Source organism: Canis lupus, chromosome 24, assembly GCF_048164855.1.
Source record: "Canis lupus baileyi chromosome 24, mCanLup2.hap1, whole genome shotgun sequence".
NCBI classification, from domain to species: Eukaryota; Metazoa; Chordata; class Mammalia; order Carnivora; family Canidae; genus Canis; species Canis lupus.
Window position 1 is genome coordinate 17,852,994 of NC_132861.1, and position 144,179 is coordinate 17,997,172.

A 144,179-nucleotide genomic window follows, 5' to 3' on the forward strand; every position below is an offset into this window, starting at 1 on the left:
AAGTGTGTACTGTGGGGGGATCCCCGGGGGGGCTCAACAGTTGAGCGCCTGCCTTCAGCCCAGGGCGTGATCCTGGTGTCCCGGGATCGAGTCCCACATCGGGCTCCTGCATGGAGCCTGCTTCTCCCTCTGCCTGTGTCTCCGCCTCTCTCTCTCTCTCTCTCTCTCTCTCTGTCTGTCTCTAATGAATAGATAAATAAAATCTCAAAAAAAGAAAAAAAGAAAGAAAAGAAGTGTGTACTGTGTCCCATGGAAGGACAATTGATCATCGCCCCGTGGCTACGGGCCAGTTTCGCCAGTTTCCGTCATTGGTCCATCCACGTCAGCATTGCTGGTCTGCTTTAAATGTGTGATTCCTGAGTTCCCTTTTGACCAGGTGTAATAATATCTTACTGTTTTCCTCATTACTTAGTACATTATGTACAATGTTGACACATGTTGATTTTTTATTTATTCTTTTATAAAGTGTCTTTTTTCACGCTGTCTTCATACTCCTCATCTCTCACTTACCCACCCATTCATTCCATAAATATTGTGTGTACTGGGCTGTGTAGAAGGTGGAATCTGGTATTTCAAAAGCACTAATTGTCTTAGAGTATTAGAGGCAGAATTGTTTTCCTAAGGGCTTGGTACTGAGCACATTGTTCAGATACAGGCATGGCCTCTTGGTGTTCTTCTAACACTCAAAGAAGACTCTTCTCTTTTTCATTTTCAAAAGGTACAAAGAGTTCAGAAATGCACAATGTGTTTCATCATCATTTCACTTCTCCTACCCTAGCCATTATTTTTTTCTTTAAGCAGAGTGCCCATTTTACCAACCTACCCTCAGTATAGGTGTCTACTATGGGCGGGTCTTCTAAAAGTACCAGCTCCTTAGAAAGCATATTGAGAGCATTAAATGGCTCTTAGATAAAAGAGTCATACCAAGGGGTCACCAGTCCACTTGATGTCTTAAAATTTCAAATATAAAAGTTGAAAGAAAATGCACACTACAGGAAATCCAGTGCCAGTGAACTCTTTTTCTTAGAGCTTCGATTCCATTCTCAATTCACATTTCACAGGTGAGCTGAAATAAGCCCAAACTTGCCTTTGCCACCCAAGTTCATCAAAATGGAAAAACCAGGGGGCCTGGGGAGGGGCACCGGCTTGAGGTGAGTCCTTCCACCCCTCACGCTAATAGCTCTCCTCTAATCTTTATGCCCAAATATTCTAGTCTGTATGGTTGGCCATCATCTGGAAGAAATCAACTGGCCTATCAGCTCCCAGACTGAAGACCCTGGCAGGTAGATGAGACCAGAGGGCCCCGGATGCAGCACCACCAACTTGAGAAAGGTCAGGTGTGACCCTGCTTTCAGACATCACCAGAAACACATCCTGACCTTCCGGGGACTGTAAACGCTCATCTTGGTGGGGTTATTTTAAATCAAAGGCTGGCATGGCACAGCTGCACCAGTGAGGCACGCCTAAGAAAATAAATACTAGTTACAGGGGGATTTCATGCCGTTAACTGCACTGGGTGGAGGCTGGAGGGCAGTAGCTTTTAACAAGTTTTATTTGAAAGACTAACTCGGTGTGGTTGTCACGACAGTTGTGTTTGTGGCTGGGCTTGTATTGCTAACAGATGGGCACCTGGCAGCCTTTCCTAATTCATGCAGACGCTCCGGGAGGAGTGACCGGGCTCCGTAAGTCCAACGTCAACCTTACACAAACCGTTCCCTCCCGTGTTAATAAACAGAACATTTTAGGGCTGCTCTGGTCAAGACACTAGCAGAAATATCCAGCTGTTCCTCCCTTTTCATCTCTGTTCGCCCTCTGAGAATTCATTAAAAAAAGAAAAAAAATTCTTCTGCAAAGAATCACTGCCTTAAAAAAAATTAAATAAATAAATAAATAAATGGGACTATTTTGCAAAAAACCCATCTGCAAATACCCTCTGCAGCCACCAAGTCACCTGCCATGTTAGGATCTTCATGAAAGGGACATAAGGCCAGAAAACAATGGTGGTAGCAATCTGGCATTTAGGGATGCCAGTGTCAGACGAAAATTTAGCATCCTCCCATTGGTTTGGGAAGATCAGTTAGAGAGCTGCTTTGTACTCTAAACACAAAACAAAACAAAACCCTGTGGACAGCAGCTCAGGATTTCATCTCTAGGCACCAAGCTTGCTTTTAAGGAAGCAAAACTTCTTGAACTTTGCTGTGTTTTAAAACAGAACATTATGACACATGCAGACATACACCCAAACAGACCCAGCCAGCCAGCCATGGAAAGAGAGGAGGGGAACACCCAGGGGCGCAGTTCTGGGAACTCCTGGTACACCCGGGTGCAGATCATTTCTCCGCGGCCAAGGCTGAGTCCCCCAGCAAGGGATTTCCATGTCTGGGTGGCTCTCCCTTCACACCTCCCTTCACAAGGGTGCTGGGCGCACAGCCTCTCTGCACAGACCATCGCACTTCGGGCCTCTTCCTTACTGTTCTGTTACCGCGAAAGGCAAGGCCTCAGGGCCCTGGGAGTACGTTCTCCACCACGCTCCCCGGCTGATAATCATCGTTCTTTTCTTCTTTTCCTCTTTAAAGAGTCTTGTGTAATATGTAGAATGACAATATGAACCTTTGGAACAAATAGCTTTTCAAATAGTTCCTAAGTACTCCACCTACATTTTCAAAGACCAAAGCGCTGCTCCCAAAGAATTTGGTGAATTTAACCGTTTCTCAAGATGAAACGTGTAAAGGATTTCTCCTTCAGCACAGACAGATGACGTCCTGAGCCAGCTAACCTACAAATAATGAGATTTCCTGAGAAATCTATCAGTGAGTGTTGTTTTTTACATCAATCACAAAAGAAAAATTATTCTAGCAAGGAGGAGGGGGGGCGGAATCAATTACTCTAATACCACATATGTTTTAAAGTATTTTTCAATATTCACTAGCAAAAATAAAGACTGGGTTATGGTAAGTGAATATTTTACCAATGTCATCGGAGCATGGTACTTTACCTGCTTCCATAAGCTACCTTTTGATGATGCTCCTGGTTAATGGAACACAAGACACAGGACGAGGGCCAAGTGGGAGATGAAGGACCTGGAGTCTCTGACTCTAGGACACACAGGACAATTGCTGAGGCCTAAATCAATTTACCTTTTTTTTTTCTTTTTTAAGTCAGCTGAATGTATAGCATCTCTGGGGGCCCGAGCTGGGGGTCAGGAGGAATGAGGTCAGGTACCTATGCTCTGGCTTCCTCGGTGGTGGCCCATTCCCATGGCTGAAGCACTCTTCTCAATATGTGCCTCACTACACACTGCCCACCCTCCTCCCTTTGTCTCTGCCATTAATATAGCCTTGCAATTTCTGGAACCATGTACTTTGCAACCCTTCGTGGCCTCCCTACCCTACCCCTGCTTTGAAAATATCTCTTTATTAACTAGCCTTCAAATTAACTTAACCTGAGTGTGCCACATATCTCCTGCGGGGACCCTGACGGATTCTCAATCTGGCCCCGATGCTCCTAGCGATCCATGGGTAGAAGTCTATTTCAATATACTAGATGTCCATTGTCATCCTCTGTAACTTATTTTATGTGTTTAAAAGCATTGTTCTGTGAGAGGGTCCTTAGGCTTCACAGGATTGACAAAGAAGTCTACGATATTAAAAAAAAAAAAAAAGAAAAAGAAAGGGGGCAACGAAGTGAGGGACAAAACTTTGTCCTCTCAGTGGCTCTGTCCAGAAAGCAGCATGGACTGGAATTCATGGGAGCCTATGCAGAGGGAACAGAAGATTTCTTTCCCTGCACCTGCCCTTCTTCACAGTATGCCTCTCCATCACCCCCAATCTCTTCTCTCTCTCTCTTTCTTCTCCCTCTCTCTCTTTCTCTCAGGCATGCAGCATTTAGATGAAGAAGAACAAAGTCTCACAAAGAAGCAGAAAGCCTGGCGAGTCTTTCATATCCTTCATTTAGAGGAACCTGGGTGACTCAGTGGTTGAGCGTCTGCCTTTGGTTCAGGGGTCCTGGGATCAAGTCCCGCATCAGGCTCTTCACAGGGAGCTTGCTTCTCCCTCTGCCTATGTCTCTGCCTCTCTATCTCTCTGTGTATCTCTCATGAATGGATAAATAAAATCTTTAGAAAAAAGATCTTTTTTATCCATTCACAAGATATGGAATGGAAGAAGCAGGCTCCATGCCGGGAGCCCGATGTGGGACTCGATCCCAGGACTCCAGGATCACGCCCTGGGCTAAAGGCAGGCGCCAAACCACTGAGCCACCCAGGGATCCCAAAATCTTTAAAAAAATAATAAATATAAAAAATAATAAAACCTCCATTTACTCATCCTTTACTTGACTCTGTTCCTCCAAGGAGCCTCGATACCTCAGGCAGTGTGGATCTCCTCCTTGGAGAGGCCCAGCCTCTCTTCGTGCTTTTTCAAAGTTCTCTTCACTAATGTGGCTGAGAAGGGTGAGGAAGACAGGCCTGGGAATTGATACCCTCCTTTCCCAAATCCCTCCCCAGCTAAGAAGGATCTTAACAAGTCTTCTGAGCCATTTCATTTTCCCATCTGGGCCAAATGGTCATGCTGACTGATTTCCTCTGGCTTTTCTCACAGAGAAGTCTACACTGGCCTTTCTGGGCATTGGCCTGGAAGAAGGGGTGATAAGGCTGGGCCCTGGGGTGGTTGTGGACAGATAAGCACTCGTGTACTGTTCTCATTCATTCAGGGTAACTGCTTGAGATCATACTCCATGGAGTTGTACTCAACTTGGTAGGATGTACAGTGTTGTTTAGCAACAGAAGCCATTGTTAACATGAAAGATTCAAGTTCTTTGCCTTCTTCTGTGTACAGGGACCTGGTTGGTTGGGTGTCTCATCAAAGGGAGTGTTCAATGTCTCAGGGCTTTCTTACCAGACATCACTAAAATATTAGACTCGTGGTTTTCACCTTTATGAGCATCTGATTCAGGATGGTTTCCTTCTATATGGTTAATAAATGATCATTAATTGATCAAGTAATTAATACCAAGTAAGAAGATGAGCTAAAATCTATAGCACATAAAGTAAATATAACTGGAAATTAGAGCAAGAGTTTTCACAGACAAGCTGATATTGATGTGGAAACAAAGTAATCCCTCAGGTGTCAGAACGAGATGGTGCCAAGCTGCAAAGAAGCTCAGGGATAGTCTTTTTCTCCTAGAAACCAAAGAACAAGAGTAGGTCAGTATACAAGGTGATGAACTATCAATTATAAACCAACATACGACTGAAAATTGAATTTATGGCTACCTTAGGTTTTAAAATATATCCAAAAGGTACCAAGAGACTCAAGTGAATTATACACAAACCACAAGTAAACTGAAGACAATAGAAAGACAAAACATGGGGTGCCTGGGTGGCTCAGTAGGTTAGGCATCTGGCCTCAATCCCGACTCAGGTCATGATCTCAGGGTCCTGGGATCGAGCTCCCTCCAATGGGGCTCTGAGCTCAGTTCCAGGTCTTCTGAGGGCTCTCTCTCTCTCTCCCTCTGCCTCTCCCTTTGTGTGTGTTCTTTTTCCTCAAATAAATAAATAAAATCTTTTAAAAAGAAAGAAAAAACTAAACATATCTAGGACAGGATAAGGAAAAATTTACAGTTGAAGACCAACCAGAAGGAGGAAGAAAAGATATCTAACTGTGTCAAAATATGAAACACTCCAGAGAGCACAGCACAAATCCCACAACCTGGTATTTTCAGGCTCAGTCGGCACAAAGCAAGCAAGCACATTTATTTTAATTTTTGGACACAAAATTACTCTTCTTCCTTATCTTTTGCTTACATAGTGCTGAAGTATTTGTTAAAGGTTGAGTATTTTCTAAGGGCTAACCTACTGTCAATTATGAAAACTTTTGTGGAGAAAAATTATAACTGAACAAATATTTTAATTCAGTTGTTATTAAAAGAAACAGCTTTCTAGGCTGATAAACAAGCGCTCACATAGTTGTGCCTCAGAGAATTCTTTTTGAAATATGAATTTGTGGTTGGTTAGGAGAGAACCCTATGACAGTCTCTGCTGTCCCCTTTCTGTGATGGAAAGACCACGCAGACCTGCAGAGTTGGCATTTGCTTTGCATTTCCTTCACCGAATCACCCGCTAAACACCAACTAGGCCACATAATAACTATTTTAGCCTAGGTCACTAACTTAACCTCTCAATATAGTTCAAATCTATAAAAACAAACAAAAACAAATCAAAACAAAAACAAAAACAAACTGCCTATTACAAAGTATATAATCCTAGATAAATTTCGACTTGCCTGGTTTAGTTTGGTAGACACCTATGCTTTGGTAATGTTCTCACCTAAACTTGTTTGGGTTAGAAGCAAAAAAAAAAAAAAGATCTTCAAGCTTTTTGCATGAGGTGTTCTTTGACAACGGTTAGATCTAGGGTGATCCTCAATTCCTTTAAGCCATGATATGGGTTCCCAAGCCACCATCTCTTCCTTTGAGAGACCAGCCATTGCAGTGCACATGCTTCCCTGGTCCTCTCTAGGGACATGCAATATATATATTCCTTGGCAGTGCCCTCTCTCCAAAATGCTGACTGCTGTATTGAAGAAACAGTAAAAAAATAAAAAAATAAAAAGTCAACAAATGCAGTAGTAGAGTAATGGCTCTTAACTCCTGTCTGCGTATTTGCATCTCTTGGGGCACTTTCAAAACCATGCAGTGAGCAAGCCCAACCTCAGATCTGTGAATTCAGAATCTGTAGTCATGAGATCTCCCTCATGCTGCCAATGTGCAGCCACATGGAGAACGGCCGCAAAGGCATGTATGTAATATGTAATCTGCAGAAGGCAGATAATCAGGTCAACAAAAACTTTGAGTACCTGCTGGATGCCATTCAAAATACAGAAACGAATTTTGGGAAAATGTCTGAATTATTAAGAATCCTTTGTAAATTCCATTATTTAATACCTCAAGTATTTTCTTTTGTTAATATTTGTTTGAACAAGCATCAAAGTGATCAATGCAATTCAGTAGTTAAATTTCTGTAGTTGATTTTTGTCCTTTGCAATCTGGCACTTATTGAAAATCTGATTCATTAAGAGGTCTTCTACACAGAACCATGATTTGATGTCTACAAGGCCAGCTCCTCACTGGACTGCAGGAATCAGTAAATCCAATATCATTTACTGAAAAGAAGCTAAAGTCAATGTTACAAAATAGTACTTAAACAGAATTCCTCATAGACCCGGTAGGTGTTGCAAATGTCTAAAACTTTTCTCTATTTGTATGGGTATATGACATACTTTCCCCGAGCAAGGATTTACTTCATGCCAATTTTATAAGGCCGTGTAATATATAATTTCTAACATATTTAATGAAAACAATTACATCTGCATAGAAGGCATTCAAAAAACAATAGAGTGAAGTATCCTAGCAATAAAAAGCCTGCACCAATATCTAAAATCAATCGGAAATTTAAAAAATATATATGTATTAGCATCCTAGATTTTAAGACTTGTTATACTGGCAGAAAATTCTCAAATCTAATTTAACACGGATGCATGGCCACATTGTAAATATCCCAGAGAAAGGTGAATGTGATCATACTCATGGCCTTAGGAACGCTCAGTGAAATGCACATTTGTGGAAGTAGTCCTGTTTCTCTGCATATGGAAACCCTGTCTATCCACATAAAGTGACTAAACATACAAGCCACAAAGCAATACTGATCTCATGGTCCGGGTAAGAAATGTGTTTTTTATGCACCTTGGTTATGTCTCCATGAGATGGAATTGGGAACTTTTATTTGATTTCTATTGTGTAAAAAGCTAAAGTCACTGAAGGTTTGAACCTACAAAAGGCTTTACATCAAGGCAATGCAAACCACTTACGTATTTGCATATTAGACCTACTTATTTCTAAAAATGCACTTAGGTTCTTTCAACTTTTATTTCATCTTTCTACAAGGCTTTCATGTCCCCTCTTTCTGTAGACTGCTCAAGAGCATGACTAGTCTCTCTAAATGACTAAATTAGATATTTTTCTTAAAAGGCCACCTCTTTCAGACACATGGATATATGAATATATAAATGTTTTAGCATTATACATATGATTTCAGCTATGTATATGTAAAATGTTTAGATTTAGATAATTCTTAAATATCTGTATAGCATACAGTTTTTAAATAAGCCATTAACAGCCTAATTCTCCTCACTAAATATAGTCAGAAAAATGCTTGTGCTCCCAGGAACTTATCCAAAACATAATTCAGACCTGGGAATTATTGGGTTTTCTTCCCAAAGATATGAATTTTTATGAGAGTTCTCAGCAAAGAAAAATTAGAAATAGAGACTCAGCCAACCCTACCATATTGTGGCTCCTGTAATGTACAGGATCTAACTTAAACCAACAAAGATTTTACTCTGATAATGGAAGTGCCTGTGGAACCTTGATCCACGGGTTCATTAATGCTCCCTGGTGGACATCAGCTTCAATTAGGTATTTAGCTGAAACGGGTTAGAGAGAAATTGTGCAGGTACAGAAGACCGTAGCGAGTCAGAAAAAGCTTAAAAAAAGAAAACTTACATTAAAACACCTTTATGGAAACTTATTTTAACCTCAGGCAATGAACAACATATTTACCTTTTATAAAAATATGTGAATAACTAACCCACTTGGTAGAGATTAGGTGAGTTCCTGGTAAAATCTATTCCTTTTGGTACCACTTACAGATCAAAGGTGATCCAAAATGGGCTCTATTTTATATGTATCATTATGTAAAGTAAATGTTTAAACTGTATCTCTCAAACCAACAGGCAGTAACCCAATATCCACTGCTCTTGTAAGAACAGAGATATTTTGATGCTTACAGCAGCTTTTACCCATGTTTTAAGAGACTACACTGTGTCCAATAAATGTGTGCTGTATGTAATACATTCCTTGACACATACTACATCCTATGAGGGTTAACAATGCAGCCTGTCAGGCAGCATAAAATAATTTTACATGATCTTATCCAGAGAGAAATACAAATGTATCAGATTGCTTTTTAGAAAAATGAAAGAATAAAATCAAAGAAACATGGCGGTATGTTATCAATATTCCAAATGCCTAAGAAGAACCTTCTTGGAAAATGCATCTCAAGCTCACAGGATGAGGATTCAAGATTTGCTGGACCTCTTAACTCCCTTCAGATAAGTAACTAGTCTGTTTGAAAAAGGAAAACTGCAGAAAGAAGGGTCCACTCAGCCTCGCGCTTGCTAGTGAACTGCTGAAATTTCCCCATCTCAGCAGACTTCTTTCTATAAAGGTCAGTAATCAGACTGCTGGCTGTGAATGCAGACTGAGGAAGTGTCGACACTGAGGAACAAGCTAGAATTTGCAGACACATACTCACACCCAGATCACTTTACCAAATATAGCTTACCATCATCTCAGCCTCTACTTTTTCTACTCCTTTGCTTTTTGTTTGGCCTTTCAAGACAAAAAGCAACCAGCTATGTTCCTGGATTTTCTGGCACTCTTTTGGACTGAACACCTGTAAAGAAGCGAATAAGCATTTTATTCTTGTCTGAAAGGTTTTCGTTAGCACTCCCCTACCCTCCCCCAAAACCCGCACACGCGCGCACACACATACACACACACACACACACACACACACACACAGACTTGCTTTTCTTCGCCTCACCATGTAAGTAGCTATAATCAATATGCAGCGCTGTTCCATCTCCTGTTTTCCTGTTCAGGCTCCGTGTTCTGGTGCGCCACCGCTCCTAGCCACTTTCCTGTCTCTTCCATTCTCTCCGACAGCTGGGCAGACATCCAAGATCTTTGCCATTTTAGTGGCTCAAGGAGTCTACCAGATAGTGTTCAGACGAGAGGGATGACCTCACAAGGAATTTATTTTTCCTTTTGGGTCTAAGTTTTGTGAGTTGGACACAGGACTGATGTATTTTCTAACTCAAGCCAATGGAAATGGAGTGACTGAACTGGAGTTGAAGTCTCTGACAGCTTTCTGTAGCTCCAGAGAACCTGTTAGGGGGAAAAAAAGTTTAAAGTGGAATCGGTCTTCGTCTGAAAATGCGACATGAATTCTACTCTGCATACCTGCACTGAACATGCTAGCACAACAAGTAAAACCTTAAAGACACCAAAGTCAATAAATTCAAAGTTATGGCTTTCACAGCAACCATAACTCATGTGTCAGTAGCATTTTCCATTCCTGCAATAGGCGTTAAGTTTACCAGTCCAATGCAAATGCACAGTGTAGCCAAGTTAGCTACTGAGTTCCCTGACTTTTCTTGACATTGAACCAGTCAGACCCATCATTATATTCCGTTTAAATGGCACTTGTCAAGTTCCTGGCCGAAAAACCTCCTCCATTCGTATTACCTTGACTGCAAAGAAGTCCGAACTTACAAGGCTAACCTCTCCCTGGGTAAACCAGGGACCCAAAGATTCTACATCCCCGTGAGAAGCTCAGAATTCCCCAACTCACATACCCACACGGCTTCAAACCCCCGAGTGTGGTTTGAGTTTTATTTCTCAGTAAACATGTGGAAAAGCTGAAGTACAAGCGGCATGTCGGGATATTTGAGGTAGTTAAATTGACTTGTTTATAGATCTTTGAAGTTTTATGGACTTTCCAGGTATCATCTCAAGCACTGAATTGAGTTTCACCAGAAACATCAAATATCAGTATTAGGAAAGTTCACAGTTTGTAGCCTGATACTTTAACTGCTTAGTAAATATTATAGTCTTTTTTTATCAGTAGCAAGTTGGTAACTGATAATATTTTCAATGAGCTCTGAAGTTTCTTTATAAAAGTGCACAATCTCAGACCTACATATTGCACTCTACCTGGCTGCAGTGAAGAGATAACACTATCTCCAGTGAATATAGCTTTTGTCTCCCCCTCCCACCCCATGAAGTAGCTGCAGAGTTATAAACTGACTTTGGAATGCCTCCCTCCTAAGCTCTGGCTATAACCCAGGCCCATTCTACAGGTGGGTTGGCTAAGACAGCAAAAGTAATGATCCCAAGGTACTAATGTATGTGAGTGATCCTGGCAGGCTTGCAGCAGGCACATATGGCACCTTTGAATGGAGCCGAAAAGGCACCCCTCCAACAAACCGAGAAGAAAAAAGTGTCCCCCGTTGGACATTACAATTTAAGATATTCCTCCCTGATGATGCTGCCTCTTGCCATGGTGCAAGCCTGCATCAGTGCAGCCAGTAAGCCTGGAGCTGATCCCAAAAATCAGGCACTTTTGCGCAGGGCATTGCCTGAACAGCCCAATACAGTGACACCACCTGCTCTGGCCAAGCTGCATAGGTGTTACAACATAGCTCAAAGTTTGGAATCAATCATGTCCAGGTATAAACTTGTTCTACAGTACCTGGAGAATATCGCCTTATCTCTTTAAGCCTTGATCCCCTCAATATGTAAAACTGATGTCATGGTAACACCTCACAATTATACATTAATATATGAAAAGTCCTTAGCACACGTTGTGTCCAATCGTCTGCAATCCTGGAGCAATTCTGGTTTAGGGTCAGGGAGCTGAGGTTCCACCTTTCACTGTAGCCCTAACAAATGTGTGACCTTAAAAATGGGTCTTATTAGAGGGGCACCTGGATGGCTCAGTCAGTTAAGCATCTGCCTTCAGCACAGGTCAGGATCTCTTGGGGTCCTAGGATCAAGCCTTACATCGGCTCCCTGCTTCTCCCTTTCCCTCTGCCCCTCCCCACTACTCATGCTCTCACTCTCTCTCAAATAAATAAATAAATAAATAAATAAATAAATAAATAAACAAATAAAATCTTTAAAAATTTTGTCTTATTATACTTTAATTATCTACCTCATGGGAATATTGAAATAATTATAAGTGAGAATACTTGCAAAATAATTTTTTATAACACTGTGTTATCTTCAAAAGTAATTACATATATCTGAAGTTTTAAGGCAAGGAAAACAATAAGTAGGATTGGAAAATGGGTTTACTAAATGATAATTATAATTTTTCAAGAAGGAATAGTCTAGTTCACTCAGACCAGGGTAGTGGTTTCTTAAAACAAAAATAACACTGCTCAGGCAATTCATTGCAATTAGCTGATGGGTTTTCATGTCTGGTCCACTACACTAGAGAGAAAGTTCTCACTAAAGTAGCTGATAAGTATTACTGATACCCCGGGTGTGTTTTGTGCTTTGTAAGGGTTTTCGTAGGATTCCTTCAGGCTGCTGTAAAGCATTCCCAATGAAAACAACAAGATCTCAAAGGATCTTTTTTTTTTTAAAAAAAAAAAAAGATTTTATTTATTTATTCACGAGACACACACACACACACACACAGAAAGAGAGGGGCAGAGACACAGGTAGAGGGAGAAGCAGACTCCAGGCAGGGAGCCTGATGTGGGACTCCATCCCGGGTCTCCAGGATCAGGCCCTGGGCTAACGGCAGCGCTAAATCGCTGAGCCACCCGGGCTGCCCCAAAAGATCTTATATACAGTGAAGAATGTTCTAGAAACATGGCCATGATCCTTGGTTGGGATATAAATTTTACAATGGGCATCTTTATTTGAGAGTTGAAATGGTTAAGGGTCTCTAAAATTTCTGACTCACAATAAAGGAGACTAAAAGAGTCCTCAAATCTCCCTTTCAGTTATGATTTCATAGAAACTTCAAAAAAGAGATTCCTTTTGTCCGTTCCCCCTACCCTGATTCATTCCACAGGCTTGAGATGGTGCAACTTATTTTAGGCCTTTCCAATCAATAACAATTATACAAAATGCCTTCTTCTGTTTTCTCCTCCACCCTGAGATAGAAGAAGACAGATTAAAAATGGGATGAGTGAGGCTGGCCGCAGAGCCAAGTCAGGGTCACTGAAGCAACCTGAATGTCTGGTGTAATGTCAGCACGTTTACAGAGCAATATACACACCTAGCTCATATCTCGGGTGGCCCAGACGAGTGATAAAGTCTCAGTGCCACCTTCTCTGCTCTTCCCAGCCCTGGGGGGTTCAAAGGTCAGAAATCTGTAGCTGCCTTACTGATAAAGTCTGCCAGGTTATTCATTTAAAATGTCACTGAAAATAAATGGGATTCTTTTCTATATGTCACCATCAGCATTAGGTTTATACCATTAAAATATTTCAGCATTTTACTGACTGGCTTTGGAGCATGTTTTACGTCTGGAACTTAATTTTTTTTTTCTTTCAATGAACTTTTGAGTATTCACATGTGTCTGGCAGAGCATAAGTATTAGAAAAGGGAAGAATAATAAGGATAATTACTGTTAAATAGCAACGCTCTGGGGCTACAGGTACAAAGGGAAAGAGTTTTCAGTAAAAGCAGTTCTGTTCTCAGATGCTCACAGTATTGTTACAGAACTTAAAATGTATAAAAACAATGTAGTATGTTAAGTACTGTAATAAAGGTAGAAGCCAGGTTCTGTGTGAGTCCCAAAGTAGAAAGCAATCAACTCCCTAGGGGTTCAGGCAGGACTTTACATCAGAAGTGGCATGTGACTGTATTCATTTGTACAGACAGAAAAAGAATTATTGCAATATTATGATTTATTACAGAAGTACATATATTTGGTCTTTTAGATGATTAAAATGTATTTCTCACATGTATTCGGTCTTCATCCATGGTTCCTCAAGAACAGCTCCCCAAACACTTGGAGTTTCCTAAGTGCTGACAGTGACAAAAGTGTCTCTTGTTCTGAGGTGACTTTTGTCCCCCACCCAAGAATGGAGGTGGGTTGCCAGGAAAATGAACCATATGATTAGTGAGTGAGAACTTTCAGGCCCATCCCCCAACCTCCAGGAAGGGGCTGAATACATCACCAATGGTCAATGATTTAATCCATCAAGACTATGTAATAAAGCTTCCATTAAAACCCAAGAGGTCAGGCTTTGGAAAACTTCCAGGTTGGTGATCATGTGGGTGTTCCAGGAGAGTGGTGTGCCCATAGAAGGCATGGAAGCTCCACACCTTTTCCCTACACCTTGCCCTATGCAGCTCTCCCATCTGGCTGTTTCTGAGTTATATATTTTTATAAAAACAGGTGGTCTAGTAAGTAAAATGTTTCTCCAAGTCCTGTCAGCTGCTTTTGCAAATTAACCAAATTTAAGGAGAAGGTCATGGGAGCTTCTGATTTACGGACAATGGGTCACAAGTGCAGGCAACAACTAGGTTTTGCGACTGGTGTCTAGAAGTCCAAGGAAGAGGATCGTGGGAACCTCCAACGTATAGCCGATTGGTCAGAAGCACAGACTGTCAACCTAAAAAAAAGGAGGTAAACTGAGGCAAAATCAAATTACCAAAAACTGACTTTATTTGAGAATAGCAATGGAATTGCAATTTTAGAAATACATGCTGCCACATGCTGCAGGCAAATCCTTTCAGCATTTGGGGTGGGCTGTATTTATGGGCAAAGAGAGCAAAGAGGGGGAAATCCAGCCTGATCCCAAGCAGTAAGCTCATCAGCTGAAGGAGACGGAGAAATTCTTGGCAGATGTTCATTGGTCAGAAGATAAGCCTTGGTCTATAATTCTGGCATTTATGGAAAATCGGTCTCTCACTTCTTAAGTTCTATTCTTCTGAGGGTACATGCCTGACATTCTCCATTTCATATCTTCTGGTTCCCTTTTAGATTGAAATCTTTTCATAAGGTAATACCTGGGCTTGCAACTGGCATCTGAAGGAGGCATGAGGCAGTTTTATGTATGGGACCCTGTCCTCAGCCTGGGGGATCTCACACTGTCTCTAGACAGATAGCTTCAGAATTGAGTTGAATGGTAGGACACCTAGCTGGTGTCACAAAGAATTGCTTGTTGTGGGGGAAGACCTCCACATGTTTGGTGACCAGGGCATCAGAAGTGAAATGTCCTATATGAACAGCACAGGAGACTCACTAGTGAGAAACACAGTAGGGAAGAGCAGGGTTTCTCCCTACTTAGAAAAGAAAATGCCCAGGTATAATTGTTCCAGTTTTGCTCATTAGAACCTCTTACTGTTGGCTCTCCTGTGCCTCTTTGACATACCTCCAACACTGTGGGGTTTTTTTTATTTTTCTGTTTCTGATCACTTACTTTCCCACACAATAAGATATATCAGGCTCTTTGTGATTTCATGCCCCAGTTCCAGAATCAGCCATTTTTCTAAGGAGCCCCGTTTTCTTTTAAGTAAAAAATGATAGTAGAAACCAAGATTTGGGTAGTAGGTATGCTTGTTGCTATTGGGGTGGCATTTCTTTTAGGCCATCTCATCTGATGGAGCAAAGACATAGATGTATTTATGATAATACACACAGCTTCTTTGCCCCAGTCTTATGGGTTCCATTCATTTTCAGAGTCACTTAGATCAGCACCATTTCCCATTTGCTTCCCTGAGATTATTTCCTACATCTGTAATATAGTCAGATTCTCTTGTCAATTTCAGTCTTTCCTTGAATCCCCTGACCTCCTAAATGACTTTTAGGTCTGCAGACATTCAGGTTCACTCTTTGTGTTGTAAAGTTCTACAGATTTTTATAAATGCCTAATGTCATATGTCCACCATAACAGTATCATAAAGAACGGTTTCACTGTCCTAAAATATCCTGCACTTCACTTATTCCTCCCTCTGCAGTCTCCTAAGCAGTCCCTGACCTCCTTAACTGTCTACAATCTTGCCTCTTCTCAGAATGTTATAGAACTGGAATCACACAATCTTGCATGCCTACCAATTCAACCAACAAAATAAATAAATTAGTATCAGATCATAACCCAAAGAATAGAATAAATATCCCTCAGTCCATGCTCATATAAGTAAATTAAAGAATAAATTAATAAATGAAGAAGAGACAGATCTCCTTTGTAGAAGAATTCCAAATCAATCATGCATCTACTCCACTGTAAAAGGGGGAGGAGTATAACTTCCTGCTCTTACAGGGTATGCTGTGCATAATGACTTCTTTCCAATGAATATAGTACAGACGGGAAATAAAAGAGTAACTTTTATTTGATTATATATATATATATCAGTGGAGAAAACTGACAGACAGTACTTCAACCAGATGATCGAGGTCAACATTAACTTTCATAAATCATGTTGACAGTATGTACTCTTGATATGATGTGATGGCAATGGCTCTTTATCCCTGTGATCTTCCTCCTAAAAACACAGAGCCCTAGTCTAAACATGAGAAAAATATCAAACAAGTTCCAGTAGATGGATATCCTATAATATGTCTAACATTACTTCTCAAAACTGTCAAGGTCCTCAAAAACAAAGAAAGTCTGAGGAATGTGACACCCAAGCAGAGCTTAAGGAGACAACATAACTAAATGCTTTGTAGTTTTCTGGATGAGATCCTGAAACAGAAAGAGGGTATCAGTTAAAATCTAAATAAACTACGGACTTCAGTTAATAAGAACATACATCATTATTATATTATTATACAAATATTGCTTCTTTAATCATAATAATTGCACCGTACTAGCGTAAGATGTTAGTAATGGGATAAACTGCATATATATGGTGAGTATATGGGAACTCTGTCAATCTAAAACTGTTTAATTTTCTGTCAATCTAAAACTGTTATAAGAATAAAGCCTAAGATAAAAAGCAATATTATTAAGAGTCAAATTTTTAATAATCTTATATTTGTAGAAAAATATTTATATAGAAAAATATGAAATGTGTAGGAGTAAATCAAACAATGTGCAAGACTTGCTCACTGAAAACTATACAACATTGATAAGAGAAATTAAAGAACTAAATAAAGAAAAAAAATACCATTTTCAAAGTTCATAAGACCCAATTATTAAAACTCAATCTCCCATAAATTAACCCATAGGGGAAAGGCTTTTCCAATCAAAATTTCAGCAGGATTTTGTAGAAATTGGCAAGCTGATTCAAAAACTTATGTGAAAATGTAAATAACTTATAGTAGTCAAATTGATTTTGAAAAAGAATACTGTTGGAACACTTATAGTACATGATAAGAAGATTTATTTTATATCTACTTATTATCAAGACAACATGGTCTTGCCACATGGGTGGGCAGATATGTAAATGACAATATACACAGAGCCCAGAAGTAGACTCCCATATTTATGACCAATTAATTTTCAAAAAAGTTCTCAAAGGAAGGAAATATATTCAATAAGGAAGGAAATTCAATAAGGAAGGAAAAATATTTTCAACAAATTCTGTTAGAAAGTGGACAGCCATATGTAAAAACAAAACAAAACAAAAAAAACCCAACTTACCACTTACCTCATAACATATACAAATGAATCCTAGACCATGTGGAAGGCTAAAACAGCAAACCTTCTAGAACATATCAGAGAAAAATCGTAGTATCTTTGGGTTTAAGATTTCCTAAATAGGACAAAAAAAATCACAACAATAAAATAAAAATCCATAAATTAGACTTCCTCCAAATTGTACACTTTTATTCTTCCAAAGACATTGTGAAGAATATGAAGAACAAAATCACAGACTGGGTGATATGTTTGCAAGCATATATCTGACAAAGGACTTGTATAAAGAATAATTCTAAAACTCTTATACTTAATAAGACAAACAACTCAACAAAAAAAATGACAAAAAATATTTGGCCACCTATCCAAAAAGATATATGAATAGCAAAAAAAAAAAAAATATGAAAAGATGCTCAATATTATCTGGGACCAAGGGAATGCTAATTTAAACCAAGAGATGCCATTGTACAGCAATTAGAACTGATGAAATTAAAGATTATCCATACCAAGTGTCAGTGAAGATGTACAGCAACTGGAACTCACATACACTGCTGGTGAGAAAGTGAAATGGTCCAACCCACTCTGACTTTGAAAGTCAATTCAGTAGTCTCTTAATTAGTGAAGTGTGCGCCTACCATATGACTCAGCAATTCAACTCCTTGGTATTTATCCAAGAGAAAGGAAAACATATGTCCACACAAAGACTTATATATAGATATTTATAGCAACTCTATAATAATCAAAATGATCAGTTGTTTGGAATACTACCCAACAACAAAAAAGAATTAAAACCATTGACACTTTCAACAATACAAGTAACCTTTACAATAATTATACTGTGGGATCCCTGGGTGGTTCAATGGTTGAGCGTCTGCCTTTGGCTCAAGGCATGATCCTGGAGTCCTAGGATCAAGTCCCACATGGGCTCCCTGCATGGAGCCTGCTTCTCCCCTCTGCCTGTGACTCTGCCTTTCTCTCTGTCTCTCATGAATAAATAAATAAAATCTTTAAGAACATAATCATAATTATGCTGAGTCAAAGAAACCAAACAGCAATAACAAAAGAATATTTGTGGGTACCTGAGTGGCTCGGTCGATTGAGTGACCGACTCCTGATTTTGGCTCAGATCATGATCTCAGGGTTGTGAGATCAAGCTCCTAGTGAGTGGTGCACTCAGTGGAAAGCCTCCTTGAGAATTCTCTCTCTCCCACTCCCTCTTCTCCTCACCCAACTCTCTCTGTTTCTCTAAAATAAATATTTTTTTTAAAAAGAATACACATTGTATGATTCCATTTATGCAAAATTCTAGAACATATAAACTAACCTGTAGTGCCAGAAGCAGGCCAAGGGTTGTTTAGGAATGGGGTGGGCAGAGTGGAGTAGGAAAGAGTAAGGGATTGCAAAAAGGCATCCAGAAACTTTTGAGGATAATATGTTCATTATCTTGATTGTGGTGATCGTTACAAGGTCAAAAGTCATCCAATTTCACATTTTAATATTTGCATTTTATAGTATATCAGTTATATCTCAATAAAGTTAAAAACTGAGTGATCAATCCATCCAACATATTCATTTGACTGTAGTTTCATCTGCCTGCCTCCACTTCACTTCAGCAGCTGCATCAATGGCTATACCCTAAAGCTGGCCATTACCCAGAACCCATCCTGTTCTGAAATTTCAAACTTAATACCTTGCTTTACTCACACAACCTGTCATTCCAATTCATTCACTTCCTTATTCTCAAGATTTCTAATCTTCAACCAGTTCAAAGCCTATATTCCTTGACCCAGGCATTTTGCAATTTTTCTTCACCACACTTAAAACTCCGCCCCCCCCACAACCTCATGTGGGGACACAGATACTCTATGAAAATGCCCATCATAGACCCTTGTGTATCTGGTGACACTACTATCATCTTTGAGGTTTAATTTACTTTTCTTTGAAAATTAGAATCCACAGTCTATTGCTTCCATCACTTGTATTACTTCCATATTTCTTGAGTCTTATTTTACTCTAGAATCTCTTAGCCTTGGTCTTTCCTTCGAGCTTACTTTGTAAATCCCTAATATTTGATCTGTCAAACTCTCCCATTCTACTCTTCTATCTATAAGGCATGCTGAATGCTGAGGAAGAAAACTTACACAATTGGGAATATTGTCACAACTGATCCTCCCCTAAACCTACAGCTGTTCTTCCACATTTCAGTTACATCAACTCCGTTTATAATTATGCAAGCCAAAAACTCTCAAGATTTATCTTTGTGTATCTCTCCTTTACTACACTCTACCTACAGTACATCAGGAAATTCTGTTGGATTTTCTCTTAAATTTATCCATAGTCCAACCACTTCTCGCTATTTCTAATACCACTAATTCGTTCCCAGCTACTATCTCCAATCACCTTCATGACAGCCACGGTCTCCTTTCTGGTCTCCCTGCTTCTTCATTCACCCTGCTTCTATCTATTCACAACACATCAACAGAGTTATTTTTTAATGCCTAAGAATGTTCATATGTCACTTCTCTGCTCAAAACCTACAATGCTCCAATTTTATTCAGAGTAAAAGCCAAAGCTCCTGCATGATCTGCCTCCCCCGTAGCATCTTCTTTGACCTCTCCTCCTACTCCTCCCCATCTCCACCTTGCTAAGAAACACTTGCCATACTATCCTCCTTGTTTCTCGAGTATGTCAACTGCAGTCATGCCTTGGGGATTGAAATGTTCTCTCCACTAGCTACATGGCTAACCCCTTCCCCACTCCAAGTCTTTGCTCAAATGTTATCATCTCAAGTGGGTTCTTCCCCTACCTGTATTCACAACATACCTCTCCAGCCCCTCGCCCTGTTATATGCTTTCCTTTTTTTCTACTCATCATCTACTATAAGCTATAGTTTTTCTGTTTTATTTCTTGCCAGTCTCTCATCATTAAATACGAACGTAAGCATCTTGACTACTTTGTTTATCAATGTATCTTATATGACTCAAACAAATCTGGGCACATAGAAATTATTTGGTTAATATTTGCTGAGTGAATAAATGAAATATTAGTATTCTCTATATACATTAGTTTGTAAAACAATGGTCTGCAGAGTTAAAATGTTGAGTTAAAGCTCTTCTCTATCAAGATAATTGTCAAAGCATTTAAAAAAATATGTGTCTCAGTTTCTCCATCTCTAAAATAAAGATAATTATTGTATCTGCCATAGAGGTGATAATAAAAAAACTGAATATATTTACAACAATTAAAGTTATAACTAGAATACAGTAAACATCCAACAAAATTAGGCATTTCCCAATTCCATCCCTCCCAAAAGCTACTTACAGTGCTATATCTAACTTTAAGCCTACCTCCTCTGTATTCTCAATGGATGAACTCACCCCTGATTAACAGAAACAAATATAGTGTATCAAGCAAGGACTCTTTCCTTCCACTGTTAAAATGAATTTATATGTGCACTGGTCTTTCCTCGTTTTCTCTTGTTCTAAGTGGAGAAATTAACCCTTCTTTCCAGAACCTGTGCCATCCATCACTCATGCTCTGCAACCCATCCTTTCCCATTGCTTCAAGGGTAGTGCTCTATTACTCATCCATTCTCTGTCTTCTATCTTTCTGTTTCTATTGGCTTTCTTCTCAACACACACACACACACACACACACACACACACACGTACACAGTGTTCTACATTTGCTCCAAAAATAAATAGAACCCTGCTTTCTTCAGACTCAAATCCCTTTCTAAACTCCATTATCTCCTCTTTTCCTTTTTTCATGATAAATCTTCTTAACTCAGTAGAATATATTGGAGATCTACCCTTTCTCACTTCCTTCCTTCAACTCACCGTTCTTTTCAACTGAATTGTATTAAGACATTCCTTTCACAACTCCCATGAAATTGCTCTCCCCAAGTTCATTAATGACCTCCACATTTCCCAATCAAGAGTTTAGTTTCCTCTTGCCTAACTTGATGTGTTTGTGTCTGTGACCATATGAATCACTCCCTCATCCACCCTACTGATGCTAACGTTTCCTGATTCTCTCTTCTGAGCTCCATGACTTGTCCATCTAACTACATCACTGATTTGTCATCTTCCTTCCTAAATGTCCTTTTTTCTGCTTGGTCTTTGCCTTTGGCTCTTTTCACTTGACATCTGATTCTTCACCTGAACACACTGAACAACTTACCATCCCCTGGAATTTGGCTCCTTACGTCTGGAAGAAAATCCCAGACTTCCATTAGCATCAATTCTTAAATTAATCTAATCAAAAAAATCATTAGGTCTCAAACTGGATCCAATATCAAAATGTTTTCCTCTTTCAAGCTTCCATCATCTTATTGAATGATGCTACCATCCATCCACTTGCCCACAGCAGAAGTTTGGCAGGCATCCCAGATCTTTTTTTTCTAATTTAGACTTCACATTGAGCTACCAAGTCCTACAGATTCTACCTCCTTAATATCGACTCATCTCCATGCCATTCTCTCTATCCCCAAAGCCATTACCTTAATCCAGGCCCTCATCACTTCTTGCCTGGATTACCACAACTGCCTCCTAACTAGTCTCCTTGCCTCAAGCCTGGCACGGTTCCAATCCCTACTTCACACAGTTGCCAATGTGTTCTCTCTGAAATACAAATCCAATCATGTCATTTTCCTGTTGAAATTCTTTCAATTCCTCCATAGCTTTCAGGATAAAGTTGAGATTCTTTAGCTTAACACACAAGACACTTCATAATATGATGCCTGCACACATTCTACCTTCATCTCTCTTCATTAATCCCCACAAATTCCTTGCTCTTGGTACACACTGCTTAAGATTCAACAAATGTCACATGCTATTTCACTCTCCATGCCTTCACAAATGGGGGAATGGAAAACCACTCCCCTCTCCCACCCTGCTTGTCAGCTTTGAGGGATGATCTCAACCCCTCTACCACTATGAAGTCATCCCTGATCCACTAAGGAATTGTTAGCTGTCCCTATACTTTTTTTTTTTAACATCTCTTTCCTAACCACTAATATTTACTGATCTCAGCTACATACCATGCATTGCTTATGTACCTTTCAAACATTATCACATTTAATTCTTGCAATGGCCCTTCAAGATGGTAACATTATTATCCCCTTTTTACAATGAATAAATTGAGATTGAGATCCTGAGAAGTTCTATAACTCACCTAAGTTCATACAGTTTTAAAAGTGAAAAAAAAAAAAAAAACATTTAAAAAGTGACAAAACCCAGCCTTTCCCTCTCCAAAGCCCATACCTCTAAAAATGATCCTAAAGCTGCTTTATCATTGAGTATGTTATTGGTTGGCTTGGCTATTGATTTCTAGCACAGGATCTGGCATGTGGCAGCTTGTTAATAAGCACATCAGTGAATATGTTTGATTTGGGAAATATTGGTTCAGGGGTACATACAAGGCTTCCAGGTTGGCATATTTTTCATCAAGCCTTGGAGTTCTAGCAGAAAATCTAAGCTAAAGGTGGGGAACTGAGACCCTTTGGCAGCAGCTGAGGCTATAGAAGCAAGGACATCATCACCATGGAGCACAGGACTGATGGGGGAGCAGCAAGAGCCAGGAAGTGAGGGAACGAGGTCAGCGAAGAATGACACCAAGGGAATTCTACTGAAGTCAAGCTGAAACAGAGACAGATGTGAGGATGGAGTGGGAAACTCCAAAGACATAACCCTAAAAATGTCTCTATGGTCAAGAGTGTGAAATCATTACAGGAAGGCTGAAGGGGGAACAGGCTTGTTTCCACTCTGCCCTTGGCTCTTGACCACTGACCCTGGTTATCTCACGGAGACTGAATGGCCTCAGTCCACATCAGACTAATCCAGTTTCCTCCCCACAGAGAACCCTTCACCACTCCTCCGTGAGAGGGTGCCTTCGAAACCCTCTGTGGTAGATGGAGGACAGAACTGTAGCCTTAGCTTCTTAATTGTCACAGAGCCCCCTGAGGTGGAGAGATAAGTCATAAAATTGTTTACACATAAATATGGAGAAAATAAAATGTAAAACATTCAGGTAATAGAACTACATGAAAAATCAGGATTCCAGTTTTTTGTCCACATATATTTTTAAGCCTTATTTCTTGAAAGGGGAAGGGCCCATTTGGCTTAACATAATAAAAATCCACATAAATACTTTTGCTTCAGGTAGGATGACCACGGAAGACTTTTGCCACATTCTGAAAAATCTGTGGGTTTCTTCAGTCCTCTCAATAGTCTTCTCTGTATCGTTCTCACCCTTTCCGACATGTGAGTTGTTTATGCCCAAATGTCCAGGCCTCACGTGTGCTCTCTGGCAGGAAGCTGTACTTTTGTGGAAAATTCTCCCCCTTCTTGCACGTCCTTTCTTTGACACACTAAATGTTGTTCCCTCTGAAGTGCTTGGGAGTGGTATTTCTGAGGGTGTGAGTCACCCTCCAGGGGAACATCTTACAAGGTTTGGAAGTCCAGCTTGCCCAAGAGGAGAGTGACTTTCTTCTTATATGTTAACAGTTTTCTCACACGCTGTTCTTATTTTAATTAGGTAATGGAAGGCCAATAGCAAAGGAATCTTTCCAGCCTTTAAAAAAAACTTAAAAAGTGCATGAGTTTTAGAAAAGAAGAATAGGAGATTAGAAAGCCTTTTCCAGGACCATGTGGCTCTCTGCCAGTGCTCCATCAGTTGTCCTTGAGGGCTGCATAAGGCTCTGTGTGGACAGATCCTACCCAGCAACGGACTCAGCCAGCCGCAGGATTACAAGATTTCTTGCTAAATTTAGTGCCAGGTTTCCCCGCACTGCTTCAATTTGTCCTGAATCACCTCCTTCTGTCTTTGCCAGACCCAGCAATGCAGCAGAGCCACGGACACCCAAGGCTTTCAGAGAGGCAGGCATTGCGGAGGATGCAGGCTTGTTCCAAATTTGAATTCATGTGACTTTTGCTTTTTTTGCAGAGGGAAAGAGAGAGAGAGAGAGGTCCAGCAGTGTGGCCTATTTTCTTTCTCAGCTCTGGCTACTGCATATTGGTTTGATGTGAGTGTTTTGTTTCTTTTTTCCTTTTCAAATCTAAGACTCATCAAATGTGACAGCCTGACAGTCCCGGAGACAAGGATTCTGTATTCACGTGCGGCTGCAGGCTTCTGCAGGAATGCACACACGGACACGCAGCAGTTTGGAAAGAGCCACCCTAGGGATTAGAGCGACCATGAGCAGTGCCCCCGGCAAGCTGAGGTCACACCAGGGAAGGGCCTGCCAGCCAAGACTGATTCAGGGTTATTTCTTATTCTTTCAAGGACAATTATTTTAACCATCTTCTCACTGGTCAGTTTTTATCTATTCTTCTTGTCTGACTTTACCACACTGTTCTTCCAACCATAAGATCCAGAGTTGTTTAGCAAAGCTCCTGCTTAGACTGTGATGGTCCATCTGAGCTTCTATGCAACATCTACCTTGGTCACATTCTGGTCAATTCCCGGCCAACCAGGACTTCATTGGGAAGCTCCCCTCCAATATTCCAGTTGCTACTTTATGATAAAAAAAAACAACCACAGGACTTCGTTGTTCTATTATGTGACCTAGAACCACACACTTGTTGGTTCCAGTGACCTGAGCATCTTGCTAATGGGAATAAGGTCACACATCCAATCGCTGTGTCCCCAGAAAATGCAACGAGGTCCACAGGCCCAGAAGAGCTTTGGTGTAAGATTCTTACTCATTGTAGTATTCCTCTAAATTTCTCAGGAAATGCTTGTTGACTTGAACAAAACCAGCTGAGAGCAAGGATGACTCATCATAGACACATCTTCAGTTCTGGAAAAAATAACTCAAACCCCACTCCCTACTGAAAATGGATCAAGTCACCATTTAGGCATCAGACACAGTGGCTCAGATGCTTTTCTCTTCTTTCCATTGTCACTACTAAAGCAACAATTTAGGGCTGATATTCCTAGGACCATGGCAATTGCTGCAAAAGGGCTCATAACCATTATTACCATCTCTTCTCTGAATAAAACAACTTCTAAGGGCCTCTGTAGGCAGTTAACTCTAACAGTGTCATACATGAATCTGTTAAATTGCCTACCAAAGAAGGGCTTATGTTTCTGTCAGGATAGTTCATAACACAAGATTGGGTTATTTTCTGGTAGCAAAAGCAAATGGGATGGATGGGCAGGAGGAGACAAATGGCTTCATGTAATCCCATCAGTTTGAATGAATAGCATCTCTTTTCAATATGATCTCAAAACCACCAAACAAGTTCAGGGAAACAGCTCATAATGAACTATAGACGGTAACCATGAATCCAGGCTCCACCATGAAAACCGACCAGTGCTCTTCCCTGCCAACTGATGTGAAAAACTGTCAACAGACTAAATGCCTGTGAGACAGAAAACTAACTTTCCTTAGGCAAAAGCAGCAGGGATAGTGAAGAACAGGTTTATAGAAAACAAAAACGGTAAATAGTACTGTTTTACAATAAAGTACTCTCAATTTCTCTCCTGGATGTCACAGCTCAGCATTGTCCTGTGTGTTCGGCTCTGAGGTCTTTAGAGCTTGTGGTGAGGTGGGAGAGGAGAAGGCATTTTAATTGTAAATTCTTGGGTGCCTGGGTGGTTCAGTGGTTTGGCTTAGGTAGTGATTCCAGGGTCCTGGGATGGAGTCCCAAATCAGGCTCCCTGCAGGGAGCCTGCTTCTCCCTCTGCCTCTCTCAGTGTGTTTCATGAATAAGTAAATACAAACTTTAAAAAAAAAATCATAAATTCTCACATCACTGACGAGCAAACCAGGTATAATTATAGGCAAAGCTACGTCTGGCCTTTCCTCTTTATCATCTTTCCTCACTATTAACACTTCTTCCCCTTTTAGGCTCACTCTGTCCCCAAATCAGGCAAATCTGACCATGGTTTTTTGTTCCCTTTAGGTGGACCATTGGAGTGATATGGGGGGAGAGCTTCTCCAAGAACTCTAAAAGTATTGCCACAGGAAAGAAGTTTTGCAACACTGTGAAGATATACAGCTCTTAAAAATATTCAAAAGCTTTCCAATTCCTAAATTGTCACAGCTCCCTCATAGATACACACAGTGATGATTTCTGGAAACTTTAAAAGTAAATCTGATATCAATATACCCGAGCACTTTTAAATCCACAAGTATAACAATCATCTAGTGAATATTTTTGGAAAATGTGCTCAGAACTGTGCCAAGATACTGATGATAAAGCCATGAACCAGGGACATGTCCCCACCCCAAGTCCTGTAGGAAAGGCAGACAGTAAACAAATAGTTCTTAAATAGAGGGAGGACCATTGCAAAAGGGGAGTGCATAGTGCCATGCAGGCTTTTAACAGAGGAAATGAACCTGGTGGGCAAAGGCTTCCCTGGAAGAAGGAAACATTTAGATGGAGATGTACAGAATTAACTGAGAAAGAGTGAAGGGAGGGGATTCTAGGCTGAAAGACAAGCATGTGTGATGACTGTGAGCTAAAAAGAAAAGTCTAGAAGCAGCAGAAAGGCAGCCCATCGGAGAATGAGGAGGAGAGTTTGACTGGAGAAGGGTAGAGATTGTTAGAGGTTGCTTCTCCGGTGTCCTTGTAGGCCATGTTCAAGTCTGGACATCAGGACATCTTTAAGTGTGCTATTGTGACTGTGGTAAACAGAGCTGACTCTATGTCAATGGAATTTTCATATCCAAGAATCAAAGAATCTTAGAGTTGGAAGGTACCTTTAAAGCTATCTAATCCACGTGTCCATGAATTAATTGGGGCAGAAATTCTTTCTGTGAACACACTCTGCGGTGTTTTAGAACTCATCCCTTGTTTGTATAACTCAAACTGTTCAAAATTTCTTTTCAATCCCAACCTGCTTCCTTGAAACATCCACCATATTTATGCCCTCTGGAGTTTCACAGAACCAGTCTAATCCTTTCCCATCTGACAGCTTCTCAAATGTTTAAAGACAACTATCTTGTCCTCATTATGTCTTCTCTTCCCCAGGCTAAAAATGCCTAATTCTTCCAACTGCTCTTCATATTATGTGATCCTAGACCAGCTCATCATGCTACTGATACTTCTCAGGACAGGCCTCAGTCTGTCAAGAGAAAATAAATCTGAATGCAGAAACAAAGTTATTAACCTATTTTGCTTATATCTAGTTTCTTTGCCCTAGAACACTAAATCTGGCGTGCTGGCTCTCAGAAACCACAAATTCTCTTTGTCGTTATACAAGGAATCTTGTATTTGGCAGTGCCCTGCCAAATAAGCATTTGATAAGTATCATTAGTTAACTGAATGGTCTTTCTATATTTATTCCTGAGCAAATGATATGGTTTATCAGAGTTTATAAAATCTGGAAAAATGTGTGCAATGACACACAAATTTCAAGAAAACGAGTGTGAATATACCTACTAATTTCTGAGATCAGCAGAAGTCAGCCGAGTCTTCCACAATAGGGTAAACCACAACATTAGGCAGAATATATTCTTGCAGAAATAATCAGTGTGGTCCATTCACCTCCATTACAAAATTTTATTCTTACTATTAAATCCTGCCAGCTTCATGTTCCAGGAACCACGAAGTGCTGAGATTTTTCCGGCCATCTGTGTAACCCCGCGATCATAGTGCTCTGTTAAGAGGTGGGAATGGGAGAGGCTTTTGAGATTGTTTTGTTTTGTCTTATCTTTATATTACACACTAACCTTAAAATTTGACTTAAAATTGCTGCCAGGCAACATATTTATCATGATAAAGAGATAATGTGCGATTAATTTTTCAGTCTTAAGGAAAAGGCATGTACTGTAAGTATGATAACTGTGATATACCACATTGATGCGCACCCATGCAAGGTGACACAGGCTGAAAAGTAAGTCCAAAATCCTTTCATGTCCCTGTGATGAACAATACTGACCACAAGCAAAAATGGCAAAGTTACTTGGTCCAGGAAAATAAGACAGGAACCAAGTAAAATGGCTCATCCATCATGACGACTAGCTTGCTCGTGAAGATTTGCTTCAAGCCTCTCACCTCACTTGTGCATCCTTCCCAAGGCTCATAGATCAACAGTTCCCAATTCCTCACCTGTGTGACCCCCTGCAAAATTGCCCATCCAGACCCACACCCCCCTCTTGTGAAACACTCTCAGAGCTGTAGGTCAGTGACTATTCTGACTCCAGGGCAGAGGAGATGAGGTCATGAAAGTTCCCCAACACCTATTCCTCCTTAGCTCTGGATCCTGGCTCTGGGCTTGCTTTGCCTTTGTGAAACCACTTCATAAATCCTATTGTTCCACAATTCATAACAATTGCCAGATTCTCTGATGAAATAGAAAACATTGTTCTTTTTTAAAGCACAATTTCAGCATCTTTCTCTTGTTCACATTCAACTTATATTAGAATTTAGGGTTGATCTCTAAAAGTAATGAATTCATACATGTAACACAAATGCTTTGGGAAAGGGGTCAGTGGACCCGTAGATGGGAGAAACAGGCTACACTCCAAAATGTGAGAGGAGAAAAGATAGCGAAAGAAAAGAAAGGAAAAGAAAAGAAAATGTAAAAAAGAAACAAAAGAGAGCTAAGACAAAGGAGAAAAGGAAACAGCTAGAGAGAAGAAGATTTTCCTCTAGTACCCATTCCTCCACCACTTGTCACGAGTCCCCATTCCATTTTGACTCTTTATTGAAACTCACTTATCACTTCATAAAAGTTCTAAGAAGAGACCTCAAGAGCTCCTTTAGGATCTTCAATTTTCCAGCAAAATTGCTCCAAAGTGAACCTACGAAGCTTGGAGAAACATGCATTCCACAAACTACCTCAGTAATCTCTGGCACCTCATGGTGCACACAAATCGAAAATGCATCCTTATGCCACGTTAGAGCAAAGGAAAAAGTCACACTATGGTGTGCTTAGAAACAACTATTTGAAGATAAGGAACAAAGTTCCCCTGGTTTTAATTGGATTAAATAATCTACTCTCACTTGTTTTCCTTCCCCCTATAAATTTTCATTAAAGCGATCTTAGTTTCTGACTGGAATATTTCGTGTGTTCATTGTATCACAAACTGAGCAACTGCAAAATCCTCTCCATGTAGCTGCCCAGGTGCCCACAGCTGTGCACATTCCTGAGCACAGATCCCACTGAGGCTTCTGGGGCCAGCCTCTGGCTTCCATCTTGAACATCAACATGCAAAAAAAGAGGAAATTCACAAAGAAATTACAAAACAAAGAGAGAGAAAAAGGTTTCCAAGATGATGCAAACCCAAATAAAATGTTGACACCTCCTAGAGTAAGGTTAGGACTCCTATTCTTCTCTCAAAAGAAAAAGATAGAAGCTCTCAGAGAATGAACTGCAGTACACTCTACAAATCTGTTATTGCTGAGCCTGCCTATTACCCAGAATATTTAAAGTGACAACGAAATACATTTGCAATAGCTAGAAAGTTAGTATTGAAGCTGAGAATTATAGTTTCCAGTGAAATGATTCCCCCTTCTCAGTTAACACCATCAGAACTATTCAGCATGTAGCAGATGTTCATGGCACTCTGGCCAGCAAAATCTTTAAAGAGATATCAAAAGCCATGGTTTGCTTTAAGTAAAGTTTCTATTTCCCTCATACTGTGAAAAGGAAATGTAAAATATAAACATATGTGTTTGTATACACAGACATACACATCCTGTACATTTATACGTGTATGTTTGCATCTGTATAATTATCTCTTCACAAATTTTCTTAAAGATTTTATTTATTTATTCATGAGAGACACACACAGAGAGAGAGAGAGGCAGAGACATAGGCAGAGGGAGAAACAGGCTCCTCCCAGGAGCCCAATGCGGAACTTGATCCCAGGACCCCAGGATCACACCCTGAGCCGAAGGCTGGTGCTCAACCACTGAGCCACCAAAGTTCTCCAATTCATAAAATTTTGTGAACATTCCAAATGGCACAGAACTGAGTAGACAACTATCTATACATACCTGAAATGAGTTTTTATATTTTAATATTTTTGACTATAGTGAATATAATTTTTGTCAAGTTGCATAAAATGTTTCACACCACAGGATTCATTGAGACATACATGTGAAATGCATAACTGCCTCAGAAACATTCCTCCTTACATGAAACATTTGCTTCTCAAAAGAGTTAATGAATACAGAAGCTAAAGGCTATACAATGTGGCTTTTATCAAAATGTCTTTCCTCTAAAATGCTGACTAGGTTATGAAATTTTAACAAAATTATCAGGTTGTTTGTACACAGTGAGACTCTATATTATGTCAAATATTCAAAAATCACCTCTCATCTGCCAGCAAAACCTGTCTGACATTATTCTTTTACTTTTTCTATGCTTATTACTGTTACTATTTTCAGATTATAATCACCACATTTATTGTGGATCTAAGCAAGTTTTTAAGATCTAAATATATATCCAAATTGGTCGGGAAGAAAAAAAAACTAAATTTAGGAGTAAATTACAATTTATAGAAATTTTATAGAAAACACTCATGATTTTGATATATTAAAATATACAATAAACTTTATAATTAAAATCAGAATGGCCTTGGAAGCAAATTGTTCTTACTAAACAAAACACAAAATTGGATTCTTGCTCAATTAGCATTTTTAGGTCTCATTATAAAACCAAAGAGTTTGGGATCCCTGGGTGGTGCAGCGGTTTAGCGCCTGCCTTTGGCCCAGGGCACGATCCTGGAGACCCGGGATCGAATCCCATGGCGGGCTCCCGGTGCATGGAGCCTGCTTCTCCCTCTGCCTGTGTCTCTGCCACTCTCTCTCTCTCTCTCTCTCTCTCTGTGTGACTATCATAAATAAAAATAAAAAAAAGATTTAAAAAAAAAAAACAAAGAGTTTGACTCAGTGATCTATAAATTCCCCTCTCTGATGAGACTTTTAAAATTCATTTTCTATTAGGCCTAGATCAGGAACTGCTAATAAAATTTAAAAATAAAGCAGTTTACCTTGTGGAGAGCTATTAGCATTACATAGTAGAAATATATGTTTTGTTAATATTTCCCTTACTAAAAATTTAGGAAAAACTGAATATCCATTTTTGGTAGTCATTTCCAAAGAATTGGAAGTTCCAAGAAGTAGGTGTGTTTTACTAAAGACAATTATAATTTCATTTGTATGATATTACCTCCTCCTCTCAAGAAGCTTGCTGAGTTGGACATGTGCCCCAGGAAAGAAAAGCATTGCTTTGGAAAAGAAAAGCCTCATACTAAGTCATTACTTGTACTTTCCCAAGCTTCTAAGATACCTTGGTTGAGCTGTTCTAAAAGATATTTCATAATGGCATACAGCTCATACTATAAATTTATCCCAAACTGATTACTCATGGATATGAGGTTGTTTCCCACAATAATAATAATTTTAAATTTTCCTTTCTTTTTACAATGTGTAATGTCTTAAATAATGATCTTTTCTTCTGGAATTAATATAACTAATTATAAAAACAAACACACCGCTCACAATAGCCCTCAAAAACACCATATTTCTCTACTGTCCCCAGGAGGTTCCAGAATGCAGAGGAATGGCTTATCCACATTGGCTGTTTTAAAATTCTGATATATTTTCCAGATGCCCACTTATTATTCTATGGTTCATAGCGACAAAGTAGGAAAATTAGCGAATGAGTCATTTCTACCAAGACTTTACACAGTGATTTTGGCTAAGTTGTCTAAATATTGCTTTGAATTCTTCTTTATCAAGAGAAGAACAGAAGCAGCAAAGGAGGAGTTACATCACAAAAAAAAAAAAAAAAAAAAAGAAAAAAGAAAAAGCTTCCTGAATAAGAAGCTTCAGGAATTGGTCTTTCCATCAAAAAACTTTTGAGCTAGCAAGAACAATCTGGAACAACTGTGGAATGCTGTAGTCTAGACAAACACTTGTAATATCCAGGGGAGTGTTTGAGGTAGAAAGAAGCTGAAAATTTTCATTGTTGTGTGTGTGTGTGTGTGTGTGTGTGTGTCTGGGGGTGTATGTTTGTGTTTCACTTGGTGACAACATCCCCCATCCTCAAGCCCTATGGGAGGCAGGAATGCTACCCATGATCCTTGTGTGGTTAGCCAGTGCCAGTTTGGGCAATAAGCACTTTGTATTCCAAAAATAGAGATTAGCCATTCTGACCATTGCTTTTGATGGCTTGATATATCAAGCCATGCAGACTGAAGTGTATTCTCCAATCATACTGGTCAGAGAAAATTTAAAAACAGCATTTTTAAGATTTTCATTCTTATTGGACCTAGACACTTAGGGAAATCTCTGTGAGGTCATTGACTAACTGCGGTGATAACACAACAGACACTCAAGTGACCACATATGACAAAGAATATAGTTTTTGTAATAACAGATTGGAAAAGTCACTAAAAAAAGAGACATCTCCAGCTTTCATCAAATAACGACAGCAACGTCTACAGAGGAGATAAATCTGATTTCTAGAGTAACCACATCATAATATTCAGACTTCTGCATCTTAACAAAACAATTACAAAGCATACAGAGAAGCAGAAAAGTATGGCCCATTCATAGGAAAAAAGAGAAATTTACAAAATCATCACAAACATTAGACTTACTAGACAATGGCATGAAATCAACTGTCTTAGATATGCTCAAAGAACTGAAAGAAACTACGAACAAAGAATAAATTAAGTCAGGATAACAATATATAAATGAGTCAGTAAAAGACAAGAGATTTGTACAATCTGAAGACAAACATGAATGAATGAATCAGTAATATCAATACAAAGATAGGAATTATAAAAAAGAACAAAGTAAAAATTCTGTAGCTGAAAATAACAGCTAAAATATTTTTTAAATTACTAGAAGTGTTCAACAGCAGATTCAGACAGGCAGAAGAAAGAATGGGTGAACTTAAAGACAATTTGATTGAAAATGAAATTTCCCAATCTAAAGAGCAGAAATAAAAAAAAAAAAAAGACAACACTAGAAGGTTCCATGGCCTACTCTCAAACACATGCATGATGGAGGTCCCAGAAGGAAAAGAGAGACAGAAAGGCAAAATATTTGAAGAAATAATTTTAGAATATATAATATAGAAAAATACTTTCTAAATTCATTCTAGGAATGCAAAAGTGGATCATCTCAGCAGATACAAAAAAAAGCATTTGACAATATTCAATACATTCTCATGACAGAAACACTCACCACACTAGAAATAGAAAAGAACTCCTTCACATGATATTAGGACATTGAGGAAAAAGAATCAGCTAGCATCATACTGAATGGCAATAGACCTAAAATTTCTGCCCTAAGACAAGGATATCTGCTTTCACCATTGGTATTCATGATGGTACCAGAAGCTCTGGCCAGAGAAATGAGGCAAGAAAAAAATGAAAGACATCTAAATTGGAAAATATAAAGTAAAACTAATCCTATTCACAGATGACACAATCTTGTATACAGAAAATTCCAGAGTCCACACACACACACAAAAAAAAAAGGCTAAAGAAAAGAAACGAAGTTAGCAAAATTGCAGAATATAAGATAAACACACAAACAGATTTATGGCTGTATACACCAGAAATAAACAATCCAGAAAGCAAATTAATAAAACAATTCCATTAACAATAGCATCCTAAGAATAAATTTAACCAAGCAGATGAAAGACTTGTTTACTGAAAATCAGAACATAGTGCTGACAGAAGCTAAAGAAAACCTAAACACACTGAAAGACTTATGTTTATGGACTAGAAGATCTAATATTGTTAATATGGCAATAGTTATTGCTAAAATAGTTATAGTGTCCAAGGCAATCTATAGATTCAATGCAATCCCTATTAAAATTCCAATGGCCTTCTTTGCAGGAATGGAAAACCTGATTCTCAAATCCATATAGAATCACAAATGGCCACAAATAGCCAAAACAATTTTGAAAAGGAAAATAAAGTAATATAACTCATACTTTCCAATTTCAAAACTTACTATAAAGCTATAGTAATCAGAATAATGTGGTACTGTTATTAGAACAGACATATGGAGAATAAATAGACCTAAGAGTTCAGAAAAACGTGCAAATACCCATAGCCACTGATTTTCAACAATGGTGCCAAGATCACTTAATGGGTAAAGCACCCTTCAACAGATGGTGCTAGGACAATTGAATAACTACATTCAGACTGTGAAGTGAGACCTCTGTCATATAGAAAATACCAGATACAAAAATTAACTCAAACATTTTGACTTAAATATAAGAGCTAAAACTATAAAACTCTTAGAAGAAAATGTAGGAGAATATCTTCATGACTTCACATTTGGCAACGAATTCTTAGTATGACTCCACAAGCATGAACAACAGAAAATAGAGAAACTGGACTTCATTAAATTAAGAATTCTGTGCTACAAATTATGTTATTAATAAAAATAAAAAGGAAATCTACAGAAAGGGGAAATATTGACAAACAAGATATCTGATGCAGGACTAGTATACAGAATACATAAAGAACACATACAGCACAGCAACAAATAACATAATTTAAAATGGAGCAAAAGGAAGTTGTCTGGATTTCTTGGTTGGTTACGTGTCTGCCTTGGGATCAAGCCCTGCATCAGGCTCTTTGCTCAATGGGGAGCCGGATTTTCCCTCTCCTTCTTCCTGTGCTGCTCCCCCTGTTGTGCTCTTTTCTATGTCAAATACATAAATAAAATATTTTTAATGGAGCAAAGGAATTGAATAAACATATCTAAAACTGAATCTTTACAAATAACCAAAAATCACACAAAAAGATATTCAGCATCATTTATTGTTAAGGAAACACAAATCAAAACCGCAATGAGATACCACTTTACATCCACTTGGTTGGTTTTATTTTTATTTTTAAAGATTTTATTTATGCATGTGAGAGAGAAAGAGTGCTAGAGAAAGCATGAGCAGGGGAGAAAGGCAGAGGGAAAGGGAGAAGCAGCCTCTTCGCTGAGCAGGGAGCTTGATGCAGGGCTCAATCCCAGGACCTCAGGATCATGACCTGAGCTGAAGGCAGATCTATATCTGCCCTAAGACAAGGATATCTGGCAGATGCTTAACCAACTGGGCCACAGGTGCCCCCCCACTAGGTTGACTTTAATGAAGAAAATGGAAAATCACAATTTTGGCAAAGATGTGGAGAAATAGGAACCCTCACACATTGCAGCTCACAATGTAAAATTGTGCAGCCACTGTGGAAAACATGTTAGTGATTATTCAAACATTTAAACATAAAATTAACATATGACCCAACAATTCCACTTTTAGGTATATACCCAAGGGAAATTAAACCTATGCCCATACTTAAAATTGTACACAAAAATAGCAGCATTATTCATAGTAGCCAAAAGTTTGAAACAACCCCAATATTCTTCAATGGATGAATGGATAAATAAATTGTGGTGAATACATACAATGGGATAATATTCAGCTATGAAAAGGAACAGACTACTGATACATATTACCCTTAGATGAACCTCAAACACATTATGCTAAGTAAAAAAAGTCAGACATTGGGATGCCTGCGTGGCTCAGCGGTGGAGTGTCTGCCTTTGGCTCAGGGTGTGATCCCGGAATACTGGGATCAAGTCCCACTTCCGGCTTCCTGCATGTTACCTGCTTCTCCTCTCTCTGCCTATGTCTCTGCCTCTCTCCCTCTCTCTCTCTCTGTCTCTCATGAATAAAAAAATCTTTAAAAAAATAAAAATAAAAAGCCAGATACAAAAGGCCTCACATTATATGATTCCCATTATATGTTATATTAATCAGGGTTCCCGAGAGAAATAGTTTCAATAGGAGATATACACAGAAAACAAGATTTATTATGAAAAAAAATGGCTCATGAGATTTTGGAGGCTGGCAAGATTTGCAGATGAATCAGGAAGCTGGACACTCAGGAGAGCCAAGTTTAATTTCAATCCAAAGTCTGTTAGGCTCCAGACCAAGAAGAGCTAATGTTTCAGTTCAAGTCCAAAAGGAGGAAAAATGTCAAGGTCCCAGTTCGAAGACCATCAGACAGGAAGAAGTCAGTTTTTGGTCTCTTTAGGCCTTCAACGAATCAGATGAGGCCAACCCACATTAGGAAGAGCAATCTGCTTTATACATTCTACTAATTTAAATGTTAACCTCATCCACTACCCTCACAGAAACACCTAAGATAATGCTTAAGTAAATAACTGGGTTCCTTGTGGCCCAGTGAAATTGACATATAAAATTATCTATCACACATGATATATCCAGACTAGGCAAATCCATAAGGACATAAACCAAAGGGTTGGGGGAAAGGAAGAGTTAAGTTATTGTTTAGTGTGCCCAGGGTGTATTAGAGAGAGCTGGTGGCTGCACATTGTAAATACACTAAGTGCCATTGAATTGTGCATTCAAATAATAATGAACCATACATTTTAAAATGATAAATTGAATTTTAACACAAAAGTAAGAAATAATTTTAAATAATAGAGTTGTGAATCTGACAGCAAGAACTTAGTGACCATCCTTAAGAGCTGCTAGAAATCCAACTAGGAATTGGAAATATCTAATATAAAATCTAATTAATTAATCTAATTATAAATATCTAATATAATATCTAATATAAAAATTTCTCAAAAAAAATCTCTCTTGAAGTAAACTTGCCCCTTCTTGAAATACTTGGGAGAAAAGCTGTATCCTTATCCTCAAAACACATATGCAGAAAGCATAAGTTAGAGAAGCTTTAAAGATCAGAAACTTAGCAACACGTAATTTATCTAATTGAACTACCTCATTAATGAAGGCCAGATGAAAGTAGTGAACAGTGACTCCTTAGCCACATGGAAAAATAATGTAACAATTGTGTGTGTATGTGTGTGTGTGTGTTTAAAATAAAGATTGTATATTCACTGTAATGTCAAAATAAGAATTGGAGAAATAGGTTAGTCCTACCTCTTGCCAATGCAAGCTTATTGCCTAGGCTGGGACTCTGAGTGTTTTGTCTAGGGCAGTTTCGAATGACTCAGATGAGAAGGGCCCCACGTCATTCTGTGGAAATTGAGGCTACTGCCCAGAACAGTAAGGAAACATGTCCTTACACCTTCAACTTTCACTTTATTTGGCTTGGATTTCTCCCAGCTATGCTATGCTATATAAAAAGGCTCTTTAACGCACACACACACACACACACACACACACACACACATATACACACTCCTCAATCATCATTCTGGAGACTATTTCACCTGCCCTTAAGATGACCAAGATCTATTTATACATAAAATGCTAAAAGCTAACAGATTAGAGATCAATAGATGGAATGAGATTAAATAAAATCAGCCTTTATTCCCCGCCTTCTCCTGCAGAGCACTGTATCAGGAGGGGACTGCTGGTCTAGAATCTTCAGGTGCCATCCATTTGCCAAAGTATCTTTATCAACTCATTTTACAGACAGTCCTTCATTTATAATGGTTCAACTTACATTTTTTTTTTTTACTGTACAATGATGTGAAAGCAATATGCATTCAGTAGAAACCATACCTGGAATTTCAAATTTGGATCTTTTTCAAGGCTAGCAATAGCCAGTACGATGCTCTCTCATAAAACTGGGTGGTGGCAGCAGCTCCTAATCAGCCATGCGACCATAAGGGTCAACAGCTGACACACTGACAACCATTCTGTCCCCAGATAGCCATTCTGTTTGTTGCTTCAGTACAGTATCCATACATTACATGAATTGTTCAACATTTTCTTATACAACAGGCTTTGTATTCCAATGATTTTTCCTAACAGTAGACAAATGTAACCTGAGCAAGCTTAAGGTAGACTCGGCTAATCCATGATGTTTGGTAGGTTAGGTGTATTATATGCACTTTTTGACTTACAATATCTTATGATGAGTTTATTGGGACAACACCCCATTGTAAGTGGACGAAGATCTGTATTTGAATCTTAGATCTCATGTATACAATAAGGAAAAGTACACCCTCTATGCTTCCAGTATTTTTAAAAAGATCAAATAAGATGGTGAATGTCATAATACTATGGATAAAAAAATTTATTACTGTATATATATCTATGTTTTTTTAAAAACTTTTTAATATTTTTTTGTTTCATTTTCTCATGTAATGACAACTTTGTGGAGTATTTCATAAAAGAGGTGTAAAAGCATGGAAAATACTGGAATCAAGACTTTTCAACTCTTTTCCTAAATTCTATTTCCAATTACGCAAAGTCATTCTTGTTTCTCATAGAAACATCTTCAAAGTGCTTCTTTGAACTCTGCTAAGATGCACATTTATCTAGTTTCAAGTTATGTTGTTACCATTGTTTAAAATCGGAGAAATCCATGTATGTAATTCTTCATCATACTGCTAAACATTTTACAGCTGTCTATTTTGATTGATACTAGTCTTCTCTCCCAATACAGCAATATTTCCAAATGTAAACACACAATAAAAGGAAATTATTAAAATGTGGGTTATGAATGACATTAATCACATTCCATCATGGATTGCCCAGGTTATATTCAACACCTTGAATGTGAAACACACCAATAACTATTATACCAAATGTCATAACTATAAACAAATAAATTGGCTCCCCCATTTTTCAAGTTTAAAGATACTTTAAAATTTAGCATTTGTCAATAAATTATCATATATAAGATTTAAAAAAAGTCTTTAAGAAGGATGCTTATCAGTAGCAGAATTCCTCTATCTCCTATTTTAAATGCCCTCCCTCAGTCTAGCATCTACTAACTCTTAGGCCAGGAAATGCACTTCATTTTGGTTCCCTCTTTTTAGTTCATCTATTCAAACTGAGAATGTATAACAAATGGTCTGTCAAAGTGTGTCCAGTTTTTGCTTTTGACCTTTCATTTTTCATGAATCAAGATCCTTTGGAAGTTGCATTTTATTGATCTTTCAGGAAAAAAAATTCTGAGTTAAATTATCCTATCTGGAACTTTTTGTTGTGCATTTTTTTAAAGATTTTATTTACTTATTTGAGAGAGAGAGAGCGAGCATGAGTGGGAAGCAGGGGCAGAGTGAGAAGGAGAAGCAGACCCCCTAGCTGACTGTAGAGCCCAGTTCGGGGCTCGATCCCAGGACCCAGGCTTCACGACCTGAGCCAAAGGCAGACATTTAACCAACTGAGCTGCTCAGGTGCCCCTTGTTGTGCATTTTTTATTCCATTAAATTCAGCTTTGATTTTTGATCATTCTCTCTTTCTAGTCTCTTTGGTTTTTTTTTCCCTTACTTCCTTTATTGTTAGTATTTATTCATTCCTTAATAACAAAATAATCTAAGCTATAAGATGTTTTGAGGTCAGCTGTGTCTGCCCTATCACATTTGGTATAAAGTTTTATTCTTATTGCTACCTAGATTTCCCTTTTTATTCTATTGAGCCAAAGATTTTATGGGAATGTTTTCTGAAATTCAAGGAGTGAGGTGTTTTTGGTAATTTCTCAAAAGACTTGTGGTCTGAAAATATCTATTTATTAAGTTTTTCTTCGTGGCTAAATAATGAACTCTTTTCTGTGTGAAAGTCATACCAAGAAACTGCAGCTTCTATTTGGAAGATGTAAGATTGTGTTCACATCTATTTTTTGTTTATTGATTATATTATTCAATGACTCCAAGCCTTGCTTATTGTTTGTCTGCTGGATCTGCCCATCTTTGAAAAACATATATCAAAATTTCCTTTCATAAATAAATAAATATATATATATATATATATATATATATATATATATATTTAAAATCCTGCATGGTTTTGGTTTTGTGTACTTAGATGCTATGTTTTTGACCATAGAGGTATGAAATTATTATGCTTTCCTTTTATGATTACTAAATATTCCTCTGTTCTCATCAATACTTAATCTGATGCAAAATCATTATTTGAATATACAATACTATTAATTATATATTCATATATTGCCTTTCCCATTTTCTACTTTTCAGGGTGTTTTGGTAGGTGTTTTGTTAGTTTTATTTTGATTTCTTTTTTAAAGATCTATTTATCTATTCATGAGAGACACAGAGATAGAGAGGCAGAGACACAGGCAGAGGGAGAAGCAGGCTCCATGCAGGGAGCCTGATGTGGGACTTGATCCTGGGACTCTGGGATCATGCCCTGAGCCAAAGGCAAACGCTCAACCACTGAGCCACCCAGGCATCCCTTTATTTTGTTTTCTATTGCCTTTTTAAATTATTCTATTCTCACCCTTATTTTCAAGTTTTCTGTATTCATTTAAGTGTGATTATTATAAAGAGTGGTAAGTGTGTATATATTATAACACAACAAACATCATCTTTAATGAGAGGATCCCGTTTATTTGCATATACAATACTGGCTAATATACTTGTATATGTATATATGTACATATATATACATATATACACACACATATAAATGTAAATGTTTCAAATTATGGTTACAGTTTTTAGAAGAAAATTTCCTTGGTTTTGTTAGTTTGATCATTGCTAATTCTTCTTTTTCCTTTAATTAATTTGTAAATCTTACCATAACTTTTTTATTCTGTTAATAGTTATCTGTCATAATTTTCTGTTTTTTTGAAAACAAGCTACCCAATATTTACCACACAAAGATGTAGTGTTTCATTCTTAAAGGCGGACAGTTTTCCCCACAAAAATTCTTTTTTTCCTCATTATTTCTGTCTCTTTATAATTATGTTCTGTTTTGAGATATTTTGTCCACTTGACCAGATTCTAGCTCTTAGAGTCTCAAGTGTAACCACCTCATCTGTAATTCCTCAGTTGTTTAGTTAGGAAATCATGTCTTCAGGTATAGTTAGTTAAGTAGTCTTTTTAATTTAATATTTTATCTTAAATATCTCTTCCATCACTTTTTTTCCCCTCTAGGCTTGGAATGTACTACTTCTGCCCAATCTTGCCCTCCCTGATATTCAGAGGGACTTCTGTGTGGACAGAAATGTGCTTCAGTGGAGGACAGAGGGTGGAGCAAAGGCCGTATCCTCACAGGGAATGAAAGGTAAAGGCCCCCTTTAAGTCACATATGTAAAAACAAAAAATCTGCCTGTCTTTGCTGAGGTCCCTCATCTGACTCAGGACAGTGAGGACCCATTCCCACCTGTGCAGCTCTCTCTTGGTCTCATGGAGAACAAGGGGACTCCATACAATCCAAGGAGCTGTGGTTGACACAAAGATCCTTGCAGTTCTCTGAGCCAAGGTCTTTCCAGGATCTGCTGCTTTCTGGCCCTCACCCCAGGCTCCTTGTTAGTTTTCTAGACATTTTCCCAGTGCAGAGAAAGGAAGACTTGCATTCATTTTCTCTACTGAAGCCAGGGTTTCCACTGTGTTCAGGTACTCATGGGCCTTGATACCCATTAGGAGAGGCACTAAATTAGGTTGTTAGTGCAGGTGATAGCTCTGCACTCAAAACAACAATCATTTTCTTGCTCTATTCGTTACCTTTATACTAAGTCAGGCTTTTGAATATCAATTTTAAATAATCTAGTGCCTTTAAACTAATTTCCCCAATTATAACCTCTGTCCTCTAATCCCACAATAGCCAACCTGGCTGCACATTGTAATCCTCTGGCAATTCCTCACACATATGGATTTCTGGGACCCACTCTGAGCTAGCAAATAAAAGCCTCCAGGAACTAGACAGTACTCTTGTTCAAGGGTGCTTCATACAGAGCTGGCTTAGCTCCTGAATTAAAATGTGAAGCTCCCTGGGCTGTAGAACAATACTCTAGAACATTTCAGAGAGTCCGTATAACACCTTAGAGAGCCTAGCACAATGACGAAAACAAAACATGAACTTTGGTAGGTAGCAGAGGTAGGAATATAAATAAATACTTTACTTCTGGGTAGCATGAGTAGTAGAAGTAGTAGAAGTATTACAATAAAGAATTGTAATAATACAGTTCAAAAACTAAGTCATTAGAGGCAGGGTGAAGTTGGACCTGTGGGAGGGAGTGGTTGGCTCTACCTGGTACAGGTATATCAGGAAAGGCTTCCAAAGAAGATGACACGGCAGGGCTAGGAGAAGGAAGGCAGCATTTTCTAAACAGACAGGACTTATATATCTGCACCAGCACAAAGCATCACCATGAGTGTTTAGATGTTAGAGGGGGGCTTTTTGTTTACAGAGACCATGATTTATAGTCACTATATTTTTTAAAACTAATATGCAAATTTGTAAATTTATAAATGCAAAGCCCCAATATTCCATAAGCTTTAAGTTCCATTTACAAACCTTTTTTTTTAGGTTTATTTATTTTTTTTAATTTCTTTAACAATTTCTACACCCAATGTGGGGCTCAAACTCAAAAGCAAGAGTCGCATACTTTTCCAACTGAGCCAGCCCAGTGTCCTTCAACTTAGAAATCTTATAAGCAATTTATAACCAGTGCTTTAGAACTTAGTTCTATTCTTTCATGCATTTCAATATCAAGTCTAGAATCCATTGTTAAACCACACTCTTAAAATTTTCAACATAAGATACATTGGTCAAATGCTCTGAATATCAAATTCTCTGAAGTATTACATACACTTTGGATACCAGAAACATAGATTCTCTCAATGGTGGCAAATCGTCCTTACACTCAAGATAAATATATGAATTTCTAAAGGTAGTTTTACTTATTCAATTCTTAATTTACTTATTCAATTCCTTCTAGGAATTGGAAATCTACTCACCTATGAAGAGAAAAGTTTTGTATCTCTAACAGATGAGGAGTAAAATGGAGAACCTGGAGCCCCATATGCACCCAAAATGATTTTCCCAGGACCATAGAACTGCATGTTGAGCCCTCTTATAATGAAAACAGTAGATTGTTTCTAGACCTTTGCAAACAAATTTTTTGATTTCAGTCTCCAGCTCTATCCTGGTCACCACCAACTTCCTTCAACTAATCTCTTTTACTGCCTGAAGGAAGTTATATTCTTTTTATATGTTTACTGTCTGGCAAGACCACACCTTGACTGAGGTCGCAGTACTAAATCATGCTGATGACAAAAAAGACAAACACAGCTTCTGTTTCAGAGAGCTGGGCCAGGTAGGGGAATCGTATGCTAGACTTCAGGACCCTAAACCCCAGTCTCCCTGGGAGGAAAGATGCTTAAAACAACTAACTTAGAATAATGAGGCATATCTCAGGGTAATCGGTCTTATTATTCCATACCTACCAAAGTGGTGAAGTTAATGCCATACCCACTAATCCAACATACATGAAAAATTGTATTATTGCAATATTTTGAATAATACTAGATTTAGAACTCATATAAGAGAATATGTAGTCCCAAAGGATGCCTAAAATAGGAAAATTATTTTTAAAAACTCTATAAGATTAGTTCTCAGGGTGCCTGGGTGGCTCAGTCAGTTAAGCTCAGGTCATGATTCCCAGGGTCCTGCGATTGAGCCCTACATTGGGATTTCTGCTTGGCGGGGAGCCTGCTTGTCCCTCTCCCTCTGCCTGCTTGTGCCCTCTGTCTGTCTCTCTGTCTCCCTCTTTCTCTCTCTCTCATTCTCCGTAAAATAAATAAATAAATCTTAATTTAAAAAAGATTAGTTTTCCCACTTATATATGCAATAAAAAGAATATACTTCCTTCCTTGAAATCTGAAATTTAATGGGTTTTCGCAATGTCAATGATGGGATGTTAGCTTTGCCCATGAAAGATCTATTTTTCCAGGAGATCTAAATGAACTCAGCATTCACTTCTCAAAAAAGGAATTGATGCAGCTGCAGGGCTGTAGATAAAGAAAGTAGTCAAATTTCTCTTTTTTAAAAGGTTCATGGAAAATACTAATTAGAAATATCTTCAGATCCTAGATTAGTCATTACATAAGACTGCAAAGATTTTCAAATTATTATTGTCATGCCACAAGTTAATAAGTACTAGAGAAATGAGGATGATGATGATATGTGTGTGCTTACAAAATAATTACTCAAGGGCTGAATGGTGGAGTAGCTAAATATGATTACGAACTTTTCCACTGAGGGAAACTTCTCCAACCTCATAGATAGGTAGGGTATTAACCACACCTGGCAATGCAATTGGATTTTAACAACTATAACTTAACTTTATGCTACATTGAAATACCAACACAAGACATTGGAGGGTTCTTCTATGGTTATGGACTTGTTGAGTTTTTTTTTTTTTCTTTTGTTCTATCTTATTTCCCCTACAGTCACTAAAGACTCCAGGAGGAGTTCTCCTTCTGAGTCAACTGACCTAATATCTTATTTGGGATTGAAACCCAAAGTCACGAGTTTTAACAATGAGGGGCCCTGTTGTAATAGTCAAAGTATCTGGAAAGGAATATCTTTAAAGTTGTAATAACAATTATGATATTGATAATTCAAAAAATAATTCCACTTGCCAGAGTTAAGGAATTCCTTGGTTACTGACCACCACCTAGGGAGGAAAAACTTGGAAACTAGAAATAAGTAGCAAGTGGAAAAATCCAGAAAATAAATAGAACCTCCAATGATCTGAGGGAAGTAATGAGAATGTACCTTTCCAATCCACCTGAAAAAGATTTTAATTCACCCAGTTTCCTGCTATCATACACTAGATAAAAGTGGTGCCAACCAGAACCTGGGCTCTCTAACTATTTTCATTGTGCACATTCTTATCCTTTCAAATAGGATAGCCTCCCCCGATTTCCTCACCTCACATAACCTGAAGCCAATATATTTCCTTTCTTATCTACTGGAAAAGAAACTGTATTTATTTAAAAAGAAAGAAGAGTTTTGTGACCTAGTGAAATCACCTCTTGGGGCCATTTTAAATTTAGCAAAGAGAAAAGTTACAGTGACATGTACCTTGCTGTATAAAACTGTGTCATAGCATGCATTCCAACTCATCCCTTTTTCTGAGTGCTTCATTGCAAATGCAGTACAATTATTTCAGTTGACTCTATGTTGAGTGCCACAAAACAGAGATTGGAAAGTCATAATGTTCTGGGAGCATTTATTGAGGTACTGTTAGCTCCATCACACTATATAATAAGTGCTAAGATGTTGTTTATAGTTTGAGATAGGGATTGTCTCTACATACAGAGTCCCAGTAATCCAGAGTGAGGCAAGATGGATGGATAAATATTAGCACTAACAAAGGCAGTCTATCTATATAAGTCCATTTCCATTTCTTGCCAAATCCTCATTTTTATACATATGTACATATAAACACACATTAGTAGGGAAACACATTTGCCACATGAGAGATAAGAATATTGGGACCAAAAGTGCTTAGTCAGGGAACGTTTCCAGGATATAAAGTGAGTTCTGGATGGTGTGCCACAGGACAAAAATGTTTGGCAGGATGGAAGATGTTCATGGCACCAGAGATGGTTTCTATCCAGCCAGCTGCCGCTATCTAGCAGATTATTTACTGTTGAAAGTTCAAATTCTTTTTACATCATTAGCCCCAAAGAGTTCATAGTATATAGCAAGTGCCCTGGACAAATGATGTGAGGGCTGACAGGTGGACAATTGGAAAGTAGTGTAATGAAATTATTTCAATCCTCTGAGTCTGTCAACATCTTTTAGAAACTGGTTGCTTATCAAAAATGTGCAAACATTAAAAATACGGGTTAAGACTAATAAGACTATCCTGTTCTAAGACTAATGGTAGTGGCCAAAGCTACATGAAAAGGTATAATGGCCACTGTTCATGACATGGACACAAAAAAATTGTACGGTCTCTGTAAATGTCCCTGACCTCACAGAGTCATTTGTCACCAACCCAGCCTCCATGGCTTTCATCCCTTCTTGGGCTTATTCACATTTTCATCTTGTTCACATTATTTCAGTTGACTCTGTTGAGTGCCACAAAACAGAGATTGGTTTGGTTTTGGTATAATGCCTTTTAGAAGATGACTAGTCATCCTGTAAAATATAAAATATCAGTTTCCCTAAATGTCCTGAAGCTTCTTCTTTCAAGCTTCTAGAGAATCTCTCACTTAGGGGACTTACGGCACACACTTACAGCCACGATGAGAGGCACACTGATTACCAGCACTGGCTTTGGATTTCAATGGGTTCAAATCTCACTCCTGTGCTAACAACTTGGGAACCTCTAAAAGCTTCAATAATCCATCTCACAGGACTGTAAAAGAAATGATGTGCCCAGTGCTTGTTAGGGTGCTTAGCACATGTAGGTTCCAAGAAATGGTACCATCTGTTGTCATGGCTTATTATACAAACCTATTCTATCCTCTCTAAGTTGGGAGACCACACATCCTGGTTTACCCTCAACAGTCCTATTGTCCCAACATACTATTAGTAGTGCCCCCAAACTTACTCTCAAAAATATCCAGGTTTGTTTGGGTTTTTTTTTAAGATTTTATTTATTTATGAGAGACACACACAGAGAGAGGCAGAGACACAGGCAGAGGAAGAAGCAGGCCACATGCAGGGAGCCTGATGTGGGACTTGATCCCGGGACTCCAGGATCACACCTTGGGCCAAAGGCAGACACTCAGCCTCTAAGCCACCCAGGCTTCCCCTCTGAGTTTGAACAATATATTCACTCTAAACTTCCTAGGCTTAGGAGACTTTCTTCCACCGTGTTGTCCCTGTCTGTGTACAAGGTAAGTGTCCTAAGAGCAGAGTTTTTTGTTTTTTGTTTTTTTGTTTTGTTTTGTTTTGTTTTTGTTCTCTACTGGATGGATGCCCAATGCCTTGTATATGCTGTTACACTACCATTGTCATTTCATATCTTTAAAAAGTTTAAACTTCAGCAATCTTATATGGGCTCATGCAATAAATGAAAGAAAATATCCCTTGGTTGGGAACACACAGGACAATGAGCGATGGGAATAGATGATCACATGTGCAGAGTAAGAACAATGTTTTATTAAACATAAAAAGTAACAAAACAAAACAAAACAAAAAAAAACATAAAAAGTTATTTTCTACTTGAACAGGTTAAATTTCCAACATACATCTTGATCTTGTCCATTGGCTTTCTTGATCACTGAGCTTTCAGGATCAAGAAAGAAAAAAAATAGTTCCCAGATTTTCTTCCTATCATGATCATAACTAATTATCCAAAGGCATCATCATCTTAGGAGTCTAGTGTGATTAATTTTCAGTGACTCTCACCCGTGCTCCTAGCTTGCACCTTACTACCTGCCACAGAGATTTTCAATTGTGAAATTTAGAAGAATTGTAGAAAACATAAGGAAAGCCAGACTGGGGATGGGTAACAGTTGCAATGTTCAAAAAGAGAGATAGTCGGTACTACGAACTATAGAAGCTGATAAATTTGATGTTCAGCTTAGGAAATATTTTGAACAAATTAGTAAATAAATAATGCTCAATAATTTTAAAATAAAGAGATATTCATTGGGAGTCAGGAAGCATTCAAAATAACCATTTCCTAGAAATTCTCCTCACCTTTCTTCCTCTCCTTTTCTTGCTCCTCCTTCTCCTTTATTTTGAAAATTGCCTGGAACATAAAAGAGAATGCTATAGATAGCACAAATCTGTATTTAAGGGTCACTTGACAGAATGATACCAATGATGCCTTACTATGTCATAAGAAGAATTATTGCTTGAGTTGTTTTTTTTTAAGATTTTATTTATTTGTTCATAAGAGAGAGAGACAGAGACATAGGCGGAGGGAGAGGCAGGCTCCCTATAGGGAGCCCGATGTGAGACTCCATCCCAGAAGCCCAGGATCACAACGTGGGCCAAAGGCAGATGCTCAACTCCTGAGCCACCTAGGTACCCCTATTGCCTGAGTTTTAATGTTTTTGTGTCATGATGGAATACCTGCTCCAGGATTATCAATTAATAAATTGATTTAACAGAGGGAGGTCTTTGAAGTCTTATGACCCTTGGTCTTGGTTCAGTCCCCTTCAACATTGTCACCCATGACTTGAATGAAAACATGAGTATAGGCTGATTGAATGTGTTTTTATTATTCCTTATTTTCTGAGGAAAATGTATTTAAAGCTATAAATCTCCTTCTAAGAACTGCACTACCTGTGTCACAGCTGTGCTATTTGTTCTATCCTGAAATTTCCCTTATAATTTCTTCCTCAAGTATTCAGATTTTCTCAAGTTGCCAACATATGAGACTTCTCAGCTATTTTTGTTATTGATTCCTTATTCTCCTACTTGTGTAATCAGAGTTTATATTATGTGTGATCATGTTTCTCTAAAAATTGTTGAGGTTTGAGAAGGTATGTTCTCTATTTGACGAAAGTAATTTATACCGATTATGCATTCAACTCCACCACCTGTTAATTTTTTCCAATTGATATATCCATTCCTAATTGTTGATTCATCTATTTCTCCCCATAGTTCCTTCAGTTGTTTATTTCCCCAAGGTAATTTTTTAATGCACACATATACATATTTATTATCCTTTTTTTTTTTTTTATGATAGGCACACAGTGAGAGAGAGAGAGGCAGAGACACAGGCAGAGGGAGAAGCAGGCTCCATGCACCGGGAGCCTGAAGTGGGATTCGATCCCGGATCTCCAGGATCGCGCCCTGGGCCAAAGGCAGGCGCTAAACCACTGCGCCACCCAGGGATCCCTTATTATCCTTTCTTAAAAATGATTGCTTTTTATTAATATATATTTCCTTTACTTTGTACTGATCTCATCATCTTTTTCTATCCCTCTAACTTTACTGTTTTTTGTATAAGTATTAAATTTTGTTTATCCAATCTGTACATTTTTACCTTTTGATTCCTAGCCATCTTCGTTCTTATTTCATTATTTGTCATATTTTGCTCATTTTCTCCTATCAGTTTCTTAGGCTTCTCCATAACTAAAGCTCCACCTTCCACCCCATTCCTTGATGAAGTGGTAACATAATAGCTCCAGTCCCCACTTGACTCTTCCACTCCTTCTACTCACCCAGCCATGTTGATATTGTTTCAAAAATCATTATAACTTTGGATTTTTAAAAAGATTTTATTTATTTATTCATGAGAGACACAGGCAGAGGGAGAAACAGGCTCCCTGTAGTGAGCCCGTTGTGGGAGTCGATCCCGGAACTCCAGGATCACCACCTGAGCCCAAGACAGATGCTCAACCATGAGTCACCCAGGTACCCGCCCCCTCCCTTTTTAAGATTGCGTTGGTTTTGGTTTTGGTTTTTGTTTTTGTTTTTGTTTTAATTTTAACAGTAATCTTAACTTTACTTCCCATCTAATAGTGCCTTCAGGGACCTACTTTTTTTTTTTTTTTTAAGTGTTTCCTCAAGGAAGATTCTTAAAAAGGGTAGTTGGTAAAATTTCTGAAGCCTTGCTTATCTAAGACTGTGCATTTAAATTGATAGTTTATTTAATATAGAACTCTAATTAGATGTTAAAGTTTTTTAACATTTTAAACACTTTAACGTTGCCTTTCTCACAGAACTTTGATATGAATCTGATCCTTGTTTCCTTTCTACTACAAGTGTTGCTTTTTATCTCTGGAAGTTTTTAAAAACTACTTATTGTCTTTGATAGTCTCACACTTCATTACAATGTATCTAAGTGTGCGTTTTTTCTTAGTTTACGGCGTTCTAACAGTATTTACAACTTGAGGTCTTCCAGACTTCTGTTACAGTAGGAAATAATCTGTTTCTATAATTTCATTTTTTTCTCACTTTCATGACCTCTATTATATTATGGCATTTTTATGTCTATTCTTCATTTTTTTTAGCAATCCTTTTATGTTTTGCCTTTCTCTGTCCTGTCGTGATGCCTACTGAAAGGATTCCTTGACAAAATATCCCAGCCAATTAATTCATTTTTATGCCTTATTCACATTCTTCCATTTGATTCATCTACCATGTGCTTTATTTCAACCATTATATGTTTATACTCAGTGACTCTAAATGACTCATTTTCTAATTCTTTTTTTATTCTTGCTTCATGTTCCTCATATAATCTCTTATCTCTTTTAAGGTACTCATTATCCTTAGTTTCTGTTCTTGTTCTTTCTGATTTCTTAATTCTGCTTAATAACTAAGTTTGTTCTATTTGTTGTCTTTTTTTACAGAGATTTTAATCCTAAACTATTTCATTATTATCTCCTGTGAGCATGTATTTCCTGAGGGTGTTAGGCATCTCTTAAGGTAATGTGTACCTGGAGGAAGGAGATAAATTCCAGGCTCCAGCCGATGCACTTCTGATGACTTTGAGAAGGAAGGAATTCTCCAGGAAGGAGAGCCTCCTGTGTTTCAATCTAAATGTTCATGCTGACTCCACTCTATTTCAGCATCATCTCTTTAGCGTCCATAGTTGCCCAGCCCACAGGGAGTAGAGAGGTGAGGGTGGAGGAAATTGCATAGAATTATGAATTAGCCCGAGCCTGATAGCACTCCTGTACACTCTGACACCGGTCTTCTCCCCAGCTGTCCTTTCCATTTTACAGTGCTGATGGGTAGGCAGCTGTCTACCCAGAGAAATTTAAAATGTACCTGCTGAAACTATTTTGCCTCAGTGAAAACTACTTTGGGCTGATTTTTATCTCTCTCATACCAGGGCTTCGTTTTTGTCAAGTTTCTATTGTTACTTGGCAGAACCATTGGGCTCCCTCTCACCTGTACCTACTGCATGCTGGACTAGACTCAAAGAAGTGAGTCAGCAGCCTGTGATAGTTTGCTCTTCTGTAGGAAACACATAATCAAACTTGCAAATTATGGATAAGAATAACAAACAGAAAGGATATCAGAAACAGAATCCCAAATTATCTTAGCAGTATGGAGAAAGGAGTTAAATTGTACCAGATGGAATATAATAGAGATAAATCCTGACCAGCACTTAGCTTCAGCAAAAAAGAAATAGAAAAAAGGAAGGAAGGAAGGAAGGAAGGAAGGAAGGAAGGAAGGAAGGAAGGGAGGGAGGGAGGGAGGGAGGGAGGGAGGAAGGAAGGAAGGAAGGAAGGAAGGAAGGAAGGAAGGAAGGAAGGAAGGGAAGAGGGAGGGAGGAAAGAAAGAAAGAAGAAAGGAAGGATGTAGATGGGAATAAAACAAATTTTACAAATACAGGAGCATGGAGACAAGATTAATCATAAAAAAACTTAAGAGATTGAAATTACCAATAACTTTGACAAGGGTCAATATTTTCTAGTGGTCAAACAATCCTCAAAGTCTTAAGCAACATATTTTACAGTGACATCCATAGGTTGCTCTGACCTTATCAGTAGAGGTCATTCTGGAGAGTTGTATTCAGCTCTGAAAAAATAGGCTTTAAAAGGTATGCCAACAAGATGGAAAGTGAATAGTGGCCATTTTTTTTAAGGTTTCAAAACCAGATGACCTGTGAAGAAAGTTTTGAAAGAATAAGAATGATCAGTCTGAAGAAAAATTTTAGGGAACATATCATGGCCAAATCTGAAAGAGTCATTAGAAATTGAATGTGCCTTCGGTGGATTGAAAAAAGAAGGATAAATGAAGCTATTGAATATAGATTTTACTCAATCTAAGAAAGTATTTTTCTAGCCTTTAAGTCACCTGGAAGCTATAACTTTTCTGTGTGTAATGGTAAGTTTTCTACTGCTATAGAGCAAAGAGGTTTTTTGTTTGTTTGTGTGTGTGTGTTTGTGTTTTAAAGAAACCTCAAAATGAGGTCAGAAAAAAAAAAAACTAGGTAAAAGCACAGGTAGAGAGCTAAGCAAAAGATATTTAAGATTGCTTCTAACTCAAGAGTCTATTATGCTTGTGCCCCACAATTAATCGTCAATAATAGCTAATTTTGTTGAGTACTCACTCTGTGTTGGGAGCTGCTTTCAAGACCTTACACTTATTAACTCATTTGATCTTTGTGATAGCCTGATTAGGCATGGTCTATTATTATTCCCTTTTACAGATGAGGAAACTATGATGAAGAAGGGTTCAGAGACTCACTCATGTTTGTGTGGCTGCTATAGGTTGCAGCCACATGTCTACCCAGGCAACCCACACCCTCCAGCTTCATAAGCACCTCATACTTTGTCTTGGTAATGTGCATTATGTATTGACTGCTCATGGTAGGCCCTCAATTAACTAATTCTTTTTATAACCCTCAACTCCATCCCTTCCTTGGGATAATTGTCAATTAATTCTTTTAAAGATTTTATTTATTTATGAGAGAGAGAGAGAGAGAGCACAAACAGGGAGAGTGGGAGAGGGGAAAGCAGGCTCCGCTAAGCGGGGAGCCCAATGCTGGACTGATTCCAGGACCCTTGGATCATGACCTGAGCCAAAGGCAAACACTTAACTGACTGAGCCACTCAGGCGCCCAGTCAATTAATTTTTAAAAGTATATTTCAATGTAAACAAAATGGAGCTGTAATGCTTTCTTAATGTCATATTACCACACATTTCCCTGGAGCTCCCTCAAAGTGCTTTGTGCTTTGCAGTATCCACTTGACTAGCTTAGGACTTTGTCAGAATCCTTCTCAGCGCTTTGCCTTTTCTGAGCCTCTGCTTGCCAAGCATCTCAGAATGAAAATTTCCAGGTGTTTGGGTAATTTAATAGTCAAATTTCTTAATATTCTTAATCCAATTCTGGAGAGATGAAATGTTTCTATTCCATTTCCCTAGCATCAGCTCCCATGGCCTACTTGAAAATATGGCATTCCCTTAACTTTCTCCTTTCTCAATTAATGAGATGCAGTACATAATGGGACTGACATTGTGTCTAGGCACAAAGACACACATCTCAACCAAACTGGTCGTCCTGTTTATTACAATTCAGTGGCTTCCTCTGCAGTAAGAAAGCCATGCAATTCACAACTCAAGCCTGGTTCTCTTATAATTTTTGAATAGACTTTTCTAAGCATTAATAAAATTCTATTTAAATAATATTTAATATTATTAGATTCTTCTAGAGCATGCAAAAGAGATGCTGACAGGAAATCACTGATGAGATGACGATGCGTTAGTTTAAGATTTCAATTAACAAAAAGGCTGATGATTTTAGAAGAAAAAAAATTACCCAAGTGTAAACAGTGAAACCCACACAGGCTAAAATGCCGAATTCAAACTAGAAATTAGGTATGCCAAAGATTAATTCAAGGAGCACCTTACAAGGGACTCTGAAGCCAATAATAAAAGGTTCTTAAAGTAACGAAGGCAGAAGTCCAACAAGAGAATCATTGCAACTACTTTTGATCCTAAGTGCAAAGGATTTGCTCAAGGATTAAAAGGAAAGGACAGAGGTAATTAATTCTCAATTTTGGTTTATTTTGAGGAAGGTATTAACACATCTCCATATCTAAAAGGAGGAAGTATTGTTTTGAGGGAAGAGCAAGGATTTGGGATTCAGACCACCTGAGTTCCGATCTTTGCTCACTCGCTGTGATTTTAGGCATTTTATTTAACCTCTATACACCTCACTGTTTTCATTTGTACAGTGGATAGAATAATGCCTTTGTCATTGCTAAAGTTTGTTATATAAGTTGTTATAATTTGTAGAGTACACATAGGAAATATCTGGGATGCTGTAGGTGCTAAATGTCTGGTATGCTGTAGGAATGAGTAAATATTTCTGGAACTAAGATTTAAAAAAAATTGTTGAGTTCTGGAACATTTTTTATTTTGAATAATGTTAATTTTTCTATTCATGGTAGGGAGTGTGGAGGGGGGGATGTGCGGGGAAAATTTACATGATGGTATAAAAAGATCAAAGACCCGAAAGCAAGAATGAGAGAGCATATTTAGACAGAAGAAGGTAATCAGCCTGCTCCATGTATATTGGAGAAAAATGAACCTACTTTTGATATTTAAGATTGGCCTACACCATAGAGAACTTTGAAAGAAATTGAGATACATAGTATTCTGAGGCTGAAGCAGCATCTGTAACATGAGGAGTACATGTTGTACACCTTAAAGTAATGTAACATTCTGTTTCACTACACTCAAATAAAAATAACTAACTAATTTTAAAAAGAACTGCAGTCACTGGGATGTTAGAAAACTAAACCGTGCTAAAAAAGAAAGGTATCACATATCATTACAAAAATCTCACAACCAGAAGATGGTCAGAGTAATTTCTGCCTGTGAAAGGTGTCCTGAAGACTCAGAGACTTACACATACAGAAATCAAAATCTGAACATGGATGGTTGGCCTGAGAAGTAGACAACATGCCTATGAAACATTTAAAGAAGCATTTCTACTAGGTGATAGCAGCATAATCTGCATAAAAATTTATATGATGCCATATTAATCAAGAACCCTTGAAGAGATAACTATCTTTGAAGGCAGGGAGGGTTTGTGTACTTAATTTACTTCAGCTTTCAAGATACCCTCAATATGCTTCTCATCAAGAAGTTTGGGAGTTTTTTCCTTGTTGTTGTTAATATTATCACACATAGGTGTCACTGACGTGGCTAATTGATTGAACCAAGGTATTCATTATCTAGTGCAAAGTAGCACTTCAGCTTAGGAGGTAGCCACTTAAAATGGTAAACAGCTTTTGTATGCAGGCATCAAATGTGGCTGACCTGAGTGTCTGGCTCACATCTTTTCAGGAGGAGGCAGTCAAGCTGTCGGCCAGCACTGCAGTCATCCTGGGGCTCCACTGGGGTTGGAAGGTCCTGTCCTGGCCCCTCACATGTTCTAGCTCCATGCCCGTGCTCACTCCTGTGGGCCTTGTCCAAGCTTCCCTCACCATGTGGCAACTGGTCACTCCAAGTCAAGCAATCCAAATGGAGAGCAAGAGAACGCAAGAGAAGCAAGACAGAAGTCAGCTCCATGAAACCTAATCTTGGAAGTGACATGTCATTCCTCGTGCTATAGTCTTCCCATTAGAGGTGAGGCTCTAGGTATAACACACCCTAAAAGAAAAGACCTGCACATAGGTATGAGCAGGAGGAGGTGGGATCATGGGGGCCTAGGGAGACGCCCGTCACACCCAACTTCCATTCACAGCTCCCTTCCTTCAAAGCTACATCCTAACTGCGATGGGTTCTGGGTTAAAATTCCGGCTGTTGAGGGATCCCTGGGTGGCGCAGCGGTTTGGCGCCTGCCTTTGGCCCGGGGCGTGATCCTGGAGACCCGGGATCGAATCCCACGTCGGGCCCCCGGTGCATGGAGCCTGCTTCTCCCTCTGCCTATGTCTCTGCTTCTCTCTCTCTCTGTGTGACTATCATAAATAAATAGAAATTAACAAAAAAAAAAAAATTAAAAAAAAAAAATTCCGGCTGTTGAGACATTAGCAGTAGCCTCCCTGTGTCCCTGAGAAGCTTTTGCTTTGCTGATTAAATCCCTTGCTCTTTCCCTTACTCTAGCTCCTCTTTCTGCTGACATGGTGGCTGAATATGCAGCAGCGACCTGGCAACCGTGAGAAAAAAAGACCAGAAAAATGAAATCATCATTGGCCTTGATGTCACTAAGCTGCTGAACAAACGCCAGCAGCCACTTACCTCTGGTCTGCTTGTTTGGTGAGAAAAGCTTCTATTTATTGAAGTCACTCTAATTCGATTTTCTGTTATTGAAGCAGAAAAGCCCTGCTGATTTATATGCTAGGAAACTGTCTTATGTTAGAAAACAACACTTAGGTATACAAGGGACTTTGCAGAGAAGTGAAGCACATGGGTTATAACTTTTATACAACCAGGAAATTTAAGTTCTAATTATTTATTGCAATAAATGTTTATATGGGCATTCTCTGCCCTTTTCTTCCTTGCTGGGCTCATAGGGTTATAATGCTCCCTTCACCTCTGAATGAATCTTCAGTCCACCCCTCTGTCTGACAAATGGATCCCACCCAACCTCCCAGAGCTGATGAACAGAAAAGAAAAGAAATATGGAATAAAACTGACTTAGCTGTCATGCTGGACAGATGTTTCCAATTCTTTGCTGCTTCCCATCCACAGGTGGAATCTTTGACCCAGCCCCTTGAATCCGGGCTAGTCTCGTGCCTTCTCCTGACCAAAGGGATGGGTGGAGGGCACAGTGTACCAACCTAAGGCAAACAGCAATCGTACAGGCCTGGTTGGATGCTGCACAAACCACATGCTTAAGGTAGTTCACAGTTTCGGCATTAAACAATACCACATGTCTTTCAATAATGTCACAGCTCTGTAGAGCTGGATTTCTACTGTTGGTGTGATGAAAAAACAAGCACAGTATGAAAATCAGTGTATAGAATGGCAGAGTCCAATATGAGTCTGAGGTCTGAATGGTTGTGGCAGTGCCCAGCAGGCAAGCCCATCCCATTAGCAACTGGCCATGGCTATTTAAGAGTGAAGTAAAAATGTTATTATTTCTTTTGATTTATGGGCAGCATTTGGCAAATGGCTACTTTCAGGACATAAATATTTATTACATTATTTGGACTGAACTACTTAACAAACAGAACTGTTGGGTATTTCTTTTGGTTCAGGAATGTGTTCTGAAAAAAAAACAAAACTACTAAGACACTAAGGTGCTGCAAATCAAGAAAGTTTATAAACCTCTACATTAATGAATGAGGATATAAGGATGGCAGCCTTTTATTCGTGAGATCAAGTCATTACATATGGCAAAAAAGGAATCTCAAAGAAATGTTTTTAAAATCATCTAATCAACTTCCTCTTCTATCAATACCCAAACAGAATCTTGTACAGCCCAGGTGCTTGATAAGTGTTTCTTAAAGAAATGCTTTAGTTGAACAGATCATTAGAAATCTATAATTATCAAAGACAGCCAAATACTCATTTTTCTGACAACACAGTGCTTGAGTATTTAAGTGCTTAGGGCTATGTTCTCCCTTACTCCTTCTCTGTAAAACCCACATCGACTCAACTTGCTTGAATTCAATTCCTAGTGTCAAATCTCAGCCAAAGATGTTGAAAGCTGTGAATCGTGCCGTAAAGCTCTTGGGAAGACATCTTCGCATATTGTTTCTGAAATGCCCAAGGTTTACGAGTCGTATGTAAAATGCTCTGACCCTCAAGCCCTTCTGTCTTCTGGTTCTGTTGTTCAATATTACCCATCAGGGACACCTGGGTGGCTCAGTCAGCATTTGCCTTCTGGCCGGGTCATGATCTCAGGGTCCTGGGATCAAGCCACACATCCACACATTGGGCTCTCTGCTCATCAGGGAGCCTGCTTCTTCCTCTCCCTCTGCCTACCACTCTGTCTACTTGTGTTATCTCTCTCTCTCTCTCTCTGTCTCTCTCTCTCTGTCAAATAAATAAATAAAATCTTTAAAATAAAAAGATATCCATCAAAGCTTATCAGAATTTCAAACCCAAATGATTTTGTTCCATAGGTAAAAGGAAACACATACTTGGGTGAAACTGATTCCACTCTATATCTAAAAATTTTACCTAAATTGATTACCCAGGAGTTCATTCTATCACATGTGTCTCTATTTACTATCATTATGATATTGCACGTATTACACAACTGCTGTCCATTTTCCATCTTGATTGTTCCTTGTGACATGGAGAAAGTGAAAGAACTCTGACCTAACAATCAGTAAGGGCAGCATGGCACATATTTTTTGGATGAGTCAAAAAAGTACATACAGTTTCTGAATCTGACACTTAATCCTGTTCACAGGCTTTCCTCACTCATCCATCGAAACCTGTCCCAAGGAATCGAAAACACCCTCGAGGAAACAGGTAAGTCCAATGCTATTTACTCCCACAGTTAAGCTCCTATAGAGGACTTGAGATGTCTAATTTTTCAGGGATGCTCCTAACCCATCACCCATCACCTAGGCACACCTTCTCTGTGACATTTTGTGGGACTTTCTATGGCATCTATCTGGTGGCTTTGACATCGAATTCAGAACCCAACACTAGGTTATCCCAACAAACTTCAGTTCTCCCATTCCATTCATCCAGCCAGTCCAGTTCTATCTGGTCATCACTCATGGAGAAGCTAAATGCTACATCTTTACTTCCTTACTTCTATCATGCAAGCTCCTAAAAGCCCATTTCCTTTGGCTTTCTCCCCAGACTGTTTGAAAGATGTCAATTATTTTAACTCTACCACATTTACTCGTGAAGCATTTAACCCACTCTGAAAGCGTTCTGAATTTGGCCTCGGCCTGCGCACACATTAAATATGTAATTCATGTAGTCTTAGTAATCTGGTGTTTATTATCCAATTGTAGGTGCATCTTCTACCACTTAACCTATCAATTTTTGATTCCCTTTTCCACAGAAAAGGGAGGTGAAAAACTGATTTTTTTATTGGCTTAATGAATACTTTTCAGAAAATAAATAAATAAATAAATAAATAAATAAATAAATACTTTTCAGTACTGTTAACCACAATGACAAGACAGTATAAATTCTGGTTGAGCTCTCTACATTAAAAAAGGGGGAGAGGGATGGCAATTGGGGAAACTATCCAGATAACTGAGGATGAAAATTCTGCACCATGGAGTGCACAAATTTGCCATCCAAACACATTTTAACAAAACACTTTGATCCAACTATCTGACTATTCACAGGTGGTGCTGGCATCCATAAACTACCAGTAAAATAATTTAAATATTTTACTTTTGACCCTTTCTCTTGGCATTCTGACTTTTCTTCCCATTTGAAACGAGTGGATTTTTGTGGCCCCTTCTGCTTTCCGTTCCTCATTCCGCCTCCCTCTCTTTCCCATAATGAGATGGAGAGTGAGCTGGGAGTTCTACACACTTCTCCAAATGGCTCAGTCTTAACTCCAGCAGGTCCTGGACTTCACCTGTGTGGCTTTGATCTTGACCTGATTTCTCTGAAGTAGAGGAAAAAATTTTTGTTTCTGACAATGGAGATTTGAACTGCATGAAAATAATATGTCTCAGAAGTTCTTGCTCAAAAAAGTGCTATAAAGATGCTTTTTTTACATAAGTGGAGGTCTTACCCTATGTATTTTGTATGTACTCTTCACATACCTCCTATGCTGCCCTAATCTGTGTTCATACTCATCAAATTCTCTACCTCCTTGCTTTTGAAATCTAGCGGCCCTTGACAAAATTCTTTCTACTCAGATTATAAGGTTCCTTGAAAAAATATCAGCATCTATCCGAACCTTCTTGGCACCTGGGTGCCGGCTTAGGGAGGGTGGGGGCAGGTGGACATTTCCTTTGCTTCTCTCTCCTCTCCAGGCCCAGCCCCCAGGCCAGTTGTCCCTCTGAGAGTTGTACTTCCCAGTGGCCATGCATGCTGGGACAGCCATCCCGAAATACAAAGAGAAAAACCCATGTCTCTGGGCAGGGGAAACAGGAAAAGAGATCCCTATGGTTTGAAGAACTTGGGGAAAATGCTCATTACTTTTTTTTTCCTTTTTCCTTTCTTTCTTCACTGTGCTGAGGGCAGCCTGAGACAACTCAATCTGAGGAAGGACAAGGCAAAAGATTTGAAGGGAACTGGAATTTCTGGACATAAACTGACAAAACACCCTGAAAGTCCAAGAGTGTGGAGAAACCCCTGGGAGGGAAGGGCTATTAAAAGTGTCCCCAAAGAGAACCTGGGTGGCTCACTCTTGAGCATCTGCCTTTGGCTCAGGTCATGATGCCAGGGTCCTGGGATCGAGTCCCCCATCAAGCTCCCCAGGGGGAGCCTGCTTCTCCCTATGCTGTGTCTCTGCCTTTCTCTTTCTGTATCTCTCATGAATAAATAAATAAAATCTTTTAAAAATAATAAAAATAATAAAATAAATAAAAGCATCTCCAAATCCTGTGCATGATCCAACAGCTACCCCAGGCTCCTCCAAGCTTCATGCACACAGAGCAGACTCCTCAATGCATAGCAAATGCTTTAAAAGCCAAGTACAATACAAGCCACCACCCAGATCCCAGACTAACCCCTGAGGGGAGCCGGCATGGGGTAAACCCAAATACCACAGAAAAGGTTTTGCAAACTGAACCAGTGTTTGAACCAAAGCCCAAGGAAGGTGAGACAAAACTTGTGGTCTCAACTGAAAGGGGCTGATTGCCTGCTAAAATAAATAATCAACAATCTCCAAAAGATATAAGTAACCAGAGTCTCACAGCACAATATTCAAATGCCCAGGAAGTGCTCCAAAATCATTCAGCATCCAAAAAAACAGAAAAAGCTGACAAATTCCTAGCAGGGAAAAAAAAAATCAGTGAAAACAAAAAACAATCAACAGATGCCCAGATGTTGGAATTATCAGACAAAGGTGTTAAAGCAGCTGTTATAATCATCTCCATGAGGTAAAAATGCATAGTCTTGAAATGAGGAAAAAAATAGAAAACCTCAGAAGGAAGTAGAAATTATATTTTTTTTTAAAAAAGGAAAATTCCAAACTAAAAAATAAAATATTTGAATAAACAACTCATAGGCTGGGTTTAATGGCAGAATGGAAATGACAGAGAAAAGGGTGAACTTGAGGATAGATTAATAGAAATAAAACAGAAAAAAGCTGGAAAAAAATAGACAGAGTATCAGGGTTCTGGGAGGGGCCTCCCAGATATTTTTTCCAAGTACATGAAAATCCCTGTTCACACAAAAACCTGTATGCCAATGTTTACAGCAGCTATATTCATAATCACCCCAAACCAGAAACAAACCATCTGTGCCTCCGCTGGGGAGTAGATAGGTGTGCCGTGGATCCTGCCTGCAACAGAATACTCAGCAATGAAAAGGAACAAATAGTGAAGTCACAACCACTTTGATGAATTTCAAATGCCTTTAGTCTAGGAGAAAAAAGCCAGACTGAAAGGCTAGATGCTCTATGACTCCATCTATATGACATTTGAGAAAATATAAAATTATAGGAATAAAGAATAAGTCAGAGATCGCTAGGGGTTTGGGATGGGAGAAATGGCTTCCTAAAAGCATATATAAAGGAATTTAAGGGGTGAGAGAATTGTCCTCTCTTTTGACTCATGGTGGTTACACACCTCTGTAAATTTGTCAAAACTAATAGAGTTGTTACATATATATTGCATGTATATGAAAATTTTCTTATAGGAATTGGTTCATGCAATTATGAAGGCTGAGAAGGCCCATGATCTACCACCCACAAGCTGGAGATCCAAAATGGCAGGGATTAATTCAGCCTGAGTCCAAAGATTTGAGAACCAGGAATGCTGAGAACAGGAAAAGATGGATATCTTAGCCCAAGTATTCAAGCATGAAGGACAGAATTCTTCCTTCCTCAATTTTTTTGTTCTACTTGTACCCTCAAGGGACTGGATGATGCCCACTCACATTGAGGAAGGTAATCTGCTTTACCAAATTCACCAATTTAAAGGTTAATTTCATTTGGAAATACCTTCACAGAACACCCAGAAATTAATGGTTAGCCAAATTCTGGGCACCCTATGATCCAGTTAGGTTGACACATAAAATTAATCATCACAACTATACACCAAAAAAAAATGAACTTTACTATATATCAATTTTAAAAATAAATTGGAAGTCAATGGCCATGAGCTCATCACCCTGGAGTGGTTTCTTCTCTTGGCTGATGAAATCATTTAATGTCTTTTGTTCAAGATACGCTGATGAGCTGGCCATCATCTTCAGCATCTGCAATGCTAACACTGCACAAAGATCTGTAACAGATGAATTTCATCGTCATAGGAAAAATAGCTTGTGAAGTCGAGTACTTACCACAAGCCTCAAAGAGGCAAACCTCACGTGTCTGAATGAGGTTTGAAGAGCAAGTGGTTTATCTTCCCTGATTCCATTTTCTTGCTACAAAACAAGGATCAAAACCACAAGGTCATTGTGAAAATGAAATGCATGCAGAAAACCTAGCATAATATTTGACATGATTCGACTTAACTGAGTTTCATTGTTATTTTTGGTGAGATACCTTTCAACTCACTTCTCCCTATAGGCCCACTGAGGCCTTGCTCATTCCTAAAGGCCAAAGCATGAACTCATGGGTGTCTATTGATTATTTTGTATCGCTGAATGGTCCCAGAAACAGTATAGTCATCTCAGGACATCCTAGAGATCCCACAAGAGGCTAAAATAATTCTAAAGACCTTACTTCCTAGATCAGGTCAACAAAAATAATCAGATCCATCAGAACAGAAAACTTTTTTCTTTTTAGTTTATTTATGTGTTTATTTATTTATTTGAGAGAGAGAGAGAGAGAAAGCGCAGGAGAGCCTGAGAGGGGGGAGGAGCAGAGGAAGACGAAAAGGTACAAGCAGACTATGCTGAGCACAGAGCCTAAGAGGTGGGGCTGGATCTCAGGAGCCTGAGATCACAACCTGAGCTAAAACCAAGAGTCAGCCACTTAACTGACTGAGCCACCCAGGTGCCCTAGAACAGAAAACTCTTGAAGTCAAGGAGAGCTTCCATACTTTCTAGCATTCTTCATTTAGGTAGAATTAATGTATGAGAAGTTGCACATATTTAAGTGTCTGACTAGATGAATTTTGCATGTATAACATCGTCATCACACTCAAGATAACATCCCTTATGCCTTTACAAGTTCCCTCATGCCCTCTGTTATCCACCCCCACTCCTGTCCCCAGGAAATTACTGATCTCCTTTCTATTCTCTAGATCCATATTTGTTTGCATTTTCTAGAGTTTTATATATGGAATCATACATGATGCACATTTCTTTTCGGTCTGGCATTTTAGGATGTAATCCTTATGGTGGCACATGTCAGTTGACTTGGATGGCTACATGGTAGCTGTCTGCAGATTTAGCTGCTACAAATAAGGCTGCTGTGAACACTCCCATACAAATCTTAGTGTGGACATTTCCTTTCATTTCTCTTGGAGAACTCCCTGGAGTGCATAACTGGGTCATATGGTGGGTATATGTTTAACTTTTCACAGAACTGTCAAATCATTTTCCAAAATTGGACATACAGTTTTACACTCCTACCAGCTGTTTATGAGAGTTCTGGTTGCTCCACATCCCCAGCCATCGATATGGTCAATGTCTTTCCTTTTTAGCCATTCTAGTTCGTATAAGTTGGTATCTCATTGTGATTTTCATGTATATTCCCTTAATGGCTAATGATATAAAGCATCACTTCTTTGGCAAAGAATTTGCTCCAACCTTTTGTTCATTTCCCCCCTAGATTCTTCATATTCTTTTTATTTTTATGTTTTTCAAAACAAGTCCTTTGTCAGAAAAGCTTTATGATATTTTCTCCCAGTCTCTAGCCTCATTTGTTATGTTCTTAATAGGGTTTTTGAAGAGCAAAAGCTTTTGTTTTGTCTTTTAATTTTTATGAAGTTCAATTTATAGATATTTTTTCTTTTGTTTTTGGCTTTTTGAACTTCTTCAAGAAATCTTTGTATAACCCACCATCACAACCATTTTCTCCTTCATTCTCTCCTGGAAATTATATACTTCTACCTCTTAGACTTAGGTTCATAATATTTTGGGGGCCCCCACATTTATACACAGTCAAACATACTCAACAAAAGGTTGTTCAACTAAAAAGCTTGTAAGAGTTTTGGGGATAATGACCTAAAAAGAGATGAAAGACAGGATGGAAAAGTTAAGGGAAATGAAGGAAGGGGGAGAAGACAAATGTCTGCTGTTACTAATACATTTCCAGCCAGAACAAGAATGATCCCCTGGGAGACTCCTAGACCAGGACCCCAGGAGGGCTGTGACCAAGAGGAGGAACAAGACACAGGCAGCCATGAGCCCAGGGAACGACCCTGTGGCATAAGCATGCTCATTTACATACCCATACTGAAAGGACCAGAACTGCGCTTTTGAAGAGGTGGATGAGAAGTCTGAGTGCGTGGAATGATTGAAGGCTTCAGGACACCAAAGCTCCCTTCAGCTCCACCCTTCCTCTGCTGGGCAAACTTCCAGAAGGACACACTTGCCCTGCATTACAGCTCTGCCACTGGCAGGATGTTTTCCAGGAAGGACATGTTGTCTGGTATTCTTTTTTTTTTTTTTTTTTTAATTTTTTTTATTTATTTATGATAGTCACAGAGAGAGAGAGGCACAGAGACACAGGCAGAGGGAGAAGCAGGCTCCATGCACCGGGAGCCCGATGTGGGATTCGATCCCGGGTCTCCAGGATCGCGCCCTGGGCCAAAGGCAGGCGCCAAACCGCTGCGCCACCCAGGGATCCCGTTGTCTGGTATTCTTTTATTGAGCACCTGAGGCCCCAACATGAAGGTCTCAGGAGACCAGGGGAAGGCTTCTTTTTGCCTTCAGGATGAAGTTTAAAATCCTTCCAGAGGTCATCAGGGTTCTAAACAATCTGGTTTACTGTGGCTGCTCCTTTCTTTCCTCAGCCCTCCACCCACCAGCCTGTCCTCTAGGTCCCAAGTTGGCCATACTTTCCTTCACCCCCAGTCCTTTCTCCTGTTCTTCCCTGAACCTGAAATGTCCTCCCCCACCCAAGAACTCTCAGGTTCCCTTCAGATCTCAGCTTGGTGTCATTTCTTCAGGATGATCTCTCTAGACATGTCCTCTCAGATTCTATCCACCCCAGCAACATGCCCTTGTAGCACCTTTTGTGTCTCCTTCATAGCACTTGTGACCATGCTTCATGCGAGGAGCTATTTGGTCACCATTAGACTGTAAGCTCCATGTGGGAAGAAAAACAATCCCCACTATCCTGCCTCCAACACACTTCTGGAGCCAATTTGTGCTCAATTATTTGTTGAATGAATATGTTGAATACAGAACCTAAAATAGTCAGACATAGTTAACAGGAAATAGTCAAAGTATTGCCACAATAATCTGTATTATTTTTTAAGATACTTACTATATTGTTATAAGTCTGAAACTCAAAGTACTTGAAAATCACTGGCTGCAAATATGGATGTCATAGAATCCTTGGATCAGCCAACTGTGCTGCAAAGCTTAGTCGTTACAAATTAGCATCGTGGGCACTGGTTCAAGGTCAACCATACATGACAGCTCGAGAGGTCCCCTAGGAACATAAAAGAGTGGATAAAAAAGGCTAAAAACCACAGAGAAATGTTGGCACAGACAGTGGGTCCAGAAGTAACATCACGGTGATGCCAGGATTCAGAAAAGCAGTAAATTTAACTATTCAATTCTTAAATGAAATCAGTTTGGGGGAGGGGGGTGTACTTCACAGAAAGATTGTGTTCTCTGAATCACCCCCCCCCCTTTTAAAATTATGAAGCCGCTTTTCTTTACTATAGAACATTCTGAAAATAGTCATGTTTGCACAGGCTTTCAGTAGGTAATTTCTTCACCATTGAGTCCAAGGGAAAAGAATTTTACCTGCATAAATCTCTACCAAAATCTAAGCCTTGAGTTGCAAACATGAGAGAGAGAAAGAAGAGTAAATGCTTTCTTTGTCGTTCTCCAGTTATTTAGGGAGAGGAAGGCAGCTCTTCTTGGCCTTTTATGTGAGAGAGGTAAATGTATGATGCCTCGTATAATGCTTAGCATTTTCTCTTGGGCAAGTGTTGAGTTTTGCTGCCTCTGAACTGAAAGTAAAGCCAACTGTCACAATATGGAGCTGAGAGGTGCAATCTGAAAGAGAAACGGGCTTATCATGAGCAACGGGAGTGGGCAGTGGCCACAGTCCACATCACAAAGGGAAGATAGCCTCTGGAGGATGAAAGAGAAACAGCGGAGCTTTTAAACAGAAGGAAGGAGGAAGGAATTTAACTGGAGTGTAATAACCTCACATGTGTGGTCTGATACCTCTTGGGGAGATTATCCTCAAAGCAGTGTCAGGGCACATTACTGCTCTTCCAGGGTAACTTCCAGCTGCCATCCGATGTCACAGGAAAATCATAAGCCTTTTTTATTCTTTCACAAATTGTACAGCAATGTGTTGAAAATGACATTCTCTCCTCCAGAGAAAGGAGAGTGTTCTCTCACGGCTGTCCAACTTCACAGCTTTCGAGACACGGATCCAACGTTTGGTGCCCGAGGGAGGCCACTTAGAAACATGACTCTCTACAGCCGATGGCAGATCCTGGGCAGAATAACAGAGGGCAATCATGTGGTTTAAATCAATCCAAGAGCAGTAATGTTTTCATTGTACACAGAATGGGTGAGTAAGGTGGCTGATAGGTGGGTTTTCCAGATAAATGAAGATCCCTCCTCTCTCCAACACCAACGCAGTTTTGTTCCATGCATCTTTGAGAGAAAACTCTCCAACATGCATCAGATACTTCTGGAAGTCTTAAAGAAAGGCAGGCAGAGACACATAAGAGAAAATTACGGGATTGGGGGTTTGGAGAATTTGCATTTCAGTATGAGCTCCACCACTCCCTGGCTGGAGGTACATGGGTATAGCGTTGCCACTATAAGAGGATGATAACATCTAATGTGTTTAATAATTAGCGATAGTGCACTTTTATTGAGCACCTCACTCCATGTTAAACATTCTTCTGTGTGCTATGCATGTGTATGACCCCATTACTGCTGAGAAGGTGCAGTTAGCAACTGAGGCTGAGAGGAGGGGCATAAGACCCAAAGAACACCAAGAGGTTTGCAGCTTAACCAGGCAGTAGGATCCCAGAGCCTGTGACTTTAGCCAGAACACCATCTTCAGCTACCTTAAGTGACCACAGTTTACATAATATATGGAAGGTCAGAATCTTTTCATCTGTAAAATGGGGATGGCAGTAGAATCTAAGCTACTTAGGGAATTAAGTAAGTGGGTCATGCTTAATATCAATCACACCCTAGAGGGCACCCAGCACATACTAGCTAGTTCTGTTCCCTTTCCTTGGGAGTTAGACAAAGCTGCTCTTGAGCCCCAAACCTTACATGTCACTTAACCCAAGCACCTGTTACACCCCGTGTGCTATGAGTTGTCACAAGATAAATAAAATAATGCATGTGAAACACATGCCATGAGCATTCGATGACCGTAAGTCTTTCCCACTGCTGACTGATATCCCTGAATGACACATGTGTAAATTTCAGATTTCAAGAAGTCTCAAAAGTTTTCAAGAACTTTTCAAAATTTTTCAAAAAAATTTAAAAAATAAAAAGTCAGAGAAGTGAAACTCTCTTTTCTCCAAAGTTTCATCATTTCTCTGTATTTCTTGTCTTAATTAATAGCACCACCCTTCTCCATTATCAAAACTAGGAGGACTGTTCCATGAATTTCTAGTGGTGTCCATGCCTCATATTCAGCTCATCACCAGGTCCGGTCCTACCCACCACAGCTTCTTCAGGTCCTTCATCCTCCCTAACCTGCATCATTGCACATTCTAAAGTGCCTGCCTACCTAAAATGTTTTCCAGCTCCATTCATCCTTCAGATGGCTTCTTTTGCTCTTTCTAGAACCCAGATTATTTTGTTTTGAGACTTCTGTGGCTCCCCACTGCCCATGAGATAAAATCCAAGAGATTTAGCATCTCAATCCAGAATTTCAGAACCTCTAATCATCTGTCCCAAACCCAGTCCTTGCATCTAAATTTCCACCAATCTCTTACCAACAGCTGCAGATGTCCTGCTCTTTCCCACCTTCTTGCCCTGGTTCACACAGCCTCTTAATCTGGACGCTCCTCTTTCCCTGCTAACCTCCTAAGAAGGTGTTACTTATCCTCAACAGTCAGCTAGACTTGAGACTTTTCTCTCATACCCTTTTTTATACAGGCCAATACATAGGCAATTTTAATTTATAATACAGGTCCTTTGTTTCAAATAAGATGAGAAAATGGCATAAAACATGCTCTGCCCTCCATCCACTTTTAACAGTTAACACTTATAAAAGTTAATGCTTTTTAACACAATTTATCATGTTGGTATTAGATCTCTTTAAAGAAAAATATTACAGATTCAGCACAAAGATCCCCCCTCTACCTTTTCCTTCCCTCCTTACAGATACAAACTGTTCTGAAGTGTGTATGTATCATCCCTATGCATGCTTCTGTACATTTTTTATTTGAATATACCCATTTACATGAATTAAATAATTATTTACCACTTTGGGGAACAGATCATGCCTCAGAAAATTAGAGATGCTCATTTTGGAGACTTAATTCTATTGGCTGATTTTATCCAGAATAACTCTCCTTGTGAACACAAAAAAAATCTGTAAAAGCATTTATTGAATTATTGCTTGTAACAGTGAAAAAAACTTTAAAGCATAACTGCCTCTAAGTGAGGGCAATGAATGGATAAAATGTTATTTTCTCATACAATGTATTCCTTAGAGCAATTAATTTCAGTAACCCAATTTTTATTATTATCAATCAACAAAGACATAAGCTGAAAACGTAATATCAAATGAAGTAAAACAAGTCATAAAAGATATATGATACAGGATGCCTTGTTCTTTTTAATGGACTTGCTCAAATTTAGATGATTAACTATATGCTAGCACCTTTCTGCCACAGTCTTGGGAGGTTAAGGATATTATTTTCTATCTACCATGTTTCCTTGTTATTTTTTTCCTTGACTTTTTATTTTTTTAATTATTTTTTAAAGATTTTCTTTTAATTTATTCGTGAAAAACACAGAGAGAATGGCAGAGACATAGAAGGAGAAGCAGGCTCGCCACAGCGAGTCCAATGCAGGACTCCATCCCATGACCCCAGAATCACAAAATGAGCCAAAGGCAGATGCTCAACCATTGACCCACCCAGGTGCTCCTCCTTGTCTTGTTAAATGTTGTTGAACTGATCAATTTTACCCTCAATTTACCAACAAATATTTAAGTTCAACTGGAACTTAGACTGATTTCTTGGTGTGCCACCTTTTTTTTTTTTACAGCCTACATCATATTTTTCATATCACATTTGCAAATCTCCTGAAATAATTATTTTATAAAATATCTGTAGTTGGTAAGTTTTGTAAGGCTTTTTATTACCTAAAATTGTTTTTATTTAGCCTTCACACTCAGATGACAAAGTAGGTATGTGATAGATATGTGATAATTCTGTATTTTGAATTTTTTTACCAAATTACTTTGAAGATATTGCTTCATTGTTAGCATCACTATTCTCTGGTATCAGTGATGAGAAGTCTGATGTTCATCTGATTCTCTTTAGTTTTCAGTTATCTAACTTTTCTTGGTGGAAAAATCTTAAAATTACTTCTTTGTAATTTCACTAGACTGTCTAGCTGTGCATCTTGCTTTGTTGATCTTGTTGGTTTCAAGTCCCCTTGCATCTCAAGAACCATGACCTTCTTCAGCTTCTAGAAATTTTCCAGTTCATTCTGTTTGTTCTCTTCTGGAACCCACAGCTGGATGTTTCACTTCTAGATCATCTACCATATCTTTTAACTGCCCCCCCCATTTGTGACAACTCTCCAACTTCTTGTGAGAGTGAATGTGTCTTCAGAGGATTTCAGTCCATTCTTTGAACTACCCACATTGATACCAGGTGGAACAGAGATGGCCATTGCTACTCTGCCCTGTCCAAACTGTAGATCCATGAGCAAAATAAATGTTGTGATTGTTTTAAGCCACTTACTTGTGGAATAATTTCTTAGGCAGACATAGTAAAAGAAGCAGGCTTCCTGGGTCTCCTCTCCTTAATTTCCAGATACTCAATGCACTCATGCTTTTCAAATATTTTCCAAATACCTGTCACACCAGTTGTTTCTTCATATGCTCCATGAGTAAACAATGCCCTTGCTTTTAAAATCAAAATGTGCATTACAAAAATCTTTGGCAAAATTTGAAGTCAAGATATCCTCAGGCAGAGTTTTGTCAGCTCCAAGTCGCCACCTACCACTTCCTTCCATCCTTCCTTATCTCATCCACAAACCAGGAAGCAGAAATCAAAAGCTTCACTCTCAGCATCTGAAAAGTCGATGACCTTTGACTTCAGCAGCCCATAGCCACTAGAAAGCCACAACTACAAAACCCTTCCAGAGCAAGGGCAAGTTACCGTTTTTTTCTTTTCAAATTGTAAAGTAAACTGTTTATGATACCTAATGAAATACCCACTGCAGTGTTAAGGAAACAGAATGTTTTTTGTGAGAGATAAATCCTGATGAAAATGTTTCTTTTAAGCATTTGGTAATTCAATCATGCTAAAAATTAAGTTCCTTTCATGACAAATACATTTTGTAGGGAAAAGGAGATGGGAACACAAGGGTCCACTTTCATAATTAAATCACCATTCTTTATGATATTGAGATGCCTATCTGAAAGAGCCAAACAATCAAACTAGCCCTCTGTGATCATGTAAATAAAAATAAGCACTTGATGGAATTCAACTGTCCTGTTCATCTTTAGGAGTTATTTTCCTTTATTTTTACTGAATTCAGTCAAATAGTTTGTGTATGTCATCACAACCAGAGAATGTGTCTTCACAAGACCAAAGTAAATCATGAATCACTAATTCAGAGGGAGAAAGAAAAAACCAGCTGTTCATCAGCATGATCATTGATCCACTGAATCAATTATACACTGAGGTAAAATCTCATAGGGCAGAGAGCATAAAAATTTTCTGCTATAGACATCCACAAGTCACTAGTAAGTCTTTCCCCTTACAAATATTTCCTATCGATGGGAGAATGATCTCAATGATAAAACTGAAGAATTGCTATCTCTGAAGCCTTAGATTGAGCATGCTCCAACTTTGAAACAGCTAGATTTTACGGCAGAATCAAAAGCAAGAAGCTTAGAATTCAATAGGTCATTATCATGTAATTATTTTATAAAACAATAAATGACCTGGTAAGATATTTGTTCTAATTTTCTAAAATTATGTAGAATTTGGGAACTTGAGAGTCTCCCCAAAAAAAGTATAACTTAACTCTAAGAGAAGCAGCAAATTCTCCTGGAAACCACCACTAGATTAGAAATAGAGGTCTTGGCACAGTAGTCAACCACAGGACAAGAGGAAGCCACCATTAACTGGGCAAGTTTCCCCAGCTGTGAAATAAAAATGATAGTATTTGTTCTACTAACCTTACAGTGATATGAGAAATAATGAAATTATTTTGAATTTGTTGGGAAAAAAAGATATTTTAAGATTTAAAAATAAAACCTTTTGCCCATTGTATGGAATATACTACAAATTATAGTCATTCACATTTTAAAATCAGCCCATGACCTGAGATCTCTCCTTGCCTGGGAAAAGCCTTGGGATTTTCAGTATATCAGCTTATTTGTGTATATGTGTGTGTGTGTGTGTGTGTGTGTGTGTGTGTGTGTGTTTGGCAGAGGTGGGAGGGTGCCCAATAAGAGTTTCAGTTTTCTTGGCTTGTAGAAGCTGCAGCAGCTGAAAACTGTCAAAATTGTTTAGATATGTGGATCATCACCAGAATTCAAAGAAAACATAGCTTTTCCTAATGAGCAGAGGTAACAAGAGCCTGAGATATGGAAAATGCTCTTTGATTTGGCCTACAGAGGAAGAAGAAAATTTTAAAAGCCTTTAATGCACTGGAAAAACTATTACTCATATGAAGTGCTCACTCTCAAAAACTGAAGGGATTCCCTATGCCTGGGTGGCTCAGTTGGTTGAGCATCCAACCGTTGGTTTCAGCTCAGGTTATGATCTCTGGATCATGAGATTAAGCCCCATGTTGTGCTCTGTGCTCAGCGGGGAGTCTACTTAAGCTTCTCTCTGTCTGCCCCTCCCTCTGCTCTCTCTTTCTCTTGTTCTCTCAAATAAATAAATAAGATTTTTAAAAAGCAAAAAACAAAAAAAACTGAAGGAACTCACAAATACTCATCACTTTGCAGAAGGTTCCTCAAGGGCTCTCCAGAGTTTAGAAAGAAATGTGTCATCTTTCCTAAGACCCATCCTGAGGAGTTGAGCTAAGGAGTTGACTTGAAGAATGAAGCTTCTTCATTTCTCCCATCTGGGAAGACCCATAGTTTTCCAGCAATTGAGCACGCTTAGTTTTCCAAAGTTTAGGGTTCTGTAATCAATAAAAACGCAAAATATTTCTGCAGCGGAACAAAGGTAATTAAGCTGAGTGGGGGAGTGCCTGCCAGAATCAGGGATAAAGGAGAGTTGAAAGAGAGAGAAATAGAGAGAGAAAGAGAGAGCATAGTTTATCAAGCTAGCTCTACCATAGAAATGATGTTAACCTTGAACATCTTTGACCTAGAATCATTCCTCTCCTTCCTATTAATTAAAAAGATACCTCACTGAGGTGCTCAAAGTGCGTTGAAAGTGAAAAATGCTTTGTGAGATGTTAATAATGGTCACCACCAGCAGCAATTTTATAAATGAAGGGGTGCTTTGCTGTGTATCTGAAACTGACGGTTTCTGTTTGTATGACATTTTGACCTCATCAAATATCCAAATTTTACTTACTTTTCATTGAGTAAAGTGTTAGGTTCTGCTTCAAAGGGAAAATTCTGGGAACATATCAAATGTTGAGATGGATCCAAAACCCTTCAGAAATATTTTAAATCATGGAAATCCCATTAGAAAGCCTTCACTAAATACCATATTTTAATAGATTTCCCTTTCATTCTCTCAAATGTAGAACACTTTTGTTTTTCTTTACTGTTCTACTTTTTAAAAACTTGAATTATCTTCTTCATTGTTGTTTACCAATAATTATCAGTCTTTCCTGACAAATAACAGACTCCTGAGAGGCTGGTTGAATGCCTGCTTTGTTCATCATTTAACAGTGCCTCTCACAGGCATTGTGCATAGTAGATGCTTGATTAATTCCCATGGAATAAATATATGAAAGAATTCCTGATCAAGTCTTTGAATAGCAAAACTGGTCACTGGGGTCCAAAGCAAGTACTGAGGGGTTTCTTTCTTTTCTTTCCTTTACCTTGAAGAACCACTCTGGCTTGGGCAGTTACTGGAACCAGTGCTGGCTTCTGTGAATGAAACAGAATCCCCAGTTGGTCACATTTTCCCAGACATGACTGTTGAAAACCCACTACGCACAGAAGAGCAGCAAAAGAAAATGTGAAGTCCTTTGGCCTCAGATATCTAACCCCATCAAATCAAGAGTTTCTAGACATATGGAGAAAGGCGATATGCTAGACTTCTAGATGTAGAAGTTTGTGTGTTATGTTTTGAAACTTTACAGATTGGTGATTCTTTTCCCAGAAACTGTAACATGGGAACACCAATTACATTTGTGATATGATACTGAATATTAAAAGCTTGAAGCTAAAAATCATTATTTGTTCTAAGTCAGCCTCCTTCTCTCAATTTTATTTTTTTAAAGATTTATTTATTTATTTATTTATTTATTTATTCATTCATTCATTCATTCATTCATGATAGACATAGGGAGAGAGAGAGGCAGAGATATAGGCATAGAGAGAAGCAGGCATGCCGGGAGCCCCATGCGGGACTCGATTCCAGGACTCCAGGATCACGCCCTGGGCCAAAGGCAGGTGCTAAACCACTGAGCCACCCAGGGATCCCCATCTTTCTTTCAATTTTAATAAAATGTTCTTTATTCTAGGTTTTTCCCTCAACCTGTCAGTAGGATCTTTTGTAGGACCCTAATGATGGTGGTATTCCAGATTCCTATTCCATAGGCCTTCAAGAGGGCCTGCCTATGTTCAAATGCTCTATTGTCCACTGGCCATAAAATATTTAACCACTATCGCCCTGCCAGACTACAGAGCTACCCAAGCAAGCACATTAAAGAATATTTTTCTTTCAGAGACCCAATTATTTGCTATTTTTACTGATGTGTTAAATCTTCTGTGAGTAGTAATGACATTTGTACCGAACACATCAAGAGAAATGCCTAATTGAATAATCATGCCCTTGGGGCAAATATTGTTGCAAATATCTTCTAACAAAAATTTTTAGTAAACATGTCTTGGACCTTTTCCATCTTGCAGTATTTCCTGGGCCAACCAGTTGTTACTTGAAATTATAAAAGAGATATGAAAAATTAAAAATGATAATTATAAAGCCACATAATCATATCCATCACAAAAGCTGTAAATCCTCCATTTTTCAAAGAGCATGGTGTGAACTAGACTCATTTTCTACCTCTTATGTGGTCATTTTGTCTCAGGTTTCTAAGATGTCTATCCCTGGATATCTGGAGCAAGGATTCTGAAATAAAAATAGCCTGAATTTTAACCCCAACTCTGCAACATGAACTACTCTCATCAATGAGACTGTGAGGTTTGAGTATTTCATTCAAACCTTGCGGAAGCCAGTCATTTATGGCCTCCACAACTCCTGCCTGGTTCTAAACTGTTTAGCTACAAATAAGATAAAATCACTTAAAGGAAAATAATGCAGACTCCCTAGAGTATAGTGGAATATAAAATACCATGGTTCAGCTTGCAGGTCGATACTGATGCACACCCCTTCACTGCTTGACCCCAGGTTTCCATGCTACAACGTTCTATATGTTGAGTGGCATGCCTTCCTAAAATATGTCAATGACTCCAAAACTAACCATTGCTTCTTCTAATCTGGCTGGAATTTCCATATTCAGCAAATAAAAATCCAATTGGATTTGAATTTCAGATAAACAACAGATAGGTTTTTAGTAATATCTTGTGCAATCTTTGTGACATATATTAGACAACTTTCTGTTATCTATCCAAAAGTCAAAATAAGTACATATCCTGTATTTTACCAGCAACCCTCAACTTGACACTTATACTTGGTTATTATACATTCAATGCTCAAAATAAGCTCGGTACATCTCAAACACGGAGGTTTTATCAACATAGAAATAGAAAAATTAATTGGAAAGTGAAACATTTAGTTACTATGTTCAAGTCTAAAGGATGCAGAATAGTATCAGAGTATCAGCTGCTATTTACTAAGCACTCAGGGTTGGACATTATTCTATTATTTTATTTTACTAACAGTGACTAATTTTATCAATAGTGACTCCTTGATCAATCCTGACTCTAAAGAGACTATCTAAAATACTGCACCTTTAAATCGAGTACTCAGGCAGTAGTACAACTCTGTGGACTGATTTAGCAGCAACACAGATGCCCCACTGATACCTGCTGGTGTCATCATACTAGACTCTATCATAGTTGGTTATGCCATCATGCCATTAAAATGTTTAATGTCACTCCTTGGGAAGTATCTATATGCGTAACACCCCACACATTCTTAAAACCATATTTAGAACCTCAAGCAACTGAATGAATTTTTACTTTTTTTATTATCTGACTCTAAATAATTATCACCTTTTGTGCTCAAAATCATTAGTTTCAAGGAAATATGAGATATCACTCTACACTCACGAGGGCCAATATAATTAAAAAAAAAAAAAAAAAAACACAGATGAAACTGACCATGATGTGAAGAGATTGGGACTGATAAACATTGCTAGTGGGAATGTAAAATGGTGCCAATTTGAAAAACATTTTACCAGTTCCAAGAAATGTTAGTTATAAAGTTACTTTCTAAGCCAGTAATTCCATTCCTAGGTATACACAGAAGTAGAACAAAAATGTATGTCCCTAGAAAAATGTGTACACAAAGTTTCACAGAAATATTATCCAAAAGGTAGAAACTCGAATGTCCACCAAAAGGCGAATGGATAAATAATATGTGGTATTTTCATACAATGGAATATTATTTAGCCCATAAATTGGAATGAAGAACTAACATATCTTACAACACAGATGAACTTTGAAGCTATAATGTTAAGTGAAAATATATGATCACAGAGGAGCATGTATCATTTCATTTATATGAAATCATGAGAATAGGCAAACCCATACAGAGGAAAGGTAGACTTGTATTTCCACAGAATATGGGGCAAAAGGATAAAGACAGTAATTTCTAGTGAGTTTGAGGGGGGAGTTGTGCAAATGATAGAAATGTTTTTAAATTGGTTATGCATACAGTTGTGTTATGGATACCTAAAATTGGTGAAATTTCTGTTATGTGAATTATATCTCAGCAAAAATGGAGTTTATTTATTTATTTTTTTTAAATGGAGTTTAAAAAAAAAGGAAGAAGAAGGCCTTGGATATTTGTAAATATTCTCAAATACAGATTCAAGTGGCATGCATATTTTTTAAAGCCATAATGTAAAAGGGACATGACAAAGCAATATATATGATTATTCAATCTCAAAAAAAATATATATCATCTTTCCCCTAGGGAAGTCTAGTGTTGAATTCCACACAGGTTGTGTTGGGACCACCCGCAGAGGAGACACAACATAACGTCATCTGTTAGAGGCTATGATTCCCACCACTCCACACATTCTCTCTCCTAGTATGACATCAAAAGGCAAACCACCAAGGTAAGGAACTGCCTCCTTCACCAGAGGAAAAGCTTCCCTTGGGTTACTCAGGTGCCTTACAAAAGACTGGGATGAATTTATTTGTGTATTTATTTGTTAAAGATTTTACTTATTTATTTACTTATTTATTTTTGAGAGAGAGAGAAAGCATGAGCAAGGGGAGAGGGTGGGGCAGAGGGAGAAGCTGACTGAGTGGGGAGCCAGCTGGGGACTTGAACCCAGGCCCCTGAGATCATGACTGAGCCATAGGCAGACACTTAACTGACTGAGCCACCCAGGTGCCCGGACTTGGATGAATTTAGAACTGAGCTGTGTCCTGTCTTGCAGAGTTCTCTACCATCAGAAGAAACAGCAGGTGGTGGATCCATCCAGCCCGTTAACAGCACACCGTATGCCAGTTCCGTCTTGCCCCAACTACGGCTGTGTCAGACAGCTTGGCCTCTTTCACACAGGGGACGTTTGTGGGATGAGTTGACATCGTTTCAAAACACTAGGAGGCTTCTGACAGGCCAGCGTGCAGGTCAGCCTTGCCTGGCCAGCAGGGCTTCCGTTGGGTGCACCGCTGTCTAAATGGAGAAGGGGAAAATTATAGGGGAGAGGTAAACAACCGGCTAAAAAAGAAAAAGAGGCCAATCCTTTCTCCCTGTTTATAGCACAGCCACCCTCCTTCAGTCCCAGGTAAGAGAAAGTACAGCTTAAAATTTTGTCATTTGCCAATGAGCAGGCAGTGTGGAAGGAAGTGCTTCTTTACCCCCTGCCACAGAATTGTTGACAGCTAAGTGCACTGTGAATTCATAATGGGGGAGGGCAGCATGCAGCCTGTCAGCTTAACTCTTTCTTGGAACATGCTTAATGGGGTTTTATGTTCAGCAACGTGAACTTCGGAATATTCGAGTTCAAGTTTAACCTGCAGAGTTCCCATCTGTTCTTACTTGACTCTCAGAATTTCCATCTGCTCTCCTTCAGACCTGTCTAATGGGATGCCCAGTTGGCCTCTAGGGCTTTCCCAGGTGCTGAAGTCATGGAAATTTTATGACATTAAAAAAAAAAAAAAAAACTTTGGTTCTACAAGTTACCTGTGTAAAATAATTCCATAGTGCAGCGGTGTTTCTGGAACAGTATTTCCCAGACTGTCTGTTAAGAGCTACTAAGGGCATGCACAGCGACTGTTGATTGCTGTCTCCACATTGTGATGTCAGGGACTGTAAGTAGCAGGATAGAATGAGACAGGGGGTCATGCCCCAGGCCTTCCTTCCCAGCTGACCAGCTCAGACCTTTACTAGTTCTGAGCCCAGATCTGTGGATCTCATCCCGATCTCGATTCTGGGCCCAATAAGAGCAGAGTGAACTTCTCTCTAATTCCAGTTGTTTGACAAGGCCTGACTCCAGAGCTCAGAGGAGCTGAACTTTGTGTTGGGGTCAGACAGTGACAGCACAGCCACTGAAGGCATGGGGTCCGAAGGTGGCCCGAGCCATAACACCAGTGTTTGAGACATGTTCATGTCAGTGAGTCATTCTCATTTCAGAGCCTCCAAAAAGAAGTCCACACTGGAAAAGCAGGTATGTTCCATATAAAGTCTGAGATGATTACTGGTGGGGACCAAGGGACAGAGGAACAAAGGAAGGAGCTAAATAAGGCCATAGGAGAGGATGTGAGGATTTGCAGAAAACATTTAGTGTACCAAACGGGATTTACTGACGACTCAGAAAGGTCTCTGGGTTAGACCTCTGGTTTATCCAACATATTTCTGAGATGCCGATTCATCTAGCATATGATGTTTTACTATCAAGGGAGGCTTTGTACAGACCACAGGGTCTGGGTCACTTAGGTAGAGATAGCAAAGAAGGCTGTGCTATGGTGTGATTTGGATGGACCCAAAAGGGACTCAGCCTCCTCTGATGATATGCCATCTGCAGACTCACTATCTGGGAGCAACAGGTGTGATGAAACTGCAAAATTTCACTCATTATGCATTTAAACTCAACTGTGCCTGAAAATGTGAAGCCTGGCCTTTAAATCAGATCATTGAAACATTCCTTTTAAAGCAATACCCAGCTTTTCTCAGATTAAAATGGCCCCATTCCTATCAGCTGCTCCCTCTTACTCAACCCCCTAATTTGGTACCCAAGTGTGAGGGATGGGAGATGACTGGCATATCTTCATTTTGGGAGGCCAGTTGCACTCGGACCGTGTGTTGGTCCTCAGATGTGTGTTGGTGACATCTACTGGTCTTCAGGGTCTCTTGTCCTGGCTTGGACTCTCCATGCCTAATGAACTCATGGTGAGTCTTAAGTTCCAGTCCTGTTCCTGGAAGCTTGGGCCCCCATTCTCCTCAGTAACTGGCTTCTTCTGCCCTCATTCTTGGGGAGCCCTGATCACACCTCAAGAGGACCCCCATCACCACTCAATTTTAAGTGCCTGAGGAGATGTGCTATTCTTTGGTTTCCTTTCATCACACCTTCCTCCTACCATTTGAAGGTACCTTTGTACCTTTCTCTACCGTTTTGTGTACCATTGAAGATCCTGCCTCCTGCTCTCCCTTCCATCAGCAGAAGAAACACAGTAGAAAGAAACACAGTAGAAAGCTCTCTGATATGAAATGTCTGTGCTGGGCCTTGAAATGCTAAAGAAAGGGAGAAAAGAAGTTAGACAAATCCTTTGGGTCACAACAGAAATTGAAGTTTGGGAAGCTATATAAGCAGCCAGTGTGTGCAACAAAGGAAAAAACACTTTTTATGACTACGAACATAAAGTGTATCACTTTATTGAGTTTTTGTACCTTAGTCACTTATTAAATAACTTTATCCTATGTTACTGTCACCCTAAAACTTTAGCCATCTCAAATTATGTCTTTTATCTCTATCTCTGATAAGAGATATTCTGGAGAATATGTTCTTTTTGTGGAACAAGAGATAGAATGAGATCATGGCAAAGCTATGCGCTGTTTCGAGAGGTCCATTCATTTTTGGACTTGTGGGTTCTCTTCTGCCAGAACAGTCCAAATGCTTTAGTGAAGCGTACTCTTGAAGGTTTATCTCTCTTAACCTCAGTGTTTGGAGGGAAAGTAACAGCACAGCAGCAACAGCAAGAAAATCAAAACAGAACATCTGATGGAATTGCAGCTGAGCGAACAGGGTTTTTCCAAAGTCTGAAACATGCCTTCACTTAAGAGAGTACAGCACCACGGCAAGTGTACACGTGGACTCTAAGAATTTCATCAGTTTGTCCCTTTGATGATAGGGTTAAAATGAAAAAAAAAATTTCTGGAGCCAGTCACAGTGACCCACAGGGCCTTAGGGAGCAGGGCTGTAAACAGCTGAGGCAGTGAGGGAAGAAGCAAGGTGTCGCCTCCTGATAAGATGCAAATATGATCTCTAGAACATTCTAGGTTTATATTAGGCTTCTGTGGTACACATAAAAAGAGAATTGTGAAATATTTATAAAAGTATCAAACCTGAAGAATGATTAGAAATGTTAATATCTTCATTACTCACTGTGCCTTTACTTCATCATTCCAAGAAAGAAAATATGTCCTCCAAGAGAGTTCCAAGAAGCTAAATATAGATCTGGTAAAAGATGACAAAGTATAGCTCAGGATTGACCATCACCTCCTAGCTTTGTGACCTAAGGTTTATCATCTCAATCAGTACCCACTTCATAGTGTTACTCTAAGGGTTAAGTAGGATGATAGTTGGAAGGTGCTTAACGTACATCATATAGGTTAAGTGCCTGGCATATAGAAAGCACTCAAAACAGGGCATCACTTATTTTATTATTTTATAAAAATATATCTTACATCTTAACTTATTCTTCATAAGTCTAGTTTATGCAGAAGGAAGCAAGAAGTTGGTGGCGTTAGCACTAAATGACATAATGTTTGCAAAAGTGCCAGCACCGTGCCGGGTACCACCCAGGACGCACCCAGGGTCCAGCAGATTAAGCAATCTTCTGTGGGCCGCAGAATCACTTGGTATTGCCTCCCAAAACTGAGACTCGGGTCTAGTGCTTCTGATTATAGGCCTAGGACCATTTCCAATTCACTATTCTGTAATTTAGGGGTAGGAAACAGAATTGAAACTTTTTTTCTTGTTCCTTTACTGAGAAAATGAATCCTTTAAGAAGGCCTCTGTTTATGATACATCAGGCCCACATGGGTTTTTTGTACTTGTCCATTCAATTTAATACACTTAAGTGAGAAATGAGCCTGAGCTACAGGAACCATCTAGAATACTGGAGACTGGAGTCAATTCAGTCACTATGTGTACATGGTCTTGGGATTGATGCTGTCAATTAGGATGGAATCATGTTACCAATTACTTCCAAATACAGGGAAAATTTTGGTGAGATGTCCATCTTACATGTTCATTAAGAGCTCAAATCAGTGACATGTACCCACATGCTCAAATTTCAAATTTGTCACAGAAAAACCATCCCAGCTGACACTGTTGAGCTCCTATAGTCCAAGAGGGATGAAATTTTCAGATCTCCATCCACAGCTTTCATCTCCAACAATTCACTGGCCACATACCTTTATACTTAGGACCACATGCCCTTGAAAAGCTGTTAAGAGAGAAGCTAGTTTGTTCAACAACCTGTTCTTAAAGCACTGTTTACCCTGAATCACCACTTCTAGATACTGTTTTGTAGTTTATTCTGCACAGATGAGGGACATTGCAATCTTCATGGTGAAAGCAAATAGATGATAGATAGATGATGATGATGATGATGATAGATAGATAGATAGATAGATAGATAGATAGATAGATAGATGATAGATAGATAGAAAGATTGCCTTCCAATATTTAAAAGTATATTATTAGAACTTTGATATTAAATAATATATTGAAACTAGAAAAATAGAGAGATTCTTAATATATTAACTCTAAGAAGTATTTGAACCCCAGGAATTAGATTTCAAAGGATTTAGAAAGAATTCTTCATAAAAGGCTTTAATACTGCATTTTTTGTTAAACTGAAATTTGGGCCACTTTTGGTTTCATTTTGTTCCTGAATTATTCCCATAATAAAAGTGTGCTCCAAAGCTTTCCCCAACTCACTGGAGGGGGTGATGTAGGAAATGGTAAGGGAGGGATGAGTTCCTGCACTATCACCCCCACTCCTGCCAGCAGCCTTATTCTATCACTAAAGAGCCAAACTGTGCCCAATTTCTAACATAAGTGCACTGCCTTAAAATCAGTTGGTGATTCTCTTTGTAACTGCACACTGGAGTCTTTGCAGGCACTCCCTGTCCCTTTTCAGAATTAGCTTATTTATAGTCCTTGTTCTCACTTCCACCCATAACTTTCTGGAGCCTTCCAAGCCTGGTGGGCAACTGCTTCTGCTCCCCATTATGTCTTCTTCCCACTCAAATCCTCGTCCATTTCCCAGGATTAGATAGAGGCTAAATGTCTCCTATTCTGAACAAATGCCTCCCATCTGAGAAGACCCAATCAAAGAGAAGACCCAATTCTCAAGTGTGCACTAATGTAATTGCTCACCCTCGCCCATAACCCATGATGTAAACCATTTTTACTATTATACCTTCAAAATGAGAATAAGGGAACTGGTGTTCTGATTTCTTTTATGTGATCAATACGTACAGGGCTTGAGTTGTAAGACCTGGTTGGGAAAACTTACTCTACTAGGTACAGAAGTTAAATGTCACTGATACAGAGATTGCCAGTGAAGTCACCAGAAAGAAAATGCCAGACACTAAAATGATGTGGGTGTTGAAAGCTCGTCATTGTTAACATTTTCTGGTGACCTTCATTGTTTACCAACTTACTGAGAAATGTAGCCTGATTATTTTCAGCAACAATGCAGTCATTTCTTTGGAAGCAATAATAATTGCCATTGCAAATGATTCACCTCTGTCAGAGAGGGAATAGCTTTTAAATCTATTTGAATAAGAATATTATAGCACAGTGTCTTGTAGGCAGCCACGAATTATTGAATTTCCATGACCCAAATCATAAGGAATCTTTATTTTAAGTATTCCATTTACAAAACACCTCAACTATGTTAAAAATCATAGGACTCTCGGTTTACACTTTAAAAGCAGGGAGAGCTCAGTGTCTCCCTTTTGTTCCTGGATAAAAATAGTCAAATGAGTTATGGTGAAGGGCAAAGAAAAAGGTATGCGTAACACCAGTAGCATTACTACTGTGGTAACAAAGTCAATGCAGTAGTGTCTACTGTTGCCAGTGCTCTGGCTGCGAGCATTAGAGCATCAGCATCACCGCTCCACTCACTGACTGCCCACAACCCATCAGGTGCTGTTTCAGGGGCTACACACACACTCTTTAAACCCGTAATGATTTTGCCCAATCGAAATTATTCTTCCCACTTCATCGATGAAGGAAAGAGCACCAGGAAGGCTAGCCAACCTGCCCTGCTAATAACGAGAGAAACAGATTTGATTCCAAAGTCCCTGTACTTTACACTAACATTTTCCAAATGAATAAATGCCTCAGTACAAAAACCTCAGGGAAAAAGTTTAACATCGACGAGAAACATCATAGCTCTCCATGATGTAGAACCAGAAAAAAAAGAAAATTAGTCATAATAACACTTTCTTATACATCTCTCCAATGAAACATTTTTTTTTTCACTGAAAAAATGAGAAAGAGGAAAGAAATACCCAAAGAAAATGAGTGTAAAGTGGAAATAGATTGGTGACCATGGCTCATCTTTCATAATGGACATACAACAGTAGCTCTATCCAGATAAAGAAGGGGTGTCCTGAGTTTATTTCCATCACCCCAAAGAATCAGCCAAAAATACTAATTCATTCATTTGAGGAAAATAAATCCCCTTCACACCCTCTCTCACCTATTAGAAAACACAGCTCCAGTTGTTGAACTGTTTTTCACTTTCTTTCTTTTTTTTTTTTTTTTTAAGGTTTTATTTATTTCTTCATGAGAGACAGGGAGAGAGAGAAAGGCAGAGACATAGAAGCAAGACTGCTTCTCCCTCTGGGGGCCCCGATGTGGAACTCAGTCCCAGGACCCCGGGATCATGACCTGAGCCAAAGGCAGACGCTCAACCACTGAGCCACCCAGGCATCTCAGTTTTTCACTTTCCATCCACTGTCACCATCTCATGAAAGTCAGATGACGCTTAACCTAACAAACAAACAAATCAGAGTCAGCATCCTTCTTCTAAAACCAAAGCTGTTCACAGTGTCCTGATGCAGAGGTACTTTGGTGATGACACTGGGGAAGGTCAGCACTCACTCGCACAGAATGATGACCTACTAAAATAATAGGAAGTGAAAACACACCCCCAGCTTCTGTGGAGAGAGTACATTCACAAAGGGGAACCAGAGGCCCCACCCAGGCTCAGATTTTCTATTCGCCCCCACTTCGACTGTGATTTCACCACCTTACCATCTGATCCTCTTGGTTGATTTTGATTGATTCCCAGTGATGGGAAAGCTCACACTTAATTCTGATGGCTGAGGACACTCCAGTGGTACGACTGATTTATGGGGGTTGTTGTTAGAAAGACAAACAACTCCTTGAAAACCTCCAGAGAGCTAGTGATTTGCACAATAGCTCTTGGTGACCTTACAAAGTGGAAGAGGGTTTCAGTTCTTACACTTAGGGTTGAATTACCACCCCAAAAATAGGCAGGGAGATTTCCTCCCATGATGTCAGTTGGATGGATGAGCAGTGTTTCTAAAGGAAGCAAGCCATTTTGGTCTTTGCTGCCTCTCCCTTCACTTCACCAAGAACAGAAAAAAAAAAAAAAGAAGAAGAAGAAGAAGAAGAAGAAGAAGAAGAAGAAGAAGAAGAAGAAGAAGAAGAAGAAGAAGAAGGAGGAGGAGGAGGAGGAAAGAAATATTAGAACTGGGGGGTATTCTCCCCATCTTTCCAGAACTTACCACCTGGTTTCTCTGTCTTCTACAGGCTTTTTTGTTGTTGTTGTTGTTGTTGTTAGAACAAGTCTGGTTTTGTTAAACCTGGCTCACTCAGCCCCTTCTCAAATTTAAGAAAATGTTCATCACTTTCAACTTCTACTTAAGAAAATGTTCATCACTTGCAACTTCTACTTTTGAATTCACCACCTTTATACCCAAATACCTACCCACCCATAAAATGAAGAAAAGTAACAAGACACTCTATGACATTTAGACTGATGACCTGAAAGTTAAGAATATGTATAACACCTATCAAAGCGATTTACAAATTACATAAAGAATCTATATCTATAAAAACACATTGAGAGAATTTAAAATTATGTTTTCTTTCATTGGAGATCTTCAGTTTTAAGCTCCAAAAAAAGAGAATTCCAAGAACCCACATTTAGACTGTGATCTCAGGGAGGCGATTGGAGTCTGGCTCTCACGTCATCAGAACCTCAAAGAATCTGGGGATTTACAGTGAGTGAAGACACACACACACACCAATTCAAACCTCACAGAAACGCAATGAAGAAAAATATTTCTAAAGCCTGGGCAATCTTCAAAAAATAAAAACTTCTTAAAAAAACAAACCAGGAATCACCAAAATACATTTCGTCTAAGGAATGACTAGCTTCGTCAGTCATCTTTAGACCTGACTATGCTGAAACAACAGAAATGATTCTGAGCGCGGAGGAGTGAGAATGAACTTCTTATTTGAGCAGCTCATTATTCTGTGTGAATTCCTGCTGACTGAGCCTTTTCCGCGACTACCATGACTGCAGGGCCCAGTGAGAGCCAAGGCTTATACTATAGGCCAAGTCTCATGCTAAATACTTTGCTTGAATTCACTGTGATAACCAGGAGAGTCCATGAGGTGGTAGAAGGATTCCAAAGGATAAGGAAGGAAGTGAAAGAGCATTGTGAGCCTGGGGAGTGAAGTGGCCAAAGGTTCAGAGCTGGAAGGGAAAGGGGAGCGGATGAAGGAGGCTCTTATAGAAAGTTAATGGAAGCTGAGTCCCGAAAAGTGGTTGGAAGTCTAATTCTAGGGATCCTTTAGTGCTCATCCAGGAGCAGCTGTGTCCGAGGAGAGGCAGGACCTACAAACCAGAGCTTTCATAAAATCCCTGGGATAAACGAGGGTACTTGGTTCTTTCTCTTTCCTTACTATGGCTCCTGAAGAACTCCTGTTATCATTATGGTCATGCCTACCATTATAAGAACAGCAATTTTTAGCACACACACCCCCACATGCCTCTCCTGCAAGAGGGATGCAGAAAGAGAAAGTTTTTCATCTTTTTATTGAGTCAGTCAGTCAACCCATTACTGAGCCTGGTTTGTGGTCAGGGGTGGTCCTGTGAGAGGTGCTGAGTCATGGCTGAGAGCCCAGCCCAGCTCAGCTCCTGCCCCAGGCCACAGCTCACAGCAGGAAACCAGGCCCAGAGCTTGGGGACAGGCCTGCCTGGGTGCCAGCACACACAGGTCTTCAGCTTAGCCCAGGTCAAGAGAGATTGCCTCCCTGCCACAGATCCATCATCATCCATGCCAGCCATGCCAGCAGCTCCCTCAGCCTCCCTTCCCAGCCAGTCCAACCCAGAAAAATGATATATACTCACACAACAAAGCTGAAGAAGGGAAATCCTATAAAACTCACACAAAAAGAGATCAAGTGTTCCTATCCAAGAAATGAAACAAATTCTTTTATTTCTTTTCTTTTTTCTTTTTCCAGGGGGTTGGGGGTGGGGAGTTGTGGTACTTGTTGTTTAGTAATTAGTAAGTATAAAGTGTCCTGAATATTAAAAAAAAAAAATACTGCATAAGTGCTGTACTTGTGCTGACTGTGGAAAAAAAATATTTCTGGAAGAGACCATTGAGGTGGGTTGGTTGAACAGAAGATACTACTATTGCAACCTTTTTTTTTTCCTGCCTTGACTAAGGTTGGTGTATTAAAAATGACTCAAAGAGAGAAGGTCTTAAAAGACACTATCACTAACCATTAATACCTAGGATATAAAGAAATGTCTTGCCTCAATTTTAAGTAATTATCCTGCTTTTACTTCATATGTCTACTATCTTATTAAGCCTGCGTGAAATGCATAATTACCATTCAAGGGAGCTTGCTTTGCCCACATTGGCAGGAATGTCTCCCAGCAAGCCCCTGTGAGCCCCTTGAGGGCAGAACCAGGGCCTGAGCAGCACCAGTTCTCACCAGCACAGCACAGCACCTGCAATGTGGGCATTTCACAAACAATCACCAAATGGCAGAGGAAGATCCCAATCACAACAACTTCAGTCACTTTGCACAGGAAGCGTAGGCAGTTGCCAGGTACCCCTGCTTCCAGCCTGCGCTTTAGGTCAGGCCCTGGGCATCCCTCCCAGGGATTACTGTATCACACTTCCTAATTGATCCCCCCACCCAAGTTCCAGTCTCATCCCCCTCTAATCACACCCCACTAGCATACCAGAGCAATAATCCTGTTATGCCATCTGCTGAGGTCTTCACATCACCTTCAGAATAAAATCCAGATTTCTTTACACACTGTTGAGAATCGTCTCTTTCCATGGAGGACAGGCTTACAGTATTAATGCTCCCAGGTGAGAAAACATGTTGAGTAAGGTGTTAGAGAAGGTGTGTAAAGATTCCCTCCTGTACTCACATCTTCATAGATCAGGAAAGGCGTGAACCCCGGGAACATACTGGGCAGGCACCCAGTAACTGCCAGACCTGAGGACCCCGGTAATGGTGGCAGGAAAGGGGCAACAGGGGGAGAAGACAGATGATGCAGTGCACCGAGGACCATGTTCCCATGTGGGCTTGCAGGTCACAGACAAGAGGCTATAAACCCCGGGGCTTCGCTGCCTTCCTCAGTTGTTCTTCCTGAGATGGCTTCACAGACTGACACGGGGCAGTAGTCAGATGGCTGGGTGGAAAACCCAAGCCTTGGCTCCCATCAGACCTCTCAGTGCCCTGGCCTCTTGGGCTACCACACAAACCACACAAACATGAACACATTCTATTGTTTGTGAGGACTTTCAAAATAGCCGCCCTTGTCTCAAAATACCCATCTTCTCTCCACTCTGCTGTCCTTTCTGACAGAGAGAAGCAGAAAAGCCATTCAGACACTACAGATGCATTTCGCTCAGCAAAGCCCGCAGTTGCTTCTGCTTCCTCCACCTCGTGACTCATGCAGGTCCTATCTCTTTTCATTTGCATCTGTCCATTCCCCAAATTTGATGAGAGCACAGCACCTCTAAATACCCATCGGTTGAACACAGGTACACATTGGTTGAAGGTCAACACAAAGCTCATGTTGTCAAGTGTGGCGAGGGCTGTTCTGTCATAGCAGTTGTGCTCACAGGTTGGCCTACTCTGAGCAACAAGGGAGTGGGTTGCTTGTATCCTTCTTCTCATGTATAACGATAGCAGGCCGAGAGGGGAATCCATTGCCCTGTGACAAATTTCCCCCAAGTAGCCGCTTAAAACAATGACATTCATTTATCCCAGTGCTGTGGGCCAGGAATCCAGAAACAACTTAGCCAGGTGGCTCTGGCTCAGTGTCCCTCATGAAACCGCAGCTAAGATACCAGTCAGAGCTGGGATCACATGAAGACACAAAAGGAAAAGGTAGCAAGTTCAGGAAATCACGAGTCTTGCATGGCTTGGTCACATGGTGTTGAGGAGGGAGTTGAAGATCAGGACAGGAGTCTAGAAAAGTAGGTCCTCCCTAGACTGCAGTGCTTCTCGAATGGCAGGGGCTGACTTCTGGTGTCCACTCTGTGGTCAGTGGGGAGCCCTTCTGGAACTGGACTACCTTGCCACCTGTGTAGAAATAAGTCTCTGGCACTGGATCAGGTGGGATTAAATAAAAAAAGAAATCAGGAGTCTCTACTAATGGCCCAGGGAGAAGTGCTGTTCTTCCCAATCAGGGCTGGGGAAGACAAGACAAAGCATCAGAACTCAGAGAAGGATCCGATGTTGCAAGGAAGGAAAGAGGATCACCTTAACAAAGCAGACACAATTTGACACACCCATAACAGTCCAGCACTTTCTTCAGTGTTGATCAAGGATAGTGTTTCCAGGGCCCAGGACTTTGTCCATCCACCAGGGAGGGATGCTACAGGCATGTCTTTTGCTCATGTCCATGAAATCTCACATAGTAAGAGTAGCATCCTCATGATTGAGCAAAAACATTTCTTCAAAATGACCTTAGGAAAGCACATTTGTCTATGGGCAAAATGACTTAAAATTAGTAAAGTCAATATTTAATTTGGACCTATTTAGGAAAGTGGAATTCTCCATGGAGAATCAGAACTGTCACCAGGATATGGTGAATTAGAACAACAGCCCTGACGCCTGCTTTTGAGAAGACAAGACTGCTGGTCCCAGGGAGTGATTCAGGGCAAGGAAAGGAATGGATTCACCAGCAAGAGCTGTGAGCCAAGAGTTTGGTTAGACAATCATTCTCTAAAGGTCATCCCACCACCATCGGTTCCTCCTGATTTTACTAAACCCTCCACCCTCCAGCCCAGCTCCAGATTTCTCTCTTCCACTGTAAGATTGCCTTCGATGTTTATGATTCCCTTTTTGTTCATAGAAGAATAACTGAGGTGTGATACATACTGTCTTATCTGACCTGTATTATGCAGCCTTGCGGGAATGACGTTGGACCCTCCACCACCCCCCATCTTCTAAGAGAATCCTACAAAGGCTCTCAGTTCCAGATGAATCAAGAGACCAGCCTGGTACCATCCAGTGCCTAAGAATGAAACAAGTCCCTGCCACTCTTATTTGCTCTCTCTCTCTCTCTCTTTATTGCTCTCTCTTTTTACTCACCTAGCTAAAGTTTCTCAACTTTATTGATCTTTCCAAAGAATCACCTAATAACCTAAAAACTAGGTTATTCATTTGAGATCTTTCTTCTTTTTTCATGAATGTGTGTACAGCTGTAATTTCCTGTGAGACTGCCCTCACTGCCTCTCTTTTGCTATGGGTTTTACTATGTAGTGTTCATCCCTCTCTTTTAGCCATAAAAATAATCACACTAAACTGGGAAAACAAAGGCATGAGGGAATACAAGTGGTCAGGAGTGTGGCTTCTCCCTAAATTAAACCTATCTGGAAAAGATTAATCCACTTGTAAATTGAGTTTTTGTTCTGCCTAAAGGAGAAGCTATTTTTGCTAATGAAATTGTGATCCAAAAAGAGGCTCTTCTAGATCTTCTTTGACATACTACGGCACATTGGTACACTGAAGCACAGAGTAGACTCAATGTTGATGAGTTTGTGGTAAATATCTCTAGTGACCAGGAAGAACTGGTCACAGCTTTCTCTTCTATCACCCTGGGCCATTAACAGTTCCAAATATTGTTGCAGGGGTCAGGTCACCATGATCCTCATCCAAGGCCACCTCTCCACACTGCCCAGCCTCTTCCATCAGCCAGTGTGGAAAACTGGCCACACTTCAGAGGAATGTCCATCATTTTGCGGTCTGGGATCTGGATGATTTAGCAGGTGACCATGAGCCAGCACTAAACAGAATGGAGCTGAATTTCCTAGGGAGACATAAAACTAATGTCCTGGCCTCTTGTGGTTACAAAAGATCCTTCCCAACACAGCACAACTCAGCCCAGGAAATTTCCCAGGTGATTTTAGTTGGATGCAAGTTTGCCCCTCATTTCCAAGCCTCGACTGTTTTGGAATGTTGCTATGCATTATTAAACAGCTGCCACATTTTGTCCAAGAGGTGGCCACATTTCAGTGGCTGGTGAAGTAATTCCTGTTTATATGCACAGTTGCAAAACATTTCGGAACCCTCTGGCATGAAAAGCATCTTATAATACATCATTACTTATTTTTAACAATAGTCGGAGAGGGATGAGGACTTTTTCCCACATACACATACTTTGAAAGGTGATAGTCAACCAGGAACAACTTCTGATGGCTTCTCTGCTTTTATCCAGTTGATTGGAGCACAGCTGGGAATGTCGCTTTAATGGTGAAACAAATCTTAAGGTAATTTCTTGGAATGCGTATCTGATGAGACAAGACCGAAAACAAAAGAAAAAAAAATAGTGAAGCTGAACACAGTCATCTACATATTTAGTTGCTTCGAACAATAAGAACCATCACACTGGAGAAGAATTTGTGTTCTGTTGAGTCACATAGCCATTGTGCTCATTCATCATGGGCTGGGCAGCCGATGTAATTGTGAAAATCAAATTATTTCTTTCAGAAAGCTGGCCAAAAAAATATTGCAAGAAACTTGGCATATTAGTATAAATCAAAAGCTATGTATTACTTAATCATGTCATAGTTTGATAGCTCTTTTTTTTTCCTGAGGGGATAAAATTATTTCACAGCCCACAGTCCCAGGTATTATTAAAATTGTTTCACAAATGGGAAAACTATGGCAAAGAGAAAGTGAGTAACTCACTCATTCTCTCGGCTGAGTCATGGCCCAAGAAGCCTAAGGAAAGAAGCCCTCTCTCCTCACTTCTTTCCTCCTTGCCCCCTAGAAGGATTAGAGTGCCAGGCAACATTTCTCCTTAGCTTCATGTTTAGTAATTTCTTAGGTTTAGATCAACTCAAAATTCCATCCTGAAGTAGAAAAGAACGGAAAGGATACAAGCCAACAAAACAAGGAGCAGGCTAAGCCTTTGATACACTGCTGCAAGTCAAATTATCTGCTAGAAATAAATAGAAAGCAGTGTTCCAAAAAGAGGCATTTCTTTCCATGTTAATGTAAGTCACTTAACCTCCCAATCAGTCTTAACTCTGTGCCAATGCCTGGCTTCTGATTGTCATGAGTTCCATAAATCTGCAGTCATTTTCTTCAAAGCAGAAAAGCACGCAGTCTTTCTTTAATAAGGAAGCACACTTCTGAAGTTCTTCCAACCAAGAATAGACACCTATTTTAAAGACTGCTCCATTATGGGGTTTCTGTTTACAGCCTCTTTACAAATGCCGTGGAAGGCATTAACCAAAACACATCAGGGCAAAAGCATTTTTCAATGCAATTAAAACACAGTTCGTTGTGCATACGTCTGATATACCCTTTCTTATCGCAGCTGTCTATCTCTTAACCTCATCCACGACTCCAAAAACTGCAACTGGAAAGTTCTCAAACTGAAAACTGGGTGCAGGCCAACATGCAAACTTTATATTTGCTTAGCAAACATCAAAGAGTGAATAATGTCTTGTCATTCCCTGACCTTACAAGAAGGTTGGATATAAAGTAACAGCCTGAGTCACTATGCACAATGACAGCCCCGAAGCAATTTATCCCTCGGCCTGGATTCTTTCCTTCTTTGTCCAGAAGGGAACAGCCAGCTACTTTGCAGGGGCTAGGTGCTTCGTGTGTGCCTATTATTTCATTACCTACACAAAGCCACCAACTGAGGAAGAAGATTGGGAGCTAGGAGGCAGAAAACCAGGTTCAAGTGCTGGCCTCCCTCCTAACCAGCTGTGTGGCCTTGGGTTTGGCACTCCACCTCTCCAACCTTTTCCATCTGTGAGAGGAAGAACAGATGACTTGCAAGGTCCACAAGTCTGGGATTCAAATGCAGCAAGCCAAGGTTTCTTTGGTCCCTGACAGGGAGATGCCAGGTCCCTTCAGGACAGCACTGCTTCCTGCCTGCTTCCTTTACTCCTTCAGGACCACGTACTCCACTCCATGAACCCACCAGTCTTCACTTGCTGCCGGGTTCATGGGAGCCAGCATCCTCCCTCTCTCTGAACCGTGTTTCCCATGCTCTCGAGGACTTAGCTCAGCCATCGCCCCCCCTGCTTCCTGGTAGCCTGTGTTCCCCTGCCATGACTCGGGGCACCTACAGGCTGGTCCTGAGTCCCCCTGGTCACAAGGCTACTGGTCCCACTGGGCCAAAACAGAGTGATGACACCAGTGATCACTTCCTTGGGCCTCATCACACTCTCACTCACGACCACTCCCAGAGGCAGGCGCATCTGGGAGCATCCTAGATAAGGAAAGGAAAGTAAAGAGAAGATAACATGTCCAAGATTCATATGATCAGTAAATACAGAGCTGGAATTTGGATTCAGGAGTCCTCCTCCATAGGTGGGCTCATACTGTCTGCTGCCCCTCTGCCAGATGCCCAGTATATGTGCCTCAGTGCCCCGACACCACCGACCACAGCCAAGTGGACCATCCCATCCTGAGCACCAACACCGTAGGGATGGGCACCACTGATCCCATACTGCCTAGACCGGCAGCTGCCTGCCCCCAGAGCTGTCTGCAACCCCCTCGGGTGACAAAGAGGCTCATACACCTCACTGCCTCCACTGGCATCTTACACGTGATAGACAATAAATGACTATTTATTGAATGAATAAAGGTATTAGTGAGACTTTAGTGTTCATCGAATTATGGATATGTTTCAAGACATATCCTGAAGACAGAGTAAAAATGCCCAAGAGAATGCAATTTCTTCTACGTTAAGAAAAGGTTTTTTTTTTCTGAAAATATCAACATCACACCAACTAAAATAAAAACCAATTCCACAACAACAAAATCAGAAATATTCGAACCAAATACCCAATGGGATGTCACATAGAAAAGAGACCAATTGGCTTGGGGACACATTTCTCCCTGGAGATTATGGTCATGGCCAGCCTCCAGGAGAAAAAAAACAGTCAGTGTTTACAGATTTCAGCCCATGGGACTAAAATTTATTGTTCCCTGAGAATTTATCTTTACCTGCTGGCTTCTAGCTGGATGTTATGCGTTACACTCAAACATATCCACGTCCATATCCATCAGCGGCTATGTATGTCTTTTTAATTCCACCCTCTTTTTGTTTGTACCATTGTGGATGTTTTGTCTGTTTTGTTTTGTTTTTTTTAATAACATTTTATTTTTCCAGAGTCAGCTGTGTTCTTCCTTCTTATTTTCCCCTCATGCTCTTACTCAACCCAATGACATTGTTTGAAAGTTCTTGTTATTTGAATATTAAAATCTTCATTAACCCACAATTTGTTCTTTTTGTGGTCCTCAAATGCACATGTTCTTGGCCTCCTTCACATGACAGCCTCACTCAACGACACACCTTTATGGATTCTCACTATGATAGATTCACTCCACCAAATCATCCCTAGATCAAATCAGTTCTTTTGAAAATATCCTCATTTTGAGTATTTGCCTAGGTGAGGAATATTATGCAAAACAAGACTGGCCCTAGTTCATTGACAACAAGAGCTAGGTGATGGGCACACAGGGGTCCATTAGTCTATTCTCTCTAGCTTTGTTATGTTTGACGTTTAAAGTTCCCCAAAGTGGGAAGTTTAAATGATATTATTAAGCAACACTAGGAAAAATATGTGCTAGGAAGCAAAAGGCATAGATATTCTCTAAACACATCTCACATGAGACTCAAATGTTTCCTCTCTTCCCCTGAAGGTCTGATCTAGGTGCTGCCCTGAATGCCCTGTCTGGCTGTGCCTGAGGATCTCCTTCCCCTGCCCTGCTGCACAAGCTTGGGATGGACGTTATAGGTAAACGAAGTGACAGTGGCCACTTTCCAAGCCAAGCAGCCAGGAGACAGAGCGCAGGCCAGAAAGTCTCAGCTGCTGCTGTGGGAGAGCCCTGCTCAACTTGTAACTACAACAAGGCTGACGAGAGAGGGTTAGCAGAGCCAGCAGGGCTGTCCTCACCCGCGCTGGGGCTGTACTGGTGGCCCGACTCCGGGAAGGATGAGTGATCCTATGGCCAGACCGGTCCCTTCAGGCACCGGGTCTAAGTACTGATTCATACATAGGACCTCTTCAGAAGAATTGCTTCCATTTTTGCAAGTCTCCTTTCAGTAAAAGAAGTCCGCAATTCACCAGAAAAAAAAAAAATATTCTGATAAGATCCACCATGACTTCATTTCAATAATGAGATAACTGAGACTCGAAAAAGTAGAAGAAAGTGGATTTTTCTTGTTAACCCAGAATCAATATCACATCAGTGAGACCTTTGTTAAAGGGCAGGTCAAAGATTTCAATGTTTTCTTTGGTTGTCCATCCCTCCCACTTAAGCCTGGACGCTGCTGAGAAAAATAACAATCATATCAGTCTATGTCATTTGGGAGGAAACCTAAAAACTAATCCCGGAATCAGAATTGGCTTAACATATCTCCCAGCAGTGGTGTTTAGCATTTAGCATACTTAGGCATGAAAAATGTCCTTGCCTGTATTGATGCCAGAAACAAAGCAGTGATTGCAACGGGCTTGATCCAAGTGGATCCATGCAGCTGGTAGGTGGTAGGAAGGCCGTACCAGGAGTGCACACCAGAGTACTGAAATGCTCCCATACTGACTAGTAACCAGCCACCGAGTCTGGATCAGAGTTTCCCAGTCCCTCTTCTCCTCTTGGAAATCCACATCCCCATTAGGGGCCTCCAGAGATGTGCCCCAACACTCAGGTCTGCATTTATAGCAAACAGTTGGTGCCATGCCAATCAACAAGTATTTTTGTCTTTTGGCCCTGGGCTCGACCTGAATGACTCTCTTCATAGTCACATGGCTTCACAAACACAGGCAACCACAGCAGCCACATCTCTGGGCAAAGGTGACTTCAGGGTAAAATTTTCAGAAGAAAATGCTGCCCAAGGGAGCATGAGCCTAATGAAGCAGGGCCCCCAGGGACTCGGCTGATAACCCCACAGACGTAAGAGGATCCCCATGTGCTGTGAAGCAGACAGCAGAGATGAAGATGCCACAGATGTGACATCAAGCCAAAGTGTAAAATATAAAAAATCAAGCCATAAAAAGAGTTTTGTCTGTTTGTGCTGGCATTAATCAAAATAAAAACTGGTGGTAGTGTTGGGTGGCTTGAAAATGTAAGATGAACCAAAATGGACTTGGGAATTTTATTCATTATAAACTTTTGGGCTACAGAGGCATTCAAAGTCATTTATTTCATCTTTGATTAGACTGAATTTCTATAATAGAGAGACAATCAATGTAAGTTATTGAAGATGATGATGGTGGTGATGATGGTGGTGATGACAATAATGATGGTCCTTGTTCTAACAAGCATGAAAGTTAACCCAATGTTTTCCCCCTTTATCATTCCATTACCTCTTACCTGCCTCCTACAATCAAAAACTATACACATTCTTGCAGATGATCATAAACAACAACCAAAAAATGGTCCCTGAGAGCAAGAATGCTGCTTTGACATTGCTGATGGCTATCAATCTCATACTTCATCAGTAATATAGGAAAACATACTCAGTTGAGCTCTTACAGGAGCCCTAAGTAAAGCTTACAACAGTATTACTTATTGCTCATGCTTATTTTCTTGGCAGAAATGATAGGACAAATACCTATTAACTGTACAACTTCCCAGTATTGGCGGCTGGGTCACTGCTTGTCCTTTGGGAGCAGAGATGACCAGCAATGCTAGCTGGTGTGTGCTGGGGACCATGTGGGGCCCAAGCAGCAACTGGAGTTGGAGCAACAACAGGTGAAGTGAACCAGGGCTAGTAGCGAGGGCCTCTTTATCATCATCAAACCTGATGAAAGTCAGTGCGGACTCATGGTAAACATCATCTAGGATTTTCAGCATAAGGGATCCCACCACGTGGGTTTGAAATTCATGCAGACTTCTGAAGACTTTCTCAAAGAACACTGCATTGACCCGAAGGACCACCCTTTCCTTGCCATCTAGTAAAACACATGCACACGGGGCCAGTGGTTGTCATGGTATAAGAGAGACTCCACATCGTGAAAACAAGTCTCTGTATGGGAGACTCACCTGCAGTTGCCAAAGCATCCATGGGCATGTTTGCATCCATGCTGGCAGGAAGACTATTAATGATAGCAATTCTTGGAGAAAGCATAGAACACTGGCTTGTGGCCCCTGTGCAGTGCTATGTGTTATCATCAGAGTAAAATGTTTTATCCCAATGCTAAATAAAAATTAAACAATGGCCTAAGAAATTAATGTTGGCATAATTCCAAAAATTCAGTGATGGAGCAGACAGGGTCACATAAAGCAACATAAAATTCTCTGAGGCCAAGTGTGGGTAATCAGAGAAAATGTCAAAGGTCCACTCATTCCAGAGGTCAATTCCAGCTAGCTAAAGTGCAGGGCAAAGGGCAGGTAGCAAGGAAACTGCAAACAATTAGACCAAAATTAAAAAAAAAAAAAAAAAAAAGACCAAAATTCAAGTTTTCAGTGGAGATGGCAGCAGAGTATGGAGTTGAGACTTTCTACTGCTCCATATTAGTGTATGGACAGACTCGGGGCAAGAACATGACCATGCAAAGGTTGTAACTCACTTCTGCAGGCAGAGAACATTTCTCATTTGGAGAAGTAGCATGGCCAAGGTAACTGTCTCATAAATGCACATGGCACTCATGGGCTCCCCTGGAGAGCAGCTATCTCCTGCTGCTCATCATCAAAGGTTGCGCAGAGACACTTTCTTGAGTATAAAGGGGGCAGCAGGGCTTTAATGTCTCTTACTACGAGTCCAAGTGCATAACTGTGGTTGAACTCACAGAGAAGCAGCCCATGTTGACCAGTCTCTGCTACTCATGCCCCTACACAGTCTCTAGGGCTACTTGGTTAAACCAAGAGTTTCAACCCAAGCCATCAATACAGAGTGTAGAGTCAGGAAAAGAACATCTTTTGGAGGGTTCAAATTATGTATCATGGACTATTAGTAGGCTATGAAATCAAGTTAGTGCCTCATGGCAACGTCTCTTCAGTGCATTTGAAGAGAGTAAAATAGAAAATAGAATAATACTTAGTTAAGTGTATTAAGTGTAAGTTTTTTGTAGGTAAAACTTGGTGTTTGGTTATGATGTTAGATGTACTTCTTTGAGCTTTCCTTTGAGAACTGCTGCTTTGGAGCTTCCTTCACACAGGTGTATTAGGGGATCTGTCCAAAATTAGGGGTAAAGTTGTTTCATCAAAATTGAACAGATGTAATTTGCACTAATAATCCAAATATGGAAAAGAGAGGCACTTAATTTTACTACCTCCGAAGTGTAATCATTTTATAACCAAGGAAATAGAGCTGGTCTCCTCTGTGATAATGCAAATGACCATAAAAAGCACATGAGCATAAATCACATCTGCCCCACTCATGTTGAACTCCAGTGTCTGCAATCTTCGCACAGCCCCACATCATCTCCAAATTTATAGGTTCCAATCCCTCATTCCCTAATTCTATGCAGAAAAAAAATGGTTGTAGTCTTTTAAACTCATATCCTAAAATAATTTTTTGCCATGTTTCTGAATAGAAAAAAGGCAATGATTTCCTGCATTGGGAAATGCATCTTAAATGTGCCCAGTAGCTAAATTCAAGTTGCTCTCTTCCTAGTTTCTAAAAGTCCCTTCTAAGTTACCTGTGCTCTGAGCAGCAGTTAATGTTAATTTTGAGCACAAAGGGAAGCCAAGCCAGAGTCCAGAGACCACTGATGTGGAAGAGGAAGCTGCTGTGGCTGCCACTCAGACCTCTCTTCAACCTTCCACCCTACCCCTGGGTATTAAACTCTCACTTACTCTTCCTACGAAGTCCCTGTAGGGTCTAAGTGCTCTGGGTCTATGGCTAATGCTGCCCCATACTTTGATGTGGAAAGATGTCTCTAGAATTCAAAACTAAGGATTTGATGTAAGAAACTATTTATGGATGTCTGGAGTTTCTACTGCTCAGAGGAAAGACACACTACAATTAAGGACACTGTTTTGAAAAAACAAAGTTCAGCTGACCCATCAGACCCCATGGATCTGAGTTTAGCACAGGAACTCAGATTAAATGTGTTTCAACGGCTAACACCTTCCACCGGTGTCCTGATGTGGGTCACTGCAAAGCCAGAGGCCACCACACACGACTCACAGGTGCTGACAACTCAAGCGACATGTGCCCTGAAAATTGAGATCCACTGGCCATTGTACCACCTGGACTTGGAAGAGGTGAAATTAACTTCTGTCGATTTGCATTCATTTAAAATTATCTTCACTGAAGGTTAGATTGTAGATTATAGAATGCAGGTCTAAGTTTAATTTATTTAATTTTAATTTAAAAAATAATTTTTATTTTTATTTTTAATAAATTTTATTAATTTATTTTATTTTTATTTTATTTTATTAAATTTTTATTTAATGATCATGATTTCACTCTCCCACATTAGATGTGAGAATATAATACAATTCAACATCAAATCTAAAAGAGTCAATGACAGGTCAAGTCTTGGAAACCAGGAGGACAGTACTGTGCACAATATTGTATAGAGTACTGTTTTATAGAACAATTTTTATAAAATAGCAATGTTACTGGGTGGAATTGTCATCCTGGGTAGAGTGACAGTAAAATTTACGCAAGAACAAAACAGTTTATCATGAGCAGTAGTCGGTGGCTCCAAAAGCATTGGAGAATGCACTAACTTGGCTATGAAATCTAATATACTACATCCAAAATATTACGTTTTGTGTCAGGGTTTATATCAGTAGTTCTTCTGTTCCCTGACCACATTAAAACTTAGCTCATGAGGGCCACATTGGGTGCCTCAGTGGTTGAGCGTCGGCTTCAGCTCAGGATGTGCTCCTGGGGTCCTGGGATCACATCCTACATCAGGGTCCCGGCATGGAGCCTGCTTCTCCCTCTGCCTATGTCTCTGCCTCTCTCTGTGTCTCTCATGAATAAATAAATAAAATATTTAAAAATAAAAAACAAGGGCAGCCCCAGAGGCTCAGCAGTTTCAGCCTGGGGCGTGATCCTGGGGACCTGGGATCAAGTCCCAGGTCAGGCTCCCTGCATGGGGCCTGCTTCTCCCTCTGCCTGTGTCTCTGCCTCTGTGTGTGTGTGTGTGTCTCTCATGAACGGATGAATAAAATCTTAAAAAAAAAAAAAAAACTTAGCTCATGAAAGAAGCCATAACATGTGAGAGTCCTGGATATGGATAGGTAGACCCTGTACATATGCAGAGTAAGGAATAAATTGTTCAGTGGATTTCAGGAAATGCACTGGAAGGGCCAGAAATATTCTTTACTCCACCCCACCTCCACTATGTTTCAAAACACCTCCATCATACCAATGTAATAGACAAAGACACAATCTTAGACATTTTTTTCTCCCTATTAGTTGGATGTTTTTTAATGTTTTGGCAAATATGTAATTTCATATAACTTCATGTAAATAACATGTAATCCAAGTACATGATAGCGATATTTCCGAAAGCAGAAATTGACAGGAGGCAGGGAAGCACAGACAAGCATGACTACATCAGGCTCTTCCAGAAGGTGAGCGTGAGCCACTGGCAGGGAAGGAAAAGCACATGGTCTATGCTTCAAAATTTTGTATAAACTTGACTGTAATCTCAGATGTCATTGGTAGGAAGCACTGCCACTGGCCATACCGCAGGAGCTTACCAAAGACTTGCTGGCAGCGTGCTAAATGAATTGAGTAAATTTATTGAAAGGATAAGTCTTAGGGGCACCTGGGTGGCTCAGTCTGTTAAGCATCTGCCTTTGGCTCAGGTCATGATCTCAGGGTTCTAATCTGGAGCCTCAAGTCTGGGAGTCTGCTCAGTGGGGAGTCTGCTTCTTCCTCTCCCTCTGCTCCTCCCCCCAACTCATGCTCTCCCTCTCAAGTATATATATATATACTTGGCGGTGTGTGTTTGGCTCTCGGTGGTATCCAAAGAATGGTCTTCAGAGCCCCATGGTGTTGTTGGAAGAGCAGTGGCACCAAGACGGAGAAACAGTAAAGAGCATTATTTAAAAGCAAATGGTGATTAAAAAAAAAAAAAAAAAGTTGCATTGTGCCTGCACCTAGCAGTTAAGCTAGAACCCGCACTCTCACAGAACACGTGGAGGGGATGTCCCCTTCTTTATTCCAAACAAACCCTGGGGAGCATATGTTATCCTTTTGTTATGACTTTTCACTTCCAAAGTTGCCTTTAGTGTTCATTTTCTTTTCTTTTCTTTTCCTTTTTTTTTTTTTAAAGATTTTATTTATTTATTCATGAGAGACACAGAGAGAGGCAGAGACACAGGCAGAGGGGGAAGCAGGCTCCATGCAGGGAGCCTGACGTAGGACTCAATCCTGGGACTCCAGGATGACGTCCTGGGCCGACAGCAGGTGCTAAACTATTGAGCCACCCAGGGATTCCCTTCTTTTCTTTTTTTTTTTTTAAGATTTTATTTATCCATCAGAGACGGAGAGAGAGGTAAGGGGAGGCAGAGAAAGAGGGAGAAGCAGACTCCTCATTGAACTGAGCAGGGAGCCTGAGGCCAAGCTTGAGGCCAGGCTTGATCCCAGAGTCCTGGGATCATGACCTGAGCTGAAGACAGCCGCTTAATCGACTGAGCCACTCAGGTGCCCAAATGTTCATTTTCAGTGCATTTTTATTTGATGAAAATCTTATGGAAGAGGGAGGTAGCATGATTTCTCCTGGTCCTTTAATCCCTCTGTCTGGCCTAGATCCTGAACACCCAGGGACCGGCAGTGGCTCAACTCGACAAGCATTTGTGGGTCACTTCTTATAAGTACTGTGTGTACCTTGGGACCATAGGAGACCTACGGAGGAGGCTGACCCACTGCCTTCCTGCAATCTGTCCATCCCTGTACCATTAGGTAGAGAAAGGTAGGTCCAGTAAGTAAAAAAGTGTCAAAGATGAAAAAATATCCTGTGACTGGGATCAAGGAAGGCTCTATGAAGGAGAAGTTTAGAAGCTCTCTAATTGAAAGCAGAATCATTGGGCAAATCAAAATAATACTTGCCAGAGACAGGGCACCTTTCCTCCAGGGCTCCATGTTGTGGGGCACGTCGCTGTCCTGATGTCCTGATGCACCTCTCATCATGCCACGGGTCACATGCCCGCCAGCACCACCCTCTCTGCACCACCGCTGCCAGAAGGTCACATCTCACTCCTGCGGCCCATCTTCCAAGGAAGAGAGGCAAGAGGCAAACCTACTATTCTTTTGCACAGCCCACATCCCAAGTTAATATCCCTGCCACATCATTTCTTTTGAAGTGTCTCCCTGACCTAGGAACTCACTTGTACTCAGATATGAAGTTCTCAATGGCCTGAGTAATGGTTGGGGGGCAGGGGGACAGTCTCAGGAGGACTACCTTCCCTGAATTAGCAGCACTCTCTTTGTCTAAGCAAGCTACGCGGAGGAAGTTTTACTCATAAGTTCCCGGTCACCACTCTTCTTTCTCATCCATCGTAACAAGAGACCCTGTCACAGCTAAAGAATCCAAAATATCAACTGGTGAAGAGTAGTAAGTCCTAGAAAGGCTAAGGAATAAGCCGTTTAATTTCTTGCACATTTTCTAGGTCTACTGAGAACGTTCCCGAAATAATCTGACCTTCAAGAATCTCGAAGGTGCAGAAAATGGGCATTTTAAGTCACAGGCAACCAAAAGTAAGCTTCAGCAAAATTTGCTTCCAGGAACTCTTTCAAATCAGAGGAATCTTACATTTTGGATTGAACGACCAATTTTGGAAGTCTTCCACTTTCAGGGAACAAGAGGAACAAAGCAGTTGTGAATTCTGCAACAGAAAAAGATCTTGTCCATTACAAGTGTGAGCAGAATGAGGCAGGAGGTGCCCATGTTGTGAGGACCCAGGGTAGAGTCATCCAGGCTGCTCCACCTGCCCCCATATTATTGAGTTCCCGCAAGGCCATGCACAGAAGTGGGATCAACACGTGTGGGTTGACCATGGGAATGGTGTAATGCAGGAAAATATATCACCCCAAATGCCATAATGACTTAGAGCACCTTGTGCATAGCCTGGCTTAATGTTTGCCATCATATACTGAAAACATCATAATACAAAGTCTGCCCTCCACTGGACCGTGAGCCCTCAAGGATGTGGCTTGCCTTTTATCCCTCAGCATGTCCTAGGTCTAGCTCAAAAAGGAACTTTGTTTTTTTTTTTAATTTTTATTTATTTATGATAGTCACACACAGATAGAGAGAGAGAGGCAGAGACACAGGCAGAGGGAGAAGCAGGCTCCATGCACCGGGAGCCCGACGTGGGACTCGATCCCGGGTCTCCAGGATCGTGCCCTGGGCCAAAGGCAGGCGCCAAACCGCTGCGCCACCCAGGGATCCCTCAAAAAGGAACTTTGAAATGACCCAATAGATACAGCTTTTCCAACAAAACAGGCCTAAGTCCCACACCTTGCGAAGTGTCTGCTATGTTTCTAACTCTGTGTTACAAAAAAAGAAACTGAGGCATAGAAAGAGATCACGCACGTCCGTGAGGAACAGAGCTAAATCCAGGCTCCAGTTCCAGATCAGCCTAATCAAACAGCTACCAAAATAACATGATAGAATCCAGTCTTGGGAGAACTTTTTTAAGTTGGAAGAGTTGGTTGGTATCCAAAAGCAAGATAATTGGTTAATTCACATCTATTTCGTTATAATAGATTGCCTCTGGAGATGCATCCCAATTATGGACGGCCTTCTCTTCCTGGAAGAGCTGAAAGTAAACAACAACAATAACAATAATGGAATGTGAAGAGTTTCTCTAGCTGTGCTGGAGAAATTCAGGGCCAGATTAGACGCTTATTAGTCAAAGAGGCATTTGAACTCTGGGAAATCAGGAGCGGAGTCCTCTGAAGAAAAATTGCCTTTCCTCTCAGCCTCCTCTCACTGATTCTACAAGTCTTTCCCAGTTGACAATGGCTCTGCCCCGAGGACATCTCTGGGAGGCGTGACTCTCCAAGGTCTTTATTGAAAGCCCCACCTGGAAGGAATGATTACCTAACAATTTGCCAAAGGGAGGGCTGCAGAACCTTTGGCATTTTTGAATTGCAACTGTTTTCTGTCATCGTAAAGAAAAAGCTAATCATTTTTTCCAACAAACCACCCCCTCTGTCTCCTGCACAGACTATTACGAAACTGCCAAAGACCACACACTTGGCTTTCTCTGTTTTCACAGTTTTTAAAGCCATCATCAAAAGGCAAGAGGAGCCCGAGACGAGGATTTCTTTCCAGCACAGCATCTGAAGTGGAATTCCATTGGTAGAATGCTATTCTCTTCTGGCTACCTTCCATAAGTTCCATCTTCTTATTAAGTGTTTATCATCTCGCTTAAAGAAAAAGGAGAAGAAAAAATCTCAAACTGTGTCCAATTGGGAAAATGCCATACAGCCCTTACAGTCATGCTATCGAATATTCTGGAAATGAACTTTAAAGACCAAAAAATTTAGCTCATAATATAAAAGTTCAATTTATGATAACATTTATCTCCACGTTAATAAGGAATTTGCAAACAAAGATGATTATCCAGGTCTTTGAAGATGTATGCCATGAATCAATCCAGCTACATATTAGTGATACAAGGCAGTTGGTTTTAACAGAGTTGGCCCGATGTAAGATGTTTCTTTTTTATGTGAAATTATGTTGAGAGAATTTTGAAATGCACACCATCTGAGTCATAGGCACTGGCTTAGAAGCAGGAATTTAGCACAAACATTTTTTAGCGGCAGATCAATGATGTAAAGTTTGTTTTCAAGGGAGAATAAAATAAATGTTTCACTTCCAAAACCAACCTGACCTACAGGGCAGAGAAGAACATGTCATCGGGCCCAAAGTTTAGGAAAATCATCAGAACCATCGATTCATCAGGAACAGGCTTCCTGGGGCATGTCCTCTGTGAACCCTGATGCCCTAACAGGGAGCTTTCCTCTACCTGCCCCTCTCACCCTATCTCTGCAGACACGTATTCCAGAAACTGACATCCAGTTCCTCTGGGGTCTTAAAGTGTGATCCCCCTTCCCTGGTAACCCTGTGACAATGCTTCTTACCACCTCCCAAGATGAACCTGGCCTTAGCCTCACATACACACTTTTAGATTGATAAACGTGAGATATTCTCGAAGTTTCTGTTTATATTCCAATTTATATTTTTAATGGTCCAGGGAATTAGTATTATCTATTATAAATAACAGCATCTTTAACACCACAGGTTGCTTTATGACAGGGTGTACTTTTGCTTATTCTACTCCTGCTATGTGGATTTTCCATCCTACCTCTGACTTTCCAAACCTAACTCAATCTTGCAGACTTAATTCAAGCATTATCCCTATTATGAAACCTCTCCTACTTCTCCTACTGCCTGGAATTTTTCACTTCTTACTGTTTCTATTCTACCTCTTTAGAGTGTCAGCCATTTCAGTCCTGACCCTCCTAGAAAAAGAAGAGCTGAGACCAGAAGTGAAATCTTCATCTTTATCTTAGACAGGAAGATAATTTCAAACTCTCTCTTGGGCTTCATAGTCTAGATGTGTTCTGAGGTGCTCCTGGGTGGGAGGGCAGGAGAGGTGAGTGGGTGTCTGCCACAAAAGATAGGCTTAGAACTCTACCATAAGACTGCCTGCAAGGGACCCTATAAGATGGGTTGATACCTGAGGGTTTGAGAAGAACCACATTTGGCAGTAAGTTGCACATAATTTATCATGTAAGTTACTCCTTTCTATTGTTCTGGGAGTTTAGCAAAATCTTATGGATCTGATTTCATAGTAGGAAATGAAGGGGAAGGTCTGTATATATGCCTGGACCAACATGATAAAAGATAGACCAGAATGATGTTACTAACCTCCCACAGAAAAGGTAAGTCATGGGAAGAAAAAGAAAGAGTTGAAATCATTGGTTTTAGATTATCTAAAGAGTCTTTTTCCTCGTTCCACTAAAGTAAGTTGACAATTTTCCATATAAAAACATATTAGTTGAAAATGCCTACTGATGGAGCTTAATAATGCACGAGCCCACTGGTAGCAATTAAATATGTTAGTGAGGCTGCTATAACAAAGTCACTCAAAATTCAATGGCTTCAACAAGATGGTAAAAACCCACAAGTGAGTTGTCCATGGCTGACAGCCCCAAGTTATTAGTAAAAAGACAGAATCTGGATCCCTAGCATCATCATTCCTATCTCAGTTCAAGTCTTTATCAGCCATCTCTTCACTGGATTATTGCCATAGGTAGTATAGAAACATAGACTATTTCTTAGTGCTCTATGTATTCTCAATGTTAGGCTTCAGCATCCTGATCAAAGATGGTACTCCACTTCCCACCATGACAGTCCATGAAAAGATGAAACTAGGGAAGAGAAGACATGCTCCTCTTATTTAGAATTTGCCCACATTATGTCTGTTCCCATTGCCTAGAATCTAGAGCCAATGGGCAGACTAACATGTAAGAGGGACTGGAAAATGCAGTATTTAGCTGGGAAGCCACATACCCAGCTGGTACTCCTAATGCAATAGCCTGGAGGAGGCCAGATATTGGGGGTCAGGTGGTTGTTTTTCCAGACCATCAAAGAGAAGTTGATCAGTAAAATGTCTTTCACCCTCCTCTAGAGAGCCTCTATGTAATCTACTGTGGAACAATGTATGCAAGGGGTATCCAACACATGAGCAATTGAGATCTTGGAGTAAATTAAAGAACAAATCCTAAGGGTTCTACCTGGATGATGGTTCCTTCATATACCAATATACCTTGGTGCATATACCTTGGTCAATGAAGGACATGCTTTTTTCCCCCCCAAGCATCTATGTGTTTTTCGCCAAAAGCAGCTATATACAAGATATCAGGCTTGGAAAGAAACAGACGAATAACATTCACTCCCTATCCTTGGAGGGTTTACGTCAGTGAAAGGAATAGTCATGGGAACAAGGAGGTAAGAGCTAAAGCCACAGCATGAATGCAACAATGAGACATTACTATGGTAGAGATGACTCATCTGGACTAAGGCGATAGGGCGGTTGGAAAAGTCTTCGCCAAAAAGGAGAGACTCTGCTTTCCTCTTAATGGATGAAAAGGGCAAGACTCATTCAGGAGGGCAAAAGATGGAGGACATTCAGTGTGACTATAGTGGAGGTTTATGAGGGAGTGGCGACAGAGTCATGTGAGGTACCAGAGAAGTAGGCCTGGGCCAGATGGCAAAGGTCTTATGCACTCCACTAAGAAGTTGACCCCTTTTTTTCTGATCAGTAGAGAGCTGATGTGGGGTACCAGCAAAGCAAAGCACATTTTAGGAGGATCAGGGTGATGACAATCTGAAGTTGGTGGAATTGTGGAAAAACAATAGTAAGGAGATGGGTTTGGAGGCTCTTGCAGCCATTGCAGTAATCCACTGAAGAGATGATGGACCAAGGCAGCAGTGCTAATGCCAGAGAAGAAAAGGACTGGATGTCCTTTCAATGTGGATCCCCAAAAATGAATAAGGGGCAAAGGCAGGGAGGTACACAGAAGGATGAATCAGAGCTCTCTAGCTTAAAATATTGAGCACAGAGTGATAAACTAGTTAAGTATGAAAAATGGATCAGAGTATATTCTTGGTTCATGACAGGGGCTCCTATTTACAGGATTCACAGGAAGACGAAGGACAACTTCTAGTCACTATTACCAGATTCAGAAAGTTATTCCTCTACCCTCACATAAAAACCCTTTACTTGACACCCATTTCATTCAGCTCTACCACCTTTTTAGCCTTCCATATCACTATAGCTGATCAATCCTCCCAATTTTCCCATTAGAATTTTCACCTGCTTCCCAGTCTCCCTCTCTGCAATCATATTAATATAATTTAAGTCCACTGGACCATCCATATTAGCCTCTAGCCTCATGTTTTCATGACCTTTTCAAATTCACTGACCACCTCAGTTTCACTTGAACTCACACCTTTCTAGCAGAAAGAAGATGTCTATAAACTTCAGTCAGCCAGGAAACAATCAGTTATATAGTTATGCAAGACCATAAGATTAAAACAATTTCTAAGGAAAATCCTTCCATAAACCTTCCCATGTCTTCATATAAAAAAAGACACAAGGTAAAAAAAAAAAAAAGGTTTTTAACTACATTTTTAATGTTTGTACAACAAACATCTATGAGGTTCATGAGTCTCTTTTATAAGCTTCTGTTAGCATGTGTCAAGAGCAAGCAAGCTCCTTCCTTCCTATCTTCTTTCCTACCTTCCTTCCTACCTTCCTTCCCCTTCTGTCATTCCTTTCTTCCTCCTCCTCTTCTTTCCTTCCTTCCCTCTTCCTCCCTTCCTCCCTTCCTTTCCTCCATAACGTTTGGAGAGCATCTATAATGTGTTAGCCACCATGCTCAGCACTGAGAACAGAAATAAGAAAAGGTATTATCTCTACCCTCAAAGAGGTTACAGTCTAATAGTGAGCTCAAGATAATCAATAGCTCTGGTTATTAGTTGTATGTGTCTTTGCTAAAAGCAGAAATTAGGGAGGTGAATTAATTATTACTTAATGCATTCTATTCAGGAAGCAAACATCTTTCTAATTTGATATTAATAGGACAAACTCTAATAAAGTGGATTTTACTGGCAAAAATATCAGAAAATAGTGTGATTCCTAGGAAATCAAATACATACATAGTCATTAAATATCCATTTAGCAATTATTTGTTTAAATTTTTGTAGAAATCACTTCCTATTCTATTCATAAGAAAATTCGGATTCAAGTTATTTGTACTCTTAAAATATGTACACATAAATGCACATTTTTCTAAATAGGCTACATTAGTGTAATATACTTTAATATATAAATAATAAAATACATCCTTACATATTAAAAAAAAAAAAGAAATGTTTACTAGTAGCTCTTGGTGAACATCCAAAGCTGCTTCTCCATGATCTTTAGTTCAGTTGATCTTTCCAAGAGAGATTGTGTGAAATCTGTCTGACAAGCCAGGGAAGAAGATATCAAAAAGTTTCCTCAGAACTTCTTCACTCCTCATTCAGAGACAGGACCCAGAGAGAGTCCTCTAACTGGATATCCTCTGTAGGGTGAGCTCATGCAAGGACAAGCCATCCAAGCAAATTACAGGGAGAAAGGTCAACACCTGCATTTTTATATATTTGAGGTCTTTGTCAAGAAAGGGACCACATGGAGATTCACGACAGATTCACAACAAGCACACCATTGCAGCTCAGAAGTTTTTAGAAGTGCTTTGAAATTATCCTCAACTCCTGTGTGAAAGAAGATGGCACATCTCTCTAACAAGCAAGCCACTTAGTGAAACCACATGGGACAGAAAGCAAGGAGAACATTGGCCAATATTACAAGAGTAATTTAAGAAGTCAGCAAGTCGTTACCCTAGTTGGAATCTGACCAGGAAACCAGGATTAACACCCCAAAGCCTTTAGGTAAAGTGCCAGGAACTCTTTAATGACCTAATCACTTAGGGTGTTAGAGAACTGATTACTAGGGGAGACTGAACAGCACTAGAACATCCTTTGGGATAAAAGCCACAACAAATTACTGTCACTACTTGTGAAAAATGTTGATATTTAATTCCTTAACTGTTTGTATGGAGTCCACATCAAGGAAAACATATTTTATCATCATTTATTTAATAATGAAGAAAAATTTAAAGTCAAGAGAGAAACACTTAAGTACAGGAAAAATAATTTTCTTCAGTCCAGCTTAGCTCTGAGTTGAACTCCAACTCATAGTTGAAAGCCAAGCTATGAGTGACAAAGGACACACTGGAAAATATTGATTAGCACACAACGTGCCGACTGGAAATAGTTATGGGTAAAAATTCCAAGAACTCTAAGAGGCTATTTGGCCTTATGTACACCAACACTTCTGAATCTCTAAAGCTGAATTTACTTGAGATTTCCACAAAATTGATTAAGAAGCCACATGACAACAGACAGGCAACATTGTATTATTTTTCAAATTATCTGTTCCCTTCCTTGTAAGATGATTTATCTCCTGCCTATTGTTCTGTGGTTCACGTGCCTCCGTGGAAACAGAATACATCTCCCCATGCCACTGTATGGCATGGCCATATGGCTTTTTTGAAGAAATGAAGTGGGAGCAAATGTGATTATGTGCAGAAGTATGGAAGATCTCCCCTAGCTTTCTTGTCTTTTTCTTCATCTATGAGGATGGCTGATCCCAAATGGATACTGTTCCTTCAGCTTAAATGCAAGAATAAAAAGATATTTGATGCAAACCCAAGCAGATCCAAGTAGTGCTATGGCAACCTCAGCCAACTGTAATCACCCACATGAAATGACAAGAAGAAATAAACTTTATTGGAGACCATGGCAACTCGTGGACTACTAGTTACCACAGCAAGACTGCCTAATACATATTCTTCCCCAATATAGGATTGATAAAAATAATTTCATAGAAAATCATTGTTCAAGTAAAAATTGACCATAAAGACCTGATGAGAAAAATGAGTCTTGTTCTGTGTACAAGGTAATAGATATTCCTCACTTACAGGTGGGAAGATCTTCTCTACCTTCATTTCTTTCTGATTCATACATAGCTGTATGATAAACACTTTCCCCAGCAGCTTGTGCTCATGGAACACAGAACAGTTACATAAGTCAGTTTTCTCTGGTGATCCTTTACTTCCCCTTAGTTGTTCTCAAACATCTTTCTAGCACATTCTTTTCCCCAAGAATCCCAGATGCTTCAGGTATCTTGGGATCCTCACTGCAGTATATAGACTCCAAACAACATCCTCACTTCCCATGTCCTACAACCTTAGGATTCATGTGACAATGCATAGTAAACTTTAAGACTCTAAAAAGAATCCCTAAAGTATCAAGATAAAATTTAAAAATTAAGACAGGGTTAAGAAGGAGTTATCCTGAGAAGAAGGGGTGGGGGAGATAGATGATAAAGATTGTTCCACTATCCCTACAATCATACTGAGATCACAGATTATTGGCTACTAGTTTTAAACAGAATATAAACCTGTCTAAAAGACTCAAAATGCTGGGGCAGTTCCATAGAAAATAAGAAAACCGTAGAATGAATCCAAAAGTCATAGAAACCCAATAGCCAGGTGGAAAGCGCCTCCAATCCTTTGAAGAAGTTAGTGGGGAAAGAAAGGGAATGAAGACATTCTTCCCTTCCTCAAGTCATATAAACATTTGCGATGGCTTTCTGAACAAAGAGGAGCAGCTGCTTTCCAGCCAGTGGATCAAAGTGTGAGCAGGTGACGATGACTGCTTTCTAAGAGAACCCCATCAGGCACCAAAGTGCAAAGGTGAAAATTTGAATGCATGGAGTGAGTAGGTGTTGAAATAGCCACACAATATTTCCAAAAGTTCAGAGGAGATTACCTTAGGTTATGTCCCAGAGCCGGGAAAATGTTTGAATTGGGAGGGTTTTTTCATTTTTGCCTGAAGTGATTCTTCAACTTTAAATTTATACCTTTATAGCTATGACATTTTCATAAAACAAAAGATCTCATTGTTCCTCCCATCCTCTGTGAACTTTTATTTAATTCACATAGCACACTGGAGTCCTTTCATTTGTCTCTGGTTTCCAGCACAAAACGCTGTGGTATCTTCTTAATTGACAGCCAAATGTTTATAAGCCCACCTTTCCAGGACAGGTACTTTTTATTTGAAATGCCATTGATAGATTTAATTATGTTCAACTTTCTCAAAAAAACAATCCCACTGGCGCAGTAAAATATATTGAGTTTGATGTGTTTGGCTGCAAGAACTTTCATTTGGCCAAGGCCACGTAGTCTGAAGTCTCCAAGTGTAAATTATAATGTTATTTGAGATGAAGTATAGAGTCATTTGTGGTGCTCAGGACGACACATGATGTAATCTTACACTCTATCTGCAGGTGTGATATTGGATTCTGCTAGGACAGGCACCTGGTATCAATGTTCAGTCTGGCCTTGTTTCAACACAGTCAACCATAGCTGAAGATGACTCGAATAAAATAGCACCCACCTATGGTAGATTTTTTTTTTAAGAAGAGGAATGATGAGCAACAATTACAATGAGCTAAATGGTGTCTGATTACTCTCTTTCCCTGAACAACACAAAATTCTTGCTCTTTACAGTAATACTCTCAGTGCTATGTGAAGAAAAGCAAAACCATAACTTATGAATAGTAAAAACAACAATAATACTATAGGGACTTTAACATATGAAAATGATACAGGTACTGATGTCTTATTTTTTCAAAAACAGTTGATGGATATATCCTGGGCCATTCATTTTCCCTTTATAATTTCATCACACTGGTGTCTACTTCAGGAATGTCAGTCGCTACCTCTTCTCTGTAAGTCAAAGGAGGGAAGGGACCTAGCAGAGTGCACAGCACTCTCTTGTGCTTAATGCATATTTGCTGAAGGAATGAACAAATTCACATGTTCCTCTTTCTCATGGACTGATCTTTGCAGAGGCATTTCACCTACACACTAGACAGGTAGCATAATTGGTCTTTGGGGTATAGACCCTAATCATAAGATAGAGGAAATCAACTCTCATATTTAAAAACTGCGGTCTTAATCCCTCTGAGATCTCTGCTCTGATGCACAAACACCCTCAAAATGTACTGTGATGACCAGATGTATCAGCAGACAGAGATGATCATTGGAGTATTTGCAGGGAAAAGGGAAATGGGACATGCCAAAATTATATCTAATATCCTAACCACTTTGAGATTTTTACAGATTAGGAAAGTTTATTAAGTTGACCCTTTTTAACGCTAATGGGAACTTGAATTACAGAGCTTGACTGACATTAATCTAGGTATATGATTAATTGGCCTGGCAAATGTCATGGTCAGTTATATAACAGATCAGTTGGAATGTGAGACTGGATGGAAGAAAGAGATGAAATCTCAAGCCATATTTTGAATAGTTCTAGGAAAATGAAAACCATTTATTATTTAATTCTCCCTAAAGGAGAAGGGGGAAAATTATTTCAGTTGTTTAAAATTCAAAGGTCTCAATTTGCTTCTCTAGTTATTATCTCATTTGATTCTCATGACATCCCCAAAAAGCAAGTAAGGATTCTGAGTCACCATGTATAGATTGGGAAACAGGGCCAGCCTGGGTGGTGCTATTGAGCTGGACTCTATGTCCTGTGTTTCCTCCTCCACATCAGACTGCCTCTCTTGAATGTTCAAAGTCACTCAATTTGTCACCTAGTCATATTTAATCAGGCTGTATACTTTCAGAAGTGAAGTGATTTAGAATCTGACATTCCTTACCCCCGCACCCGGCCCTTCTTGTCTTCCTCACTGCTCTGTATGTTAGATGGCTCAATCTTGTGAAACATGTGAACTCAAAGTAACTTAATTTTTTCCATAAGCTCTACACTTTTGAAGATCAAAGCTGGCATCCCATCCACTCTAGTTTATGTGCCAGTGGCAAACAGAAGAAATTCCAAGGTCTTCCCTTTGAACAGACTATTTTGGCACACAGGAGCCTCCTTATGGCAGCATTCACTCAGCCAATCTGACGGTCACAGAGTAGACTAAAGCCACTGCCTCTAATCAGACTTCCTCTGAAGTGATGGTGAGTATCATATAACATCTCAAAGCTCACTTTAAAAAGAAAAAAAATCAGGGACTGTTGTCTCTTCCCATGTTTGAATTCACACCTTATTCCTTAGCTAATTCAGCTCTAGGAAAGCTTTCAACAACTTTTGAGAAATAATCTCAAAGCCATGTTACATATGTTTATTGAGGCTCCCCCCACCCTTTGTAACTTCTCTGGTGGAATAAAAATGGTATAAATCATTGAAAAATATACTTATTTATTCATTCACTAGTTAAAACTTTTAATTTCATATAATGGAAAACAGCTATTGAAATTTAGGGGAAAGACAGTAAGGGAGAGATAGAGAAATTTCCATTTCTGTCTAGGCCCTTAAAAGAAACCCGGGCATGCTCAAGATGAAGACACACTCAGGGTTGCCTGAGCTTGTTGGTGTCCATGTGAGTAAGCTAGGTCTGCTGCACTGAAAGCCACTGGAAGAGGGGAAAAGGTTAAGGAACATGAGAAGAAGTAGTAGCAGGCTGCTTTCCTGGGTTTAGTTAATTCTCCAGACAAGGATAGCCATTTCCCAAAAGATTCAAGGGATATGAATGAAATAAGAGGTCAGTGGGAATCACAAAAATAGACACCAGAAAGACTTCAGAAAACTCATAAGTGTCCAAATTTTCAAATGAGGGAATGATGTCATCAACGCTCCTGATCTTTCATGAACAGAAATCTTACAGAGGAAGACATAGACATGGCCAACATGCACATGAGAAAATGCTCCGCATCACTTGCCATCAGGGAAATACAAATCAAAACCACAATGAGATACCACCTCACACCAGTGAGAATGGGGAAAATTAACAAGGCAGGAAACCACAAGTGTTGGAGAGGATGCGGAGAAAAGGGAACCCTCTTACACTGTTGGTGGGAATGGGAACTGGTGCAGCCACTCTGGAGAACTGTGTGGAGGTTCCTCAAAGAGTTAAAAATAGACCTGCCCTACGACCCAGCAATTGCACTGTTGGGGATTTACCCCAAAGATACAGATGCAATGAAACGCCGGGACACCTGCACCCCGATGTTTATAGCAGCAATGGCCACGATAGCCAAACTGTGGAAGGAGCCTCGGTGTCCATCGAAAGATGAATGAATAAAGAAGATGTGGTTTATGTATACAATGGAATATTACTCAGCCATTAGAAATGACAAATACCCACCGTTTGCTTCAACGTGGATGGAACTGGAGGGTATTATGCTGAGTGAAGTAAGTCAATTGGAGAAGGACAAACATTATATGTTCTCATTCATTTGGGGAATATAAATAATAGTGAAAGGGAGTATAAGGGAAGGGAAAAGAAATGTGTGGGAAATATCAGAAAGGGAGACAGAACATAAAGACTCCTAACTCTGGGAAACGAACTAGGGTAGGTGGAAGGGGAGGAGGGCGGGGGGTGAGGGTGAGCGGGTGACGGGCACTGAGGGGGACACTTGACGGGATGAGCACTGGGTGTTATTCTGTATGTTGGTAAATTGAACACCAATAAAAAATAAATTTATTATAAAAAAAAAACGCTCCTGATCTTTGAAAAAAAAAATATGGAGCTGATGAATAAGTAGGTGGTAAAAACTTAGAAAAACACAGGTTTACAAAGAAGATACAATCATTGAAGAAGTGGTAAGATGATATTTACCAGTGGGAGTATGGTATTTACTGGTGGGTATTTAATGATGAGAGATATGGGTGAATTGGTTTTGGCTTTTTTTCTTTTTAGTTTAAATAAATTGAGTAATTTATAATAAAATAAATGGTATTTATTTTTATGAACTGGTTTTGGCTTTTTTTAGTTTAAATAAAGTGAATAATTTATAATACATTAAATGGTATTTATTTTTATAAATGTACATCTTAAATTAGGGAAATATTATGAACATATTTACCTCAATTTGTAAAAGATATCTGACAAGTCTCATGCTATTCTTGTATACAAGAGGGATAAAAACTGGTTTGATTGTGGTATTGGAGTAGTCTGCATCTATAACAACTCTCACATTGCAATGGCTGGATATAATGCATGCTTATTTCAGCGTGGGTCAGTGGAGGGACTTTGAATGATGATCTCAATTCTGCTCTCACTCCATCCACCTTGTAGCTATGCCTCCTTTGGGTCTCCAGAGTCTTCTCCATGAAGTCGGTGAACAAGGAAAGATAGGATTGAAGAGGAGAAGTTTGGGTGCAACATACCTGGAAGTGACTCACAGCACTGCCACTCATTCCATTGGCCAGAACTTAGTCTCAGTGCCACACCAAGTTGCAAAGAAGATTGGGAACGAGGTCTAGAAGCAGGCAGGAAAAGTCAAGGAAAGCATGGATTACATGAATACCAGTGAGCACCAGCAGTCTGCTACAATAGAAATACAGTGATAGTTGTATCTACAAAACTTTGATTAATAAATCTTATATTGGAATTCACTTGGCCCTGTCATAGCTAATTTTTTTAAACAACATAATAAAAAAACCTAAAAAGTACTCTTCTAATTTTCAGATGACATAGATTTGGGAAAGAAATATAATAAGTTAGGTCAATGGCTAACAAACTTGTTCTGTAAGAGACCATATAGCAAACATTTTAGGCTCTGGGGGCCACACAGTCTCTGTTCTGATTAATCAACTCCACCATTGTATTGCAAAAGCAGTCATAGATAATGTGTAAATAAAACAGGTGTAGCTCTGTTCCAAAATTTACAAAAAGAGGGGTCTGCTGAATTTGGTCCACAGGTTGTATTTTGGCAACCCCTGGGCTACTAGGAGATGGAATCAGAATTCTTAATAAATAGTATGATGCATCTGAAACAATTAAAATTATACTTAGCCTTGTCATATTTAAAATTCTTCATACAGGGTGGTTCAATCGGTTAAGCATCTGCCTTCAGCTCGGGTTATGATCCCAGGGTCCTGGGATCCAGGCCCCTGGTGGGCTCCTGCAGAGCAGGAGCTTGCTTCTTCCTCTTCCTCTGCCCCTCCCCCTGTTTGTGCACTCTCTCTCTCTCTCTTTCTCTCTGCCAAATAAATAAAATCTTTTCAAAAAATTAAAAATAATTTTAAAAATAAAATTCTTCATACAGAGTTAAAGAAAAGCCCTTCGTGTACAAGGTAATAATGTAATTCTTGCGTAAAATATCTTCGCACAAACTCTGCTTTACCAAAAGTACCGTGTCGTGTAGCTATGTAAAGGTCGTGACCAGGGGTGTGGTAATTGGGGAAGTTATACAAAGAAGCATTAATCTCAGTAGGTAATGTGGGCTGCTGTGTACTCCCCCCCGCCCCCCGGGGTGCACCAGCCAACAGTCTCCCAAGAGGCCATTAACTTGGTGAGTTTGCCAAGGTCTCAGAAACCTGATTTCTCCCCCAGGAATAGGAAAGCTCATGTATTTTTATTCAACCTATTAAAGAGTTTGCAGAAAGTTAGAGTTGTACAATACCATCATGGCCAACCTTGTTAAGTAAGAAGTGAGTTTCCCAGCCCTGTAAGGGACTAAATGGCCTCAGTGATCACTTTTCACAGCGGTACGAGGAAATTCCGGAACTGGGTGAAAGGTTGGATGTGATAGCTTTCGTGGACTTTACCAACTCTAAAGAATGTGTGAATCGAAACTGAAAATAAATCAACCTCAGCTACTCCTTTCTTTCTTCCCTATTCACCAGAACTGAGTGTTTGGGAAAAGAAAAAATATACTTCTGAGAAAGACTTTCTGACATTGGGCTCAGAGGTCTTCTCACCGCCCCAATCCATACCACTACATATGGATCCCTACCATACAGTCATAGAATCTTAGAGTCAGAAAAACCATTTTATAATTACCCATCTCTATTTGTACCCAAAGGGAAAATCCTGGTATTAGCTAATCAGTGACCTTTTAGCTTCTGCTTGGACACATTCAGACGGAGATCACAGGGCTTCATGAGGCAGACCCACACTCATCCTACAGTGCAGCTATTCATTGGAAAAACCATCCATGAACACAGGTGAAATGTATCCTCATATATGTTTGGTCTATTGGTCCCAGATTTTGCTTGCTTTTATTTCAGTAGCTCTCCAACTTCCATTTTTGCTTAATTTATAGTCCTTAAGGCAACACCTTGCCTACATGCTTGTATTAATCTACTCTCTGCAGGTGACAGCTCTGATGATAAGATATTTGGGTATATATGATGTCTATTTTTATTACTATTAAACATAAGAATAATGCCATTTATTAAAAGTGCCTAGTACTATACAGACAGGGATGAAGCATATCATTGATGTGTTCTACATTGCTAGTCCTCACCACCACCTTGACAGCAGTTATTACATCCATTTTATAGTTGAATAAACTGAGGCTTAGAACAGTTCAATGATCCACTTAAGGGCAAACAGATAATGGTACAATCAGGATTTGGAGTCAAGTGGGTCTGATCTTAAGTTCATTTCCTTTCCAGGTTACTTGTTTTTCCTGTCCAATTAAGCTGTATTTCTGCCCCATTTAGTAGTCTGTCATTATATTTTTTCTACTTTGTGACAACCACATTATACTGTAGGCTGGACCTCCAAAGAATCAGAGACCACTAAGCACCTACAAAGGTAAGTATAATACAAAGGTAAATATAATGAATGTACTATCCATGCTTCTGAGGTGTGAAAGGTTCTCTGGTTTGAATCAAAGAAAACAAGCAAAAGAACCAACTTCAAAAGAGAATGCGAACCACGGTATCTATTCAGAGAGTTCCAGTTTGGGGGATAGAGCATTACATGTCATAAACATTTAAACACTACAAATCTCACTAGTATGTGTGGATCCAAAGAATTAAGAGAAACACCTGTGGACAACATCATCCCAAATATATGTTCAGCAATGCTTAAAAACAGTTTTCCTAAAATTGAAAAAATGAGCCCGGGGACCAAAGGCTGATGACATGCAAAAGAGTCAAATCAAATGACTGATGATGTTCAAAGTGTTGAAAGAAACATTATTTTCTGAACTGTTATCCAGTGCCACCCACACAGGAAATTCAACAGACGTATTAATTATGCCTAGCATGTAATCCAAAAGATCCCGAGAATGTGCTGTATTTATTTTTTCTTTGGGGATGGGAGGAGAGTAAAATAAGACAATATCTGCCCATGATGCTAAGATCTGGGTGTGCTGTTTTCATCTACAAGATCTTAAGTCACACTAATTCTGCCCCAAATTGTTATCTCCTTCTGTAAATAAACCCAAACCTTCATTTCAAACGACTGGCCCAATGCAAATAATTACTAACCTCAGCTCTGATAGGGTCCTGATTGCTCAACTACAGAAAGGACATCCAAAATGACCCTGCTGAGCCAAGTTGCTTTTACTTTTTTTTTTTTTTCCTGATTTCACCCTTACACACTGATGTCCACTTTTGTTTATTGCCTTTTCCACCTCCCAAAAGAAGATGTGCCTCTTTTCTGGACTCTTTCCAATCCTGCCTATAAAGGCTTGAGCAATCTCAAAATGCCTGGTTTGCTAAAAGAACCAAGGAGGGGCTGAAAGATGACTGAAATTTAGACTACCTTAAAAAGTTTGAAAACATTGGAACCCTGAGTCAGAAATGGGAGGCTCGGATTCCCTTAGCATCGATTTGGTTTTGGAACGTGGTTGTAAAGCTAATGAAAAAGCTCTGAGGTGTGATACGAAGTCCCCCGCAATAATGAGTTACACAGAGATGTGCTGCTTTACCTGTGGGGTCTGTGGGTTTGTGTGCCCAGGGAGCACCTGCTCTGACAACTGATGGTGAAGCTGATTTGCAAACCAACTGTCCTGAGGAGCATTCAGGTAGCACAGTGCTTCTGGAGGGCTTTCCATCAGCCGTGGGGCCACCCAGCCCCTCTGTCACCCTCACCTCACCAGGCATACCCAGCCCTTCCTATTTCCTGCTGACCCTCTTTCCCACCTCACCCCACTGCCCTGTCACCAGCAGTTTCCTCTGCCTGGAACAGTCTCTCCCTCTGACTATAACTCTCACTTCAAAAATCAGCTTAAACAATTCTTCTTTGATAAACCCCCATAAAAGGGAAGATTCCCTACAAACAAGCCTATTGGGACCAATGTGCTCTTTCTGTCTGATGTCCAGTATCCTCAACATGGGTTTTATGGCTGCTGCTGGGCTCTGAGGTTTGCTGGAGCAAAGCCCCACCTGGCTTATTCATGCTGTGTTCCCAAGAAGTAGTAGCTGATTGACACCAGAACCCATTTACCTCTGTTACTCCAGAGCAGGGACTATGTCCCATCCTAATTGCATTTCCCCAATACAACATAGCCTCCAACACACGGTAAGTATCTCACAAATATTTACTGAATAAGCGAATGAGTGACAGGGCATATACTTCTGATTTATAGATAAATCAAGGAAGGAGCTAGGTTTTGTGCTTTAAAAAAAAAAATTTCTTGTGTTTTTAAACAAGATGCCCACAATAAAAAAATGTTTTATCGAAGAACCATCTCATTGTATCCCCTTCTTCTTTTCTTTTTAGACCACCTACCCAAAACAATTAATTATGACCTGAAAATTTTTCATCAGGCAGTTGTTTGGTTTGGCAGGTTCTTGACAATCAGATTTGAAGAGCTTTTTTTTTTTTTTTTAAGCGAATCCAAACTTTTATTTATTTTAAAGATTTTGTGGAACTTTTTTTTAAGATTTTATTTATTTATTTATTCATGAAAGACACACAGAGAGATATGGCAGAGACACAGGCAGAGGGAAAAGCAGGCTCCCTGCAGGGAGCTGAATGGAGGACTCATCCCAGGACCCCAGGATCACTCCCTGAGCCAAAGGCACTCAACCTCTGAGCCACCCAGGGGTCCCAACTGAACACAGACTTTTAAAAAATCTCATCTGAATCTGGAAGGCCTTCAAGAAATAAGTGTGGCATTGTATATTTTTACCTCTAAGTCTCATAGATTGTAGGATTGTGTTCTGATGATCAATTCAGATGCATTGAAACTAATACAAACCATTAAAGCAAAGAAATCTGGATGTAAAGATGAAAACTAATCTACAGAGACTATTATTTTTTGAAATCTGAAAGCAGACATCAAGCCTTTGATTCCTTACTCTAGAGTGAGCACAACCAATCAAAAGTGAGATTGGATCATGGGGGTGGGGTTAGTTTCTCCCGCTATATTTGTGTTCTTAAATGAATGAAATGCTGACAACTTGATTATAACCAGGTTGCTTTCTCACTGTTACCACAATGAGTAAAATTTACGTAGTCAATACTTATGAGTGAGACTTTTAAAAAATGTATTTAATTTAAGCTGTTTGTTAAAATGTATGATCTATATTGAAATGTTTAGATGTTAATGATACTAAAAAATCAGAGTATTCTGGGAAGGATAAAGGACATTTTCCCAAGCTGTTTGCAGTTGTGTCTGTTCATTGTGTGTGTGTGTGTGTGTGTGTGTGTGTGTGTTTCATCACGCTGTAAATCAGCAAATTATTGGCAACCTGAGTTCACCTTGGATAAATGTACATATTTTCCCTAGTTAGAAACTCAACCAGGTTTTAATTTGATAAATACATACCATGGCCCATCTATAAGGAAGTCCAAAAAGCCAACTGCTTAGGCTTACAGGTAAAAATTTTTTAATACCTGGAGAAAACAGTAACACAACTAAGAATTCTAATATTTTCCTGCATCCAATAAAATCTCTGTCAGCAATGATGTCAAATCTTCCCATGTGCTTAAACTACATACCTGCCTAGAGTTCATCAACTAGGAGAAAAAAAGGCCATTCAGACATTTAAAAAAATTCATTATGTGCTATCATTGCCACCTCTCTTGCCAATAAAAATACTGAATTCTCAGTGTTCATGGGAAAAGCAATGCATCCTGCTCCTGAGGGGATCTCAGGCTGTTCCAAGGAGAATCCGGGCAGGCAGGGAGACAGAATTTGTCAAGTGAACATTCCTATCACACTGAGCTGCCCTTTTTGCAAGAAAGAAAACCAGAAAGTGGAGAGGGGAAAAAATGAAATGAGAGGGAGGAAAAATCCTGTGCACAGTAATTATAGATTGGCAAGCTGATGTGGTCCTTCAACTCTGCTCAGGTGTCCCTGCCTCTTGGGGACCCTCTGTCCCTTCACCTATGTAATAAGGAGGTTGAATCAATCTTTAGAATTTATGATATTTTATCAAGACTTCATGATTTTAAACTTTTGAGATGCAGCTTTGTCACCAGAAACTGGAATCCTAAAGCCATCAACCTTGGGTTGAATTTTTTTTAGTTGAACTCACCAGCAGACTTAGTTTCCCTGTTTTGTCAAAGGCCTTCTCCCACTACTTTTATAGCGCCATCTTACTGAATACCCTTGAACTTCACTTTGGTGTAGTTTCTGTTTTTGTTTTTGTTTTTAAGATTTTATTTATTTATTCATGAGAGACACAGAGAGAGAGAGAGTGAGAGAGAGAGAGAAAGAGAGAGAGAGAGGCAGAGACACAGGCAGAGGGAGAAGCAGGTTCCATGCAGGGAGCCTGACGTGGGACTCGATCCTGGGTCTCCAGGATCAGGCCCTGGGCTGAAGGTGGCAATAAACCACTGATCCACCCAGGGTTCCCTGGTTTTGTTTTTAAGATTTTATTTATTTAGGGGCTCCCAGGCACTTCAGTCAGTTAAGTGCCTTCGGTTCAGATCATGATCCCAGGGTCCTGGGATCAAGTTCCACATCCAGCTCCCTGCTCTGTGGGAAGCCTGATTCTCCCTCTCCCTCTGCCCCTCCTCTGATTAGTGTTCTTTCTCATTCTCTCTCTCTCTCTCTGTGTGTCTCTCTCTCCCAAATAAATAAAAAAGACTTTATTTATTTATTTATTTATTTATTTATTTATTTATTTATTTAAAAGAGAGCATGCACAAGTAGGGGGAAGGACAAAGGCAGAGGGAAAAGCAGACTCCCCTGCCCTACTCGGGGCTCAAACCCAGGACCCTGAGATCATGACCTGAACAGATGCTTAACCCACTGAGCCACCCAGGTGCCCCTCACTTTGGTATAGTTTTGATGATCACATTTGAACTGTAGCAGGGATACGAGTGGAGAAACTGAATCCAAAAAAGTTCTTCTTGGCAGTTTGAGCAACTACCCATTCTCAATTGTAACATTGTCTTTATCACGTCAAGATAATGGCCAATTTGCTGCTCAAATGCATCCACTTAGTGAAACCAACTCAATATTTGTGACAAAAAAAAAGTCAAAATATGCTGAAGAAAGAAAATGAATGCCTCATTTCATCCTCCGTACCTCATTCCCATGGATCTCAATCTCAGAGGGACAGTTTCCATACTCAGTTCCAGCGAACATCCCAACTCCCCAGTAGAATGGCCAAGACAAATCTTTGGACTTTGCTATAAAATTATGGTAGAAATTCCTGAAACTTCATTTATTCCCTCAAAAGATATTATGGAAGGCTTACTATATTTCAAGAAGTTTGTACTTATTAGAAATATTGAGAGTAAAAATGCATTCCCTAAATTGTGTGCTCTCCTCCAAACCAAGTTAAAGATAGAGAAATGAGATTCCATGCTGGCTACTTTTTAGATTCATGAATGACTCAGATTCTTTGCTTAATTTTCTTATTAATAAATGAGCATAAAATAGCCATTTCATAGGATTGTGGAGAGAGTGAAGGGAGGCATATAATACACAATTCAGTGTCTAGTGCCTGACATTAAAAGCACTCGATAAATAATACCAAGGAATATTATTATCATCATCACCATAATCAAGGTTGTTATTCGGAACTGTTGGTTTTCATAAGAAAGAACAACAGAAGAGCACAATAAATTGCATTTGGTTTCTCACAAAGAATGGAGCCGTGATCATGAATGGAGCCGAAGCCCAACCTGTCAATTAACATACTCCGAGGCATTCTCTGAAGAAGTCAGTTGCTGGTTTCTCAATCAACTGCATTCAATATTTTCCAGAGCAAGAGATGTTAGGAAAGCTCATTGAAAATCTCCACACTGGGAGTCAGGTAGGCAGCTGAACACCTTTCCTCTCCAGCCAAGCTCCCCCAGTAATGACCTCACCACACAATGGAGCTGTAGGAGCAGAACATAGACAGATCAGACAAAATAGTTCACTGAAAGCATTAGGAGGCTGCGAGGTCTGTGGATTCTAGAGGTCCAGAAGGTGGCAACCTGGCAGCATGAGCTACAGTTAGAAGGCTTGGGGGGCCTGAGGTCGTGTTTTGTGTGTCCTTGAGCTTCTGACAAGCCCTGTTCCCTTCATATAACCAAGACGCTAAAGGAAGCAGAATTAAAGGGTACATGGTGATGCTGTGTGAGGAAGGTGGGGGGGAGACAAAATTTCTTCATAAGATCTCCAAATTTCACTGCTTGAACTCTAAAATAATGTATTCCAAAGAGCCAACCTCTATAAGCAAAAGTAAGACAAAAGCTAATGAGCGATGAACTAATGTTCGGGGATTAAAGAACAAATTTTTTGTGTAGAGCTGCATAGTTGCAGTCCACAGCTTGGTTTTTCTTTCTTTTTCCAATGTAAGAGTATTTTTTATTAAAATGGAAATATTATGTCTAAATATTGTGAACACCCTCCCTTGTCAGCGTCTCTCTCTTATAGCTTCTCTTTTCTTTACAATTGTTATTACTTTTTTATAATAATGGGAACATTGTATAAATCTGTTGTGAACATCTTTCCTTGTCAATCAATATTCATCTGCAATGTGATTTTAATGGTCTAGCTGAAGTCTGAACAAAATCCACTGTCTTCTCCCTGACTCTTGCTTTTCACAGAAGTTCTTTCACTGAGTGATCTGTGCTGTGACCAAAGTAATTTATCTCGCCAAAATTACTGAGTTTATTAATCCTGTGAGAGCTTCCCTCTGTTAAGCCCTTTACTGTCTACTAAGTCTTCTCAGCTATCCTCGGCCCCCTTCGGGTACAACATAGCTTATTCACCCCGCAGCCTGCCCTCAGGGAGTCCCCTCGGTAGGAACACATCTCACTACAGAGAGCCTCCAGGACCTGCAACATTCCCAGTGCTCACTGACACTAAACTCTTCTTTCTCTGGGGACCCCTAAAATTCCCCCCTCCTTGGGGGACACAGGGCCCACCCTGGCACTTTTACCATGCTGTATTCCACTTATTTCGTGTGCATAATGAATGCGTCCCAATTTTAATTTGAGCCCTCCATATACAGTTTTCAAGTCTATGTATTTCACCAACTGTTCTTATGTGCTGATGGCTGCCAACTATTTTACTTTGTAAGCTGCTTAGAAGGTCAGCCATTTTATTAACAAACTCACAGTAGAGCTCTCTGGCTCCAGTAAATGCTATTGAGGAAATAAAAAGAAGCAATCAGTTAACCAAAAGTTTGCTTTTATTGCCAAAGACACATTTCTTCTTATTTTCAATTTAGAGTGACCTAGCAAATAAATCATGATTTTGCAATGATTAGAGGTTGTCTGCAGATTATTTTGCCAGGAAGTCCACACTCCACCTGAAACTCATATGATGCTAGCAGAAATTTGTCTTTATTCAGTTTTAACTCAAGATAAACAAAGGCCGTGAAGGTAAGGATGTCCATGGTTCTTTATGGAACAACCCAAGCCTATTGGAATTTGAGAGGTGTGGTGAAAAATCACATAAAAAAAAAAAAAAAATCCCATCCCTGATACGTTCCTTTTGCTCCAAGGCAAAATTGTTTGTAAAAACTTTTCTTTTGATTTTTGTTATCCAAATAATTCCAGCTTAAATTGGAACTCAAATATTAATCTGATAATGACACCGTTGAGACACATTCTCTGACGATTGATCTCAAATGACTTACAAGGCTTTACTTTCTCCCATTTTCTGCATTCCTTTCTAGCCAGGGTTTGCCCGTCTTTAACACCAACCACCCCCTACCCACCACACCACCATCATCTGGGCGGAAAAAAGACCCTGAAGTGTATGTCTTAAGATGATTACTATGTGCTTGGGAATATCCTTTAATTTAAATTTTGTTTTATTTTATTTTTAGCTTCAAAGCTTTTGCAGGAATGAACACCTGTCTTTCAGGGCATTACAAGAAATTGTCAGGTACCTGACATACTTTGTTTTGTCAAGTCCTCCAACAGTGACACTGAGGATAGAAGTCACATTTTAATTAGTGATCAAAGCAAAGGACACCTGTAAGGCTGGGTTAGACTTCTAAATTCTTTGATATTAGGCTTACAAATCTGAAAGAGCCCTTTGATTCTCTCATGTGTCTGTCCTTTCTTGGAGATCAGCTTAAATCTTTTTTTCAAAAGCAACTTACTTAGCTAATCTGAGCACTGAAGTTATGGGCGACAGTGTCCGTTCACACAACAACTCTTAACACCTTATAAAAGTCATACTTCTTTCTATTAGGAAGGACACCAGGACACTGTCCAAAAGGCCCTATTGCACCGCCGATTTTGTTGTGGCACAAGCTGCTTAAAGTACATGAGCCCTCAAAGGGTCTCAGAAATCCTTGGATTTGACATCAGTGTAAGGAAACTGTAATTGTGGCCTGTGTCTATAAAGGGAAGGAGAATGTGGGATCCACTGTCATTTTACATAAGCTAAAATACATACATAGTTAATATGTTTATATTATATAACATAACAATGTCAACCTACTGATATATTAATATAATAACCAAATTAACAATAGATCAACATTAATATACTAACATGTTTATATTTTATAGTATACATATATTATTACATAGCATATATGCTATGTATGCTAATAATACATAGTCATTTTATTCACATGTATACTAACAATTTCCGTGGTGAAAACGGGACAACTCCTCAGGTTTGCACTCACATGTAAAAGTAGCTTGGTGTTGCTAATTGACTCTTAGAAATAGTACTTTAAAAACTTCACAATAGGGCAGCCGGAAGGTGCTCAGTGGTTTAGCGCCGCCTTCATTCAGCCCAGGGCGTGATCCTGGAGACCCGGGATCCAGTCTCATGTCGGGGCTCCCTGCATGGAGCCTGCTTCTCCCTCTGCCTGTGTCTCTGCCTCTCTCTCTCTCTCTCTCTCTCTCTCTGTGTCTCTCATGAATAAATAAATAAAATTAAAAAAAAAAAACCTTAACAATAGTGGAAACACAGAAAAGTATTGAGAATAAAATCCAGAAATAATCCACTTCATATTTTGGTCCTCTTTTATGCAATTTTTGTAATATGACCACAATTTTACAATTTGGGCATACTGAATGTGTAACTTTGTAGTCTTCTTTTTACAATTAACAATTGAGCATTTTCCTTTATTGCTAGAATTGTCAGTGACTAGATAGTTATATATCCTATAACCCACTTTCACTTGAATATGTGATTATTTCTAATTTTCTGCTAGCATAAAAACATCACAATGAAATGAAATAAAACCGTATGGAATGTTCCTAATGCACAGTGCTAAAATGTCTTTCAAATAGGCCATATCAGTTTACAATTCTAGCAGCAATATATTTTCCTGAAAAATGCCTGATTGCCAGTAATCCTGTTTAATTTTTTGATCCTAGTTTAAAGATTTCTGTACTTTTTTGATTACTAACATGATTGAATATTATTTTTGGTTTATCAGACTTTTCAATTTCCTTTTTTATTTGTATAGTCTTATTGACTGTTCATTCCAACTATTGATTTATGAGATATGTTAAATATATATAATATATATATATTTAAAGACTATATTTTAAAATATATATATATTTTTTTAAAGACTTATTTATTCATTTGAGAGAGAAAACACGTGCACACACACACACACACATGTGAGCAGCGGGGAAGAGAGGGACAGACGGAGAGGGAGAGAGAGAATCTCAAACAGACTCAGTGCTGAGCATGGATCCAGACTCAGGGCTCCATCCCATGGCCCCAAGATCACAACCTGAGTAGAAACCAAGAGTCGGACGCTTAACTGACTGTGCCACACAATCACCCCATGAGTTCTTCATACATTAAGAAGAGCAACCCTTCCTTCATCATTAAGTTTATTGCAAATATCATTCTTTTTTTAGTTTTTAAAAATTTTATGAATGGAGAAAATGCAAGAAATCTACCAGCCTTTTCCTGTACAATTCCTCCCATTGCTTATTATTTTAGAAAAAAATTTTCCCATAGAGAGATTAGATGAAAAATCTGCTTATTTTCTTATTGTTTATTTTACATTAGTTCTACCTAAACTCATATTTCTTTAAATTAAATAATTATTTGCAACAGAGTTAAGCTTTTGTTCTTCATCACAGTGTATTTTGCAAATATTCCTATTATTTTTCAAAAACCTACCAAGAAAAAAAAAAAAAAAACTAGGTCATTTCCCAAGCTAAGAAATCATTGTGGAAGCATGAAGCTACCCTCAGTGAGCTGTTAAAGAGTTTCCAATTCCTTTCTGTCCTGAGTTCATTTAAAAAACAACAACAAAACCAAGGTGATGGTTTAAGTCACAATCTGTCTGAATTATAATTTCTCATGAGCAATTACCTGAGCACAATTTTTAACTTATAAAGGCTATAGTAATTGTGATGGGTTCTGTTTTTCTAATGGGGTGATCATCTGGTTTGGTGACAATTTGAATAAAGGAAAGTTTTGAAGAATTACATATGCTCCTTGAAGAGGAAATTTGATGAAAAGTAGCAGCTTAGTATTTGCTATGAGGTCACTCAACTTAAAGCAGCTTTCAACATCTTTTGAAGAAACCACCCTTTAAAGTTTAACTGATCAAAGTGGCACAATGTACAGAAGTCAGAATTCCTCACTGGCCAATCCATTACTGAGGAATGAGATGCAAAGATTTCAGAACTGAAGGTCAGTGGAGAATCCAAAAGTGAAATTGTCTGCCCAGGGCCTATCTATCAGAAAGAGAAGGATGCTAGCTAGCTGAGGCTTCAAACTTAATTCAAGAGCTCATGGAAATGAGGCCATGCCTGACTAAGCCTAATTCAAATTATCAGAAAACTATTTTCCTTCCAACACCAATCAGACCAGAAATGATTAGAGAATAGTTTTCCTCCTCCTTGTTCATGATTTCTGATTGCAAGGAGAGGAAGACTCATGGCAATAACATCCATTCAAACTTTTCACTCACATTAAGACTGAATATTAGAGTACAATCTGGTTTTTAGAAAAATGGGGGGAAAAACCAAACCGATTGATTCAAATCTACTAGGAGAAAGGAAATCTGGCTATAATAATTAAAATCAGGAGAGCTTAAAAATCTCAAAGTGGAACAATGGTTGAAAGAAATGTCATTATGAGAATAAATGAGCTTCACTTGGGAAAAAATGTAGGACACAGGGAGACAGACGAAAAAGAAGTGGGGATGCCAGAAAGTTCCTGGGGCACCTTGCTAGTTCCATCAATACAATAATCTCAATTCAATTTCCCATAAATGCAGAAAGAACAAATTTTTGATGGGTTACAAGTCACTCTATTGCAGAATGTTTGCCTAAGATGGTGCTGGCACAAATTATAATGTATCAGACCCTATGCAAGGCATATGTTATGCTAAAGAAAAGTCTAATTATCCAAAATGTTCTTAGGTGGGATTGTGAAACCTAGGTATATCGGAGTATAAATACTTCACAGTCTGGTCTATGTAGACTAGTATCATTTGTTTTCTATTATCTAGAAAATAATAAATTTGTGTCACAAAAAAATCTGGAGCATTACATAAAATTGCCTCACATTTAAAAAATAATATTAACATGAGTAAGGCAACTGAAAATTGGTAAGGATCTTTATTCTTAGGGGAACTGAGGAAGCGAACCCTAAATTACTAGGGGAATACTTTTCCTGGTTCTGCAACCAGATTAAATTGGTCATTTCTCTTCCCTCCAGCTTCCACTCCAAACCTGTAACCCCTTAGGCGCACAAGTAATTTCACTGTAATTTAAGCAGAGCTGGTTGGTTTTTTATGGAAAGTTAAGTGAAAGCACATATGTAGGCATGATCATCTTGCTCAGCTTCTGAGCCAAAAACCCAGCAGAAATATTTCACCTACACAAAAGGGGATTGTGGACGCAGATGGGACTGGCAGAGACAATGCAACGAAGTCAGGTCTTTTAAAGCCCTGTCACCCAGCATCAGCTCCTCAAGGAGAGCTCACACCTCGGGTTCCATCTCTATTCTTCACAGATCTTCAAAGAAGGAAGATCAAATCTGGCACTGTCCAAAGATTCGTGCCTATTTTTCTCTTGATCTTCCCCCTCAAAATCTCCCTTTGAACAAGATTTGCACATGCAGAATGAATAGAGATTAAGGGCAATTATGGTTTTTGTTTTGCTCTTAATGGCCCATGCAACCCTGAAATTTGCTCGTGAAGTCTATGGCTAACGCCGCCGTATTGCCTGTCTCATCTGTCAAGTGCCATATTTCATTGCTTCCAAATGCCATTTCTGGTATTCTCTTTCAACTTCAATCTGAAAGCTTTATTTCCCATGTGCTTTAAGTGCTGGGCAACAGGTATAAGAAGTAAAATATCCCAGGGCTTTGAGGAAGGGAATGCTAGAGAGATCCCCCAGTAAGATCCCTTGCCCACCCAAGATCCTGCTCATTTGAAAAAACAAAGGCAAGCGGCAGAGAGAGGAGGAGTTAGGAGCACATTCCTGGGATTTAGTAGTGACGCCTCCACAGTGAATGAAGTCCTGGCAGGCTGTTATCTTTGTCTGCCTTGTCAGACTCAGGAGGGGAAAGGTCCCCAAAGAATCCATCTCACTGACACAGAAATGGCAGCTGGTACTATTTCCCTTTAAATAAATGTTTGGTGCTAGTGCTGTCTATATAATCTTCCTCCCAGCTAAAGCCTCACCAGAACAAAAGGCACGACAGAAAAATTAGGTGCGTGCCAAAGTGTTCTGAAGTGGGAAGGTGTGAGACATTTCCTGGTTCGGGCCCTCAGCCCCCAACACCCCACCCTGGCTCACACCATTCATTTCCCACAGGGGACCGTGGTCGGGTCAATTGCCCGCCTTGTTTCTCAACGAACAAATGAGGATTGTTCCTTCTGCTCACGGTCAGCATGTGAGATCAGGTTCTGAGCCTTCTTTGACAGGCAGATTTTGTGACACAGGAACAAATAAGTAGTTGGAGAGTAAGTAATAAATAACCTCTGTCGAGGTACATTGGTGTGACTATAGACATGCTTGCACTCAACACACGATGCCAGGGGCCCACAGGAATGAGCCTGGACCCGAATTAGGAGCCCTGGCTTTCTCTCTTAATTTACATAAAGACCTTACTCCACCTTTCTATCAACAAAACCCAAAACCATAATAATATTAGTCTTCAAATCATTAACCGGCTGGGGATGAGTGCATGATGAAAACCGCAGCTGAAATTTGAATTCCACAATGGATATTCCACTTCAGGATTGCACATATTTGAATTCTGTTAGAGCAAGGTGTCAAGTACGCACATAATATATGTATTTGGTTTTAATGCTGGCGTATAGAAGATCCATGAGTATATGTGCACACATACGTTAGCATTTCTAATTTTAGGAACAGTTATCAAGTTGAAGATGACACAATGCAAGATAAATGTTCTCTGTTCTCTGTTCTCTAGATGCATGTAACCTGTAGATGCATGTATTTAATATGTTAAAATCTACCCGTTAATAATTGTGGGAGGTCCCCTCTGTCAGACATCACACTACCATCTAACACAACATATGTCCACTCTTCATTCCAACTCTCCAAGCAATATTTTGCTTCCATTATCTGTGAAATGGAAGTAATGAAAGCAAGTTAGCATGAGCTAAACCAGCCCCTCCAGGCCACAAGGCTCCTGAGTGGGTTATCTAGTTTGCTTGGATGTGAAGTCTGCATTTCTTTTGATCACATCACTACAGGGCCATGGCTAGGGCACCAGCAGGGCATGAGGGCTGTGAGGACATAGCAAGCTAGAGCCATTATGCTAGGGCTAAGGAGGCATGACTTTCCACCAAGAGACTGGACTGGTGAAGCCTCACTGGCAAAGCAATATTTGGGGTGGACTTTAGTCATGTTGTTGACAATCTGCCATGATGACAGCACTGAAAGTTAGAAATCAGTCAAAAGTGAGCCTGGAGGTTGGTCATTAATTAAATGATCACACATGAAATAAGCTATTTCATCAAAACATTTGTTCCCACCCAGGGGCTTCCAGCTTCAGCAAACCAGGTCATTTCTTGGCAGAGTACTTCATCAATGGCCAAAGGAGACTTGGAGTGATACCAGAGGAACAAACGCCTTACGTTTCAGAAAATCATGGCACATTGTAAGCACTGAGCAAGTATTATGAATATCGTTAACAGTCAGTGATGTTCCCCCACTCAATCATTGGGAGCTACCTTCCTACCTCTTCTCAGACCATCAGCTTTCCTTTACTTAACAACATGTTAGAACATGTGGAAAGAAGAATATTCCAAGGAAAAAATAAAGTTCTGTGTTTAGAACATTTGCTTCTTTGCAGTTTTTAAGTCACTGTCAAGACTTAAAATTTTCATGTATCTTCATGGACAAACATCTCCTCACTGACCCTGTACCATGGCCTGGCCAGTCCACAACTGCTATGAAAATGTGCCTGTTGCCTACAAGCCAAAAGGAATAATAATAGTGAAGCTAACAGACTCAGGTTATAGAAGCTTCAAGAAAATATGCCTCGGCTGTGTCTCTTGCAGAGAGCCTAATCAACCATACATAGCTCCCTGGGCCTGAAGTTCACCATTTATAAAATGATGCTAAATTAGAAGATGTCTATGGATCCTTTGAGGTCAAAATACCTACATTCATGTGACTTGACTACAGAAAAAAAAAAAAAGAAAAAAAAAGAAAGATGCTGTGTCCTTCTTCCGATACAGAATGAAGAAGTGAGTACATGAGCTGTCAGTAGTCTAGACCATTGTGGCCATTTTAGAGGGAAGGAGAGAGAAACTGAGGCATGTGTGACTATCTTAACTGTGGTCATTTGGGGATGGCTAAATAATCCAGGAATTAAAGTATCCACTGCTTAGTGTCCCAATCCTGTTCTCTCTCCACTTCTTTCAAATGAGGAAGGTCTTATTTCAAAGCACAATTTGGTTCCATGTTGGCCGATTCTTCACAAACCATTGAGGTAATGTTTATTCAACCTCACACTTTAGCGACTATTTATGAGCAGTGTTTACAAGTTCCAGAGATTGCCCCAGTGGTTATTAATGCTATGCAAACCCAAAGCCGTCTAAATTTGTTAATCTAGACAAAACACAGGGGCAACTCCAAACCCATGTGTGATATTCTGTCTCTGGGTTTATTCAAGTGTAATGCACCTTTAATGTCAACTTAGATTTCTCAACCCTTGTCACAAGCCTCACAGTAATTATAGTCAACAGTGACGCTGAACTCAGCCAAAGAGGCAGCACAACAGGAAATTGTGGGGAAATTTTAAAAACAAAACCAAAACACAGACTAAAACCCTTGTCAATTTTAAGAAAGATTTAGAAAAAAACAAACTTGGCCCAGTGTAATAAAATACAGAGACCATGAGGCAGTGGATTAGGCACACTTGCCACTGAAAAGCATTGGTGCCCTCCCGGGCTGGACTCAGCACTTGCATTAGATGGGGGTCCCCCTCTCTCCTTCCCTCAGTGCATGCGGTCCAATCATCAGCCTATTTCTGGCTACACAGTTAATGATCTGTTGGTGCCCACACTTTTCACTTTGTCACAACAACCGGGGCCTGCAGCTGAAGCACAGCTGGTCTCTCCCTTCTCCCAGCCCTATAATTTAGTTTAACAGCTTTAGGGACAAGAGGAAATGGCGGCGTGCCCTGGAGCCCCCACACTTGCCTCAAAAATTAGTTCCGTACCGTGCTGTATATATACTCACAAGTATTTTAGGCAAACGGTGTAGGCAGGTCAGGCCCAGATGGGCGCACAGCACTGCTTACTCTGTGCATCTGGAGGGGCAGCCTGGTTTGGGGGGAGGGAGAAGCGTGTTAAGAGCACGTGTGTGTGTGTGTGTGTGTGTGTGTGTGTGTGTGTGTGTGTGTGAAAGAGAGAGAAGAGAGTGAGAAAAGCATGTCCTCGTGGGTGGGTGGGAGTGGATGGATGTGTGACACCTCAAAAAATATGGGAGGCTTTTTTTTTTACAAACACAAGTGACTTCCACCCTTAAACCAAAGGTGGGAGAACACCATCTCCCATTCAAATAGATGCCTTAAAAACAATTGTGGTTGCCTTGTAAAGGAGACCCAACCTTATAGGTGAGTTATTCGTCTCCCCAACTTCACTTTGGAACTCCGTGAATCCCCTTGGGCTTGTGTGAAATGATGCTAACATTTCCCAGAGCCTCTGATTCAGTCCCAGGAAATAAAGGCCTCTCTAGGGAAAGCATCTCAGCTGAAGCCCCATCCATGCATCCTGCACCGAGACTTGTTCCGGGCTTCAGGGCACTTTGCTGTCTTCCCACAGTGTAAGGGGTTGAACGAGGCCCATCCTCGCTCCCAAGGAAGACCAGGAAGCAAAAGGAGGTAAGAAGAGAGTTGAGAGCCTGAGTGGATGGTGGAACAGGAGGTAGGAGCCCCACATCTGGAAGGATGGAGGTTTGGGAGGTAGAGACAGGAGGCAGGAAGTAGCTGCCCTAGAGAGAGGAGATATTCAAAGGCCTTTGGAGAAGCTGGACTGTGTCAAATGCCATGTTGCTCTCTCCATTTCCCCTTCAGTCACGTCTGGGAGTTTTGGACTTGGACCTTGGGTGGAGGCAGTGGGCAGATGGCTGGGTCTGCGGACAGGAGGCCATGGAGCGAGACCTTCATGGGTCACACCGGGTCAGGGAAGGTGGGGAGTGTGGGAGCACCAGTATTGCACTTATACCTTGTGAAAGATATCACTCATTCATTACCAGGCCATAAGTTGGGGCACACAGGGATGGTGGGATCCAGAAAAATAAGACCCTCTCACCTAGCACTTCATGCTTCAGCACAGGACACAGAAATCAAACGACACAAATTATCATTCAGTTCCAAGTGTAGAATTAAAATTCTCCCCTCTCTGTGACAACATTCTTTTTTCTTTCTTGTCTGCCCTTTTATTCCCACCAGTCTACCTGTGTACCATTAATTTCTTCCACTAAGAACAATTAATTCCACTTTGACCCCACATCTCCCTGTAGTCGTCCTAACATTTCTTGCTTCCCTTTACAGCCAAGCTACTTCCAAGCGTCTTCTATGTGTTCTGTCTCTGCTATCTCTCCTCTGTTCCTAGAGACCCCACATCCTTCTATCTCTTCCACAGCTCACTTGAAGCTGCCCTTCCAAGCTCCCCAAGAACATCCACATTGTTTAATCCAATGGGCCATTCTTGGTCATGGGCTTACCCACATGTTGCATTTGGCTGAGCATGATGCTGTGGTAAAGGTCAGAAACTCTGAGGCCAGGTGGTCTGGGTTCAAATCCCAGCTCCAGTGCTCGTGAGCTATGTGACTGGGTAAGCCTGTTTACCCCTGGGCCTCATTCCCCATCTGTGAAATAGACATAATAAAATAACATACCTGATGGGAGGATTATAATGATGCATTGCGCTAATGCTCGTAGAAGACTCAGAACAGTGGCAGGCACCCTGTAAACCCTATGTCAGTGATAGGACCAGCAGCCATAATTATTAGTGCTGGTCACTCCTTCATCCTTCACTTGGCTCCTGGACGTCACAACTGCCTGGTTTCCCTCATTGGCCTCCTCTGTCGATCCCCTCCCCTCTCCCTAATCTGGAGAACACCTGCGCTCCAGAAGCCAACCACTGCACATCTCTCTTCCTGGGACTTCAACTAATTTCAGGGCTTCAAATGTCATCTGAATGTTGACCCTACCAATTTTTTCATCCTCTATGAACCCCAGGCCAGATATAAATTGTCTACTTGATTGATATCTAGACCTTAGGATTTAATAGACATTTTAAACTCAGCTGTCTTGCTGTTCTGGAACTCATCAGGCACGCTCTCACCTGGAGAGCTCTTCTCTTAGGTATCTGCATGGGGTTTCCCTTCACCTCCTTCAAATCTTTGCTGTGTGAGGTTTTCTCTGATCTCCCATATCACCTTAAAATTCTTCCTACCTCAGATTGACCTCTGCTTTATTTTTGTCTTCAAGGTATTTATGAGCTCCTGATACACCAGGTATCACACTTAATGTGTTCACTGCTCTGTCTTTCCCACATCTTGTTCACTGCTGTATCTCTAGCACCTCGAACACTTGCCTGGTGTTTAGTCAAATGCTGAATAACTATGCACTGAATGGATGAAAAAAAAAAAAAGAATGAGGATTTTTTTTTTTACAGATTTTATTTATTTAATTCATGAGACACACACAGAGAGAGGCAGAGACATAGGAAGAGGGAGAAGCAGGCTCCTCACCAGGAGCCTGACGTGGGACTCGATCCCAGGGCCTTGGGATCACAACCTGAGCCAAGGGCAGACGCTCAAATGCTGAGCCACCCAGTTGTCCCAAGAATGAGCAAATTAATGAGCAAATCAGGAGAATGGGCCCCATGGAAAGTACAGAGCACTGTGGGAACCCCTCAACTGTGGTGCAAACAAGTATCCCCAATGCAATGACATATAAGGGTAGCAGATGCTCCTCAAAACTATCAAGGTCATCAGAAACCGGGAAGCTGAAAAACTGGCACAACCCAGAGGAGCCTCAGGAGAAATTATGACTAAATGTAGTGTGGGATCCCGGAATAGAAAAGAGCCATTAGGGAAAAACCAATGAAGTCCATATAAAAGTGTGGACTTCAGTTAATAATAATGTCCTCACTGGTCAGTTGTGCCAAGTGTAGTCTAGTAATGGAGAAGGGGTCACATGGGAGTGCTCTGCACTGTCTTTGCAAATTTCCTCTAAACCTCAAATGATTCTAAAGTTGAAAGTTTATTTTAGAAAGAAACCTAGCTTCCATCTCATCTTCTCCAGTAAGGCCTCGCTCAGATAGTTCTGCTTCCTGGATCAATCTGTGCCTTCTCTTAGCTGCCGGGATAGCGATAGCACTGAGTCTACACAGCCTATTCTCACTTGCATTAATGTGATATTTGAGGTGCCCTCCACTGTTTTCAGCTCTATGGGTTCCATCTCTCATGAAAGCAATGGTGATACTGTCTCGGTCCTGAGTTTGCCTCCCTGATAGCAGGTTGTCATAGGCAATAGGCACTTCATAGTCAGCCTTGAACAAAGCACTGTCCCTCTTTTCTTCCCCTTCTCTAGAGGTCAAGATAATGACACTTAATTAGATTAGGAGTTTTCTAACAAGAATTTAACCACAGAATAGTTGCAATAAGTAAACAAATTATGGCACATAGGCCACTAAGCACAAAACCAAGGATGTGGGGAATCATAAATACCTTCTCTGCTTACTACACCGCACTTGGCATTTCATCTCCTCTCTTTCTCTTTAAACACACATGATTCTGTGATCCAACAAGCTTCTGTCCCTGCATCCGGTCAATTCCTAGTTTTGCCAATTGTGCATCTTAAATGTCCCTTGATTGCATCCACTCCCCCTGGCCAGTGCCACCAGTGCCACCACGCTCACCTAAGGCAATGTTATCTCTCACTGAAACATGGACATTTCAGGCTGTTGTTTGTCTTCTGTCAAACACTCTCATCTCGCCCGCACTGACACCTACATGGTCTTTGCAATGCGACTGTCTTATCATATCGTTCCCTGCTTAAAACTCTTCCGTGTCAGACTCAGGTTCAAAAGCTTTCCTGGGGCCACAGGACCTCATCTATCCAGCCCCATCACCACCCACTCACTCCCTTCAATCACTGTAAGCCAACCTTATTGGACTTTTCTGCACTTCTGTCTTTTTTTTTTTTTTTTTTTTTTGTCTCCAGACCTTTGTAAATGCTGGTTTTTGTGCCTAGAAATACTTTCTTTCTTTTTTTCTTCCTTCTTGCCTTTGCCTGAGTAATTTCAACTCCTCTCCAGACACTAGAATACAAATTTTCTCCTCTGGAAGCCATTTCTTGAGGAAACAATTCACTCAAACTTGTGCTACATTCTAGTGTCCTGTAGGCCCATTTCAGCAAAGCAAGATGATTCATCCCAGTGTATTTAATATGAAATAGCTACTAAAAATATGAGATATGAAATAAAAATATCCAGCCATGTCCCTCGGACTCAGAACAGTGACAGCCACATGCCAGATAGTCTGTAAATATGAAATGACTGCTTGATTAATTGATCCATTCATTGATTGATTCCTCTATTTCCTCTAAGCACAATGCAATACTGTCGACACATCGCCTAGGTTATCTCTTTCATGACACTTCAGTTTCCTTCTCTGAAATGAATAACCAACAACACAAATGAGAAAAATCTTTTTCCAGAATACAGGGGGATTCCATAAGGATGTTTTATTCGTTCCCACTTGTCATTTATTGAATCTTTACCGGGTGTTAATATTGTCCATCTTTATCATCACAATTTGTTTGTTGTCAAACAAATTATAATGATAGTTAATCACACTAAACATGACCCAATAAGAAGAAATAAAATACATTCTGTACAGCTGGTTTGTCAGGATTGAAGTCAAACAATATTCATCGTACGTAAATGGCACAGAAAGCTGTAAGCTAAGTCCCTCTCAAGATGAAGATACAATTTCTAGAGCAATACAGATATTGGGAAAGAAGATCATATGACACTTTAATTAAAAATGTCCTTTTGTTTTTCCCTGAGCCTATCCAAGCTCCCATGATTCACTGAGGAAACTGCCTTATTAAGGGAATAATAGGTTCTGTGCTCCCATCAGCCAAGAAACAGTTCCTGCAGTTAATTAATCTTTCTGGGACTCTGACCTATTTGATTTTGGCCAAAATGCCTTGAGGGGGGATTTTCCTGACACATATGACTCAGATTCAATGGAGAAGAATGGGCATCTTCTCAAATCAGATGTCCTCATAACAATGTCTACGGCCTTTCCTTTGTGGTCTGTCATCTCAGGTAAAATTAGAAGATCTGTCAGGCTGAGTGTCTTTATATCCAAAAAGGTGAATGAAAGCCCTCTAAACTCACTCTAAACATTAGCCAGTCCAAGAAATGTGGCTTTTGGAGTGTATACAATACAAGCCTCTGTGTGTGTATGTATATGCATTCATGCGTGTATATGTGTGTGGGTACATGTATGAATTATACTCTTTACACATTTTGTTTTAAATAACAAGGCATAGGACCTCACCTTTCCTTCCAAATAGCTATAGATGGTTTCTAAGTTAATCCTACCATCAGCTCTCAATAAGAACAGTTTTTCTCTATATAGGTAAGTCTCTATCATTTTTATTATGGATATTTGACATACAGATATTTAAATAGTTCTTAGAAAGTCAGTGAATCCCTTGATATTTTCTGAAAATTGTGCATGCTTATGTGTTCACATGTTGTTGAGGACAAAGAGTATGAGCTTATGTCAGATTTTCAAAAAGGTCCAGGATCACTCCAAAATTAAGAACCACTGATTTAAATAAAGGAAGGGAGAAGTGATGGTGAAGAGCCCAACCTCTGCAGGTGCACTGATCAAGACATTTAGCCTCTCTAAACCTCTTAAAAGGGAATAGAAATACCAATCCCATAGGACATTGGTTGGAGTAAAGGACTGGATTAGTGTATAACACTGTGAAAAAACAGAGGTACTAGCAGAGTGTTTGACAAATAATCAATACTAGTTAATATTTTGTTTATACACTTTACTCCGCCCCCTAAAGGGGCACATCCTCCTTCTTCCCAGATTAGAGGAAAGCCAGTGACACATTTCTCCTGACCATAGTTCAAGTTCCTAGGGCTGCCTGTGGCCTATAGAGGTGTTATCTACCATAAATTGGAAGACCAGAAGCTGAATTCCTAGCACCTTTCAGTGGAGTTGGAAGCAGCAGGGGCATGGGGGTGGGCTTGGAACACAGGTGTATACAGTGTGCTGTAGTGGAAGTTTTGTATTACAGTAATCCTGTTTCCATTTTGGTATACTCTAGTCAGGATTGAATGTATTAGATGCAATGTAAGGATCTTGTTCAATCTGAAACCCCCATCGTCCCCTTTCCCTCCCTTTTTTTTTTTACTTAAACATTTTATGATAATTTAGATGGAAGTTGTTTGTCAGTTAATGTTGGCTCCAGTCCTTCAAACTGTTCATATCTGCTTTATAACATTCACTGTACTAACCCTTCAGGTTGGGGTGTGTGTGGGGTGGTGACAGTATAGTTATGTCCTCAAGATAAAGTCTTAGTGAAAAAAAAAATGAATAAATGTTCTTTAGTTATAAAAAAAAAAAAGAGGTATGTGTATGAGAAGAATTTTCTCTAGGAACCAGAGTTCTGGAAGAAACTCCAGTTGAGAATATCTCTTTTCCACAATGCCAAGTATCTCCCAACCTCTCCTGGGGGTCTTATCATAAAGTCAACCACAGTGAGCACTCTGGCCTGTGGAAATTACAGTTTGTTTATGATTGCTCAGTTTACCACAGGCCTTTAGAGCCACATTTGGTAACAGTCTATTTCCAACAACCAAGTGGTAAAAGGTAGAGCCCTCAGATCTGCCCTAATTATAGCCCTTGTCATTTGTCTCCCTCACAAGAGCATGAGTACCTGGGTAGGAAGGGGCTGTTCTCTTCAGCATTTTATCCCATCTCCAGGTAAAGCAAGGGACCTGTTGCCAAAAAATAGGTGTTTAAAATGTTGAACATTTTGTAGTAGCTGATGAATTTGCCATGATTCTGATGAAAATCACCTATATCCACAGCGTGTCTGTCATTTGCAAAGTGACCACTGTGATTCTTTCCTTCAAGACACCTACAATCTAATCAAATCCTGAATAGTTATTGTTCATATTTGAAAGTAATCTGTGGTAGACAGATTTGTTTTCTCACAATTTTTGCTTCTTTTCAGCCCTTGCCATGGTTCACTGTGAGCATAGTAGGCCAAGTAGGTGAGCTTGGCCAGATGGCCTTCTTTGGCCAGTAGGAAAAGGGTGGCAGGGTCACTGAGCCACTTCCAAACCAAAGCCTTAAGAATCATCACTTGTCTTATTGCACTGCTAAGCATCATTGTAAGGAGAGCTTACTCCATTTTGGAGCTGATTCCTCCTTATCTCAAGATAAGACAAATACAGAACAGTCCTGACCTACAAGGTGAGTCTGCATGGCAGCCTAGGCCAGCTGAGTTATAACTGATCCATGAGCCCAACCATGAATGATAAATATCTATTGTTTTAAGCTATGGGATGCTGAGTCATTTGTTATATGCCAGTACTTGACAAAAATCTGTGGATGTAACCTCTCCTGCCTCCTGAAGAGATCCTTGCCTGATTAGAAGTGGTTTTGATCCCCATCTGACCCCCAAGCCACTCAGAAGGCATCCTATCACATGCTGTTTTCAACAGTTATCATTTTATGTACCATGCCTTCCCAACCAAAATGCCACCCCCTGAGTTCAGGAAATGTGTCCTTTACTTGTTTGTATCCAACCTGTCCCAGATTATTTTGTTGATCATAATATATTCTTATTTTAAAAGTTTATGTTAATAGTATTTCTCAAAGTTTCTATAATCATGGCCCATTACTGGTGATTGCAGCATGCCATCCCCACACAATCACAAACAATTAGAATTAGAAGGAGGTCTTGATAATAATTATGAACATTCACTGATGACTTATTAAGCACCAGAGACTGTTCTAGCACTTTACATTAACCCAATAACCCTCACAACAGCCAGTTGAGAGAGGGACTCTTATTTTCCCCATGTTCATAAGACCAGCAAATGGTACGGCCAAAATTAGAACTTAGGTCATCTGGCTGCAAATCACATGCCCTTAGCTAAAAAGAACATTAGACATCAGTTGGTATCCCCTCCCTAGTCACTGGGCCATTCAGGCTGGTCACTTTCTTAGGTGAGGAGCTCCCAATGTCATAAGGCATCTCATTCAGTCTGGAACAGATCCTCTTTTCAGAAAGATCTCTCTGATGAAAATCTGCTGCCTCTAGTCTTTGGAAGCAATGCAGAACATGTCTTCTTCTTCCAGCAGCCCATGCAATGACCAAAGGCTATCAGGACATCCCTGATAAAGAGTTTCTCCCTCAAACCTGGAGAAACAACCATCCCAGTCCTGGGGCAGCCCTTCCATTGGCTAGGGTCTGAGCCTTTCTCATAATCGGTTTCCCAGTACCTAGCCCCGCACACTCCCAACACGGCCTGGCCTACACTGTTTGTGAAAGTGCTTTAAAATCAGCAAAACTTGAACAGAAATACAGACATTGTGGTTATTACTAGAATGGACACTGCAACAAATGCAGTTTGAATTGAATTAAACATATCCACTGAAAAATATTTGAGGATTCTAAGGACAAAATTACTTGATTTTTTTATCTTTCTTGAATTTCAAGGGGGAGAAAATGACCAGACACATCCTCCTAGTAGCTCTGATTCCAAAGCATGCAGTAGAAGCTTTTAGCAGAGAGTTGGAAGCAGGTATTTAGAGCCTGAAACAGTAAGTGATAGAATTTTGGTAGGCTCTGGGAATAGTTATTCCAAGTGATCACCTATAAGAAGAATCTCTTCCATAGAATCCAGAAGGGGCTCTTACCAGAAACATCAGTAGTAGTCCCAGTTCAGATATCACCACTTTGGATCCATGTCCTTGCCCGAAGTAGGCCCTGATTTACATCTCTGTGAGTTTCACCTCAGGAGTATGCTCAGTTTTTAAGAGCTTAAAGGAGAGAGAAAAAAAAAGAAAAAGAAAGAAAGGAAAGAAAGGAAAGAAAGAAAAGAAAGAAAAGAAAGAAGAAGAAGAAGAAGAAGAAGAAGAAGAAGAAGAAGAAGAAAGAAAGAAAGAAAGAAAGAAAGAAAAAGAAAGAAAGAAAGAAAGAAAGAAAGAAAGAAAGAAAGAAAGAAAAAGAAAGAAAGAAAAAGAAAGAAAGAAAGAAAAGAAAGAAAGAAAAGAAAGAAAGAAAGAAAGAAAGAAAGAAAGAAAGAAAGAAAGAAAGAAAGAAAGAGAGGGAAGTGATGAAAATCTCAAATTTAATCACTAGTACTCTAAACAGAAAAAGAAGGGACTTCTGGTCTTTTTTTTCCCCCTGCAGCTTGGAAAATCCAAGTGGTCTTGTCTCAGATACTTCCTCCTTTCAAAATAAAAAGAGATAGTTAGGTGGTTAAAAGCATGCTCTTTGGGACAAGACAATAAGGATCCCAGTTTTAGAGCTTCCCTTTATGTCCATAGGACAAGCTATTAGAGTGTTCTAGGTCTCAGATTCCTCAGATTCCTCTCCTGCTAAAATGGAGATAATCAGTACTTTCATCATGTGATTGTGTTGAGCATCAACATAGCGCCTATCCCACAGATAATACCTATCAATATAGCCAATGCTTCCAAAATGGATCAATGGGTGATAAAATTGGATCTTTGTACCCTTGAAGTATTTTTGGCTACTAAGCGGCAGTTGATCATGCCACGTAGCTTGTATTCATGCTGTACGTATGGAAAGAGCACAGAGCTTTTCTTCTCCACACTATGAATAGACTCACAGGGTTTCAGTACTCTTGGGGCCTCAGCTTTTATTTAGAAAGCTAAGTTGTCTGCTGGCAAACTTTCAAGCTTCATTTCCTCATGTTCTATAGGCTACAAACCAGCTTCATGAGCTGGAGAGAAGCTATAATTAATAACAAAGACAAAATACTCTCTACTTAACATGCCATGCTCATATCTTACTGGAAAGAGAAGTGGCCCTTCAGAAAGAATGTGACTTACTGATTGAGTGTCACTATGTGGTAGGCACAGCAGGGCTTGAAGAAAATGTGGTAACACTCAGCGTGAATGCTCGGGAACTGGGTAAGTGGGTTGATTCATTTTCTTTTTCTGCCTTCTGTTCTTTTCTTCCTTCCTTCCTTGGACTTTCTTCTTTCCCCCCTTGCCTTTCTTTCTTATATCCTTTCAATATTTTTTAAGTGGATACCACATGCCTGAGTAAGGCAGTTACAAAGGTGCATGAGGCCCTAGCCCCTCCTGTAGGAAGGCCATATGTCAGTGGGGAAAATGAACACTGAGAGAGATCACAAAGCCGTGCAGACACCCAGCAAGAAAATCACACAGAGATCATTTAGAAGCACCACTCTTTGGGTTTGGAGAAAAACTGTCTTAAAAGAAAGGCATTCTTTGTTTCCATCTTTGTTGGATTAAAAATTTTTAAATATGCACCGAATTGCTCTCCTGAGTTCTCTCCCCCTAAAGTACAGCAAACATAATGCAAGCATGTGTTCATGAGCTGACCTACACTCATATAGTGTAAATAAAATCTTATTTTGTAGCAATAGAGAGGTAGATACTTGAAAAGACTATACTCCCTGAATGTGAATGTAAGAAACTTATTCTATCCAATACATTTCTGTTATTTGTTTTCCCTAAGCATAGGAGGAAAGAGGCAATTCAGTGAATTGAGAGGTTTGGTGAACCTAATTTTCGGTAGGACCCCTGCCCAAAGACTTGTACCACATCTGCTCTAGGCCCATGCGGGAATGGTGTGTGGACACTACAACTGGGCTCATCCATACCTGAAGTACTCCCTCCTCATCCTCTTCAACACTTTGGAGCCCCTACCACTTAGTGTGGTAAAAAGTTTCAGAAAGATCTCACCTCAGATTTCAACTCTGACATTTGTTGCCTCTATGAATCAGGGCAATTACCTTGCCTCCCAGGTCCTGATCTTCCAAATGCAGTCAGCACATGTTACAGCTGTAGTGTGCAGTTAGGCAGGCCAGCTACCACATCCTGAGGAGGAACATGCTGCATGTCTGGCTCTTCACATTCAGGAATTTGTACGTCTTCTCCCATTTCCATATGATGAGATGCACAGACACTGTTATTATTCCCATTTTATCTGTGAGAAAACGGAGTCTTAAGAGATTGAATAAGTCATCCATGATCACACACATAATGAGGGCAAAACTGAGACTCAGTCTCAGGTTTGTCTGACTCCAAAAACAGGAATTATGAGAACTCAAAAGAATCTCTGGGTTTTGCAATGGGTGATATCATTAAGAGCAAGCCTATAAAAGAATGTGATGGTTGATCTTATGTGTCAACTTGGCTCTAGGGTCTAGTTATTTGGCTACTCTTCTAAATGTTGTTGTGAGGGTATTTTTTAAATATAATTAATATTTACAACCAATAGACTTTGAGTAAAGCAGATGAGTCTCCATAAAGTTGGTGACCTGAAAAAACATTGACTGAGGTTTCCTGAGGAGGGAAACTTGCATAAAGACTGGAACACAGAGGGATCCCTGGGTGGCTCAGCAGTTTAGCGCCTGCCTTCAGCCCAGGGCGTGATCCTGAAGTCCCGGGATCAAGTCCTACATCAGGCTCCCTGCATGGAGCCTGCTTCTTCCTCTGCCTGTGTCTCTGCCTCTGTGTGTGTGTGTCTCATGAATAAATAAATAAAATATTTTTTAAAAAAAGAGGACTGGAACATAGAAACCTTGCCTGAGCTTCCAGCCTGCTGGCCTGCCCTAAGGATTCCAGGCTTGCCAACCCCCATAATCATGTAAATCAATTCCTTAAAAACCAATCTCTCTCTTTCTCTCACTCAGTGATAGGGAGATGATCAATGATGACTGATAGATGACAGATGTTAGATAGATAGATAGATAGATAGATAGATAATAGAATATAGATGATATTGGTTCTGCTTCTCTGGAGAATTCTGAACCTTGACTGATGCACAGAAGTTCACTGGGGAAAAAAAAGGACAAGTATGAATTTGAAATGTTTGAGATTGCAATATTGGAGTAATTTCTAAATAGACTGAGTGGGTATTAATTAGAACTTCACTGGGGTCAAGAATAGGTATAGACCCAGATTCAGGATTCATCC

The 144,179-nt window shown here is 39.9% G+C and overlaps 4 long non-coding RNA genes across 11 annotated transcripts; 2 read left to right on the forward strand and 2 right to left on the reverse strand.

Annotated features, from left to right (window-relative positions):
• Positions 1-4,924: 4,924 nt before the first annotated feature.
• On the reverse strand, positions 4,925-10,431 carry LOC140616435 (uncharacterized). Its single transcript, XR_012016922.1, has 3 exons — positions 9,662-10,431; positions 9,401-9,511; positions 4,925-5,179 (listed from the first exon to the last, which is right to left on the reverse strand). It is a non-coding gene; the product is annotated as an uncharacterized lncRNA (long non-coding RNA).
• A 5,524-nt stretch (positions 10,432-15,955) lies between these two features.
• Positions 15,956-79,751, reverse strand: LOC140615825 (uncharacterized). 8 transcript variants are annotated; one of them, XR_012016313.1, is made up of 15 exons: positions 79,626-79,751; positions 77,207-78,754; positions 74,797-76,696; positions 72,699-72,747; positions 71,624-71,822; positions 65,682-65,958; positions 64,765-64,932; positions 61,665-61,748; positions 55,920-56,062; positions 54,600-55,582; positions 51,309-51,432; positions 47,565-47,616; positions 27,747-27,833; positions 17,239-17,343; positions 15,956-16,331 (listed from the first exon to the last, which is right to left on the reverse strand). It is a non-coding gene; the product is annotated as an uncharacterized lncRNA (long non-coding RNA). The 8 variants fall into 8 exon arrangements; XR_012016315.1 differs by lacking the exons at positions 51,309-51,432; positions 54,600-55,582 and having other exon boundaries at positions 79,626-79,750; XR_012016314.1 differs by lacking the exons at positions 51,309-51,432; positions 54,600-55,582; positions 55,920-56,062 and having other exon boundaries at positions 79,626-79,750.
• LOC140615824 (uncharacterized) lies at positions 77,205-93,866 on the forward strand. The gene is made up of 2 exons (XR_012016309.1): positions 77,205-77,690; positions 93,447-93,866. It is a non-coding gene; the product is annotated as an uncharacterized lncRNA (long non-coding RNA).
• A 19,350-nt stretch (positions 93,867-113,216) lies between these two features.
• Positions 113,217-114,754, forward strand: LOC140615827 (uncharacterized). The gene is made up of 2 exons (XR_012016318.1): positions 113,217-113,548; positions 114,435-114,754. It is a non-coding gene; the product is annotated as an uncharacterized lncRNA (long non-coding RNA).
• The last annotated feature ends 29,425 nt before the right edge of the window (positions 114,755-144,179 follow it).